We start from the raw sequence: 144,179 nt of genomic DNA, 5'->3' as shown, positions 1-144,179 counted from the left end.
TAAATCGAAAAATAATTGTTCTGTTGGAACTGCACGGGTCCAATAAACGTGCTTACAAAATATTTTTTGAAAAATATTAATATTCATAAAAGTTATGACACTTTTATTAAAAATTGATGAAGTCTAAAACCTAAAATTTTATATTTTATTAGATGCGCATTGACCTAACTAACATTCAAGATAAAACATTTCGCAAAAATTTTCAGTAAAACAAAAGTTACAGCAAATTTTTATTCTGGGTTTAATTAGGTCACGTGATATTTTTGGCCAATGCTATTGAATACAAATTTTTTAAAAAAAGTTAAAAAATTTAAATCGAAAAATAATTGTTCTGTTGGAATTGCACGGGTCCAATAAACGTGTTTACAAAATATTTTTTGAAAATATTAATATTCATAAAAGTTATGACACTTTTATTAAAAATTGATGAAGTCTAAAACCTAAAATTTTAGATTTTATTAGATGCGCATTGACCTAACTAACATTCAAGATAAAACATTTCGCAAAAATTTTCAGTAAAACAAAAGTTACAGCAAATTTTTATTCTGGGTTTAATTAGGTCACGTGATATTTTAGGCCAATGCTATTGAATACAAATTTTTTTAAAAAAATTAAAAAATTTTAAATCGAAAAATAATTGTTCTGTTGGAACTGCACGGGTCCAATAAACGTGTTTACAAAATATTTTTTGAAAATATTAATATTCATAAAAGTTATGACACTTTTATTAAAAATTGATGAAGTCTAAAACCTAAAATTTTATATTTTATTAGATGCGCATTGACCTAACTAACATTCAAGATAAAACATTTCGCAAAAATTTTCAGTAAAACAAAAGTTACATCAAATTTTTATTTTGGGTTTAATTAGGTCACGTGATATTTTAGGCCAATGCTATTGAATACAAATTTTTTGAAAAAAATTAAAAAATTTTAAATCGAAAAATAATTGTTCTGTTGGAACTGCACGGGTCCAATAAACGTTTTTACAAAATATTTTTTGAAAATATTAATATTCATAAAAGTTATGACACTTTTATTAAAAATTGATGAAGTCTAAAACCTAAAATTTTATATTTTATTAGATGCGCATTGACCTAACTAACATTCAAGATAAAACATTTCGCAAAAATTTTCAGTAAAACAAAAGTTACAGCAAATTTTTATTCTGGGTTTAATTAGGTCACGTGATATTTTTGACCAATGCTATTGAATACAAATTTTTTGAAAAAAATTAAAAAATTTTAAATCGAAAAATAATTGTTCTGTTGGAACTGCACGGGTCCAATAAACGTGTTTACAAAATATTTTTTGAAAATATTAATATTCATAAAAGTTATGACACTTTTATTAAAAATTGATGAAGTCTAAAACCTAAAATTTTATATTTTATTAGATGCGCATTGACCTATAGGTTAATAGGTCACGTTATAAGCAAAATATAAAAATGCCGTAACTTTTGTTTTATTGCGAATTTTGAAGAAATGTTTTATCTTGAATCTTAGTTAGGACCATACGCTTCCATTTAAATACAAAATTTTACTTTTGGCAATTTCGCAAAATATTAATAAATTTGTCATAACTCTGGTATATATTAATATACAATATTAAAATTTTGCAAAAATGTTCGCTAAACTATCGAGCTTTTAATGATGCAATCAATTTTCAATTTTGAAAAAAAAAATATTTTTGGTCATTTTGTATAATATATATTTCCATACCACCCTATAGGTTAATAGGTCACGGTATAAGCGAAATATAAAAATGCCGTAACTTTTGTTTTATTGCGAATTTTGAAGAAATGTTTTATCTTGAATTTTAGTTAGGACCATACGCTTCCATTTAAATACAAAATTTTACATTTGGCAATTTCGCAAAATATTAATAAATTTGTCATAACTCTGGTATATATTAATATACAATATTAAAATTTTGCAAAAATGTTCGCTAAACCATTGAGCTTTCAATGATGCAATCAATTTTAAATTTTGAAAAAAAAAATTTTTTTGGTCATTTTGTATAATATATATTTCCATACCACCCTATAGGTTAATAGGTCACGGTATCGGCAAAATATAAAAATGCTGTAACTTTTGTTTTTTTGTGAATTTTGAAGAAATGTTTTATCTTGAATCTTAGTTAGGACCATACGCTTCTATTTAAATACAAAATTTTACATTTGGCAATTTCGCAAAATATTAATAAATTTGTCATAACTCTGGTATATATTAGTATACAATATTAAAATTTTGCAAAAATGTTCGCTAAACTAGCGAGCTTTTAATAATGCAATCAATTTTAAATTTTGAAAAAAAAAATTTTTTTGGTCATTTTGTATAATATATATTTCCATACCACCCTATAGGTTAATAGGTCACGGTATCGGCAAAATATAAAAATGCTGTAACTTTTGTTTTATTGTGAATTTTGAAGAAATGTTTTATCTTGAATCTTAGTTAGGACCATACGCTTCTATTTAAATACAAAATTTTACATTTGGCAATTTCGCAAAATATTAATAAATTTGTCATAACTCTGGTATATATTAGTATACAATATTAAAATTTTGCAAAAATGTTCGCTAAACTATCGAGCTTTTAATAATGCAATCAATTTTAAATTTTGAAAAAAAAAATTTTTTTGGTCATTTTGTATAATATATATTTCCATACCACCCTATAGGTTGAAAGGTCACGGTGTAGGCAAAATATAAAAATGCTGTAAATTTTGTTTTATTGCGAATTTTGAAGAAATGTTTTATCTTGAATCTTAGTTAGGACCATACGCTTCCATTTAAATACAAAATTTTACATTTGGCAATTTCGCAAAATATTAATAAATTTGTCATAACTCTGGTATATATTAATATACAATATTAAAATTTTGCAAAAATGTTCGCTAAACTATCAAGCTTTTAATGATGCAATCAATTTTCAATTTTGAAAAAAAAAATTTTTTGGTAATTTTGTATAATATATATTTCCATACCACCCTATAGGTTAAAAGGTCACGGTGTAGGCAAAATATAAAAATGCTGTAATTTTTTTTCTTTTGCGAATTTGGAAGAAATGTTTTATCTTGAATCTTAGTTAGGACCATACGCTTCCATTTAAATACAAAATTTTACATTTGGCGATTTTGTAAAGTATTAATAAATGTGTCATAACTCTGGTATATATCAATATACAATATTAAAATTTTGCAAAAATGTTCGCTAAACTATCGAGCTTTTAATAATGCAATCAATTTTAAATTTTGAAAAAAAATATTTTTTTGGTCATTTTGTATAATATATATTTCCATACCACCCTATAGGTTAATAGGTCACGGTATAGGCGAAATATAAAATTGCTGTAATTTTTTTTCTTTTGCGAATTTGGAAGAAATGTTTTATCTTGAATCTTAGTTAGGACCATACGCTTCCATTTAAATACAAAATTTTACATTTGGCGATTTTATTTTATACACTATCTACCTATATACATACTTTAATTCATAAAAGATTTTCAAAGAAATTTTAATTTGTTTAAAAATTTATATATCAACAAAACCTTAATATCACAATTTGAGTCATGTTGACAAAAACTTTATTTTTGTTAAATTTAAGGTTTTTATTATTTACTTACTGTATATAATTAAGTAGTTATTTTATTCATTTGTTTTAGTTAAGTTAAAAATATTGTTATATAACACATGTATGTCGTTAATGAAAACTAATTGGTATATTTAAACATTTTAAATAAGTTGTATAACTATTAAACAATATTGTTATTCATATTGGCAATACGCTTTATTAAAAACAGGTTACTTGCAATATAAAACAGAGTATACTTAAACGTTCAAAGTAAGACTATTGCAACATAAAGCTACCACGCTATCGCAGAGAGAAATGGTTGCGCGCCGTTAATTAGTGCGCAAGCATAATTAAGTCAATCGACGCTCCCGCGTCACAAATTACCTAGACGCGCTGCAAGCACGCTGGCACCAAACACTACATTAGGTTCTACTAACGACAAATGTGGCAACTGTTTTACTTTTCTTCAGCCCAATTTATACTCTAAGAAGTCTTTAATACATGTAAACAAAGTCACGTGACAAAAAAAAGAAATGCGGTAATAGGCAAATATGAGACAATTTTTTTTACAAAAGGTACAAACTGTATAATAAATGCTCTTAAACAGATTTTGGAGTAGTATAAATACAAAATTTGAATAGGTTACAATATATAAAATTCAACCGTATTGGAAGCTAAAGCTTTTTATACAATTTCCTGCAAAATGTTTCACAGTTTATTTACATACAAAAACTCCTACGCCTTTGTAAAGAGTGCGAGGGAAAGTTGTGCATTGGCTGTCCAAAATTTAAGTTTGACATACTTTTAGCTGATCTTAACTTGTTTGAACCAATGGCAAAGTTACCTAAGTCTCTATTATTTGAAATAGCAGCAACGTCATTATCTGTACAATAAATAGGTTCTGGGTTTTGATCTTGGGATTTGGTTCGTTGAATAGAGTTGCGACGTTTGGCGATTTCTTTTTGTTTAACGATGGCGTGGTCAGGATGACGATTGGATGACCTTACTGAGCTGAATGACGTCACAGACATAGTGTCATCTTCATAGAGCGGCTCTCTGTAAATATTAAAACCAATACATGTAGTGAAGTGCAATACAAAATCAATAAGTTGTATATTTCGCATCATTTAGTAAAACCCAATATATTAGTCTTTAAATAAACTAGACTGTAAAATTGGCCCCAAACCTCATAAAATTAAATTAACATTATTTCATGAACAACATCAATATATTACCTGAATTCCATGTCATAACCCTGATGATATCCTAGATTTGTATGGTTGGAAATAAATGAACCAGCATTACTCATTGGTCTTGGTGGAAATGATTGATTAAACTGATTGTAGTTAATCGGGATATTTTCATGCTGTATGTGGTAAGGTGGTTGCTGTTGAGTAGCGGCTACTGCAGCAAGATATTCATCTAGAAAACACGTAAAATAATATTTACTTATAGTTTTGTATATTGAAGCATTTAGAGGTTATACACTCATCCCATTCCATAAAAGCCATTAAATTCAAAGTTATATCATGTTTTAAATAATTAAAGAAAAATAAATTTTATAAAGATAGCTCTCGTTTTTAAGTAAGCAAAAAAGCAACGTTATAAAATTCATACTATGCTTAATTTGTATACAACTTGTGACCAGACTAGGTTTATTATGACTGTTATAACAACCCAAGATAATACAACATTAGGCTAAAATTTTAAAACATTTTATAAAAATCAAATTTACCTTCAAAGATGATACTTTTTCTTCTTCCTCCATTGCCAATCCTTAAACTTTCTCGAATCGAACCGCTTTGAGAACCAGGAAGACTAAAATTTCGTTCCTGGTAACTTCTCATTGATTGGCTATCTTCATTGCTGTACTCTACTTGAGATTTTTCTTTCTCCTTCTCATTCCACTTTTTTCCGTTGCTCCATTTGTTCAGGTATGCTTTAATTTTTCTGAATTAAACATCAACGTATTGAGTTATTAACATTTTTGCAAACATATCCAACTAGTTCAAAACAAAAAGTACTTTTTTTACTTGGAGCAGTCCAGAGTTGCAATAATTTAATTACCCCGATGCACTTTAAAGCCTTACATTATTGATAACTCAACAACATTTTTCTTTTTTTTTGTTCTTTAATGTTAAATTAAAGTATTGCTAAACATACCTTCTATACACAAACCCCACCCCGGCCATTACAATAAGAAAGCAGATTATTCCAACCAGAATATATACTGCCAGTAGTGAGTTATTGCCTTCGTCTTGAACTAGCAAAGAACCTAAGCAAACATGCCACAAAATTTTATTTTTAAACTACGAAAAAAATATTTAACTTAAAGGAAAATTTTTATTAAAAAAACACATCTATGTTGTATTACCTTGATCATTGTTTGGTTGGTTGTACTTTCCAAAATAATTATTTTGTGTATAAATATTTGGATTACTTCTAATAAGTTGAGTGGTGGTTGTTGTAGTAGTAGTTCTTACAGTTGTTTTACGTATTCGTCTGAAACAACAAATACAGAAATATACAAACCAGTAAAGCTCTTGCATATATCATGCTTTGAAGTTTTTTAATATTACCACAGTATTCTATATATAACAAGTAAGTGTTTGTATATTTTGTTTAAAATTATTTGATGAATTTCGGTTTAAACTTACTTTCTTGTTGTAGTTGATGTTGTCCTTGGAGGTGGTGTACCATGATATAATAAACTTCTTTCTAAAAAAATCATAAAAATAATCCTTAAACTGTGATTAATTTTAAGTTACTGTGACACAATTGTATTAGTAAGACAACAAGATAGAAATTAACAAAGTAGTAACTTACGTCTGGTTCCAGATTGAACGGTTCCTGGTTCAGCTCTGATCCCAACTTGAAAACCTCTGTGGGGCTCCAATGCTGTATCAGCTTGGAGATCTAGCCGTAGAATACTTCCTACAAAAACAAAAAGTCACGTTTAATTACGGTTTCTTGATTACGTTTTATTAGACATGTTGAAAGAAAACTTAATAAAGTAAAAAGACTACAAAAGCAAACTTATTTGTTGTGTAAGAAAATCTATAAAAAACCGCTCTGATAGCCTACTAAAACATTTAAAAAATTTAGTTACTAAAAATAGCTTTATAAAAAAAATAAAAAACATGTTTTAGGAACAATTTTTAGAAATCTTTGTTACCTTTTGAAACATAATCTCCCGGTATTTTGGTCCCACAAAATCTTCCTTGCGATTTCTGCAAATCATAATCAATGATGTCAACAAATTGAGAACCACATCTTGTACCAATGCTATCTGCAAGATCCATATCATCAAAGGAAAGTCGAATTTTATTTCCACGAGCTGCATAAAATCTATCAACAACAAAAAAGTTAGGTCAGTGCAGCTTACCAATTAGTCAATAAAATTAATAATATTCAAAAATGCCAAATACTAGTTCATAAGTCCATTAGTATTCAAAATGTAACTTCATATTTAAACTGTAATTTTAGCATTTTAAGCAATATAAAATTTTAGTTGAAGTTTACATCCAGCTGCACTGTAGTTGTCCAGATATTTTATTTGGATATCCAGGACTTGAAATTACAGCCCAATTGCTTCCAATTTCTAAGTTGTTAATACAATGTGGCCCTAAATAAAAAGTTACCAGTTTATCAAAACTCTTATATACCTGATGAGATATTAGTCCAACATGTGTATTTTAAAATATAACGTTAGGAATTTGTGGTACAGACCTATCCAGTATTTAAATTAACACAATAAAGTTTATAGATTTTTAAAGTATTTTAGACCGCCGCTACTTAATTTAGAAGTAATGCAGAATAAACTTACATGATGGTTTCTGTAGAGCAGGTTCGCCTTCATATCGTTGCAATGGCGGGGTGATTACACCATCAAGTCGATTCCCTGCTCTAAACATAATTTTAAATATAAAAATTAAAAGTAAAAGGTTAGTTGAAGCTACGATATAATATGCCGTTATATTTTGTTATTAGAATGCTATAAAACTCAATTTTAAGTTGGTTTAAAAGGTTTTAAAAACCACAAGAATAACTCACGGTCTTCTGTTGACCTGTTGATTTTTATTTCCGTTATTTCTTGTGACGGTAGATGGCGTAGTTGACTTTAAAAGAGCTGGATTGGGGATTCTTCTACCGTTAGGGCCCCGTATATAAGTGGGTACCCACTTTCCATTTACCGGGGTAACTAAAAAAAATAACATTTAAAAAAAATGTTTTTTCATACTCATGTAAAATATTTTAAATAATGTTAAAACAACGCTATTCTTGACTAGTAATTTTTTTTTTAAATTACTATTTTAGACAATGCTTTGTTATATGAAGTCACTTTAAAGAAAGTTAAATTTTAAATAAAAACCTGGTTCTTTTTTCTTTTTTTTCTTGTTTTTTTTATTTTGTGCATTTACCACCCATATCTCACTCACAATTAGTAATAACAGAAAAAATACAATTTTTTTCATTTTGAAAAATTACGTTGAATTCCTAAATAACTACAACAATTGTTATTAAATTTTTATTAGCCTTTTTTTTCCTATTTGATAATTTTAAGATAATTATATTTTTGTATTTAAAACTTAGCTGTATTTAATAGCAAATACCTTTAAAAACAGCACAAAGCTGCGACAAAAAACGACCTTTTAGTTATGAATATCTAGTCCTTCAGACAAACAGCAATAAAATAGCCCCCGGCAGGTTAAAAGTATAAATATAAGCTCTAAAACGGCATTAAATTTCTATTAAATATACAGGCTATCTATTTATCATTAATAAACTGTGATTGACTAAATAAACTAACGAATAACATAGACACCATGCTAGTGTATATTAGGTGTTAATGTAATAACTAAGTTTTGGCGAACAATTAGAATAAAATAAACAAGTTCCGCTAATAAAATATGACCAAAATTAGCTAGAGGCGTTTTAACTTGTTGGTCGTGTTTTTATCCAATCAGATTTCAGTAATTTTTACATACATAAAATATCAACTCATACGTAGTTAGGTAAAACAGTTTTCGTTGTACTCAAATTAGCCTAAAAAGTAGAAGTGACTAATTTGTATTTACGATAGTATACCTGTTTGTATTTAGATTTTTAAAAGCAAACTGAAGTTTAAACTTAACTAACAGTTAGCTGAAGGTTATATAGTTGGTGTTAATATGATTATTGTAAACTTATATTAATTTAAGTTCATTATAAACAAGATGAAATTTTCATTAGTTTTTATATTGAGTTTATTTATACTATCAGGTAAGCCCTAAACTGTAAAAAAAAGCTTCTAAAAAAAGATAAAGAACATTATTTTTTTTAAACTTTTGTAGTAATAAAATTTAAGTGAATATGGAAAAAATTGCACCAGTAGTTAACTTATTCTATATTTTACATTTAATGTATTTTAGTAAACGGGGCTCGAAGGCCAAAACCCACAACTATAATAAAACCGATTCGATTGAAAGAAGGACAAGCTCCAGTTCAAGAACCAGGCTGTAAGTTTAAAATTGTTGTTGTACCTAAATCGCACTCAACTTAGTCATTTGCTACCTATTACAACTTGTTAACGTTTTAAGCCATCTGTAAATACAATTTGTCTATAAACAGATGAAATTGTGTACTTGATATGATATTAGCTTATAACAAATATCACATTTGTTTAGGGAAGCACTGCCTTACCTACATGAAAGCAAGGTTTAACTGGATTTCGTTAAAAAGTCCGGGTTATCCCAAATTTGCCGGAACTCAACTACAATGCTCATGGATGTAGGTTAACTTGTGATAACACTAATACTTAAAGTAGACCTATATAAACATTTATTTTGCCGTATTCTGAATAACTTTATCTTCACATACACGACTTCAATACACTTGTTATGAAGTAATTTCTTGAATTAAAAAAATATCATTTTTATCCTTGCTTGTTTTTTAGTATTGAAGCCCCTATAGGCTACCAAGTCAAAATAATGTTCAAAGATTTAAATATGGCAAAATCAAACGGGGATGTATGCAGACAACAATACGTAGAGGTAGGTATAGTTGTTTATTTTTTACAAATTTTCAGTAAAGTTCTAATGTTGGTTTTTTATTCTTAGATAATTGACGAAACTTTAAAATCATCTCAAGGTCGATTTTGCGGAACAAAAGCACCAGGAGATTATGTTTCTAAAGGTACATAGATTCAATAAAAATGTCTTTGACAATGTCTTCTTTAATAGAATTTAAGGTTAAAACACCACCTATTTTTAGGAACGTTACTTCGCATTGATTTGCAAGGTGACAAATCAAAGAAAATTTATAAAGGATTTTCACTCCAATATAAATTCGTAAAAGAACTACCAGGGTTTAGACGTAAGTAAGCAAACTACTAACACATAAAATGTATCGAAATCCAATTAAAAATCCATCTATATACATAAATAAAGTAAGAAAAGTTACCCCTTTTAGCGCTTTGGATTTTTTGTAAAATTTATAAAAATTTTTAAAATATGTCAAAATTTATTTAATGATGTCTATATAATTAATATACCTCAAAATTACCGTACGTAAAATATAATTTATAAATCCTTTTACTAATATTTTTTATTTAATATGAAACGAATAACTTACAGCAAGAGTAAAGCAGCCTGGTTCAGCTACTGGCGGTGCTTCGGGAAAAGTGAACTTAAATTCGTTTAAATCGGCACAACAAAAAGCCATTAATAATGCACCAAGTGATTTTAAAAGACCAACTAACACGGGACCTATAAGATATGCTTCAGATATTCGTCGCAGTCAGAATTCGTTGCCAAGCACGGTTCAACCAAAGTAAATACTTTAATTTATTTTTAGTGTTTTAAGACCTGTTCACACGACAAGGTAACGTTGCGTTGCGCTGCGTTGCGCTGCGTTGCGTTACGTAACTTTACGAGTTCTAGGGTTTTGTTTTTAAAATTTTATTAAAAAATATCAAATAAAAGCATCCTACGAAATCCTTTTTTACGAAATCGTAAATTTCGCTCCAGCCACAAAATTTTACTAAATTTCACGTAACTTTAGCAAACTTTCGTACGTGTGAACGACTCTGTTCATTTTAAATGGTTGCGCAATCTTACATCACGTTGCGTTGCGTACGCCGTGTGAATGGGCCTTTACGGTAAAAAATATCTAACAAACAGAAGTCAAAGACTTAGTAAAGTTTTAGTTATGTTATTTTAATAAAAAATTTTTTTAAAACCCTTTGAAATCTTGGAAAATTTCATGTTTTTAAATAAATTAAAAATCATTTTGTTTAGTTCTGATAGCGGTTGGGTCGGGGGAAACCCCGTAGATGATGACTATCAACCATTAGTGACGTCAACAATAAGACGAAAATCGTAAGTTTTAGAAATAATAAAAAAAAACAACAACTCAAAAAACATAATTTTTAAAAGAGAAAAACACAATTTATGTTTACGAATACACGTTATATAATTTGTTAGAACAACGACTAGCAATCGAATTGCTGCAAACGTTCAAAAAAGTCCAAAACCAACGTTTAAAGATACTGGGGGTAAGATAACAGCAGCGCCAGCTAATAAGAAATCAAATGATGGCTGGGTTGATTCAAATAACCAAGATTCCATGAATAATGTTCCATCTAGTAACGGAGGAATATATTATGGGCAACAAAACCAACCAAGTAAGTGTATTAGAAAACAAACACCTTTCGCAAAACCGAATATTGTAACGTAATTTGCCTGTAAGTCTTTTGTATAATAAGTCGTATTAATATTTACAGTATTTTATTGCATAAGAATACGTACAATCGTGTACAAGCTTGTATCACGAAAACCACCCTACACAACATTTTAATACGTTTTAACAAACAAGTCACGTGGGACAGCCCACGTGATAGAGAAAAGATGTGAACACGTGACTATAGGTGTAAACACGTGACTAAATGCAGATAACAACTTAGTGTAAACAACAAGATGGCGGATTCGTTAAAATATAAAGCGGGCTTTTAAATTTTCTATTTTTAAACGCCAGGCCTCAAGAGCGAATAGTAGATTTGGTGCGGCTTGAACCCTACACCTTACAGCCCATAATTTAATGCCATGACCAGTATACCACACTACTGAACTATAATTTTAATTAAATCAATTATTTTTTTAGGTTTGAACCATCAACTCCCCCCAATGGAATCAAACACTCAGAAAAGTTCAGGAAATTACGTAGTTGTCCATCAAGGAGGCTTAAGTACAACAAATCTTGTCATAATAGTTGCTGCCGTTTTTATTTGTATTCTGTTTGTTGTTGGGCTGCTTGCGTTTAGATAGTAAGTAAAAAACATTGATAGGAGATTATAGGCCCATTGTAGACGTGTTAATGCCTTTGTCTTAAAACAATTATATGATTTTGACGTCATATTCTCAACTAACTCAATGAAAAAAAATAAGCACAAGTATACTAACTAAGTAATCAAATTATAGTTTTTGATATTTTTCAAGGTCACCTAAACAGTATCGTATTTTTTTAGTTTTTACCGCAAAAGAATACTAAACAAATCAGAAAACAATCAATCTAACGAAGCAAATCCTGATACTATATCGGTAAAAACTTGAAACCAACGCTAAAATATGTTATTTTTCAAATTTTACAAGTAACCGAGTGAAGTTAACTTAACATAATCTATATTATTTTTAGAATCGAAATACAACATTACCAGGAGTTTCTGACACGCTATCTCACCACGGTAAAACTAATCTAAACACCTTATAAATAATGGTGAAAATTAGCTATTAGAAAAATCTAAATTTCAACATTTACTAAAAAACAGGTGACCCTAGGTCCAGGCAATCGATTTCCAGTTTTCACAACCCTGATCTAATACACTCACAAATATCTAGAACACACAGTTTATCTGGTCAACATTACCCCAACATTTATGCTAACAACCAAACCACTACTTTACCTCCACGCTACAACCCTCACTTTATGCCGAATGGGTCACCAGCTTATAAACGACCTTTGCCGCCTTTACCGAAACAAGGGTTGCAACAAAAATGTGACATTGATGAGGATTATTGTAGCGGGAGTGAGGATGGTGATGGTGTTGTGACACTGAAACGGGAATTTAGTAAATGGGAGATTAACTCGCAGAAAAAAAAGCGATTCAGTCGCATGTAGACAAGTGAGCAATTATGACATCAAAAGTCTATTGTTTTACTATTTGCTAATAAGTTAACAATGTCTTTACACTTCACACTTACCTTGTGTCTTGTAACTTATTATGTTTTTGTTGTGTAAGCATTGTACGATCATTAAGCTTAAGACTTGTGTTTTTTTCCTGTTTACAATTAAAATATAAATATTATGCCAATGTAAAATGTTAATTAATGTTTACCCAACTAAAATTGTGCTGTGTAAAAAGACCTACTAAGGGATAAGAAATATATGTAAAAATTACAAGTCGAATTTCTAAATATTTTTGTATGATTTCATTTTAAAACTTTTAAAACAAAAATACCTGCATTAATTTAATACATAGTTTATAGTAAAAATAATTAAAAAATAGGTCTGGGCACAATTAATAATACACAATAAAGCTTAAATAAAGAAAGTAATGATTTTAAAATAACAAGAGGCTGGCTATTCAATATAGCTTACATAGTTGTACAAAATTCTTAAAAATATATTCAAAAAAATATATAGGCAGAAAAAAAGTTAAAATAATTAAATGAACATTTTAAAATGATACCAAACTAAATACAATAAGACTCTGGCAAATTCATATTTTCTACATTACAGAATTTACAATCTAATAATAAAAATATAGAGTTTAAAAATACATAAATGATTAGGTATAAAAAGTAATAAAAAAGTTTTTCTCTACGAAAATTGAAGTAAAAATGGTTAAGTTTTGTACAACATTTACGTATTTAAATATGTCTCTAAAATACCCCTAAAAATTTTTTCTTGGTTTATTTTTAAGGTTAATTATATAACCAAAATATTCACTTGGACAACTTTTAAAAAAAATTAACTATTTTTCACTTAACAAGGAAGATAACTCATTTGTGCCATTATTTGTATCAAGAACAGGGCTACTAACTTGCATAAAATCCATGTCTAATGGACCAGAAAAAAGAGGGGCAGAGTGAGGGAGGTTTAAGTTGTTACCATTCGAGGACAAAATATCATTTGTACCCAGAACATCTGATATATTATTATCAGTGAAATTATTATAATTATCCGGTAAAGTACTTAGGTTTGTAATACCGGTAATTGAGTTATCTTCAGAATTACTAGGGGAAAATAAACTACTTGAATTGGAGGGTTGACTGCTAGATAAATTGTTTAAATTTATCATAGAACTTGGTGATGGGAATCTGTTATTAAAAGGCTCAGAATAGACCGAACTTGGCTGAGAAAAGCTTTGGAAATTGTTCATTGAATGATTATTAACTAAACTGGGGGTGGGAAATTGTTGATTGTGGTTTAAAAGAAAGGAATCGCTGCTGCTTCTATGGATGTTGTTAAAGTTAGTTTGGTCGGGGTAGAAAGACGGATTTGAATGGTTTTGTTGTTGGTTCATAAAGTTATTTAAAGAACTGGAAGAGGGCATTATGGATGTATTACCACTGTTGAATTAATTTAAATAATGTTGTTTAAATTGTTATTAAAAGTTAGTGTTCATTAAATTATTTACTAAATATTAAAAGATTTGTAATTTTTACAACTGGATGGGTAAATATGAATACAAACTTGGTTAATTTAATCGGAAAAATCTTGGTTTATAAAAATAATAAAACTTACAATTGTTGGGAAGATTGTTCAAAATTTGATTTTCCACTGTACGATAAAGAATTTGAACTATTAAATTTAATTAATTACCTTATTCTAAAAATAATAAATTTATGTACAACAACACATTTAAAACAGCTACAACTTGATCAATAATAAAAAATTGTACTTGAGTCAATAGTATTTAAAGCTAATAATATATAAAATAATAATACTTACAACTGTTGTGATGGTTGTTCCATGTTTGATTTGTTTAAAGAAAGAAAATTTTCAGGAGTAGTTTTCTAAAAAATTAAATTATTTTGGTTAAAATTTCAAATTTTACTTCAAGTTTCAAAAAGTTTTGGTTAAATTTTTTGGTTAAAATACCGGCAGCGTGGTGTAGTGATAAAAACACTTGCTACACCACACATGAGATCTGGGGTTCAATCCCCACTAATCCCATGCTGTAGCGCCTTTGAGTAAGGCGCTATAAATGGTATAAACTCCTGCTGAGCCAGCACTTAATCAGCAGTATAATTATCAGGCAATTATAATCTATAATATCCCAAACTGCCAAAGGCAACTCAAGACTGGGTCAGAGTAACTGATGTTACTCTATGTTTAAGTCGCGCATTCGACTTTCCCACATTGAGAATAAAGATATATACAAAAAAAAATAAATAGAATTAAAAAAAAATATTTACCCAAATATTAAATATACTTATACTTAAAGGCCTACCTGAGGAATGTTATGATTAGGAGGTAAAGTAGAATTTGCTAAACTACTTAACGATGAATTTTCGTTGGAACGAATCGCAAAAGTTCGTCCCTCCTTTGTTCTCAAATAAGTTCCTTTCTTTCCTCTTATTATACAAATTGGTTCTCCTGTTTAAAACTTTTGTTTTACTGCAATATTTTAACTTTTTTATAATTCATACTTACTTATCCTTGATGGGGAACTTTAGTTACCAGACCGAGAATATATAAACAATTTAAAGGGCCACAAAGTTAATAAAACTGCTGTTTGTGGTGCAAGGGTGAATTATTACAGGCAAACATTAGTTAAGAGTGCTACCATAATATGACAATTAAAACGCTAATCGTAGGTTGGGCTGTCAACTTGTATTAACACCTAAATGAATAAAAACTGTAAAAAAACAAAGCTCATACTAACCCATGCTTATCTTGGTAGGCTGTCCTCCATTCATTGTATCAGTTGTTGTGTTTTGTGGAGGTAATCTTATATCAGTTGTGGCCAACACTCTGTGAACCATAATCCCACTTTTGGAATAAGCTGGTCTGTGTAACATGTTATTTCCACCCATGCCCTGTATAATAAAATAATGGGCAGGTTTTGAATTGTGATAATAAAAAAATATTTGTGTGTGTAATATCAGATATATTAGCTTAAAATATCTTGTTAAATAATTCCTTGTGATAGAAATTTAGAATTATTTTTTATACATTCAAATAGTTTTTAACAAATATGGATAAAATATGTTGCAAACACCCTAAAATGTTACACATTTTATTTGACTATTTTGTGTCTTAAACTTTACTTTTAATATATTTACTCACAGATTGAAGTTGCATGGGAAGTGGGGTCGATTGCATTGGTCGGACATTTGCAATCGGACGTCTGAGCTGAGAGGAAAACTGACGGAAACTTGGACTAAATTTTTAAAGAAAATTGTTAATTTCTGTTTTATGAATAAGTCTTCAAGTTTTTATGTTTAAGTAAAAGCAGTCTTCTGTCTACTGCTTCAACCTATTAACACTAACCTTTTATGTTATATGCTTAGGTCAACAAAACAGAAAATATTTAATAACAACTAAGCCTGTACCAAGATACTTTTATGATAGCAAATTACAAAACGATTAAGTTTTATAACTTTACTTGTTAATTATCTTATATGTTACTGAAATGTTGTTGAGATAAGACAAAAGTATAAACTTACGTTTCAGGTTTTAAAAGTTGATTTAATTTAGCATGGGGAGAAGAAGAAGAAGAAGCAGATTTTCCATAAAATCCAGCGTAAGAAGGTCGACTAAAAACAATTTATTATCTTAAAAAACACATAATATATAAATGTATGTTCAATTTAGAAGCCTTTAAAATAAAAATGATTGCTGTTTGGTGAGCAGGTAAATTATCATAGGCAAATTCTAATTGAAGAGTTGTGACCATGCCATGACAACCGAAATAAATAAAAAAAAAACATATAAATGAACAACATTACAAACTTGCAAACTCTAGAATAATCTAACTCCAACTTACCTGTAGTTGTAACCAGATGAAGCCAATTTATCCCGCTCGTAACTTTTCTCTGCTGCTCTCTTCTCAGCTTTGGTAAGTCGTTGATCCTTACAATCGAGTAACAACGACTCGTGGGTGAAAGGCTTCTTTGTCAACCAATGTCCTGATCTCTGTTAATATTTATTTTTAGATTAATTACATTTTTGTACAGGTTAGCATACTATAAATAAATACTTGTATTTTTCAAGTTTTGAAATAATTGGAATTAATACCAAAACTTTTTTAATAAACATTTGGGGTCTTAGAGTTTAAAAAAGTAATCAAATAAAAGTTAGATATCCCTACTTTGACCTGCCCAAAGTTTATTCGTCTACTAACCCCAAAAAATCTTACTTTTTTAATCCAAAGTTACTTAATTTTTTCCACAAAAATTTACTAGACCCCTTGAGTCACAAGTTTTTTACACCATAACCTTACAAAAATGACAACCCTTTAGCCTAAAATTCTGTTTTTAAAAATTAAATTCTGTACCTTACAACTTTAAAAAATCTAGATTCTGTACAATACCAACCTTGCAAACATTGACGAGAAGTTGGTCGACAAATTCCTCTTCCACTCCCTCAAAGTTAACAAGAGGTAACTCCACATCACTAAACTCCAACAACTTAACAACATCTTGTTTCGTAAATATCTGAGTTGGGTTCAACTTGTCTACAACTCGATCTAAAAATATTAAAAGTTAATTAATAAAATAGTCAATACCTTATTTTACTGTTGAGATTTAATTGTTGTAATATGATCACAACTCTTAACTATATTTGCCAATGGTTATTTACTTGAGCAATATAAACTGCAGTTTTATTTATTGTAAGCCTTTAAATTAGACATACATACATGTGTATATTGTACACTAAGCTCTATTATTTATAGATTAAGTGTTTTTAATTGCACAACGTTCGGTACATTTTGCTTTTTAATAGAAAGTTTTAGTGTTTTAACTATTTTCTGTTTATATTCTTTATAACTTATTTAGTGCTAGCTCACCTGACATTCCCTGTTTAGAAACTTGTCGTTCATAAATTTTCTTTTCCATTGATTGATCGCAAATAAATCTGAAAAATAAAAATTAACAAATATTAAAATAAACAAAATATCAATATTTTCCTAAACATACATTTCTTGTTAAGGTAAGTTTAAAAACCTAACCAGAAATAAAACCAAGAAAACTATTGTACCGATAAATATGACAGTTTTTTGTTTGCCCATATCTATAAACCCTGCACACAGCTTGAGCATCATGACATGGGTTCCAAGATGCATCGAATATAATCACCCTGTTTGCTCCAATAAGATTTATACCAAGACAACCAGCTCTGCACAAAATAAACTGTCATGTTAATATCAATAATATAACACCCAATTGTGTATCTTATTTCTTTCAACTAAAAAAAATTATTTAAGGGCAATACTTTTAACAAAATGAAAAACTTTTTTTAAGTTATATTTTACATTTATATATTACAATCAAATAATATTTAAAAAGTGATTCATATTGAAAAGTTCGTACCTTGTTGAAAGTAGAAACAACCAGACATTCTGATTCATCTCCGAGTTGAAAGAATTAATTAATTTTTCCCTCTCTGTAGTGTGAGTGTTTCCATCAAGACGAAAATAAGATTCATTCTTGCACCATTTTCTACAAAAATCAAAAATGTTAGGAGTTTTGCAGGATGTATAGTCGCAACGAGTGTTTGCCTATAGTAATTTGCCTGTGTTTTTTAAATAGCAGATTCATATACTTTGATAACATAGTACGATAGTCTTTATGTTTATATAAATATATAAATGCATGTTGAATTCATAGGCCAACAAAGAAAAAAAATTGTCTTTTGTGGGGCGCTGGTAAATTTTTTAGGCAAATATTAAGTAAGAGTTGCGACTATATTAAAACAATTAAAATGCCTAGTGTTGGACAGGCTAATGTCTATCTACGCTAACAAATTTGTTTAACTTACTTTTGTGTCCCATCACTGTTAATTTTTGGTACATATTGTTTTGATAAAAACTCCTCGATCAGAGATAACGTGCTCAGAGATTGACTGAACACTAGCATTCGATCCCCGCATCCAACTGCTGCATAGATCAACTGCATCAACATTATCATCTTTCCAGAAAGTTCTAATATACCGGTGGAGTAGCCAGCAAAGAGATCTTTAGCCTGGTTCAAAATAAGATTACAATTTGCACCTATAATGCTTTACATTTTAATTCTTATTATTAAGCTTTATTATGTAGTATAAAAACCTGTCACTTAATACATTAATATTAGATATAACTATCTGCAAAGTTGGCTATTAACTTAGATTTTCCAATGTTTAATTATCAATTTATTCAGCAGATTTTATATCAATTTATTCAACAGAATTTACTAAAAAACTTATTAAAATTGAAATCAATATAAAAAATTATGTCAAATTTACATTATGTTTATATATATATTCAGTTAAATGTTTTACCCAATCATAATTAACCCCCTTTTCTTTATCATCCATCATTGCAGTTGAAGCTTGGATGGGATTACTTGGTGAATTTGTATTTGGAACACTAAAAACAGAAAATGGTAATCAAAATTTAAGGTCAAAAAGTCAGTCTGTTATTACAAAAATAATAAACAAGAAATTTATAAGGAATATTTAAAAAAATTATAATTTTGAAATTTAAAATTTTTGTACAACAAACTAACTTTCCAAGTTTTTATCAATAAAGTTATAAGATAGTCAGTAACTATATTTAATAATATCTTAAACTGTCAATGTCAACTAAAGACTGGGTCAGGCAACTAATGATACTTAAAGTTTAGGTCGTGAAGTCCACCTTTCCACATTGAGTGTAAATAAATATACGTAATATTATATATAAATACCTTGAGCTTTTTGGTTGAAATTTTGCTGATTTTATACCATTAAAATTATCGTCCAATATTTCAGGAACATCAAAGTCAGGATCCAGGTCAGTGTTCTCAACTAAATAATCAGTTTTCTCACAAACTACTTTGTACAACACATCAGGATGATTCCATATCTAAGTGGAAAGAGATTTTTATTTAATACAAATGTAAAAAACAACAGACAGACTGTGGTTATAACTTTACTTAATTATTTAAGAATGACCCATTACATTTTACCAATAGCCTATCGATAGGCCTTTTTATAATTTTGCCAATTCGTGTTGGTCTTCCCAACTAATTAGTGCCCTTTCTCAAGAATGCTATGACAAAATCACATTGAGAATTAAAGCCAGGACCTCAATACCTAGAGCCTTGGTTGTTGATATCATCAAGTTTTGCTAAATATGCCTGGTATAAATTACTTAAAAATTAGTTCAAAATGGCATAAATTTTATTATAATTGGAGATTATGCCCAACTAAAGTGTTTAAATTGGTGTAAACTATATTAGAAAATTTTACTGGCGTGAATCTCTGGCGTAAGAAATTTAGGTTCTGCAGTGTTGGCCTGAGCCAGTAACTTAACTTTTTTCTGTCAGAAAACTGTATATATAAGTATAAACCCTTCCGGCAGAACATACTAACCTTACAACAAATGGAAAAAGCTCGAATTGGGTTAACAGAACTACACCAGCTTCCACTCCCTCCCTCCATCTTCACAGTGAGAAAGGTGTTGTACAACTTCTTCTGCCACTCAGAAAACCGGATCATTAAAACATGTTCTTCTTTTAGAGGAAGAGCATTCTGCAACACACTGTGGGATCTGTGAAGAAAATTATTAAATAAAATTTTTTATTTTTGTAATTTATTTAATCTGACATGTTTTAAATGCACTTTTACCATACCAAAAATTTTGAATATATTTCAGTTTAAATTATGCATTTGTAAAGACTGAAAAATTATATTTTTAACTTTTTAAATCATTTTACATTTTTATATCAGTTATTATTTAAAACATAATACCCTGTAAAGGTCTATAATTTATGAAAATTTAGAAGTTTTAATGCAATTCAATTAAAAAAAAAATTTACAATAACATATTTTACTTAAGTTTATGCAATGTAATCTGTAAAGACAATTATTTATTATTTTTAAAATTTAATTATGTCATAACAAACCTTCTTTGTACGAAACCCTTCAACAAACTATGTAGAACATGAGATCGAAATCTCATCAGCCTGATGTCCGACTCGGTGCTGTCCGCACACTGTCCGTTGAGGATCGGACGCTCAAACATGTTCGAGAATTCCTGTTTCGTTCCCAGGAAATTAGGACGGACAAAATCGACCATGCACCAATATTCCATTAAGTTGTTCTAAACAAAATGTTAAATAATAAAAGTTAGAAATAAATATTTATAAAAAATAATCCACTTAAAAGAGTTTCAATTGTAAAACAATAAGAAGTTAGTTAAAAGACGTAACCATTTTACTAAAAAAGAGACTGTTAAACATTTAAAAAACAGCCAAAAATGTAACTTTAATATTAGAAAATTTATTACAAATCATATATAAAATTAACTAAAAAAAAGAAACTTTAAAAATTGCCAAAAATTTGTTTTAAAAAATAATTAAGGTTTAAAAATTTAATTTGTTGTTTGAACAATGATCATTTACCTGCAAAGGATATCCAGTAAGAACAACTCTTCTTTTTGTTTGAACACTTTTGAGCATTTGTGAAATACTGGCGTGACTGTTCTTAATCCGATGTCCTTCATCACAAATAATTAAATCTGGACCTGGTTTCATTAAACTTTCCTGCATAGCTGAAACAATAAATTAATCAAATTGTGGTATAACCAATAACTAGTAGAGCACCTGCAGCATTTAACCTATTTAGATGATTACTTTTATGTCTACAAGATGATGGCTGCTCTACTAGTAGCATTTTATTTGTAGTAATATAGTCGCAAAACTTAACTCATATTTGCTCGCGATAATTTACTGGCACTTCATAAATGGCAGTTTTTTTTATTTTGTAGGACTATAAAATGAACATACAGATATATATTGTCCACTAAGCTTTATTATATACGGATAAACTTACAAATATGTGTATACTTTGTTCACAAAGCTTTATTACATAAATGTTGCTTTAAAAACTACATTTTGACCAAAATAACTTAAAAATTAATATTGTGTAAATTTTTTTTTAAATCCAATATATATTTACCTTTTGAAAGTTTAGCTAATCTGTCTTCTTCTTCCAAATCTATCGTGCCATTTAAGTTCCCTTTTGTCATATTTTTCCTCTTTCTTTTCTTCTTAGGTTTCATGCTTGTTAGTAGGCGGTACATCTCGTAACCTAGCAACAAAACTCCACCCTCATCCTTCCATTGTTGAACAACTTTGTATCTTGAAAAAAAAAGTAAAAAAATTTTACCAAAAAAAGGAAACCATGGAACTTAGTAATGTTACACTTTTGGTTGTAGCTTAATGGTACTTATATATAAAACTTAGAATATACAACACAGTTTAACACCAATTCTAAGTTTTTACTCACCTTGAGTCAATGTTTTTATGAATATCGTATAAAATATGAACGGAGAAAGTTCGAGGCCATATTTCATTTGGGTTCTCATTTACACATTTTGATTTTAGAGGCAACCACATCCCAAACTCTGCGACCCAGTTCATTAAAGTATTCACCTAGAAATAAAATCAAAATTTTAAATGACTTTGACTTGTTTTAAAATGTAAATTACTTACTACAACATACTTTTTGTAAAATGTACTAGTTTTTCTATATTTTAAAGTTGTAAAAATTAGTTTTTTTTTGTATTAAAATTAATAATTTGGTAAAAATGGTCTGGTATTTTAGTTCAATTTATGATATTAATTGTTAACTAGTTTTTAAACTTCTATGATTATAATACTAACATAAAATTGAGCAATAGTTAAATAACAATGACAGATTAATATAAACCAATATGACCTAACCCAATGACAATTCAACTCGCGAGAGTTTATTTAATTAAAATAAAACAAAAAGTTTCATTAAGTTGGTTTGTCTAAAACTAAGTTGTCTCCAGGTCAAGTTGTTAAGAGTTTCATAAACTTAAAACCAAGTGTAACAACCATATAAGTCAGTTTGTAATCCTCGAACAACATTTAATACACATACTTACAGGCACAACACATAGCACAGTTTTAGCTTTTGTGAATCTCAAGAAAACATCGATGAACGAAATAACTTGCAACGTTTTACCCAACCCCATCGAGTGTGCAAGTATGCAACCGAAACCCGAACTAGTCTCGAAGTGAGATAAAGATTCAACAATATTATCAAACATAAAGCGAATACCCCCAATCTAAAAAAATAAACAAAGTTGATATGTAACTATAAAACCTAATACGAAATTATGTATTTTAATCTTACTGGTATTAATAATGTAAAAAGGATTAAAACTAAAAGTAGTGCATCGCTTAAATAGTTAATGCATTTAGCAAGATCAAAATAAGGGTTTACACACAAAAAATCATTTAAAAATGTTTAATAAACTTGCACATTTTAAAAGAGTAAGCCTATAATAAAGCGACACATTTCTAAAAACTGAAAGTCTTTTAAAATTAAACTAGTTGTACTTACTTGATGAGGTAAAACAGCTTTAGAAAGTTGAGGAGATAAAAAGATTTCAGGTTCTGTTGTAGGTCGATTTACGTTCACTAAAACTCTGCCTTGAAGATCTCGTTGATTCTTGATATCATCTATGTGCATGCCACTAAAATTTAATTAATAAAAATTTAATAAATATTGTGAATATTTATATATAACAGAATTTAATTCCTAGAATCATTGAAATATTGGTTGGCTAGACAGTTGCAAGTATTGTTTTGACTTATTTAAAAAAGTACATGGGTTTAAACAAAGGACAATAAATTGCATAAAAGAGAAAGCCAATAGTTTATAAACTTGGCCACAGTTGAAATTCAACTGGCAATTAGAGGCAAAAAAGATATTTTGCGTAAAATGTCGATTTTTGGCAATTAAAAATATACTTTAGCTCAGTAAGTAAATTAATTATAATATTGATATCCACAACCCAATATTCTTGACTTAAAACCTGATGTTATTTATAAAATTTTCTTAGTTCCAACCTGTTGTTAACATCTTCTTCCGGATCTGGTTTATCGATAATCTCCCCCGTACAAATCACATCATCCGAGCTATCTGAGGACAAATCCACCACGGTGGACGGTTTTCTTTCATCTTCAGAATCACTACTTATGGAAATTACATCATCTAAAAAATAATAAAAAAAAGTTAAAAAAACGATCAAAATTGAATACACATAATGTGCTTTTATTTAAATTACAAAGTTTAAATTTGGTAAAAATTAACAAAAAATTTTATTTATTTTTTAAAGTTTACACGTAGATATATTTTTATGTTAATTAAAACTAGCAGTTTATTAAATAACCTGATTTTTTAGAGGTTAACAGAAATGCTAAACAAGAATTGTTTTCTAAAGTTGGTGTAGGAGCAGACGTTGTTGAAACATCAGTAAGTAGTTGATCCAACATTTCTTGCTAAAAATTTTTAATTTATATAACATAAATTTTTTAACAAGTTAAGCTATATACATAACCTAATTAAGAAGTTGAACTATCACATATTAATAAAGATTTCACAATTAAATTAAAAGGACAAAAAAAACATGTCAAGAAAATATTTTTAAACATAGTAGATATTTGCTGTTTCACTAATAAAATCTAGTTATAATTTTGATTTAATTATACATGTGCATTTTGTTGCTGGGTTCTATGTAGTTCAGCTTGTTCAGCAATTCTTTTTCTTCGTAATTCCTCATTTTGAATGGCTAACAACGTATCTTGATTTAACTTATCTTCAGTCAACATACTCCTGGATAACAAACAGGAATAAACAAAAAACACAACAATTTTACAAGGTAAATAAAGTACTGTTATATGTAACATATAATGCATTTAAAAATTCCAAAAAATTAACTTTTAAATATACCTATTTTTTTAATATTAAACAAACAAAGATTTTAACACAAGGGTATATAACTAAGTTATTTTTTTAATTTACCGAATTTTTCTTCTTTTATTTGGATCATGTTTTTTCCTTTTTTTAGCTGATGAAGATTTAAGAATATTTGATTTATTAATGTGACTGTTTTCTTCTTCGTCGATTTCTTCTAATTCATCAACATCATTATCAACATCAGACTCTAAAAAAATGCCATTTATTAATTGCTCGCATAAAAGTTTAGAATCCTGCTAACCAGTTAAGTAGAAATTGTTGTAAATAACATTCTATATCACTGTATATGGAATTGTACAATAATTAAAAAGTAAGTTAAAATTTTGTGTAATCACGGAGCTTAGCATAGAACAGATATACTTTTCAAACTGATTTTTTGTCAGTTATAAAAAAAGGAATATTTATAAAAAAAATAATAAGCCTTTAAAATCACTAACAAAGAAGAATTTAAAAAGTAAAGGCAACAAAGATAAGGCAGAGCAAAAAAATTTTAAAAAATGCTAAAAAGAATTGTAAAGGGCTTAGTCATCATGACTACATTTATTACTTTTAAATTTATTTGTTCAGTAGATTTTAAAATAATAAAAAAGTTTAAAAAAAAGTATTAAAATCTTAGTACAAAGCTACCATAAGACTTTCTTTAAAATTGAAATTCTAATATAAGTTTAGGTACTTTCCATAGAGTGTTCTTATGTTTAAGTATTTGTTTACTAAAGCATAAATGGACTTCCTGTTATTTTCCTTTCACAGGACAAAGAACATTTTTGCGGGCATTGTAATTGTTATACATATCATAAAAATATTTAATTTTAACATATATAGTAACAATTTTACTTTTATATAAAGATGTTAAATGGTATAATTTAATATTACATAAGTATACCCACATTTATATTATACTTAAAAATAAAATGGTCATTATTTAATAGTGAAAGTTTTAAATAAAAAATTTAAAATATATTTTATTGTGTTTAAATGCTACAAACTTTTATCCAACAAATAATACAAGTATCAAATTTAAATAAATATTGTGCAATGTTTGTGTAACACAATATGACATTTCAAAAAAGTTCAAAGTAATAAAAGTAGACGAGGATGTTACATAAAAGATTGAAATGTTAACAATACAAAAGCTAAGCTTTATACTTCATATGGATTGGAAGATTTAATTTAAATACCGTTTAAGTTCATTTTTATTTCAGTTTCATTTTGTTCTTCTGTCTCCGGTTGAGGAACTGATTCTAAATTTTGTTTCTTTTCATCTTTAATAGTTTCACTTGGTTGATTCAAACTAAATGTATAAACATAAATTAATATATTGTGGGTTTCAGGGGATTTCCTTGTTTACAGTGTAAATATTTTTATAAAAAACAAAAAATATTTTTACAGACTTGGAATTTTTATAGAAAATTTAAAGCATTAGACAATTATAAAATTCAAATAACAAATTTTGTGTTACAATGATATAATAAAATTTATACATATAACAAACTTAAAATAAAACAAATAAAATGATGAGCCTATCAAGTCATTTTATGCAAATATTTATAACAACTTAATAAAATGAAAGAACATATTATAGTTGGAATTAAAAAGTTAATATTTAACAAAAAGGTTCCATTACTTAACAAGATCAAATAATTTGAATATTATTACATTAGTTTAAATAACTTTTTTCAAAAACGAAATAATATACAAAAACATAATTTAAGAATAATTAGACTGTTTTCTATTATTTTTTTATAATGTATCAAATTTAAACAACATATAAATATATATTTATATAAACCCAGTAATATTATTTTCATTTTCTTCATTGTTTTTTGTTATTTCCTTAATTTCAGAAACATCTTCCATTTTTAAGTGTTTATAATTTACATTCCGTTATTTCAAAACTAGATTAGTAAAAACAGTTTTTAGTTCACAAAAGTCTGTAAATATAAATACTATTACTACACACTAAAAAAGAATTTTATAAAATTTGATAAACATAGTTTTAAAATTAAAAAATGAATTATTTTTACCGTAATTAAAAGTCAGTTAGTTAGCTTATTACACAATCTGACAATACAGCAAAATTGTTATAAAAGCAAGGTTTAAAATGAGTTAAAAATAAAGCTCTAATGTCTGTTTATATAAGATTTAATAACAAAAAATCTTAACTGTTTTTAAAAGTTATTTAATTTACTATGCCTGTTATACAAGCTTGTTTCCATTACGAAACAAAACTAAAAAGAGGAACAAAGCGGATGAAAATTGCGGATATTGCGGAAGTAAGCGTAAAGCGGAATTGTGCGTTAAAAATTTCTTTTCAAGTTTTTTTATTAAATCTTAAACTTTTTTATTTTATTGGATACCTTAACCCTTTTTTTCCTACCCTAATTAAACTGAAACTCTAGTTTGTACAATTTTTCAAAAAATCGCAACATTCGTGACGTCAGCATATTTCGCAAAATTTTAAAATGCTTTAAAAATCATTCTGAAAACATTTTGTCTAAATTATATATTCAATATAAATTAATCAATATTACAAAACTTTTTTAAATGTAAAATCTCAATTTAAAGGTTTATTACTAAATTTTAAGAATAAGAAATATTGAGGATAAACAAAATATTTAGTATACGGCTTATTGAACATTAATTTCCATTCCAAAAGTTGCGAATTTATTTATTGGAAAAAAAATTATAATCAAGTATTCACTTTTAACTAAATTGTAGTTTATTAACTTTTGCTTTAAACCTTTAATCACTTACTTTAACACACAAGAACATGTTTATTTACTGTAGATCTTTTTTTTTTTTTGAAGTAATTAAAAAGTGAATCACAACAGTTTTTGGCTTTTATTTCATCTTAAATTTTTTGTATTAACTCTTTCTAAAAATTTTGTTTACATTAATGTCCTGTCAATTAGGTATACGGTATTGCTTTGGTATAATTCTTATTTTAAACTTTTTTAAATGTAATTGGGTTTGGTGGCCATGACAAAACATACTTAAAATATTTATGTTAACATTAATATACTGGCAGGCGGCAGCATGGTGTAGTGGTAAAAACACTTGCATGCTGTAGCGCCTTTAAGTAAGGCGCTATAAACAGTATAAACTCCTGCTGAGCCAGCACGTAATCAGCAGTATAATTATCGGGCAATTATAATCTATAATATCCCAAACTGCTAAAGGCAACTCGAGACTGGGTCGGAGTAACTAATGTTACTCTATGTTTAAGTCGCACATTCGACTTTCCCACATCGAGAAGTAAGATATTTACAAAAATATATATATATATGGCATGTTTAAATCATTAAAATGATTTCATCATTTTTTCCCGCCGCATAAATGTTATAGTATAGTATACCTTTTTATTCTCTTACATTAATGCACGAAATATCTGAATAAAAAAATTGAATAGTGGTATTAATTTCAAGTATTTTTTGTAATATAAGCAACAGTTTAATTATTGTGGAAGATCTCATTTCGATGGTATAGGACAAAGTTTAACTATTACAAATGGTATCACAAAAGTTTAAAATGAACAACAACAACAAAAATCAAATGATGAAAAATATAAAAATAATTGATTAAATTGTTAGTTAATTGCAAAAATCTAGTTAAAAATACTGAATTCTTACAACATGGTAGAACGAAACACAAAAAAGTTTACAAAAAAGAGAAAATAATCATGAAATAAAATATTTGTTCGGATGTCGCATAACATTTAAACCAAATACGAACTTTAACTACTTGTATATTTTTTGAATTAAAAATTTAAACAAAAGCAAAATAAAATATTATCCCTTCTATAGCCTACACAAGTATTATTAATTATTATTATTTTGATTTATTTGTGTTATCATAAAATAGGCTTAAATAATTAATAACATACCAGAAGAGCATGGTGTAGTGTTAAGAATACTTGCTACACCATACATAAGGTCGTGGGTTCAATACCCACTAATATCATACTTTAGTACCCTTGAGTCAGGCGCTATAAACGGTAAGAACTCCTGCTGAGCCAGCACTTAGTCACAAAAGGTAAATAGGCAAACCTAAATGCCTAGTGTTTTTTTAGTTTAATTGAATCTTCTTTATGAAAATATCAACTCAGTAAACATAGCTCGGAGTTCATAACATCCCTCTAAAATTCAATTTCACAAATGTTAAATATTTCCGCAATAAATTAAAAGACATTTAAATCTCCATTATGAAATATAATAATATTTTCACTACAAAATATATTAATTTAACAATGTATTAAAAATGTGGTTTAAAAACAAAATTTAAAATTAAAACAATAAAATTTCGGATTTAATTAAAATTAATTAAACTAATTATATTAAATGGTTAGTATAAAGTTTATAAAATTTAATGAATAATATTTAAATTCAACTTACAATTTAATATTTGGACCCGATTTATTTGCTTCACGTAATCGTTGTTGTCCTTCCTCACTAAAACAACCAGATGCCCATAATACTTCAAAGTTGTGGAGACATGATATGAAAGCATCAACACAACCATCCCCAAGCTCGTTGCCGCTAATATTCAACTCTTTCATCTAAACATTTAAGTGTTTAAAACATTTTGTTTTATTTATAAAATAATAAAGCTATATAACCCAAGTCAACTAAGCCCATTGTAAAAGAACATTATTACGTCATAGTGATTTGAAACTTTATCATATTTTACGTTAATTTAAATTGTAAATTAAGTAATTAACAAAACGCAATTATTTTAATTATAAAAGTGCAATATTAATAAATAATATATTTTTAAAAACTTATATTTATAATAAATATATTTGCGTGTTGTTAATTATTTAATTTTGAATAACCACAACGTAAAATAAAAAAGATAAAAAAAATTTTGCAATAAAGTATGACGTCACAGAACAATCAGAATGATGATTGTTTAAACAATGGTTTGCATAACTTACATTATTTATTCAGTTAATAATTCTTTTTACTTTTATTAAACAATTAAAACTCACGCAATAAAATTAATTAATATATTAACTTAACATAATTATTAAAAACAAAATATTCCAAATTCTTAATATGTTAACATAACATTAAAAAAATAAACTATATTACTTTTAAATAAATAAAATATTATTTTATAAAACTATAACTTAATAAAACAAATAAAAAACAAAAAAAGTAATTGTAATTATATCCAATAAACCAAACCAACCAACAATTTTAAATATATTCTACTATAATTATATTAAATAAAACACTCACAGGACATGTTAACTTTAAACATCCTTCAGCAATGGCAATCCCACCAGCTTCTGTGATGTTACACTCCCTAATATAAAGCACTTCAAACTTGTCCATAACTTTACCAAGTGCTTCCGCTACTTTATCAGTAATTTCGTTTTCTGATAAATTTAACTTCTTCATCTAATAAATAGAAAATTAAATTTATTTAATTTTTGGTTTGTTTTAAAACAATTTTATTTAATTACTAAGTTAAAATATTAACAAAATATAAAGGCACTTATACAGATTTGTAAAAGAGTATGACGTCACAAACAATCAGAGTGATGATTGTTTAAACAATAGCTTGCACAACTTACGTTATTTATTCAGTTAATATTTTTTTTTCTTTTTTTAAACAATTAAAGCTCACAGAATAAAATTAATTAATATAATAATTTAACATAATTATTAAAAAACAAAATATTCTGAATTCTTTATATGTTAATATAACATTAAAAAAATAAACTATATTACTTTTTAATAAAAAATCATTTTATAACAATTATAACTTAATAAAACAAATTAAAAACAAAAAAGTAATTGTAGTTATATCCAATAAACCAAACTAACCAACAATTTTAAATATATTCTACTATAATTATATTAAATAAAACACTCACACGAGATGTTAACTTTAAACATCCTTTAGCAATGGCAATCCCACCAACTTCTGTGATGTTACATTTCCTAATATGAAGCTCTTTAAACTTGTCCATAACTTTACCTAGTGCTTCCGCTTCTTCGTAATCAATGTTTTGGAAAGAGGAGTTTAACAAAAATGTTATCTGAAAATAATTTAACAAAATTGATTCAAAAATTATAATAGTTACCTAAAAATTTCTTTTAAAAAAAATTTAAAGATAATGGCTTTAATAAATTCAGCTTTTTTAAACTTTATGGTATAAACATTTTGCATATATGTTTTATAATATTTATGTTAAATTAATGAAGTTTTATTCACCTTCATGTATATAAAAATAATATTTTTTTTTAATTATTTTTTATAAAAATAGGTTTTATTATTAATTTTATAATTTTAATTATTTACCACAAAATACTTATTGTCAAACAACAAAATAATGTTTGTGATGTCATACCAATATGAAACCAATTCAAAGTTTTATATAGTTTAAAAGTTTATTGTATTTTTTATTGTTTAGTTATTTATTATAATTATTTTTAAATAACTAGAATGTATAAATTAATATTTGTTGCCATTTGTAAATGGAAAAAATTAAAATTACTTTTTTAACTTAACTTATATGTAAGGTTATTGTTAAGATATAATAATAACATAACCTCGAAAAATACAAGAAAAAAAGTTTTTTCGCGTAATAATTAAGCTTGAATAATCAAAACAATATTTTTTAATAATACCCTTTTTTAATGGTACTAATTAACGTGCAAAAATTAAAAAAACAATTAAAATAATAAAGTTTTACAAACCTTAGCCTTTCCTTTCTCAGCTGAAGATATTAACTTTAAACAATCAGTTAAACTTGCTTTTAACTTGATTCTTACAAAAAGAGGTTTGGTGATTCTTTTAAACATATAGCAAAGGTGAATGATATCACTTGGCAACAACTTTTCTTCAAACCAAATATACAAATTGTCAGATAGAAGATTTAACACAGATTGGTTGAGTTCATCATTTTCAGATTCGTACAAATAACTGCTAAGTTGAAGGATTGTAGCAGCGTGCTCAGGTTGTTGATCAAAATCTAAAGATGAAAGACCAAGTTTCTGACATAAGTCTTTAGCATATGTTTTTAACACCATTCGTTTTCCATCACAAACTGTTGTAGAACAAGATTGAAACATAGACAAATCCTTGGAACTGTAGAATCCGTAAAGAAATTTTGTGACTACTTCCCATCGACTAGCGAAAAACTGTGGAACATATTCTTGAAATTCGTCGAGACTTGCCCATAAAAATAAATACATAGCAGCAAACAGTTCTTGCCAGGTGAGATGACTGAAGTTGCTTCGTTTGTCTCCTTCTAATATCTTGACTCTCATGTTAGATGAATCATAAACAAAAGTGTCAAGAAAGGTTTTCAGAATTTCTTTTGAGATACCAGCATTGAATATGTCATTTTGGTCAAAAATAATTTTTGTATTCTTGAAACCATTCCAAGCAAGACAAGCAAGACCCTTGAAACCCTCTTTAAGATTTTCTGTGTTGTCGTGAAAATGATCCGATCTAACATAGTGTAATAAAGAAGAAAGCATTACCTGCGTCATTGTTTTTAGTTCAACTGCTGTGCCAGTCAAAATTGCTTGATTTATGCAGTGCATAGTAAGAATGCAGTTAACAGGAACATAATTAAAAGCATCAATATCTAGATGATCTTGCAAGTACTTAGATACTTCAGATGAATTTTCCCCACATATCTGCACGCACATGTTTTCTTGAGCTTCCTTATTAAAACCAAGTAATTTTACCACCAAGTTAGGTCTGCAAGAAGGATGCCACTCAAACATTTGCTTTGGTCGAGATGTAATAAGCTTATAAGCATTAGGAAATAACTTTCCATTAAAAATGTTATTTAAAAACTGCTCAGCTGATCCATTTGTAGAAACTAAACTTTTAGGTTCTTTTCCTAGCAAGGTACTATCAGCTTCATCCAGTCCATCAAAGATAAGGATCACGTCAGAACTGTTTTTAATACAATTTAATGATTCTACATCAGTAGATTCTGGCTTATCCCAATCAATAGATGAATTTGCAACAAAAAATCTAAAAATTGACATTTTTTCACCAAAATCAACAGATCGCAACTTAATACAAAATATAAATTTTATATTCAGTAAAAAGTCATTGTTTTTGCACACGATGTCGCTTATAAGCATCTTAATGAGAGTAGTCTTCCCCATCCCAGCAGATCCTATCACCGAAACCACTTTGGAATTTAACTTTACAAATCGTTTTCTGTTTTCTCCCTTTAAATGTTTTTTGTCAGCATCCAGTTCAGCTTTTTGTGTTGCAAATTCAAAAAGTTTATTTAACTTAATTTTAGTTCCAGATAAATTGTAAATTAGCTTGGACATTCTTTTAAGTTGTTCCTTTCTGGTATTATGATGATCAACTGAATCCAAGTCTTTAATATCAGTGGAAGAGTATTCAGCAATTTCTAACTCAACATATTCTATCTGTTTGTCCAATTCAACAGGAGAGCAAAACTCACCAGCAAAAAGTCTAGCTTGTTCAAAACATTTTTCAGATAGTTCAACACACAAACAATCACCTGAAATACAAAAATTTGAATAAATAGATATATTAGTTAAGGTATATATTTTATAATATAATCACTTACTTTATTTTAAAAATTCTATGTAACTTATAATCCCATTTATTATACACATTACAACACAGATAAAATAGTTATAAAATTTTTTATATTGTCATAAATTAATCTAGTGACGTATAAATGCTTTATTATATTCCTAGACCAGAAGCCTATATTTTTGCTTAAAAAGTATAAGCTAATAGACCAACAATATAGATTTAGTAGGCTTTCATTTGTTACATAAATGTTTCACAGCAAAGTCTTTTTTTATACCAAAGCCAAAGACATAAAACACTCACCTTGCATATTTCTTGTTAATGTTCTTTGTGTTGGAGAAGGATTTAAAATTTCTTTTACCTGGGTTTGAGATTCTTCGGGATATTCCTTTAAATAAACTTTAGTTAAGTAAAACAAATTGCTATCCACTTCATTACAAAACCAAAATACAAAAAAGTTAATGTAACCTTTCTCTTTTGGACCTATGTCACAATAAGATAAATGATTAAAAAAAAGTTTGTGTAAAACATTTTTTATGTTACAACAACAATAATGCTCATATCCAAGAAAAACATGCAAAACTGCAAAACTTAAAAACCTCGCTTGATGACAAGGAACTGCAATGTTCATTTTCTTCTGAAGCTGGTCCTTTAAAAACATAAAAAATAGTTGTGCAGTAATTAATAAAATATTTAGTTAAAATTCGTATTTAATGTATAGCTTTTATATTATTTTACTCTAAAAATAATTAAGATTTTAAAGTTTAATCATTTGTTTGCTTGAACACTTCAATTATAATTTTTTTCTTACTATGACTACGTTGTGGAAAAACTTTTTGGTGTCTTCTTGGTTGGGGTCTTGGTTTTTCTGTAGAATTTTCCTGTTTTAATAAAAACAATAGAACATCTGTATTTAGTATGCATTAGGCTAACTTAAGCTAGTATCATGAAATCAATGATTTCTTAAACTTGTACAACTTAACACTGGGTTATAAAAATATTAAATATAATAAAAGAGAAATAACTGGAACCCCAGAGTACGTGAGAGAATTAACAAGATTGTAAGTTTTGGAAAACAAATTTGCAAGGATTGTAAAATATGAGAGAAAATAAGCGAAGAAATATGAGAGAAAATAAGCGAAGACTAAAGAGTACAAAATAAAATTTTCAAATACTGTAGCAGTACCATAAAGCATGAGAAAAAATAAGCCAGGACCGTAAAGTAATGACAAGTGATCCAAAACAATTTATAACAGTACAAAAAAACAGTTTAAAAACTGTATAAAAAATGTTTAAAATTAATGTTTAAAAGTAAAGTAAAAACCTTTGTAGAAGAAGAAGACAACTTGTTTTTATTTTCTTTTGAAACATTTCCTGTTTATTAATTTAAACAATATTTAATCCAGTATTTTAAAACAGTTACTTATTTAACACTAAAATTACATGTTTTTTAATAAAAAAAATTTACCTTTTTTGTAAATGTTTGTGTCATCAAATTTTGAATCAATTATGTTAACTCTACTTGATTGGTCAACATTTGTAACATTTTGGATATTTTCAGTTTTATTGAGAGCAATGTTAACAGTTGTTACATCTGGAATTAAAAATTTTAAACACAAAAAATTAAACTGGTAAGATAATAATTTTTTTGCACTAAAAATCTTGATTAAAGTGGGAAAATGTAAAGAACTTTAATTTTCACAGAAAGTTGTTAAAAAGTAAAAAGTATAGATTCATAGTACCTTAAGGTTCTCACCAACCTTCCCTCTGTCCTTTTGGTCTTTCCTTATTCTTTCTTCTAGTATACAGTCCTCCCTAATTCTCTCTCATACTTTACATTCCTCCATAAATCTCTTTCTCTCGTAGTTTACAGCCCTCCCTAATTCTCTCTCATACTTTACATTCCTCCATAAATCTCTTTCTCTCGTAGTTTAAAGTCCTCCCTAATTCTCTCTCATACTTTACATTCCTCCATAAATCTCTTTCTCTCGTAGTTTACAGTCCTCCCTAATTCTCTCTCATACTTTACATTCCTCCATAAATCTCTTTCTCTCGTAGTTTACAGTCCTCCCTAATTCTCTCTCATACTTTACATTCCTCCATAAATCTCCTTCTCTCGTAGTTTAAAGTCCTCCCTAATTCTCTCTCATACTTTACATTCCTCCATAAATCTCTTTCTCTCGTAGCTTAAAGTCCTCCCTAATTCTCTCTCATACTTTACATTCCTCCATAAATCTCTTTCTCTCGTAATTTAAAGTCCTCCCTAATTCTCTCTCATACTTTACATTCCTCCATAAATCTCTTTCTCTCGTAGTTTACAGTCCTCCCTAATTCTCTCTAATACTTTACATTCCTCCATAAATCTCTTTCTCTCGTAGTTTACAGTCCTCCCTAATTCTCTCTCATACTTTACATTCCTCCATAAATCTCTTTCTCTCGTAGTTTACAGTCCTCCCTAATTCTCTCTCATACTTTACATTCCTCCATAAATCTCTTTCTCTCGTAGTTTACAGTCCTCCCTAGTTCTCTCTCATACTTTACATTTCTCCATAAATCTCTTTCTCTCGTAGTTTACAGTCCTCTCTCTCTTATAATCTGCATTCCTCTCTGATTCTCTCTCTGACTTCACAGTTCTCCCTGAATTTCTTTCTCTTATAATATACAGTTTTCTCTAATTTTCTTTTTACTTTACATTTCGAGCTAATTCTCTCTTAAACTTTACAGTCCTTCCTAAATCTTTCTCGTACTTTACAGTCCTCTTAAAACTTTACAATTCTAGTTAATTCTGCCTCGTACTCTACAGCCCTTACTGATTGTAATCGTACATTACGGTCCTCGTAATTTTTTTTTTATACATTAGGGTTTATGCAAATTCTTTGTTTTGCTTTTTAGTCCACTCTAATCCTCTCTAATACTTTATTGACCGTGTTAAGTTTCTCTTGTACTTTATGGTTCCTGCTATTTCTAGTTTCTACTTTACAGTTTTAAGTGCTAAAATACCAGTGAAAAAGTAAGGCTGCAAAAGTGTTGTTATGCTTACTATTTTTTATTATTCTTGTACTTATTCAACCTTGTAAGGGCAAAAGTGTAAGGGCAATTCTTATTTAAGAATATTGGAGTTTTACTTGGAGTTTTACTATAATCATATAACAAACTTACTTGAAGGTAAATTTCTTGCTAGTTCACCAAGATCAGTACCAGCAGGAATATTAACTGTTGCAGTGGGTTCCTAAGAATCATGTTTAGTTATATTTATTTAACCTAACAGTATAAAATTATTTTTATTTATATATATGAAGTGAATATACTCCTTAAATAATAAATACATGATTGCTTACATGCGGCAACACTAGATCATTATTATTTGGCAACACTAGATCATTATTATTCGCAAACTCTGGGTCATTACGATTTGGCAACTCTGGTTCATTATTTTCCATACTTTCTTTTTTGTCTAAAAATAATATAAATCTTCTCAGCAAATTTTAGTTTTAAACTTAAGCTTATTCTAAAGCAAATTATAAAATAATTTTACAGTTTAATTTTACATTGATTTTAGTAACTAATTCTTATTGTGGGTTTGTTAGAAAATATTTAAATATAAATTTTACAAAATTATATCAAATATTTCCTACCCTATACATTGTTTAATCTTGGCAAACAAAATGACTACTTACATTAATGCCATAACTTTTAAGTCATTTTATACGAAGATTTTGAAAATTTTAGATTAGTTGAAAATTTTTTACAAATAAAATGTACACAATGTCACATATTAGTATAACATCTATATATAAAATTTAATTTAGAAATGTTAATTAAAAATAATTTTAGACAAACTGTAATGAGCAATGCATAGGTTAACCATAAAAATAGATAAAAAATTTTAAAATAATTATAAAATAAACTAACCTTTGTTTTGTTCTTGGTTTTTTTAGTAATAAATTTCTTGGTTTAAAAATATATCAGGAGCCTAAATAAAATAAATTTAAGTTTCAGTTTTTTTAAAAATATTAAACAACCTAATTACAAAAATTATAATATAAAATATCACAAGTTTTACATTTTTAAAAATTACCTTTTTGTGTTGTGAGTTTTTCCTGTGTTTTTACATCTCTTGTGTTGTAGGTTAATTCTATAATAAAATTATAACTATTTTTAAATAAGTTTAACAGATTTTAAGTAATTTATTGCAATAAAATTATGCATATTGGATATCAAACAAAATGTTGTTTTTTAACCATTATGTAAACAGCATAATTTTAACATTTTTAACCAGATTTTAACTTTTACAAAAATTTTAAGCACTTTAATGTAAGGTTTAAACGTGTTTTTTTACCGTTAAATTGCGTAAAAATGAACCAATTTATAGTAATTAAAGCATTAAAAATAAACTTTATTAAAACATTTATTAAATTGATGAACTGCATTTATTAAAAACTAATTAATTATTAAGCTGTTAATATTTTAAATATGTTAATAAGTTGAATAAATAAAGGAACCTAAGCAAAACAGTAAGCAACCTAAAACTTTATTGTGCGGTTGAATAACTCTTTTTAAATTTATGTATTTATCCTCGAATTTTTACAAATAAAAATTGTGATATAATAAATATTTAATTCAAATTAATTTGTTAAAACTAAAAGTAAAGCTATGCTATTTCCCAATACCCCAAAAATTTTTTTTTTATTACTTTTAAACAGTTTATTAAAATTAAATAGTTTTTACAAACCAAATGTAAAAACATTTGCTACTGGTATACATCGTCACATTATTACCATATAAGACTGTTATAGCGCAAGTTTTATCTGTTAATAGAACTTTGTGTTTAAGTCATTATTTTATGTGATTTTTAACTAGATTAGTTGAAACTTTTATACAAATAAAATGTACACAATGTCACATATTAGTATAACATCTATAAAATTTAATTTAGAAATGTTAATAAAAAATAATTTTAGACAAACTGTAATAGGCAATGCATAGGTTAACCATAAAAATACAATTATTGTCTTGGGTCCTAAAACAAACTTCTTGTTGGTTAATAAACAGAATCACAATGTAAGTAAAATATCACCCTGGTAAAACACAAAATTTTGTAACCGAAAAAATAAAAAATAACTATTTTAAGAGAAGAGATAATATGAACTATAGAAGAAATACAATTTCCTCATTTTTATTATCTTTAGATAAACTTTATATCCACTTTCTGGATACAACAAAAATCATCTTGAATATTAAACAAGATGTAACATTACATGTTTTAAGAGTAGTTTGGTTTAAAGCTAATCATGAGGTAGCTGATGAGTGAATATTCTTTCTCTTATCTGTGTTTTGCTTATGGAACAAACCTAAATAAACATTATACCGTTAACATAGTTAAGTTTCTTATTTATACATAAGTTATAAGGTTTGAAACCCACTGCTAGCATGCCAACTGTCATTATGTAAGGTGTCATTGATAATTAACATTTATAAAACAAACATTATCGAGTTAAATATCTTAAAACTTTATTAAACCTGATGGTAAAGGTAAATTTTAATCAAACTATTTAGTTAAACCAAATAAATAGAAAATAATGTCTAGTGCACTTTAGACTAAACCATAATTCTAGGTAAATTTTAGTTGCCTAGTAAACTTTAAAAACCTAAAATTAACTTTTTTTATTTAAATAATAATTAAGGAATACCTCAAGGACGTTGTACATGATCCCATGTGGATTGTTTTTTCGGTTACAAATATAAACGCTATCCAGTAAAGCTGGAATATTTAGAACACATAAATGTTGATTCCTTTTTCTAAATAATATTTAATACACACTTAAATAATGAATATGTCTATAAAATATACTGGTTCGAATTAAATTTGATAAAACACATATATAAAGTGTATTCTAGAAAGGTGAAGGTCAGGGTTATAATTTAATTCATTCTATTCATTTGTTTCAGGTATTCCATTTAACATAATTGGATTAATTTGATACAGTATATTTTAAAGGTACCCAAATAACAAAATTTATAAAAAAATTACTCATTTTACATTAAGAAATACAAATATTCAACTAATTTCATTTACTTTATGTTTATTGTAATACCGTCATGGTGGAAAGATCCAGACTAGAGTTTTTTGTCGATATTTTCAGTAGAAATCTTGAATCAGCAAATAATGATGAACGATAAATAATATAATCAACTTCTGTAAATATAAAAGTTTTAAATCACAATAAAAAAGGAATTTATAACCTTTAAAAAATAGAGTTATAAACCAATATAACTCCTAACTTGGCTAGAATTTAGGCCAACATAAATGCAGTATATAACCCGAATTTTAGTAAATACAACAAAAAATGGCTGAGAACAATATATTTAGTAAAAACTACATGAAAAGGTAATTTCAATAACATTTGAATGAATTGGATCCAATATTTTACACCATGTTTACACAGTTATTGTTCAGAAACCACAAGCATAAAGATAATACTTACATACAACATGAAATTGCATTAAAGTTAGTTTATTAGAAGTTGGGTTAAGTTGAACATCAATTAATTTACGATTCTCCAGTGTTGAAATTAACAATTTCCTGAGCTAATAATAAAGACTGACCATAAACCAACACAATTCACCTAAAATATTAATTTTCGGGATAGGTTATAAATGTATTTACTTCCACTTGTAAAATATACTATGGTACATACATTGTTAGCACACTGAACACAGTTTAATTTCTATTGTAGTTTATGGCACAGTCTTATGGTAAAATAAAATAAATTTATTGACAATTTCAACCAACAGCGTGGTGTAGTGGTCAGAACACTTGCTACATCACATGAGGTTGTGGATTTAATTCCCACTGCTTTTTTGCTGTAGAACCATTGAGTAAAGCGCTATTAACTTCTGCTGAGTCAGCACTCAATCAGCAGTTTGATTATGGGGCAATTATACCTAAAAATATCTTAAGAAGGCAAAATTTACTTAAGACTGGGTTGGAGTAACAGATGTTACTCAATGTTGAGGTCGTGATGTCAACCTTCCTACATAAACAAAAAATAAACAAAAAAACATTAGGGTACAATAATAATTCCCTTTATTTTGAGAAATATTAAAATAAATAAAGTAGTATCTCACCAATTAAAATTTCATTTTCTTATGAGGTCACATGATCCACTATGATGTCATAATGTTGGTGCCATGCCACATATATTACTCAACCTAAACATAAAGAAAAATTAAAAAATTAGTTTATCAATTAATAAATAGAAAAACAGGATCCCTTGTACTTACAACTGTAAAGTATGAGAGAGAATTAGCTAGAACCGTAAAGTACAGGAGAAAATAGCAAGGGCCGTTAAATGCAATAGAAAATTAGTTAGGATTGTAAAATACCAAAAAAAAGATCATGTTAACCGTTAAATTAAAGAGAATTAGCCAGGCCAGGTAAATTTGTGAGAAAAAAAGGTATGACCGCAATGTACAAGAGGTTTTCTAAGAACTGTAAAGTACAAGTGATCTGAAAATATACTGAATAAACTTTATACACAGAAATTGGAAATGTAATTTTTAAGTATTTTTAAACTAATAACATATTTAGATTAAACTTGAAAGGAAGGGAAAAATAGAACATTTTTAAAGCAAATATCATCTTGTTGTTTAAAAAAATTTCTTAAAAACTAATTTAATTTAAGTTTTAAAAAGTTCAAGGTTTTTATCCTCACACCCAACTTATTAACAAAGTAAATACAAGTTTGTAAACATCATATTTTAAAAATTAAATTTATTAAATTTTTCTTACCGCTAATTTTTTTTATTGTGACAAGCTATTCATAATACTGAACTCAAGGGTGAACGATGAGTCATTGGTGTGGCTCGAACCTGAAACCTCATGGCATGTGATCTGATGTCATGACCAGTATACCACACTACAGAACTTCACTTATTTATCTTTGGTGATCCAATTACTCAACAGCGCCACTACAACCACAGTGGTCAACTAAAATATTAAAATAATAGGTTTAATTAGTGATTAAGTTATTTTTAAACTTTAATTATAGAAATGTAGAAGAAAAAAATTTAAAAACATAATCAACAGAAATAAAAAAATATTTACAATTTAATTAAAATATTACAAATACTATGTTATCATTAAATCAATTTAAATTGTATTACAATATACTCAACATTACAAATTAGTTTACTTCAAGGTATTAGTGAGATCATATTGAAGAATATTTCCATGAAGTTGAGAAGAAATTTATTCCGAGCCAGATTAAAGTTTAAACTTTGCTTTCTTTACTTCCCGGTTTCACCTTTGAATATAATTAATTTAGTTTAATCCAGGTAAAATGAATAACTTGGAATTGTAAAATCATAAATGAATTAAATTTAAAGTAGTTTGTATAAGTTCAAGTCATAAAGGGTAATACTAAAAGAAGGAAGTGGAGAGAAGGAAGTGAAGAGAAGACAGGGAGGAAGGGAAGCACTAAAAAGAGAAAGGGCAAGAAGAAGGAGCTCAAAAGATAGTGTTTAGCAGCCATTTTTATTAAGCAACAGAGATTGTCATTGCTAAAGGTCTGAATAATGCAGAAGACAATTTCTGCTGCTTACTAAAAACGGCAAAATATTTTCCCTTGAGCACCTCCTTCTCCAGTGTGGAAAGTAGGGCAGCATGCACGCACAAGTATAAAAAATGCTTTTGCACGCCTGGTTTCTAAAAAATTCGCGCACACGCAATATAGGCCCCTTGTAGTATACTTAAGCCAATTTAAAGTAAAACATTCATAGATAAATCATGCGTGCACGCGTAGACCGAAATTTTTATACACATGCATGCGCGGTTACGCCTTTTTTAAGATTGCACGCACGAGATCTCGTCAAAAACCGCCCTACTTTCCAGACTGGCTCCTTTCCTCATGCCTTCTTTTAGTATTTCCCAACATTAAGTTAATAAATGAAAAAATAAATAACTAAAAATTGAGTCACTTTACTAAATTTAACTTCACACTAAACAAAATAATTGTCCAAATATTTACAAATAATAAACACAAATATTTTTAAATTTAACTTTAAATTATAAATTACTTACAACTATTTGAAACCAAGGAATTCTTTTTTTTTAAATTTTAATATTCAGGTTACTTCTAGGAGCTCCAAATTTTATATTTCTTTGTTATAAACCATGCATTGTTTGGCACTTGTTGTTAAACAATCTACATTGTGCACAATCACTCACTTTTAATCTTAATTAAAACAAACAATTTATCACAATTATGCGTCATAAGAGTTATTTATTACATAACATAACCAATCAAACATTTGTATTCAGTAAAAAACAAATTATTATTAAGATATTAATGTTTAAAATATGTTTATAAGTTGAATAAAATCAAACGTGAAACACGTGTTTTCCCTAAGCAGTACAGTAAGCAAACCGCGACCTTGTAGTACGGTTGAATTATTTTTGTTTTTATTTTATCCTCGATAGTTTACAAACAGTAAACCAAATAAAAGATTTAAGTAAAACATCTGCCTTACAAAACTTAACAAGATAATAATTAATATAAGTGAAACATAACGTAATAAAGAAATTTGACAAATTATAAAAAAAATAACATTTTTAAACTAAAAGCGGGGGCTTTCCAAGTTTTTGAACCATAATTAAAAATTGAATTTCAAATGAACAACAAAAACATGGATCAAATGATGAAAAAAAATAGTTGATTACATAATTAATTGCAAAAATCTAGTTAAAAATACCAAACTCTTATAACATGGTAGAACGGAACACAATAAAGTTTACAAAAAAGACAAAATAATCATAAAATAAAATATTTGTTCAGATGTCGCATAACATTTAAACCAAACACAAACTTTAACTACTTGTAAATATTTTTAAACTTAAACTTTAAACAAAAAGGCAAAATTAAAATAAATTATCCCTTCTATAGCCTACATATTATTATTATTTTGGTTTATGTGTGGGATCATAAAATAGGCTTAAATAAATAATAACATACCAGCAGAGTGTGGTGTAGTGTTAAGAATACTTGCTACCATACATAAGGTCGTGGGTTCAATCCCCACTGATTTCATGCTGTAGCGCCCTTTAGTAAGGTGCTATAAACGGTATAAACTCCTGCTGAGTCAGCACTTAATCACAAAAGTCAAATAGGCAAACCTAAATGCTTAGTGTTTTAGTTTAATTGAATCTTCTTCATGAAAATAACGACTCAGTAAACATAGCTCGAAGTTAATAATATCCTTCTAAAATACAATTTTACAAATGTTAAATATTTCTGCAATAAATTAAAAGACACTTAAATCTTCATTATAAAATATAATAATATTTTTACTACAAAATATATTAGTTTAACAATGGATAAGAGAAATGGTTTAAAAACATAATTTAAAATTAAAACAATAATATTATGAATTTAATTAAAATTAATTAAACTAATTATATTAAATGGTTATTATAAAGTTCATAAATTTAATAAATAATATTTAAATTCAACTTACAATTTAATGTTTGGACCCGATTCATTTGCTTCACGTAATCGTTGTTCTCCTTCCTCACTAAAGCAATCATATGCCAATAATAGTTTAAAGTTGTGAAGACATGATAAGAAAGCATTAACACAACCATCCCCAAGCTTGTTGCCGCTAATATCCAACTTTTTTATCTAAACATTTAAGTGTTTAAAACATTTTGTTTTATTTATGGAATGACAAAACTAAATAACCTAAGTCAGGTGACCCATTGTAAAAACCATTATTACGTCATAGTGATTTGAAACTTTCTCCTATTTTACGTTGATTTAAATTATAAAAGTGCAATTTTAATAATTAATATATTTTTAAAAAACTTATATTTATAATAAAGATATTTGCGTGTTGTTAAATATTTAATTTTAAATAACCACAACGTTAAATAAAAGGGATAAAAAAATTTGCAATAGAGTATGACGTAACAGAACAATCAGAATGATGATTGTCTAAACAATGGTTTGCATAACTTAAGTTATTTATTCAGTTAATAATTCTTTTTACTTTTTTTTAAACAATTAAAACTGACGAAATAAAATTAATTAATATATTAACTTAACATAATTAAAAAAAAAAATATTCCAAATTCTTAATATGTTAACATAACATTAAAAAAAAAATATATTACTTTTAAAAAAAAATCATTTTATAAAAATTGTAACTTAATAAAACAACTTAAAAACAAAAAAGTAATTGTAATTATATCCAATAAACCAAACCAACCAACAATTTTAAATATATTCTACTATAATTATATTAAATAAAACACTCACAGGACATGCTAACTTTAAACATCCTTCAGCAATGGCAATCCCACCAACTTCTGTGATGTTACAACGTCTAATATCAAGCACTTCAAACTTGTCCATAACTTTCCCAAGTGCTTCCGCTCCTTTATCAGTAATTTTGTTTCCTGATAAATCTAACTTCTTCATCTAATAAATAAAAAATTAAATTTATTCAATTTTCGGTTTGTTTTAAAACAATTTTATTTAATTACTAAGTTAAAATATTAACAAAAAATAAAGGCACTTATACAGATTTGTAACAGAGTATGACGTCACAAACAATCAGAATGACGATTGTTTAAACAATGGTTTGCACAACTTTGGTTATTCATTCAGTAAATAATCTTGTTTCCCTTTTTAAACAATTAAAACTTACTCATTATAATTATTAATATATTAATTTAACATAATTAATAAAAACAAAATATTCCAAATTCTTAATATGTTAATATAACATTAAAAAAAAATAAACTATATTACTTTTTAATAAAAAATCATTTTATAACAATTATAACATTATAAAACAAATTAAAAACAAAAAAGTAATTGTAATTATATCAAATAAACCAAACCACCCAACAATTTTAAATATATTCTACTATAATTATATTAAATAAAACACTCACACGAGATGTTAACTTTAAACATCCTTCAGCAATGGCAATCCAACCAACTTCTGTGATGTTACAACGACTAATATCAAGCTCTTCAAACTTGTCCATAACTTTACCAAGTGCTTTCGCTTCTTCGTTATCAATGTTTTGGTAAGATGAGTCTAACAAAAATGTTATCTAAAAATAATTTAACAAAATTAATTAAAAAATTATGATAGTTAATACCTAAAAATTTCTTAAGCATACTGCTGGTTTACTATTATTGAAAAAAAATTCAAAGAATGGCTTTAATAAATTTAGCTTTTTTCAACTTAATGGTATAAACATTTTGCATATATGTTTTATAATATTTATGTTAAATTAATGAAGTTTTATTCACCTTCCTGTTTATAAATTTTTTTTTTTTAATTCTCTTTTTATAAAAATAAAGTTTTATTATTAATTTTATAAGTTTAATTATTTACCACAAAATACTTATTGTCAAACAACAAAATAATCTGTGTGATGTCATACCAATATGAAACCAATTCAAAGTTTTATACAGTTTAAAAGTTTATTGTATTTTTTAATGTTTAGGTATTTATTATGATTATTTTTAAATAGCTGGGATGTATAAATTAATATTTGTCTCCATTTGTAAAATGGAAAAAATTAAAATCACTTTTTTAACTTAACTTATATGTAAGGTTACTGTTAAGATATAATAATAACATAATCTTGAAAAATACAAGATAAAAGGTTTTTGTCACATAATAATTAAGATTAAATAATCAACACAATATTTTTTTATAATACCCTCATTTACTGGTACTAATTAACATGCATAAATTAAAAAACAATTAAAATTATCAAGTTTTACAAACCTTAGCCTTTCCTTTCTCAGTTGAAGATATTAACTTTAAACAATCATCCAAACTTTCCAACTTGATTCTTACAGAAAGAGGTTTGGTGATTCGTTTAAACATGTAGCAAAAATGAATGATATCACTTGGCAACAACTTTTCATTAAACTCAAGATCCAAATCATCAGGTAGAAGATTTAACACAGATTGGTTGAGGTCATCATTTTCAGATTCGTACAAATAACTGCTAAGTTGAACAAGGATTGTAACAGCATTTTCTGGTTGTTGATCAGACTCTAAAGATGAAAGACTAAGCTTCTGACACAAATCTTTGGCATATGTTTTTAACACCACTCGTTTTCCATCACAAACTGTTGTAAAACAGGATTGAAACATAGACAAATCCTTGGAACTGTAGAATCCGAAAAGAAATTTTGTGACTACTTCCCATCGACTAGCGGAAAACTGTTGAACACTTTTTTGAAATTCATTTAGACTTGCCCATAAGAATAAATACATAGCAGAAAACAGTTCTTGCCAGGTGAGATGACTGAAGTTGCTTCGTTTGTCTCCTTCTAATATCTTGACTCTCATGTTAGATGAATCATAAACAAAAGTGTCAAGAAAAGTTTTCAGAATTTCTTTTGAAATACCAGCATTGATTATGTCATTTTGGTCAAAAATAATTTTTGTATTCTTGAAACCATTCCAAGCAAGACAAGCAAGACCCTTGACACCCTCTTTAAGATTTTCTGTGTTGTCGCGAAAATGATCTGATCTAACATAGTGTAATAAAGAAGAAAGCATTACCTGCGTCATTGTTTTTAGTTCAACTGCTGTGCCAGACAAAATTGCCTGGTTTATGCAGTGCATAGTAAGAATGCAGTTGACAGGAACATAATTAAAAGCATCAATATCTGGATGATCTTGCAAGTACTTAGATACTTCAGATGAATTTTCCCCACATATCTGCACGCACATGTTTTCTTGTGCTTTCTTATTAAAACCAAGTAATTTTACCACCAGGTTAGGTCTGCAAGAAGGATGCCACTCAAACATTTGCCGTGGTCGAGATGTAATAAGCTTATAAGCATTAGGAAATAACTTTCCAATAAAGATGTTGTTTAGAAATTCTTCAGCAGAACCATTTGTAGATGCCAAATTTTTAGGTTCTTTTCCTAACGTGGTGGTATCAGCTTCATCCAATCCATCAAAGATAAGAAGCATGTCAGAACTGTTTTTAATACAATTTAATGATTCTACATCAGTAGATTCTGGCTTATCCCATTCAATAGATGAATTTGCAACAAGAAATCTAAAAATTGACATTTTTTCACGAAAATTAACAGAACGCAACTTAATACAAAATAAAAATTTTATGTTTTGTAAAAAGTCATTATTTTTGCACACGATGTCGCTTAAAAGCATCTTAATGAGAGTAGTCTTTCCCATCCCAGCAGATCCTATCACCGACACCACTTTCGAATTTAACTTTACAAATTGTTTTTTGTTTTCTTCTTTTAATTGTTTTTGTCAGCATCATTTTTAGCTTTTTGTGTTGCAAATTCAAAAAAGTTATTTAACTTAATTTTAGTTCTAGAGAAATTGTGAGTTAGCTTGGACATTCTTTGTAATATTTCCTTTCTTGTATTATGATAATCAAATAAATCCAAATTTTTAATATTAGTGGAAGAGTATTCAGCAATTTCTAACTCAACATATTCTATCTGTTTGCCTAATTCAACAGGAGAGCGGAACTCACCAGAATAAAGTGTAGCTTGTTCAAAACATTTTTCAGATAGTTCAACACACAAACAATCACCTGAAATACAAAAATTTGAATAAATAGATATATTAGTTAAGGTATATATTTTATAATATAATCACTTACTTTGTTTTAATTACCCTTTTAAATTCTATGTAAATTATAATCCCATTTATTATACACATTACAGCACAGATAAAATAGTTATGAAATTTTTTATATTGTCATAAATTAATCTAGTGACATAAAAAATGTTTTGTAGTGTTTTTAGACCAGAAGCCGATTATTCTGCTTAAAAACTATAAAGTAATAGGCCAACAATATAGATTTAGTAGGCTTTTTTTTGTTAACTAAATGTTTCACAGCAAAGTTTTTTTTATACCAAAGTCAAAAACATAAAACACTCACCTTGCATATTTCTTGTTGATGTTTTTTGTGTTGGAGAAGGTTTTAAAATTTCTTTTACCTGGGTTCGAGATTCCTCAGGAAATTCCTTTAAATAAAAATTTTATTTTATTTTTTTAATTAGTGACTTAAGGTCAAATTATCTTTAAAAGTAAAATATAAAAATTTGATAATATTTCCCCCCTTTTTTGAACTACTTTAAAGTAAGATCAATAATTGAAAACACATTTTTGTAAATCTTTTTTGTTACTATATAAATACAACTCATAAACCTGAACAACATGTAAAAATAAAAAAGTTAAACCTCGCTTGATGACAAGGAGCTGTAATATTCATTTTCTTCTGGATCTGGTTCTATTAAATAAAACACAAATAGTATTGCAGTAATTAATAGATTATTTAAACAAAATAACATCTAAGTTTAACTTTATTTATTGCATTTATATAAGTTAACCCATAAGATATTTGTACTTCTATGTGCTAAGTAAATAGCATGCTTAACCACAACAAAAAAAGTTTAAAGCAATTCAATAAAATATTATTTATAAATTTTCTCTACTTACTATGACTAGGTTGTGAAAACACTTTTTGGTATCTTCTCTTTTTGGGTCTTGGTTCTTCTGTAGATTTTTCCTGTCCAATTAAAAATAATGTAATGTAGGTACGTGGTATACAATCAGATTAGGTGTGGCTTATATTCCAAAGTCAAAAATGTCTTAAAACTTGTACAACTTGAGACTGAATTGCAGAAATGCCATTAAGTCAATAATATCTTAAGTTTGTACAACTTAAGACTAAGTTGGAGTAATGTCATAAGGTCAATAACATCTTAAACTTGTATAACTTAAGACTGGGTTAGGGCAATATTATGAGGTCAATAATATTTTAAACTTGTAAAACTTGAAACTAAGTTGGGAAATAAATATTTTATTTTAAACCAAAATATGTAATAATACATTTAACATTAAATATTAAATAAATTAAATACCTTTTTTGAAGAAGGTGTGTACTGCTTTTTACTTTCTTTTGATAAAGCACCTGTTCGATGCAAAAATATTAATTATAAAATACAATAGAACTATAAAAAATGAAAATGAAAAACTATAAAATGGTAGTGTAGTTATGCTAAAGTTATGTATAATTAGTTATAGAAATCGTTGTAGTTTACAAGTGCTCTATGCTCTTGCTTATGTCAGGGCCTAAGTAGGATTAAGATGCTAAGACCAAGATATCACGACTAAGATGCTGGGACCTAAAAGGCTAGGTTCTGAGTTCGACTAAGATGCTAAAACTTGCTGAAGTTAAAGCCTAAGAAGAACATGAAATGTTTGTTACAATTTTGTTTGCATGCAAGCTTACTCTAATTCCAAGGTTTAAAATACAAGAATATATGATTAACAAAATTACAATTACTTTTGTTTATTCATGTCATTAAACTTATTTACCACTTGCGTAAATATTACAACAATCTAAATTTCCTCCAGATACATTTACTCCACCAGATTGGTTGACATTAAGAGTGTTTTCTTGAGTGTTTTGAATATTCTGAGTGTTTTGGATAGTTTGATTTGAAGTAAATTGATTTTGATTAATAACAGCAGATTGAACATTTACATTTACAACTACATCTGCAAGAAAATATTTTATTAAAAAGGTTTGCATTCAGAATTGTTTTCAGCATAATAAATAAACAATATTTGGCTAACTTTTGTGTGTTGTGGTATAGTGACAGCAAATCGATTAAGTCACTTTAGTTTTTATATAGTTTATAGTATTTAGGCTAAAGGAAATGGTGACCAAAAAACAGTATAAAACAATGTTAGAACCTAAGTTGAATTAAAACCAAAACCTTTTAGTTTACTATCAACTTAAAAATATATAACAAACTTACTTGGGGGTAAATTTAATGTACTAAGATCACCAGCAGAAATATTTATAACAGGTGCTTGAAAATTCTGTTAAAATGAGTTTAATAAAAATTTTATGTCAAGAAAGTGAAATTTTGTTTGTTAAATAATAAATACCTGTGAATCGTTTACATTTGGCAACACTGGATCATTATCATTTGGCAACACTGGATCATTATCATTTGGCAACTCTGGATAATTATTATTTAGCAACTCTGGATCATTAACATTTGTCAATACCGGATCATTATCATTTGGCAACCTTGGATCAATATCATTTGGCAACTCTAGATCATTAACATTTGGCAACTCTGGATCATTATCATTTGGCAACTCTGGAGAATTACTTTCCATTCTTTTTGCTAAAAGGTAGTAAAATTTTTTAATTAATTACAGTTTTAAGTTTATTTTGAATAAATAATCTTTAAGGCATGTTTATAGAAAGATTTTATATACTTAGTCTTAAATGATATTAGAGTCTTAAACATCACTAAACTAATAAGAACAGTGTTCATGATTTAATCAAGTAATTCTTGTTGTGGGTTTGTTAGAATTATTTAATTGTTAACCACATATATTACTTAAATACATCGCAAAATAACAACATTTCGATTTATACTTTACACCTGAGGTTTAAAAAATTAAAAGTGCTTAAAACTGTTACATGTCTTCAACTTTTACATCAGTGGTTTTGCTTAAACTAATTATTTATTAAAGAATATTTTAAGGGCAAAAAGGTTTTCAGTAAATTAGGAACGCAGCTTTTTTAAACGCAGTAAAATAATATTTTTTATGAGCACAAAAATTTTCTAAAAATGATTTAATGGCTTTACAAAGTGGGCGTTTTGTTTGCTAAGACTAAACAAAAATTTCATTTAAGCGAAAAAGATTTACGACCAATAAACCAAAGCATGAAAATCAATTTAATGATTTAAAACATGCCATAAGTAATAATGTCTACATAAAGATTTTATAAAATGTTATGGTATGGTCACCAAACCCAGAATAGATGAAATTAGTAATAATTACGATAGAATAAAATACATTTTACAGAATTATATATGCCACAAAAGCGAAACATTTTTAATAATTTTGCAAAATCTGCAAAATAATTTATTTTTTAAATACTCCTTTTAATAAGTTTTTTTTTAAAGCCTAAGGGAATAAAAACTAATTTAAATTAAAAAATTTTAAGTCAAAGACCATTACCTAATAAGTTTATGCATAAAATTAAAGTTGTTATTTTATTTGTATCACATTCCAAATGTTTTAAAAAAAATTTAAATTAAAATAAGATAACTCATTTAATAAATTTAAAATTTAAAAGATTTAATTTGTTGCAATAAGTATAAGAGTTTGCAATTCTTAATATTAAATTTAGGCACGTTAAGTAAATTAAGTTGGCATTTCAATTACATGCTTTTAAATTGTCACTTGACTATTTTTAAAATTTCTTTTAGCATCACATCCTTTACATACTAGCAAGCTTACTTTACATAACGCAAAATTTTAAATTTTAGCATGAACAGAGAGGTTAACGACCAATTTAAATTTGGTATGGCCTATCTATTATTAACTTACAAGGATTTTTTACTGCAGAATATGGTTTAGATTTTAAATAAGGTTTAACACATTATAAGAAATTAGGATTAAATATTATTATATTCAATAAACCCTCTTTAGCATCACATATTTTTTATTTAAACGAAAAACATCTACAACCAATAAATCAAGGCATAAAAAGTTATTGTTACGTTTAAAAGCACTTTTAATAATGTGGATTTAATTTCGCAAAATTGAAAAATAATTTTCTATAGCGGACCTTTATTGTTTAATGGTTGGCAAACAAAATGCCTGTTTTATATACGGCACTATTTTTATATAAAGTGAAAACATTTCTAATAATTTTGCAAAAGCTGCAAAAAATTTTTTTTAAATACTCCTTTTAATAACTTTTTCTTTAAAGCCTAAGAGAATAAAACTGATTTAAATAAAAACATTTTAAGTCAAAGACATATACCAATAAGTTTATACATAAAATTAAAGTTATTATTTCATTTGTACCACATTCAAAATCTTTTTTAAAAACATTAAATTAAAATAAGATAAACACATTTAATAAATTTGAAATTTAAAGGATACAAAATTTAATAAATTTTAAAAATAATCGAGTGACAATTTAAAAGCATATAAATAAAATGCCAACTTAATTTAGTCAATATGCCTTAAATTTAATAATAAGAATGGCAAACTCCTGTCCTTATTGCAACAAATTAAATAACAAAGTTTAAGGAATATTTAACAAATTTGATAATATAAATTTATGCAAATAAACAAAAAAATATAAATTTCAATTTGGTAAAATTTATCTAATTTTCAAGTATTGCAGATATATTAGTCATTGTCTGCAAACAATCTAGACAGGGGAGCATACTGTTTGCTCATAAAAACCTGTTATAATATGTACCAGGTACATTACATACTAGCAAGGTCACTTTATGTAATAAAAATTTTTAACTTTTAGCATGAACAGAAAGGTTAACAACCAATTTAAATTTGGTATGGGCCTATATATTATCAACTTACAAGGTTTTTATACTGCAAAGTCCAAAATATGGTGTATATTTTAAAATAGGTTTAACACATTATAAAAAATAAGTTTAGTTATTATTATATTTATTCAACTCTTTTTAGCATCACATACTTTTTTATATTTTTTTAATTTAAACCAAAAAGATTTACGACCAATAAATCAGGACATAAAAAATTACTGTTGTGTTTCAAAGCACCTTTAATAAAGTGGATTTTTAATTCCGCAAAATTTAAAAAATAATTTTCCGTAACTAACCTTTATTGTTTAATGATTGGCAAACAAAATGCCTGCTTTATATATGGCACTAAAGTGAAAACATTTCTAATAATAAAAACATTTTAAGTCAAAGACCATTTACCAATAAGTTTATGCATAAAATTAAAGTTATTATTTCATTTGTACCACATTCAAGATGTTTTTTTTAAATATGATTACTGTAAGATAAACTTATTTAATAAACCTAATATTTAGGGAATGTAAAATTTAATAATTTTTTAAAAATAACCAGTTAGCAAAATAAAATATTTTAAAATCATTAAACTGTCAAATTAGTTTAGTCAATATGCCAATAATTTAATATTAAATATTACAATCTAAACTTATTACAACAAATTAAATTATAAAGTTTAGAGAATGTTAGTTTACAAATTTAATAATATAAAGCTATGAAAAAAAACAACAATTTTACTTCTATTATAATTTATCCATGTTTCAAGTTTTGCAGATATAATAATCATTGTCCGCAGACAATATAGACAAAGAGGCTTATTATTTGCTCATAAAAACCTGTTATAATATGTACCAGGTACATTTCGTGCCCCCAAGCTTACTCTACACAACGGAAACTTTTAAATTTAAGCATGACCAGAAAGGTTAAAGACCAATTTAAATTAGGTATGGCCTATCTATTATTAACTTACAAGAATTTTTTACTGCAGAATATGGTTTAGATTTTAAACAAGGTTTAACACATTATAAGAAATTAGGATTAGATATTATTATATTTAATAAACCCTCTTTAGCATCACATATTTTTTTTACTTAAACGAAAAACATCTACGACCAATAAATCAAGACATAAAAGGTTTTTATTCTGTTTAAAAGCACATTTAATAAAGTGGATTTTTAATTCTGCATAATTTAAAAAATAATTTTTGGTAACTAACCTTTATTGTTTTAATGGTTGGCAAACGAAACGCCTGTTTTATATTTTTTTATCTACATAGATTTGAACATTTGAACTATTCAAATACACACTATGCCACATTTAAGTATAATTTATAAAACTAAAGTATCAGTTATTAAATAAATATTTAGACCAATTCTAAGACAAAGCATTAGATAACAACAAAAATTAAGTTCAATATTTATAAAATAAACTAACCTTTACTCTGTTTATGGAATGAATCGAGATCCTAAATAATAATAAAATATTAACACACAATAATTGTAGTTAATCAAAAAAACTATACAAAATAGTTCTTAAGTCTTTTTTTTTCAAGTTAATATATAAAATATACCGTTATAATAAATGTTTTACATTTAGTTATTTAATTACCCTTTTTTGCGTTGTAAGTTTAATTCGATGATAAACAACAACTTATAACTATCACTGCAAGTACGAAAATTAATTTATTTCTAAAAAACTAGGTTTTTATAACCCAATTCTATATTTTAAACCTTTTTCTTTAACTTTTTCTTTTATGACATAGCATTTTTAAGTTTGTTGACTCCAATATAACAAAGCAATGTTTGCTAACATAATACCTAGGTTTAAGTATCAAGCTTTACTTACTTTAAATAACAACTCGAAATCAAAATTCACAAAAGAATCGATAATAACAAAACCCTGACAAGTTATGTTAGCAAATAATTTCGTCCCATAACCCTTTCTTTTAAACGAGTTAAATGTTGAGACAACCACCAAGATAAGTACCCCTAAAAATTGTTATAAATGACATTATTCCATGGGTAAAAAAGCATGATTAACCCGAAATGATCCAAAAAAAGGACAACTACCCACTGCAATTTACCCCTTTACTTAATTAAACAACTAAACATCACAATAACAGTGGCAAGTTTTGAACCTGGAAATTAGTTTAGGTATTGTCCCTATGCTTATTGTTTAAATTGTTACCATTACTGGTGAAAAAACTTCAAAACTTACCTTAAATTTTCTTAAACATCTTGGTACACTATTTGATATTGTAAAAAAATACAAATGATATTGTAAAAAAATACAAAATAGCAATCCAAAATACCCAGTAGGTAAACAGTTTATTAAGTACAATCTACAAACAAATAAAATTTTACAACACCTAAATAACAGAGCAATTCCTCTTATATAATACAAACTAAACCCCCTGCTTCAATTTTAACAAGCCGGTTTTTAATTGATTCAACAATACTAGCCAGCTGTGGAAAAGGACCTACAAAAATAGTTGCGTAAAAACTTTTTAAAATGTTTTCTTTACCTTATTTAAGGGCAATACTAGGTGAAAAAGGCAGGAAGGAGTGTTTATTATTTTTAACCACAGTATTATTTAGCCAATGTGTCATTAATTGCAATAAATCATAATTAATTAGTGGTTTTGCAATAAATAAAAACTGTCATAGTGAAGCAGGTATTTATCGCAGGCAAATAATAGTTAAAAGTTGTGACCATATTACAACAATTAAAAAGCAGCCATAAGGCAGGCTATCAACCAGTTATCACAGTGTTTCTACAAAATTAATGATAATTAAACCAACCACTTTTAGTTGAACAATCTGAATTGACAATATTGAAATCCTTGCAAAGATTTAAGTGGATTAGGTCACTTTCGTTCTGGATGTCAAGCATTGGGGACCACATAGGATGCAGCTAAACAAAATGAATATTTTTCATTAAAACTAAGCCTTATTACCAATTCAAGAAAAGTGAGTTTTACACTATTTTTAAAGCTTTTTTATCTTTCTTATTAAAGCACATTAAAATACGTAAAAAATTATATATATGCCTTAAAATTTATTAATGTTAAAAGTTTGGTATTTTATAGTACTAGGCTCAGATACCAAAGAGTTAAAGAAAGGTAATTAGACAATCTTATAACACATTGTTCACACTTTTTCACTGAATAAGTAGTTTACCTTAAACAAGATGGAGGATTCATATTGTTGAAGACATAAAACAAGGCTGGCAATATGGCGGTGAATATTTAAGGAAACCTAAATATTAAGAACATTTAATCGAGCTAACATAAAACTAAAATGTAAATAAATAACTTTTGGCATCCTGTAATGGTTAACGCACTTGGCTTCACTACATGAAGTTCTAGGTTTGATTCCAACTGATGTTATGTTGTCCTGCCTTTGAATATAACACTATTAACAGTATGACCTTTTGCTAAGCCAAAAAACAATCACCAGCCTTATTATCCGGCAATATGATTAACAATATTTAAAAAAGGCAACTCGATACTGGGTCAGGGTAACTGATGTTACTCTATATTTAGAGTTAACCTTCCCACAACAAGGGTTAATTTATACCCACGTCCCCCCCCAAATATTAAATGCAAATAAATACAACTTACCATCCCATCATGTTCCAGTAGAACTAACATACTTGGAGTAACTCTGCTCCAGAATTCCATCAAATAATCTCCTACTGGGTTCATGTTACCAGTGGTGTTAGATGCAGTTGATTGTAAAGTTGAAAGGTTTGACCATGGGATGTGTAAGGACAACTGCTCACAATATACTGTCCATAACTGTAAACATCAACTTTTCAATTTTATCCTCAATGTGGGAAGGTCAAATGTGCGACCTAAACATAGAGTAACATTAGTTACTCTGACCCAGTCATAAGTTGCCTTTAGCAGTTTGTGACACTATAGATTATAATTGCCTGGTAATTAAGCTGCTGACTCAGCAGCCTTACTCAAAGGTGCTACAGCATTAGAGCAGGGGGGATTGAACCCAAAACCTTATGGTGGTGTAGCAAGTATTCTTACCACTACACCACTCTGCCGGTCTTAATAGCCACAACCTTGCGATTTAACTTAATAGTCAGTGATTTTAAATTAAAAAAAAAAAATAATAACAAAATATTTTTTATATATATATTTTGTGGAAAAGTCGACTTTATGGCCTAAACATAAAGAAACATGTTACCCTGACCCAGTCAGTTAACTTTAGCAGTATGGGATATCATTTGTTAAACTTGTTTGATTTTTAACCTTAGTTGGTATTAGACTCTGCAGAATTTCAAATTGTTCATAGAAATCTCTTTTAAAGTGCAACAGTATAGAGACAGTTAAGATTAAACCCACAACTTCAGTGTTCTAACTACACCACTTTGCAAGTGTCAAATAAAACGGCAGAGGCTGTTTTTAAGTATTAATAAAAATTTTACCTGACAAAATAGAAAAGCATGAAACAAAGGCATCATTCTTGGTTCCTGTTTCATAAAAAAAGTTTAATACAACTTTAAATAACTCATAAAGAAGCGATTTCAGTAAATTATGTTAGAATTATAAAAGACCATTTTTAATATTACTAAATTACCATTTTATTTTTAATTACAAAAAACTGTTAAAAACCTTAATTTTATGCCTATCCAGATAACCAGTTAATATAACTTGTAAATTTTTAGCAAGACAAGGTCCAATATCAAGTGGAAGAGGCTGCCAGACAATTTCAGGATTGTTTCCTTGTATTGCTAAGTGATTTAAAGCTCCTAACAATACCCAAGATAACTTCTTTATGTGCATTACACAATCAGCATATTCCTTGGGACTAAATGGAAAAATCTTTAAATTTTACAAATTGAAAGTTAGTTTGAGTTTGAACATCGAAATAGTTATTATGTTTAAGTTAAAAAAAATTGTAAAAAGTTAAAACACATAACATTAATAATATTCTAAACCCTTTAAGAGCAGGTTAAAGTAATATCATGAAGTTAATATTTTCCTAAACTTGTACAACTTGAGATTGGGCTGGGGTTATATCATGAGGTGAATATTATCTTAAACTTGTACAACTTGAGACTGGGTTGGGTTAATATTATAAGGTCAATAATGTCTTAAACTTGTACAATTTAAGCTTGGGTTGGGGTAATACCATTAGGTCAATAATATCTTAAACTTGTACAAGTTAAGCTTGGGTTGGGGTATTATCATAAAGTCAATAATATCTCAAACTTGTACAACTTGAGACTGGGTTTGGGTAATATCATAAAATCAATAATAAATTTAACTTGTACAATTTAAGCTTGGATTGGGTTAATAATATAAGGTCAATACTATTTTAAACTAGTAACACTTTTACTTTATTTTATAATTTTTTTATAATTATTTAACCCTGATGCTATAAAAAAAAACAAAATCACTACCCAAGATGCATGGTTAATAAAGGATCAAAAATCCATGGAAAATGGATTGGAAGATTTTTGTGATTAAGTTGACCGGCTACAACTTGGGCCACTGCCAACTTCACATTTGCACGATGACAATCTCGTAACAAACTCTTCTGTGATGTCACAAGTGATGTAGAAAGATGAGTTGAATCGGACTGGAATAAAACTCAAAATTTAAATTTTACAGAAAAATAAAATACTTTTTTCCACTTTTATTAAAAAATAAATTAAAACAGGTTATTAACATTGAAAATTACAGTTTATTAAAATAAAAAAATAGTTACATCAACTTGCGTAAAGAAGTCAGTGTCATTTAGAAATTCTAAACATTCGGAGAGGTTGGATCGAATACATTCCATCGCATAACATGGCATCTAAAACATAAATTAAATAAATACAAATTTGGAGTTATTTATTTTAATATCTTTGTCAGTGTACCAAAAGTTTTTCCTATATCATAAATCAACTAAACATTAAGTTATGTTGTTTTTACCCTTGATGTAGAAGGCTGACTTTATAGCGTAACTATAAAGTAACATTTGCTACCCTAACCAAATCTCGAGTTGCCTTTGTCAGTTTATGATATTATCAATTATAATTGCCTGATAATTAGCAAAACTTTGTATTGTTAACAGCACATTACTTAAGAGTGCTGTAACAGGACTTTATATTGTACAGCCAAGCGTTCTAACCACTACACTAATTAGCAGCAATATTGTAAATAAACTAGATTAAACACAGTGTAACAAGAAACCTTAATATTAAAAGTAGCAACATTATATTTATCAATTGTTTCCATTGTGGTTCTGTTTAAGGTGCTTCCCCCATCCACCAAAACAAACTAAAAAATTAATAAAATAAAACAATAAAAAACAAGACAATAAAATAAAACAAGAGTATAGTGTAGGTTAACTAAAAATAACATAAAAAAGGGGTTTGGGTTAAAACAGGTATCAATTTAATTACTTACTTGTAAAAGTAATAATAAATTCTGGTCAGAAATAACTGAGTTTAATTTCAAAGACGACATCAATTTGGAAATTACACAACGTGTCAGAACTACTTTGTCTTTCTCCTATTAATAATAAAATAAGCAATTATTATATGTACTTTTTAACACAAATGTAGATATAGTTTATAATTCACCTTGTTGAAGATGTTATTATTAGTTGAGCACAACAAATATAATTTTTGGACAGAAAAATTTCCGTTTGAGATTGAAACCGATAAAACTTTAGACAATGATTCCAACATAGTTTGCTGAAAATAAAATTAGAAAATTAGCTGTCACTGTCATTCGTGTACATAGTCTGTGAAAGTATCAAATATCACAACATGAAGTACCGGGGTCAATACCCGCTGCTTCCATGTTTTTTTTCTTAAGTAAGGTTCTAACAGTATAAACACCTGACAAGCCAAAAACCAATCAACAGGTTAATTACCAGGCAAGTTTAATAAATAATGACCCAAACTGTAACAAATTGAAAAATTAATTTAATGTTAGAGGTAAATAACAAACGTTTCTTCGTATTCGTTGAGAGCATGGGTTAAAACACTTGGCTTTATTATATCTGCAACTAAGATGTGACAGTAAAAAAGTAAATAAACCTAAATTTACCTTTGCAACTAAGTAAGTAGGAGTGTTTAATAAATAAATCATCACATCAAACATGTTGTCCAACTGATTCTGCAACAAAATAACATAAAATACAAAGTAACCTTAATAATATTTTGTTCATTTATTTTTAATACTTATTTAGATGTAATAATTATAAATTAAACATAACGAAAATTTTATAAAGTTACAAACCAATCCATTCTGTGTGATGAAATTGTAAACTTGATGAAAGAATTGAGTAAAGTTGGTTAAAATGTTTTGCCATTGTAAGTTAGAAGGTTCAAGTGTGATCAGTTTCAAATAAGTGGCAAGATTTTTGAACAAGCATTCTAATTTTGATTCTGATAAAGCCATGAGATCATCAGATAAACCCTAAGTTAAATTAAATAGATAAATTATTGATTAAAAAAATTTAACAAAGTTAAGTGGACGATATATATATGTGTGTATACTAATCCAGAATTATACAAAAAACTAATATAAATTTTTCTAAGCACATTTTTATGTATAATATAATTTTTTTTATGTATATACAATTTTTTTTTAATAAAAATTAATTTTTCCAAACCTCTAGAATATATTTAATAACATCAACGCAATTAAGCTTCTGATAACCCTTCAAACTGTACATTAAAATATACAGAAAATTATCACCTGAAAATAAAATAGAATTTAACAACTGAAAAATTATTTGCCAATTATTTTTTAACTTGGCAGAAATGTATTTTCTTTACAGTGCTGTACTCAAGAACTAATACAAAAAAAGCAGTGGTAATCAGCTAATGACCTCATGTTGTAAAATCAAATGCTCTAACCACTACTTTAAGCCGCTAGAAAAAAATAAGTAAAATGCTAAAAATCGTAATAAACTTTTTACCAGGTTGGAAATCCATCAAGAAAAGTTGAATAAATATTTTTTTATCTGCCAGCATATGCAAGATACAAATAATAGCTTGTTTAGACATTAGTATAACAGAAGTGCCGTGATACTGATGAGATCTGTAGTCAGATGTTAGCATCTTATCTTTACATACTGGCTCCAATATATTGGATAACTAGAAAAAAATTAATTTAATAAAAAACACAATTCTTTTAAAGGCAAAAAATGTATTTATAATTAATACAGAAGGTCAACTTCACAGCCTAAACATATAGTAACATTTGTTACCCCAACCCAGTCTTAAGTTGACTTAGCCAGTTTTTAATATTATTTATAATAATCCTGATAATTAGGTTACCAATTGTCTTTAACTAGCGGGAGTTAGTATCATAATTGCATTCATCAAAAGTACTATCACATGGAAACAGTGGGAATCAAACCTAAAACTTATGTAGTAATATTCAAAACTCACTGTTCCACATGGTCAATTATTTTAATAAACAAACCATAACCCACCAAAGAAAGAATAGTTGGTAGTTTTGGAACAGCTAACGCTTCATTGAAATGAACAAGCTGACAAAGATTAAGAATACACAAAGACAAAATATCGTTGTTATTCTCTGTTATATATTGCCCACAATTACCACATCTATAAAAAAGCATTAACAATTAGTTTAAAAAATGTCCTTATATTTTTGATTTAAATTGCTGTAACATAATATTTTTTTGTATCTATCTTTATCCCTGATGTAGGAAGGTCAAAACTGCGACCTAAACATAGAGTAACATTAGTTATCCCGATCCAGTACCAAGTTGAAGTTTAGTTGTTTGGGATATTATAGAGATTATAATTGCCTGGTAATTATGCTGCTGATTAAGTTCTGGCTTAGCAGGAGTTCATACCGTTTACATCGCCTTACTCAAAGGCGCTACAGCATGAGAGCAGTGGAGATTAAACCAACGACCTCATGGTGGTGTAGCAAGTGTTCTTACCACTACACCACCATGCTGGTTTTTTAACATAGTTTTCCTTAGTAGTATTAGGATTTATTTTATTTAAGAAATCTAAATTTATTTACTACAACCTGTTGATTATTGGTAAAAAATCAGCTTTATTGTAATTACTTTCTTGTTTGTCAACTGCTTCTAATAATGTTAAAATACAGGGATTCAAAAACTTAAATATAAAATAAGTTATGTTTTATTATCACTTTTAAAAGTAAAACCAATTTAAATTAAAGTTTTCTTACTTTTTAAAAGTTCCAATATTTTGCCTGGGTCTGAATTACTGACAGTAGTTTTGTTAAGAATATTTCTGGGTTAATAATAAAAACTCAGTTCAACTTTTTGTAACAAATATTTCATTTTAAATTCTTCAGCTAAATTAAAAATAAAAATTAAATAATTTCTTACTCTGTATCGTATGTTGTGTTATCATAATAACTCATTAAAGGATTAAAACTTTCATTCCTTCTTGATCCTGAGTTGTTTTCCTCCAGAATTTTATCACAACTTTCTTTTGTATAAGAATTTCTAACACTTCTGAAAAAAAATAGGTATAAGCAAAAAGCATTTTTACTAATTTATACAAAAAATTAGTTGATGCCTAACACTTAATTAGCAGTTTATTATCAGGCAATTTTAATTTATAATACTCCAAACTGTCAAAAGCAACTTAAGACTTGGTCGGGGTAACTTTTGTTACTCTATGTTCAGGCTGTAACTTTCACACATCAAGAATAAATAAAAATATTCAAAAAAATTGTTAAATTCATGTTTAATGAAGTAAAATAACCTTGGATTTGCAGATTTTAAATCTTTTTCAAGGAAGAATTTCTCACATAAATCATGTGTCAACTTTTTGCCTAAAATTAAAACAGAATTAATTATATATAATGTATAATATAAATCAATACATATAAATTTAAATTTATTGTTTGTTGATATTTACACACAATTAAAACACTGAATTCAAAAGTTTATTTATCATAATATTTAGTTTTACCGTTAGCAAACTGAAAAGTTTGTTCTTTCCCACATTTATGGAATTCAGATTCCAAACATTTTATACAAATATTAATCAAACGAACAATTTGATCATTTTCTGTTGTTTCATACTGCAGTAATAACAAATAGTATAATTAATTTAAAACTTTTATAGTTTAACTACACATATCAAATAAAAACAGTAAAAAAATAGAAAATAAGTTTCAAAATTGTAAATGTATACACATATAAAACTTGGGGTCTGAGGTTCAATTCCTAATGCCAGTAATCAATATTTTTGTGTATAAAATTAAACAATATATACAAATCAACAGTTTAATAATAAGACTATATTTACTAGATCGAAAAAAGTCAACTTAAGACTGGTCAGGGTAACAAATGTTATTTTATGTTTAGGTCAATAAAAAAAAAAACAAAAAAACACTGGCCCAACCTTTTTTTAATGTTAATTTTTACAACTCTTCAATTTAAGTGATTTTAGGTAGAGTTTAACATAGAGTTTACCTTGTACATTATAATCTGTAATGTTTTAAGCCACGATTTGATCTCCATACAACCAAGTTCATTTAGATTATATTGCTTCACTTTACTTGTTGTGGTTTCATTCAACACTGAATGTTCCAACATTGATAAAATCATTGGAAGTAAAATAATTCCAACTTCTTTGTTTTGATCAAGAATCTAAATAAGATGAAATTTTAAGTTTTATTCGATTAATAAACTGGCAGCTTGGTGTAGTGGTCAGAACACTTAGCCTCACTACATAAGGTCCCGAGTTTGATCCCTACTGCTCTTATGCTGTAGCACCATTCAGTTAGGTGCTATAAACAGTGCTAAGCCCAATTAGCAGCATAATTACCCCTGCTAAGCCAACACTTATTTAGCAACATAATTACCGGGCAACTATAAACAATAATATCTTAAACTACCAAACGCAATTTAAGACTGGATCAAGGTAACTGTTGTTTAACTATGTTTAGGCCATGAAGTCAACCTTCCTACGTCAAGAATAAATAAAACTGACAAAAAAGTAAAATATTAGTTATCTTACCACTGGAGCGCTGTTAAGAAATGTTTTAAATCCGACGATATTCCGAAGTTTTGTGGAAGTGCAAGTGAAATAACTAACTTGTTCAGTGTATTCAAATATCGACTGAAACTGCCTCAAAAATACTCGGAAAATCTTTTTTTCCGACTTTATTGAGGAATCAACAGTACAAGAGACCAAAAACTAAAAGTTTTACAAATTTATTGTTGGTGTAGTGGTTAAAATACTTAGGTTCTTAACATAAGGTCAAAGGCTACATTCCCACTGCTTTTATCTTATAGCACTTTCAGATAGAATGCTTTAAATAGATTAGTCAGAAATCAAATGGCAGATTAATTATCGAGTAAAGTACTTGATACTATTTAAAACTAGTATAATCCACTTGAGTAAGTTAGGGTAAGCAGTGTTTCTCTATGTTTGGGTCATTAAGTTTAAGTAAGAGAAATAAAAAAATTAAATTTACCTTGCAAACAATGTTCATTAATTTTGCAACAATTTCTTCGTCCATTTTCCTTTGATCCAGATTATTGACCTCAGTCTCTGTTATAATTATACAAAACAATTGAATAAGTACAAACAATAAAATAATATATAATTTGTTTAAACCTTACCCTTGTTATTTTCTTTTGATTTTTCAGTTGCTGGGTTGGATTTACATGAAGAACCTGAAAATATTGGGAATTGTTAGAAGAGCAATTTTTTTAATCCTGATGTGCAAAGACCAACTTTATGGCCTTTAAGTAACATTTGTTACTCTAACCCAGTCCCAATTTGCCTTTGGCAGTTTAAAATATAATTACAATTGTTTATAATTGCCAGATAATTAATTTGCTGATTGTTTTTGCATCATTAGGAGTTCATACTGCTTATAGCGTCTTACTCAAGGGAGCTACAGCATGAGAGCAAAAAGGCTTAAACCCAGGAACTCATGTAGTAAAGCCAAGTGTTGTAACTACTATACCATTTGTCAGGAATTTAAATTAGCAAAAAACTATTTTTAATTAAACAAAAACAATAAAAAATGGCATTGATAATAAACAATAACACAAGTTTTAATCTACCACCATTATTATGATAAAGTTTCTCATACAATATATTTATTATAGTTAAACAATACCTTCGTTATTTTGATTATTAATATCCTGCAAAAATAAAGGTTTATGAAATTCAGATCTAGCTTGAGCAGCATTTGCCAACATTTTTTCATCATTAAGTAAATATTTCTGACTGCAAGCACCTGATAATATAATAGGTTTTAGTTTAATCTTTACATCTTAGCAATCTTTAGTAAAAAACTTAACCCAAAACCCAACTGACAGGTTGATACATTTAAACAATATATCCAGTTTAATAATACTTAAACGCAACTTAAGATTAGGCCAGACCAAAAATAGATGCTAAGTTAATGTTATGTCTAAATCCAATATTTTTTGTGCAGAGTTTGTTTAAAGAATGGAATAGCCAACCGAGTGTATTATCAAAGCTACACTCTGGATAGAAAATACAAATTTAAACTGAATGAAAAAGGAAAAGTTTCTTACTTGATGAAAATGGAAAAGCAACGCCCAAACTTTTACAATAAACTGCTTCAACTGCCAGAATATCCATTGCTCGAGACAGAAACGAAAAATTAATTGGTTTGGAATCAGGTCTTAGTTGAAGAAGGAACAAAAGTTGGGAAAAAATAAATCTTCGGTCTTTTGAAGATGTTGAAAACACCAACTCCATGCATTCATATATTACCTAAAACATTTCAATTAATGCAATATATAAACAAGTATATAAATAAATTACTTTCTATCAATGTAAAATTAGCACTTGTTTTTTGGCAAATTTCATAGGTAATGCAAACTTCGGTGATCGAATTAATTATCTATATACAAAGAAGCATAGTGGACGATTAATTATAAAGGTATGTCTACTTTATGGGTCTACAAAATATAGAAAACGGTCGTTTTTTATGTGCAGGTAAATTATGGTGTATAAATTATGTCAATTTAATTTTAGAGTTTCTTGCTATTGACTAGTACCAATAAGATTTTTTTTATAAAACTAATTTTTTATTTTAAAAACAGCAGAAAAGGTATTCTTACAAAACTAATTTGTGTACCTTTAAGTTCTTGATGGACAGGGAATCAAGAATAAAACTAGCTTTGGTAAAAATCAGGTTTTTGTGATGATGAACAGAGGTTAACAAGAATGAGATGATATAAGTGAATAGTTTGGCAACTTCTTTTTGAATCGGAGGCTTCAAATATTTAACAAATTGAAGAAAAGCATAAGCTTGGTCAACTAAATACATAAATTATTTAATTATGAACACTACAAACTCTTGCTGGGCCCAATGAAAAACTAATTATCAAGTCACAAACTGGCAAAGTCAACTTGAAATTGAGCCAGAGTAACAAATGTTGCTCTACGTTTAGACCAGAATGTAAGTCTTTTTACATTAAGCATAAATTAATCCAAAAAAATAAATCAGCGTAAGTTAATTAATAATAAGTTTAATATTTTTACGTATCAACAGTTGATCTGTCAAAGCACTAGAGCCACTTGTTGAAGATAAATTGTTAACTTTCTTAAATGAGGTTTTTAATATTTCCATCAAAGTTTCGATACTCCCAAGTTTTGTCATTGTTTTAAGAAGAATTTCAACCAATTTTTGAACAGTGTTGGAATGTCCACCTTTTACTTCTCTCCATAAACTAAGAAAGTTAGTTTTTATAAAATCATTTTTTTAAACTTTTTACACACCATTTTTCATAATTTTTTAGCACCATTTTTTATAACTTTTACACACCATTTTTTATAAATTTTTACAAACCATTTTTTTTTAATTTTTTTTTTATCATTTTTTTTAAATTTTACCTTGGCAGAAATATGTCGTTGCAGAAAAAATGTAAAACAGGTTTTTGAAACTTTGACATTATTTGTAGAACTTCCCCATTTAGACAAAGTTGTGAGATTATTGAGATCACGTTATGTTTTATTTCATCGTTTAAGTTGTTAGGACATTGTTGCACAATCTAAATAAAAATCAAATTAAAAACTTAACCAAAAAATTCCTAAACTAGGTTTAAAATAAGTTGAACTAACTTTTAATAAATTATTGACAAGTTGAAATGTTGGTGGCAGAGAATTATTTAAACTATCAAAAAAATCCTTGTTGATATTTTCAATCTTAAATTGGTTATCACTGCTGCTCCGGCCCAACATTCTTCTGCGATTAAACTCATTCTAAGACAAAAATAATAAAAATAACCTTTTTATAGAAAAATGTACACTTTACTTTATATTTTACTCTAATTAAAACCTTAAATATAAGTACTATTAACTACAAACTGTTTAAATTTAAATTTATTTTAATTTACCCAATCTGGGACATCTTTAGGTAACATAAAAGAAATTAATTTCAACAAATCCTTGAAAAACATTTCTTTAAGGTGGATTTCAACTTTAAGTATTTCACCTTTTGCTTTTGCATCAGCTGTAAAAAAATGAACAATTTATCTATTTGTAGGCATTTTTTTTGATATATTTATCCCCAATGTAGAAAGGTTAACCTCACAACCTTAACATAGAGTAGGATTAGTTGCCCTGACCCAGTCTAGAGTTGCCTTTGGAGTTTGAGATATTATAGATTATAATTGAGTAATAATTAGGCTGATGATTAAGTGCTAGCTCAGCAGAAGTTTATATCATATGCATTACTTAGGGCTGCTACAGCATGGGAGCAGTGAGGTTTACAAAGACACATTAAAAAGAAAATAAAATATTGTTTTTTTAATAAAAAAGTAACTTAAAATACCGTCGCTAATTGAGTTGTTGTCTTCTGACATTATAGAAGAAGGAATTGATGAAACTAATTTGTTTAAAAGTTTTATAACATTGAGCGGGTAATTGTTCGTGTTTTTAATAAGGTTTTGTTGCTCATTCTAAATAAAAGTTAAAGAAAGTAAATTAAATAGAATAAAAATATGATCATTAATATCATAAAGTTTTACTAGTCAATAGCTTGGCCCACAAATAGCATTTTAATTGTTGTAAAAGGTCACAATTTTTAACTAATATTTGCACGCAATAATTTACCTACACACCACAAATGGCAGTTTTATTTATTTTATACGCCTTTAAATTAGATTTACAATTATAAATCATCTACCAGGCTCCATTATATATAAATTGTTATAAGATAATAAAAGACAATTTAAGATAGGTTGAAATTCCATACAACAAAATTTAGGTAAAAAATAAACACACGCACCTGTTGGTATATAATGTCGATTATATCAACATAACAAGCAATTATTCTTGAATTATTCCAAACTGAATGATTCCATTTATATTGTAATGAGGTCAACTTTTTTGAAGAAGTTTTCTTGTTACTTGTATGCACACGAACACAATAATTAGATTTATCACCCTGTGCTGATCCCCCACCTAATACAAAGTTAAATTTATTAGTAAAGTAATAAATAACCAGTAACTTGGTGTAGTAGTCAGAACACTTGCTACACCACATGAAGTCGTGGCTTTGATCCCCACTGCTCTCATGCTGTAACGCTCTTGAGTAAAGTGCTATAAACCATATGAACTCCCGCTAAGCCAATACTAATTGACAGCTTAATTTATTGGCAATTATAATCTATAATATCCTAAACTGCCAAAAGCAACTTAAGACTGAATCGGGAAAACTAATATTACTTTATGTTCTATGTTTAGGTCGAGCCTTCAACTTTTCCACAGCGAGGATAAAGATATGTATAAAAATATATATATATTTAGACTGAGTACAGTCATTAAATTAATGTTATTTATTAACAGATTTAAAACTAAGTTGAAGGTATAGACCAAAACTTAAAATTAATCAATTTTAGTTTACAGCCATTCAAAAATTTTAGAACTAAAAAAGTAACTATAAAAGTAACAAGAACAATATACAAATGTTATTAAATAATGATAATTGTAATGAGTTTGTTTCAGGTCATTAAACTACAAATGATATCTTAAAATTAATTTCGTTAAGTTTTTACTTGTTGCTCTTGTTTTAAAAAATAATTTTGTCCGGTCGCTTCTATAAGATCCAACTCTCCGGAAAGACTTTCTTTCTAGCGATTGATGAGTGGAATTTTCAGATAAATTGTGATTCGATGAACAACTTAAAACATAAATCAATTAAAATTTAATTAACTTTTTTTATTTAAATATTCGTGTGTGAAGGTTGACTTTACAGCCTAAACATAAAGTAACATCAGTTACCCTGACCCAGTCATAAGTTGCCTATTGGAATTTTGGATATTATAGAATAGAATTGCTCAATATTTAATCTGCTGATTAAGAATAGGCTCAGCAGGAGTTTATATAAGTTATAGCGTCTTACTCAAGGATGCTACAACGTAAAATCAGTGGGGATCGAACCAAAGATCTTTTGTAGTTTAGTCAAGTGTTCTAATCATATTACCATGCTGACTTTAAAATAAGCTTATTACATAGATATTTTAGTATATTACATAGATATTTTAGTAATTCAACTAGCATGAATGAAACTATCAGTAATTAAAAATGTTACTTAGTTTATTAATATTACCAGTCTACTGAGCAGTAAATATTCATGTCTTTAAACACATTTTCAAGATTAAAGTAAGACTTCATTTGGACAGAATGAGATTTTTCAACAAACTCTGTTATTTTTAAAAATGTGATAAATAGGAATTTTTGGTACAATATATAAATTTGTAATAGAAGTAATATTTATAAAATTGTATTTACCATTTGAAGTTTGTGATATCTTTTGAACCTAATATAGAATAAAAAAGCCCTTAATAAACCATTTCCTTATACCAAACTTTATTTAAAAATTGTTTAAATTTAAACAACTGTAAATACAATTCTTTTTTTACCTGGTTATTGAAAGTAGACAAGTGAGTTACAGCTTCTGTAAACATTTCATTGAGAGTTGAAAGTGGTATAAACACCCCAACTTTGCATAAAACCTAAAAAAAATCACTTTTATTAATTGTGAACTTATTGAGGTTTAAGGTAAGATTTAAGCTGATAACTGGGTTATTGTGAATATATTCAATTATTTTTAATTGAATTAAGTCATTTTTACAGCCCAAATATCAATTAACCTTTTATTATTTTTTGTTTTTATTTATTCTTAATGTAAAAGGTCGACCTTACGAGATTAGAGTAACATTTGTTGCTCTGACCCAGCTCGAGTTGCTGACCTTTTACGATATTATAAATTATAATTGCTTAATAATTACGTTGCTGAGTAAGTGTTGTCTCAGCAGTGGTTTATAATGTTTATAGCAGCTTACTCAAGGGTGCTACAGCATGAGAGCAGTAGGATTTAAACCCATGACCTCGCGTAGTGTAGCAAGTGTTCTTACAACTACACCATACTGCCAGCCTTACTTAACTACAGCTTTAAAGTAGTGGAGATGAAGCAATAGTGTTTTACTTAGGATGATTTGGCATGTAAGCAGTGTAAAAAATACAATAAATATAATTTTATACTGGTTTACCTGAAGCCATTCTAAAGCCTTCTCTTGATAGAAAACATGTTTTTGGGTGAATTGTTTGGAAACAAAATCAAATATTTTCTCACAATCAAAAGGTAAAGGTGACAAGCTGGTATCAAACAATGAACTAAAAATAATATTTCTTTTAATTAAAATTTACTTTAATAAATTATTAAAAAGTAATATATGGACTTACTTTATTTCATTCTCTAAATGCATGAGATCGGTTGTTGAAAGATTGTCAGTTAACGCCGACATCCAGAATGGCATCAAAGCATTCCACATTTCCAAACTAATAAAAATAAATTATTTTTAAAACCATTTAATATTTTTAAACTTGGTTAAAAAAATGCTAGCATGAAAAACTGGTCAGAACCAATGCTACATTACATGAAGGCCTGGTTTCGTTCCCACTGCCCTTGAGTAAAGCGCTAAACATAGTATAAACTACCGCTGAGCCAAAAACCAATTGGCAGATTAGTTATCGGGCAATTATAATCTATATAATATTTCAAACTGTTAAAGACAATTTGGAACTGGGTCAGAGTAATGGTTGTTACCCTATGTTTAAGTCGCCTATTCAACCTCCCACATCGAGGATAAAGATATATACAAAAAAAAGTTGGAAAAAACTTGGGTAAATAAAGATTATTGTGTGTATTTGATTAGGTAGTTTAGGATTATTTGTTAGGTTTTAAATTTTAACTACATTTACCTAATAATAGAATAAGATGACAAACATGTTATAAGATTTAAGGAATCCAAATAATGCCTCCACAAAGGTCTTACTGTTACCCTGGAAATACATAAAAAAAATATAAGCATTCTAGATAAAACATCAAAAACTAAAATTAAAAGTAACCTATTTATTAAACACTTTTGAGTGAAAATATTTAATATTTAACTATTAATTTAACTATAGTGAAAATATTTAACTATTAATTAGACTTATTTGAGTCTTTATATAATACCAATGTCCACAATGAAAAGCTTCTTTAGGAGGATTGGGTTTGAGACAAGAGAGAAAAACGTGGAAATGTTGAGTTGACATTTTTATTAACCAGGAGCTGAGATGCTACAAAAAAAGAATTAATATCAACAACTGGTTTTTAATGTCAGTTTGGTATGTTTTTTACATGCTTCACATTTCTTTAAATTGCAATAGACAGTAGGCTAATAAATGACAATATTCTTCTGGTATTCATTTAAAGCCAACTTTAAACATCAAATATACAGCGAAAATATTGTAGAAAGATCAGCTTTACTGCCTAAACATAGAGTAACATTTGTTACTTTGACCCAATCTCGAGTTGATTTTGGCAGTTTGAATTATTATAAGTTTTAATTGCCGAATAGTTAAATTTGCCAATTTGTTTTTGACTTAGTCGAAGTTGTATCTTTTATAGCGTGAACGGTGCTTCAGTATGAAATCATTAAAAAATCAAACTTAAAGTTAACTGTATGTATACACAAACAAGATGTAACACAAAACATGCAGTTAAACAACATTCATGCCACATTATTTATACCTTAAATTTTAACTCCTCTAACCTACTTCCAAAATCATCTTTAAAACAATATAATGTTATTTTAGCTTAAATAACAAAGTTAAAAAATAACAACAAAATAAAAATTAAAACATTTTTTAATACTACCTGCATATAAGCAAATATTTTCCTTGTACCAGCTCATAACAGCAGCAATTAACTGAGTTGCAATTTTCTGTTAATACAAATAGTTAATTTTAGTCATATATATTTTTTTAAATCAATTAACTGAAACAATTGTTAATATTCACATCATTCATTTTCGTTTCATTAGAACACAATGAGACCAACATCCAGATCCCAAAGTGATTTAAAGTTTGGAAAACTTTATTTTCAGTCGGGATTGTCAGACCAACGTTATGATGACATGCCACACAAGGATATAAGTCTAGATGTAAGTTAAAGATAGTTAGTATAATAAGTTGGTATATTTAAATGATATAATAAATCAGTATGTTTAATGTTCAATATTCTTGAATTTTTTGCTTAATAGGCTGGTAGCATGGTATAGTGGTTAAAACACTTGGCTTTACAACATAAGGTCATTAGTTTGATCCCCACTGCTTGCATTTCACATGATTATTCATGTTTATGCTGCAAAGAAAGCCTCTTTACATGAAGGATAAACAAGTTTAACTCCACTAATTTAAGTGGAAAATACCATAAGTATTGTCGTTCTCAGTTGTTAATTCATTGGTTTCATTTTGACAAGTTAAAGTAGATTGATTCGAATATATCATATCATCATCTAATAATAAACTAAAACATAAAAAATTTAAATTTTAAGTTATTGTGACTCGTTACTTAAAAAAATTTGGCCGCTTTAAAATATTTTAGGTATTAATAACATGCTGACAAACACACACTAGTTTTAACTACACAAAAACTAAATATTTTAACTACACAAAAACTAAATACTAGTTTCAACTACACAAAAACTAAATACTACTGTTACCTTACTTAAAAAGATAATGTATGTACCTGATAATTGTTCTCAAAATTGTGTTACTGACTTCATTTTCACTTTCCCAGTCACACAAAGGTTGTAACTGTAGTATGAGTTTACCGGTCACAACTTTGTTAAGATTCTTGTAACATTCTCCGCAATATCGAATAAATCGATTTTCCAAAACTTGTTGTCGAACACTGCAAGCAGGTTTGCCATCATTTAAAGTTTTAAGATGACCATGTTGCTGACCAGTGGATAGGATAACAGTTGCCACAACTTCTTTAGATAAACAATTCTAAAAAATAATTGTCATTAATAAACTAGTTAATAGTTCCACCTTGCAGTTGTGATTAATTTGGTCGCAACTCTTAACAGATATTTGCAAGTGATAACTCATCTATACACCACAAATAACAGTTTATTTAATTTGTAGGCTTATAAATTGAACAGATATACATAAAATAAAGCTCACTAAGCTCTGTTATATATAGACAATTAAATTTTCCTATTGTATACCCTATTTATAGAAAGGAATAATAAAGCAAATATTATATATACAAAAATTGTAACTTGTTTGTTTTTTAAAAAGTCAACCCATTCTAAGAGCGATTTAACAAAGCTTATGTCCTAAGGTTAGAAAGTTAACTAGGCTATATATTCCAGTAACAATAATGAAAAAATTAGATTTATTCAAGATAATATTTACCTTATTCTCGCATAGGTAACTGATGTTAGCAACAGGCAACATTAATCGATGATAATATGGGGGAAGGATTGACTGCAAAAGACATTTAATGATTTTAAAATATAAAGAATTTTAAATAGGCTTTCGATTACCAAAAATACTATGTACGTTTATATTATATAAATAAATAATAAGTTTAAGAATGGTATTGAAAAGAAATAATACACCACACATGAGGTCGTGGGTTCAATCTCCACTGCTGTCATGTTGTAGCTCCCTTAAGTAAGGCACTATAAACTGTATGAACTTGTGTTGAGCCAGCGTTTAACCAACAGTATATTATTTGGGCAATTATAATCTATGTAATATCCCAAACAGTTAAAGGCAACTTGAGACTGGGTCTTAGCAACTGTTACTTTATGTTTAAGTCGTGCATTTAACCTTCCCACATCGAGGATTAAGATATATACAAAATAAAATCTAACCTCCAACAAAATGTATAAAGTATTTTTATCAATTTAACTTTACCTGGTAGCAAGAATGACATATATACAAAGCAGAAGGTTGTTCTGCATATTTTGCGGCATAGAATGGATCAATTACCATAACAGAAGCTGCACTGTTCTTTAATACTGACTGACAGGTCAGATTCTCACAAAGAATATTTTGATACACTACAAATATAAAGCAAAATTTTAAAAAAATTAGCCTTATGTTAAGGCTTTAAAGTTGTCTTTTTCTACCTAAATTAAATATTAAACTTCAAAAAAATTGGCTACTATTGAGCTATTGTTACCACTGGCTTATAGGTAGTAACAACATTAGGCTGTAAATTCATTATTCTTACATTATTAATAATTTGGAAAACTTACAATACTCATTAGAAATGGAATGATCTAAATCATGAGATGGTCTTAAGTTCGGCCAATAATGAAACAATAGTTGGGTTGCATAAACTTTAGTGGCTCCATTAGAGTAAGATATAATACTCATCAAATCCTAAAACAGTTTTTATTGAATAATATATTAGTTAACATAAAAAATACATCTTTTCATATAATAAATTGTCACAAAAAATATATATAATAAATTTTTATTAAATAAATACATATATTTACTTTCGATAGCCTAATCTTTTATAAATTGTTTTAATTTTTACCTTCCAAATATCCAATTTAAAGAGCATTAAAGTCTCAACAAGTTGAAAGTGAAGTGATTTATTTTGAACATTGTTCACAACTATCATAATTATACTTGGTATGTCATCGTAACATGGACAATTTGAATCCTTATCAGTAAGGGTACCTAAAAATCAAAAAATATCAAAAAACTTGATAATTTAAATTTTACAAATTTGTATATTAGATTTGAAGCAGTAAAATGGCCTCTACAGTCTGAGCTTTTACTTTACATTAACCAAAATGTTAAGAGCATTTTTAATTGCAGCGGTATATTAATATTTATCCCAAAAAATCATGTAATATGGTACAGCGATGAGCTACTTACATTTATAAGGCTACTGCCAGTATAGGCTACTATACTTTTAGCTATTATAACTTATGTACTATTTACTACAACAATATTATTACAGCAAATACAGTTATATACTTACCAAAACAGAATGGAATAATAGTTTTACACAACATTTTGATCACACATTCTTGCAACTCGGCTAAACTTGAATCAAATTCCATTAAAAATCCAGTCACAACAGCTGGCAAGTCTTTAAGTACTGCTTCATCAGTAAACACAACCACCAGGCTTAAGCAGTCTAGCAAAGTCTGTGGCAAATCTAAAAGCAAAAAACTTTTTAAATGTTAGATAAATTTTTCCATATATTGGTACTCCCCTTATAACATTTTTTAGTCTTATCAGTAACTGTATTCATTATTATAAAAAAAAGTACAGCCAATCCAGTAAACAAATCACACAAGCAGCCTCAATTTACACAGTAAGAACTAAAACCCTAAAATTTTCAAACTACCCAAAAATTAAACTAAACTAACCTATATAAACCTATTTTAAATCCTTACCATGATTAACTGATTTGAAGAACGACAACTTATGCAGAAACATAAGCAAAATATCAAATAATCCATCATAAGGAAGTGTTGGAAAAGTAGATTTTACATTTTTTAGTTTCCACCATTTCTCGTTATTATTTGGTTGGTTTTGTTGGAAGACCAGAGTAGGTGAAACACCTTTTAAAATTCTGAAACAAATGACTGTTTGTAATACAATTAAAGCTACAGGCATTAATATAAACTTACACAATTACAACCCTAAAACAAAAAAACACATTCTAACTTATATTGGGTCTAACATTAAAAACAAACCAGAAATTTAAAAGTTAATAAAAACTATGAGAGCATTTTTAAAACATAATTTAAAAATTAAAAAGGTGTTAGTTATATATCACTCACCCAACCAGGACTTTATTAAAGTACTTTAAAGTGATGTAGATGTTATCTGGTGGGCTGGCATTGCTGGAATTCCAAGCAAAAGAACGAAAAAAATCGTGGAGATATTCGACCTTAGTTCGAACTGAAACAAAGATTATAACAATATTTAGTAGTATAAATATTCACATACCCTTATTAGAAATATCTAAGAGTTAACAAAGCTTTACTTTAAATGATTATAAAAATCGCTAGTTCGCGAAGAACCAGTTGAAATATTCTATTTAAAAAATTACTTACAAAAATCCGCCTTTATTGACATATTTCCAATCTTCTGCATCAAATGTAAGTTTTGTGAAGTATGTCAACCACTAATTACTCGATTAATACTTATTTTTTTGTAATAATTAGGCTAAAAATTAAAAAAAAAACTTAAAAATTGATATTAGCTTTCAGATGACGTGGCCTCGTTTTACCGCTCAAAAGTAATTGTGGTAATCGCATTTTATATATATTTATTTTATAGATTACTAGAAGTATCATTTAAATTTTCTGAACTATAAAATATCTGGCTTCTATAAAAAATAAAAAATAAAAATAAAATATAGTAAAACAATAATATTAAAAACTATAATATAGTTGTTAAGTTTAAACAAGTACAAACGTAAAATAGTTTGTTAAAATTTTAATCTTAGTTGTTATAAATAACATCTTCTACGATTTTCTTTCTAACATTTGCCTTGTCTATCTACTTAAAAGACGCTTGCTAAAAAACAATTTGATTATGAACGCTGAAATTTTATTAACGATCAATAAAATCAATATTATTCTTACAGCTACTGCGTTTTTTTTAAAGGAAACTGTCAGAATTTGACTCTGATTAAATTAAATCTCAAATCTTAGTCAAAGTAATATAACATTTTTTGCAAAAAATGCTACCCTGATTATAATATAGATACGGTACTAACCTTAAAACATTAGCCTACAAAGCAAATTAAAACGCTTTCTTGAGTATATTTAAATTATTAATATAATAATAATTTCTAACATGCGTATAAATCTGCCTTAACATTCTAAGACAAATAAATATTTTATATGGTAGCCTATAGCAAACTAACATTCATATTTTAAAATGTTTTACTTTTAATCATTTGACCTTTTTTATACTTTTTATGTTGTTTCACTCATTTTCATTAGCCATTAATATTAATCTTGATTTGTTTTTAAATTGTCTTGTTTTGACAGCGCAATGTAAGGCTGCTATAACCAGGGGAATCGTCCCAATTGAAAGTAATATTCCGCCGACTATTTGCATTACTAAAAGAGGTCGACAATTTGTGCAAATCTGCAAAAAAATTAGTGCAAATATTATGCTTCGTCTTTGTCTAAAACAATTTTATTTATTAAAAATTAAATAAAATACAATTAAAACGCCTTACCTTTTCTTTCTGTATTTGTGTTTTGTTGTGTTTTAAGGTTGTACTAAAAAAATAACAAAAATAGTTAATATTTAGTTTATAAGCTTTTTTTATATTTAAGTATACTTACATAGACTGAATTTCACGGTCAGTGACGTCATTATTTATATTTTCTTCCTTGTCAAGTTGCGTTGGGAAGGTCGTTTGATTGTTGGGTTTATTTTGGAAAGCTACTTTTTGTATTTTGATATAAACAGTGTGAATAAAAGTTTCTGTCAAAGTTTCAAACCCACATACATAAGCTTGATCATTAGTTTTGTTTGTAAACAAGATGTTGGATTTATCTTGAAGGTTCGATATCAAAGATGGCAACATTTTGTCTAAACATAATACATTTTTAAGAATAAACACATTTTCTTGTTAAAAACTTACCTTTGCACTGTATAAAGCCTTTAAACTTGATAGTATCATTTACATCTGCTTTTCCTGGTAGTTCACATTTGAAAGAGATATTGCTGTTTTCATTAACTTGAAGATTACTGCTGACTATTTTAACGCTATCAAGTAGCGGGGTGTTATTATTGTATAAGCTACAATTGTTTGAGATTGTATTTTGTCTGGTTATCTTTGATGAACCAGCAGCTACATTTAAAGATTGATTGAAAAACAACTTTATCCAGTTATCTTTATCGTTGTTTACTTTGGCAAAAGTGATGGGTTCAATGTTATTAAGCTGTTTGCAATCATCTCTTAACGCCGTATAATTTAAAATAGTTGATTTTAACAATTGTAACGACGATTCACAAGCTAATGTTCCAAGTTTCGGAATAAACACGTAACCGTTAGAGTTATGAATTTTGTTCAGCCAAATGGCAAAGTTGAGTAATGAGCAATCGCATCTTATCATGTTATCGTGAATTTGTAAAGAATCTAGACTTTGAAACTTCGCTAAAACATCTTGGTTATCAGTCATTTGTGTAATCTTGTTGCTGTTTAATTTTAACATAAGAAGCTTGGGTAGTACAAGTAACAACTTCCAAGGAAACTGAAACAGTTGATTATGAGATAAGTCCAACCTAAAAACAGTCACTTATTTAAAATTAAAATGTTTTTAATATTGTTAATTTATTGTAAAGTACCTGTGTAATTCATTCCATCCCTTAAAGCTAGTAGCTTGAATATATTTAATTTGATTGTGGTCAAGGCTAAAAAACTTCAAACCTTTAAACTTATCTGATAATGCCTGCAAAATAATATGAAATTTAAACTTACAAATCTACTTATATTAAAACATTATACAATAAATTTGTAGATAATTTAACCTACCGTAAAGTTAACGAGAGTTATTGGGTTGTATTGGAAATATAAATCAGTTATATTGTTGGGTATTTGTTCAGGTATGAAATCGTAATCAACATTTTTACATTGGACAAAAACGGTGTTGGACAGCAAAAGCTGATAACATCTGAAATGTTAAAATTAAGATTTATAGCCTTCAGAAGTATATTTTTTTTACCACTTACTTACGTGCATTTGTCTGGACAGTTAGTTATCTGAATTTCGTTATTTAAGTTTGATGTTTTTACATAGCTCAAATTTGTCCATATTACTAAAATATTGAATATTGATATTTTTAACTTTTTTACAGACATATTTTGCAAAACCTAAAACGATTAAGGTTTTTAGTATACTATTTTATAGCAGCAATAAAATAATCGTTCTAAGTCTTAACTACTTATTTTTTTGGAATGTCTTGACGTTTTTATACCTGTTCCGTTTAAAATTAAATGCACCAATAACATATACATGAAGCAGCAATAAAAAACATGAAATATTTATTTGCTTTAAAATGAGGAAATAGTATTATGTAGTTGTAGATAGGCATCAAAATATTAATAATTTAAAGAAACGGGCCAAGATATAATAGCATCGTATGTTATCTAAATGTGTATTTTATTCATAAAATTTCTTTACCATTTTTTAACATTATTAAGTTAATTAACAAGTTTTTTTTTAAATAATTTTGAATATTGTTAAAAATTTGTTAAAATTATATTTTGTACATAGAAATAATAATTCAAACAAAATCACTTTACAATTTTGAAACGCCCTGTAACGAATAACGCCAAAAAAGCTGTCGGGTAAGGAGAAAGGGAGTAGAGTGGGTTGGTTACTTTTGTTTGGTGAACAAGGCGCGTTTAAATGACGTAATGTGTAACTAAAATGTCTATTTTAAAATATTCACAGATTTATAAGTAATATTTATGTATACCAATAGGCTGTTGAATAAACGGTGAAAGTTATTTTAAAAGAAAATTACGCAGATTGCAAAAACTACTGCGTTATTCAAAAAAGAAATTTTTAAACAATTTTTTAGTTTTTTTGGAAAATGATTTTAAAGAATTTATCCATTTTTCTTGTTTTTATTGTTCTGTTATGTTTAAAAGGTAAAATTTTTTGCTAATAATTAAAGTTTAATTATATTATACTTAGTAAAATTTGTGTTTTTAAAAGGAAAAGGAAAGTAAAACGACAGAATTAAATTTCAAAAGAAAAGTTTAATGTAAAAATAAAAAACAATTTTACAAATTGAGAAAGTTGAAACAATATCTTTCAGAAAAGTTTATTCTGTTTAGTAATTTTTGTAAGGCCAGTGATGTAATAGCATACAAACTAAATTGAGTAGGCTATAAAAAGAAAAAAATGTATATGTAGAGAATTATTGAAACACCCAAGCCTATAAAAGTTAGATAATATAATACATAAAACATTTTTTTAGGAAAAAATCTATGAGATTTTTGTTATTTTTTATGGATCTTTATTAGTTTCGCACGCCCGAATTTAACAAGGCGTTATAACCTAAGTATGGCAATTGTTAAACCAAACATTGAAAATTAGTTGAAATATGTTTTAATGAGTATAACTTAGTCCGCTTTACGAGTCAGATGTGTTAATGGGTAACCTGAATATGTGAGGGTTAGGGTAAGGGTTTAATTTATGCAACCTTTTTTTTTTAATTACATGTGCCGCATTTTGCATACACACCCTGTTTATGTAGGGCGTGCGAAACTAATAGAGATCCTTTTATATATCTTCTAAAAATTTTGAACTTTTTGTTTTATTGAATTTGTTAATAATTACTTCAGGATGTGATATAAACATTATTATTTCCTGAAGTGGTTATCCAAAAGAAAAGCTTATTTTTTTAATCAATGAAAATTGATATGACCATAGATTCTTACAATAGAAAGAATTAGGTTAATCCATGATATTTTATAATGCAACAAAGGAAAATGTGTCTGATTTAGTTTGATTGACGTTATGTATAAAGATTATAAATTTTACTATTATTGAAAAAAATAATTCTATTACTTTGGTTTTTAGTTGAATGTCGAATCCAACAATATGCTGCCACAATTAACGTTGTAGCTGGAGAACCAGTCACTTTACGTTGTGCAATTCCTGGTTATGACAGTTTATTAAAATGGAGGTTTCAACAAAACGGTACTGAATTTGTACAAGACGCTGCACAAGTTTTTCCGGGAGGGATTCCAAGTATTTTTAATCAATTCAATCTTCCACCGTAAGTTTAAATTTCTGATTTAAAACAGGTTTTTATGCTCTGTGATTTTGTATGGCTTAAAAAGTGCAGTTGATTTTTCGATTTTGTGTTGTAAAAACTAATACTGCTTCACAGAATCCGTGAAGTAAAATTTTTCTGGACTTTTAAAGTTTATTTTTTACTTAAATAAAGTTAAAGAAACTGATAAATAAAATTTTAAATATATCAACAATTGCTTTATTTTTAAATTTATTAACAATTGGTCTACATACATTTTTTAATCTATATGCAAACACAAATAATTAGTCTATACAACATCTAAATTAAACCAATTTATTTTATTTTTTTTGGGGGGGTCTGGCTGTAACAAATATAAATTGTTATCAGTTGGTAATAAATATTATTGTTATTTCAGTTTTGCTTATTTAGGTTCTATTTATAACTTGATTTGTTTATTTTGTATGAAATCACTTCTGGTCCAATAAGATCTTTAGTTGTGTTTTTAATATCATTTTATCTGCCATAGTTTAATCTTGAAAAATCCTCTAAAACTAGTTTAACTTTATTTTTAGTGGACGTTCAGTTATCAACAACGGTCAACTAACAATCAATGAAGTACAATACAATGATGAAGGTGACTATTGGTGTGAAATATCTACTGCCAACACACCGACTGTTTTAAGTGATAAAATACCAGTGCACGTTTGGGTAACACCACAAGAACCGCTGGTGGCACCAATTGGTAACGATACTGTATTGGAGTTCCATAAAACATCTATTGCGAGGTGTAAGAGTAATGTAAGTTAAATATTATTTAAAAAGGTTATGTGTGTTTGTTGAGACTTTAAGTAAACAGATTTCAGTATTAGAGTTTAAAATAAAGTTGTTTTCTACTTTTGAGTATTAGTATAAAATTTATTTTAGTATTAAATCATATTCAGTATCGAACTTACTATATAACTTTTCTATTACCTAAACACATTGAAATTTTGTTAGCCTACATTACACCCCATATTTGAAAAAATAAATTAATTTAAATATTTTTTTTAAATCTGTCTAAAGCCTTTACTTTTTCAACTCGATATCTTTTTTTAAATAGGCCGGAAATCCAGAAGCAAATTTAGAATGGTATAATGGCACACAGCTTCTACAAACAAGTGCTGTGCCACTTGTCTCAAAGAATGCATTCAGTGATTACTTATTTGATGTCAGTTTGGATCTTGTACTGGAATATCCAACAAGATTCGACCACAAGCGAATATTTGAATGTAAAGTTAGTCATCCTGCTTATAAAGGGGAAGTTAAGACCCTGAATTATTCTGTTAACGTTCTTTGTAAGTTAAAAAACTCTTTTTTTGTCATAAGTATTTTGAATTAAATATAGTTTTCCTTTTTGTGTGAAATCAAAACTTTATCCTAAAATACTTTTGGTGCTATATGTTTATATAAAAGTTATTTTAAATATTAAAATACTTTTTTTAAATTATGTTTATTCCAGCAATAATTAAAATTGTCACATATACTTGTTAAATATTCTTATACTTACTTACGTGACACCAGCATATACTTTTAACACTTACTTATATATAACCTACATATGATACTAAGTATAATAAAATTTTATTGTTTTTTATGACAGACCATCCAGTAAATGTAAGGATTTGGGCCAACTTAACAACATTAATGGTTTATTGTGAAGCTGACAGTTATCCAGCTTCTAAATTTTCTTGGGTATTTACTTTTTATATATTTAACTTTGTTTTATAATTTTTATATTAGCTTTTATCGAATTATCAAATATAATATATCCTAAGGCTAAATTTGTAATTTGTTTACATTAACATGTTGTAATACACTTCAAATTTAGGTATGTGGGTTATAACACTGCAAAAGCCAGTACTGTTTTTCATGTTGTTATAGACATATTTTATATTTTAAAAAGAATTTTACCAAGTTAATATCTCAAAAACAGTATTTAAAGCCATATATGTATTTAAAACCTTCATTTTTGTACAGGTTCTGCCAGGAGAAATAAAAGTAGAAGACCAAACATCAATTTACATGGAAGATTTGTACAGAATATCGGGGAATGATTATATTTTCTGTACAGCATCAAATGGAATTCCTGATCCAACTGAAACTAGAGTGTTAGTGGAGACTCTTAGATATCCTGATGGAAGTAAGTTATCAAAAGTTCTATTATTTTTTTCTTGACTACAAGAGCCCATTGATAGGAGTGTTTTTATAGTTTTTTAAATTAATTTTATATACTTATATTACATCAGTATCATGCAGACATTACTCTTATTTACCCCCCTAAACTTATTAGTAATTGTAGTTTTATATAAGTTGTTAGAAATTTTAAAGTTTAACATTTATTTGTGGATCTTATATAAATTTAAAAATTTCTGACTAGGACCTATACCAATGATTGCTGGACTGGAATGGTATTATTGGGCAGCTATAGGAGGAGGACTTCTTATTTGTATTATTATTCTTATCATCTCTTTGTGTTGTTATTGTAAGAAGAAAAAGAAGAACAAAAGTAAAGGGTATAGTTCCAACAGCAGGGAGAACAAAAGGTTTGTAAACTTATTTGTTTTTTTGTTGGTAATGTTCTAGTAAATAGCCTTCCCTACAGACTGCATTTTAATTTTCGTAATTTGGTAGCAACTATTAACTAATATTTGCCAGCGATAATTTACCTACACACCACAAACGCCATTTTTTTTATTTTGTGGGGTTTAAAATTGAACATACATTTAAATATTATACACTAAAGTTCATTTTATAAAAATTAAAAACTAGTAAATATAAGGATTCTGCATTGAATTTGCTGTAAATTAATTTTTTCGTGAATTTTTTCGTTAAAAATATTTAAAAATTTTGAAAGCAAGTGATTTAAAATTTTCGGGTAAATATGTTTACCTTTTTTTTAATCAGATACAACGGCCCAATTGTAAACGCATCAAAGGTTCAACATTCACAACCAAGTCTGTTCGAGTTTGACAATGTTCGAACACCCGATGGAAGAGAATCAAGTGTTCCACCTAGTGAGGTGGGATACAGTAAATCTGGGATGAAAAAGTAAGATCTCAATTATAATGTTTTTTCGAATTTTTTAATAAAAAAAAATTATTTAGAATTTAATGATTGTGTAGAAAAAAATTGAAAAGATTTAAAATAGTTAATAAAAAAAGTAAACTTTGATTATATAATTTTTTAAAATTGGTAGGCTATGCAATCTTTAAAAAATGTTGTTACAAAACTTCCAGCTGTGTCAATTGAGCTTAAAGATTTTAAATTTTTAAAACCAAGTTTCCTACTGTGTTAAGCCATCCATTAAACAAACTGACAAAATTAATCTTTATATTCCCAGGGCCACTTCATTAGAACATTTACTTGCAAATAAATATGGAGATGAATATGGGAATAGAACAACCTTGGTTCCAACGAATAGGTTTGGATCTCAGGACAATCTTTATAATACAACTAGTTTAAACAGGAGGGCGGCATCAAGGGAAGAAATAGATCAGGTAATTTGGAATATATTTTTATTAAGTGTCTTTATTCTCGATGTAGGAATTCGACTACAATACTTGAACATAGAGTAACATCAAATACCTTGACCCAATCCTGAGTTACCTTTGCCAGTTTTTAATATTATTGAATATAATTGACCAATAATTAATCTGCTAAATAAGTGTTGGCTTTGCATGAGTTCATACCAATTTAAGCGCTTTACTTGAGAGTGGTATAGTATGAGAGCAATGGATACTTTAAACTGATATCAGTGGTTGTACTGCTAAATAAAGAATTTAAATGATAACTAACTAACTTGGTATTGTTAAGTAAAGAGCTAAAACAGTATGAACTCCTGCTAATCAAACACTTTATCAGCAGCTTAGTTATCAAGCATTTTTAATCTATAATATCCCAAACTACTGAAGGCAACTCAAGACTGAGTTGGGTAACTTATGTTGCTGTATGCTTGGATTGTAAGATTCTCACATCAAGGATTAATTAAAGTTAAACTGTTAAATCTATACTCATCGACCAACTTAAACTTACATTTTTTTTAGAAATAATGCTTTTTAAATTTTTTATTGTTGACTAATGTTTTAAATAAATAACTTGTATTATACTGTTAACTAACATGTTAAATTTAATATGTTTAGGCTGTGGAGCATATAGAAGTGCTGAACAAAAGCTGGGACCATTTGGCGAAATCTCGAGAGCATTTAAACCAGTCTAAAGATGAGTTAACAGTTCGAGATATGCCTCCAAGATACCAGTCCCAAGAAGATGTGAGGGTGAATTTTTAACTTTTTATTATGTTTATTTTTATTGCAGTTTATTAAATTTATAAGTAGAATGGAAGTAGCTTTATAAGTAATAGTGTGGTTTTAAAGTAATACAAATTTATTTTAATATTTCTTCTATATATGTTTTTTTGGTATTAAATTGATCTTTCTTTTATATTGTATAGAATGCAGAGCGAGACAATTATCCTTACATGGATGATACAATTAACAGAAATAACACTGACAGGTTAGTGTCTTAATTTGTTGGAATTTAATTTAAATGTGAAGAAATATTATTGTAGTAACCCCTTTTTTTTAACCCTGTAAGTAATCACAAAAAACACAATTATTATTTTACTAATTTGTATTTTATTTGAAATTTAAGTAAAGTAGCTTTTAAACAATAATGTAACAAAAATAAAATAATTTTCCCTTTTAAAAATATTTTAATAATCCTCAATCTAAACTTTAAAAATGAATTAAGTTATCCTCGTGACTATGACCAACGAAACAGCTACCATCCATCAAGTTCCTATGGCAACCAGGATAATTACAATAGCAACCAGCGAAACTACGACCAAAATGACCAATATAACAACCAATATGATGATGACCAATACAATAACCAAAATAATGACCAATACGATGACCAGTACAACCAGAGAAATGACCAATATAATGACCAGAGATATAACAACCAGAGGAATGATAGTTATGGTGATTTTAGTGAAGATGATGACCAGCAAGAATATGGTTACGATAGGAGGGGTTACCAACCATCCAGCATGATATAAATGGTTAGTTTGGTTTGATATAAAGTTGTTAAACACTCTTTATCCAGGATCCATTTTATTTATAAATATGCTGGGTTTAAATCATTGGGATACCAATGGTACAGTGTGGACTGTTAAACACTTTTATAATGTACTACGTTGCTTATCTTTACAACTATGGTGTTTGTAGCACATTTGACTTCAAACTTCTTAAAAATTGCTTTCTGTTCTGGCAGTTCAACATTTAATACGGTCTCTTACATTTGAACAATACATAAATATTTTAGCATTTTAATCACCTAATAAAAATGCTGCCTTGGAAGTTTTGTTACTTGGAAAACTCTTTACTTTTGGATAAACTTGTCTAATAATAAAAAGGTTTTAGGTTATATATTACAACACCACATTAGTGAACAAAAATTCATTTTATTTGAATGAAGTGCCATTATTTATATAATTTTTAGACCCCTTATTTTATACATTTTTTTTTTTTTTTCGTTAAGGTTGTTATATATACATTTGGTTACTAGTACATTTTCTAACTTAAAAGCATTGTGCTATTTAAAACATTGTTAAATTGTGCTATTATTAAACATTGTTATATGCTGTTTTTATCGTTTTTGTAAATATTTTTATACCTTTTGTAAACTTTAGTAGAATGTCTTGTCCATTATTTCTGTAAGCTCACTTAATTAAAATTATTTTTTTAATTCTAACAATTGTTGAAAGATATAATTTGTAAGTGGAGAATAAATTTTAATTATTGGTTATCTTTACTTTTTGAGTATTACTATGCTAGCCATACAAATATCAAAAAAAAATTTAATTTTTGCCCCTTTTATTTATTTTAGAAAATAGAAAAAGCATTTATTTAAAACTAAATTAATAGCTTTCACATATATATACAAGCCAACAACATTTATTTAAAACATAGGATTTTGGCAAAACAACTTGAAAAATTACACTAACATTTTAAAACCAATATTTAAATTTTATGGTATTTAAATAAATAAAATTGATTAATTAACTGAAAAATTAATCAGCGGTTTTTATACAGCGATAACATGTATTGGATATGCTCCTGATTTTATACAAATTGGTTGGTATAATGAAAGTTGTTCTAAGTATAAATTAAGTAAATATTTTACACTCTAAACGCGATAATTTTTTGTCGTTTTGGCAACTCTGCAACCGATAATTTATCCCCGCTCCATGGTTTATAATACATTCGTGGTCCGTGCGATTTATGTAACCAATTAAATACCTGGAAAAAAGTGTTTTTGTTATATTATATACTAAGCTTAGGCGTATAAACATATATAATAAACGCCTTATTCAAAAAGGGTTATTGACGTTTTTTAAGGGTTAAAAGTTTATTTTTATTTATACAATATGTTAATATCATTTAAATTTAACTTATTAACCTCTTAACCTTTTTTGATATTTCTTTTGTATTGTACATTCAATTATATATTTAATTAATAATAATTTAGCATACGTTGTTATATATTGTAACTTTTTTACAATTTTACATACCGGTTTTGCTTTAACTTGAGTTTGATGTTTAACTATGGTTGGTTTAGTTGGTCTCAGTGTGTAAGGCTTTAAAGTTTCCAATTTTTTATTTTGTTTTAAGTTTGAAGAAATGACTGGCAGTGATTCGATGCAATGTAGAGGGGTTGTTGGACTCGATTTTTGGTTTTGAAATTGGATTTTCTGTTGCCTAGGTAACAAAAATATAGGTTTTAAGGAGTAAAAAAACTAAGATTTAAAATCTAGGCTATAAAATTTGTTTTTAAAAATTTAAAATTGTTTTCTTTAATTTAATACTTAAAAATGTATGTTGTAAATTCTGGTTTTAAAAGTTTAAAGTTGTTAATTAAATATTAAATTGATTCTTACGATTTACGATTTTAAAAAAGGTAGATTTAAAATATATGTCATAAAATGTGTTGCTTAAAAATATAATGCTGTATATTATATATTAACATGGTTTTTACCATTTAATACCTAAAAATGTATGTTGTAATATTTGGTTTTAAAAGTTTAGTATGTTTTAAATAACAAAATGGCTTCTTACGATTGAGAGTTGGGTCTACGTTGAACTCTATCAGGTGTGTTTGCATGTCTAACCAGGTCTTGAATGTATTCAGATATTCCTGAGTCTAAAATATAAAGTTAGAGCATCAGAATAAGAGTTTTTTTTCTTTTAAAATACCTTAAATGCATTTTAAAAAATACTCTAAAATAATATAATTTTTGTCATTTCATCATTTGTTCAGATTTTAAAGTAGTGTAAATTACATAAATTATTAAAAAAAAATGCAAATATTTAGAACCAAAAAAAGCATATAAATACCTACATATATATTCTAAAATCTTTAAATTATCAAGTTAATAAAATCGATTCTACCATGACGTTGTATGGTGTATAACTGCAATGCTTTTCCATACGACAATCTTCGCGTTCTGTTGATGAAATCCCGTTCTTTGTTTGGAGTCCCACATCGAAACGGGATCGGGTTTGAAGAAGGCCTGATGACGTAGTTATTATCTTGTGGTGGTGTTAAAGTTTGAGTGTAACTATAACCTGACACCGGGCGTCGTATCGTTGGTTTTGCTTCTAGAAAAAATAATTTAAAAAAAAGTTAGTAAGATTTTAATTTTAAAAAAAGAAAAATAATTTTTGCTATGAAGTATCAACTAAAAATATTTTTAATAATTTTTACGCACTTGAATTTTCGTTGCCAGTAAAGTTAATTGTGTTATTGTAACGAGAAATAAAAGGAGTTGTTAAATCGACGTGAAGAATCGTTCTTGGGACGTTTAAAGACCACAAAAATCTGGCAATTTGAAATTGGGATAGTTAACTTAATTCGTTTGATTAAAATAAAAAAAAATTTAGTCATTACTTTGGAAATTTTTGGTTACAAACTATATTAGATTGTCCAGTATAATATTGTTCCTAATTATATGTCAATTTATAGGCCAGTAGCTTAAAAGTATTATTATATTTAACTAAAGAGTTTATAGTTAAGATATATTAAAAACTTTATATTTATATATTAAATATACCTGTTCCAAAAAGAAATAAGTTTTGGATCATGAATATCTGTTATATTTAAATATCCCGTTGCATTAGGGTTAAGTTTAAGTGCAAGAAGTTGATCTTTATTCAGTTCCTTCTCTTTGTTAAGTCCGCTTTGTAGGATGCTAAAGTTCATCTCAAAAAATGGTAATAATTTATATAAATATGTCTACAAAATAAATAAAACTGCTGTTTGTGATGTGCAGGTAAATTATTGTGGGCAAATATTAGTTGAGAGTTGCAACCATATTAAGACAATTAAAACCCTGACTGTAGTAGCTATCGAGTATTTTATTCTTTTTTTTCAGTTTTTGTTTTTGGTTCCTAAATTACCTTAAACGGGCTTTCCATTGCTCCCCTTAACAAAAGCGAGCAAACATGTTTATTGTTGAATGTCAAGGCTCGATCTAAATCTTCAACTGCTTTTGTATGTTCCCTGCGGGTGTTCCACAATAACGCTCTAAACATTATGTGGTTTATATCATTAAAATTTTAATTAAAAAATTTACAGAATTTTGTTATTTTAAATTTTTTTTGTGGCATATATTAATTATAAATCGTTTAAAATCTATTTATCTTGGTAAGAACATTTGGCTTTACTGAATGAGGTCTTTGGTTCGATTCCAACTGCTTTCTTGCCGTAGCGCCTTCGAGGAAGGTGCCATATACAGAATAAACTGCTGCTGCGTAAATATAATTTATAATTTTTTTAAATGCCAAAGGCAACTTAAGACTGGGTCGGGGTAACAAAAATTACTTTATGTTAAGGTTGTAAGGTCGACCTTTACACGTCGAGAATTAAAAAAGCAAAAAGTATTATCAATTTAATATCCTAAGTTAGCAACAGTGTTTTACCTAATGCAATATAGATCTGAATTTCTAGTGTCTAATACAACGGCTTTCTCAATATCTCTAAAAGCGTTTTTAATGTCTCCCACCTTAGCATGAGCAAACGCCCGCTTTGCTAAAACTGGGGTCTGGAAGCAGGTATTTGAGTTACAGCCAGCCATGCAACCGTTCTGTAATGAGTAAATATTAAGCTATGGATTTGATCCTTAGTGCAGTTTATAAAGGGGTCTTGGGTTCGAACCCCAGTACAGGTTATAAAAAGGGTCTTGGGTTTGATTTCCAGTGAAGTTTGTTAAGAGGTTTTGGGTTCGATCCTCAGTGAAGTTTTTAGGGGGTCTTATGTTTAATCTCTAGTGCATTTGATAAAGGGGGTTTGGGTTCCATTCCAAGTGCAGTTTGTAAGCATATTTATCTGTGTTTTATTAACAATTTATTAAAAAAAAAATTCTAGTTTAAATTTGTGCGACTTGAGACTGGGTAGGGGTAAAAATATAGAAGAAATACAAAAATAGTTACACTAGTTAATATTTAAACAATAGAGCTTTTAATATTTTACAAAATTTTCCCTTACTTTTGGTATGTTCATTGACATAATGGCACTAGTATAAGCATGTATAGCTTCTTTATGTAAATCTAAGTTTTGTAAAGCGACTCCCAGATGATAGTAAGACTCATACAACAACATATCGTAGGATTTTGAGGATATAAAACATTCGGGAAGGTTTGACTTTGAAATTAACTTTAACATGTATTTGTATTTGTTCGCTACCTGTGAATTATTAACAAAATTAATTAAAAGTTTTTGTATTTACTTTGTATTTCAGCCTGAACATAATATAATGATTTATAAGTGAACACATAAAATATTCAATTTTACTTTTAATTCATATTTTAAACTTTGATAAACGGTATTACGCATATATATTTATATTTAATAATAATTACATCTTAACATGAATTCTATTAAAATGTGTTAATTTTGGCTAAAATTTTAGCTTGAAATTTTAAACGATTTGTAATTTATAATTACCTTATTCCAGCATCTGCTTCTTTCGTTTAAAATAGCTTCTCTTAATAACTGGTTGCCTTGAGCCTGGGCTTTCACTAACTTATCCATTTTTAACACAGGCAATATACAACTATATGTTTACCCTACAATACACAACTTCAAATGATTTAAAAACTACAGCGACGTAGGCTTAATAATAAAGGTTTCGCAACGTGGAACTAATTTAGAAATGAACAATTTTTCTGTATAAATAGATCGGTTGTAGACTGGGCGCATGTTATCTGATACTTAGTTGAGTCCGGGTCAACGAATCTTTAATGTTAGTTCCGTAACTTGATTGTAATTAGGCTAACAATAACATTGTGATAACATCTGTTTTACTGTAATAAAAATATAGTTCAAAAAACGAAAATCTGACTGAATTTTTAATATTAAAATATCTATAAAAAATAATAAAATTTTTCGTAAAACTTTATTATTGACTAATAATAAAAGGGCGAATATTATTATAATAACCAATTTATTTTAAATAATAATTTTATTTATTAAGTAAATACATTACGAATATTATTGCTTGAATATATAATAGCGTCTACCTCCACCTTTTGATCTAGCGTTGCCCCATTGTTATTATATTAATTTATGATGTCAAAAGGTCCCTTTAACTTCTTTGTTGCGTAACAATGCTATGTTGTGGAGTTTTGTTTTATTAAGAAAGGCTTAGTGGTATTTAAACGCTTTGTCAATAATAGAAAATGTTTAATCTATATTTGGTAACAATGGTCCATTACTGTTTGATAATTGACGCTTTTTACAATAGTTTATTAAAAGTTCTTGAATTAAAAAGTGTTTATGTCGCAATAACCAGACTTTGGTACCTGTTTATAATTAATAATGGTTTAAAATAGTTTAAAAAAAATCTAAAGGTCTTTAAATTAGTTTAATTAATATTTTAAGTAAATTTAAAAAAAATTAAAAAACATTTAAAAATTATTTTGCGCAAATATTAATATTTAAGGTGTCCGCTAGATGACGTACGTGAGCAAAAAAAGGTTAAATTTTTTCGGGTTAATTTTGGCTTTCAGATTTAGTTTTAAAAATTATAATAAATATGGTACATTAAAAAAATATATTGTAATTAATATGTAGCCTTTGTACTTTTAGAATAATATTTCATGCTTAGGCGTTTAGCCTGCTAAGAGTTAAACGATTTGTATTTTATAGCAGTTTATTTCGGCTTCTAACAGTTCATATAAATATTAAATGGTTTGTTTGAGCTAATAAAGTTTTATTATATTTTTTAATATATTTTAATAGATGTCATCTACGCTATTTTTAGCTTTATCAATATCATAAAATATTAACAAAGGTTTATTTAAATAAAATTTCAGAAAGCAAAGTGTTAGAACAACAAAATATATAGGAAACGAATTGTTATCATTTAATTAAATACAATTTGACCAAAAACTGTATTTTTCTGCCAAAGAATCCTTTTTATTTACTCTTGCTTAACCTTACCTTTTTATAGCAATTGCTCCTATTATTAAAAAAAAATTTTTGTAAATCGTAGTAAAATTACAAAATTTTGATTTTCGAGCAAATGTTGTGTGATTATTTTTTCGGTTCTATGGGCGAATACCACAAAAAACAAGTTCAAAGTTTAGCACCTGTTATAGTTATAAGAATATTAAGTGATACTCTATGACATCATTTGACCAATATTGCTTTTATCTTTTGGATTACTTTGGATTTTTTTCATTTTCAAAGCATACCTTGATACCTTGTATGAGGTTTAACCGGTAATTAAGTATGGCAAGGTGTTAATTAAAATATGTGTCATAATTTTCCTGTTTTCCTTTTTAAAAGTGACACCTTTTATGTTAAAATTGTAGCGAAAAAATCTCCAGTACAGACCCATGCAAATTCTATCGGTGATCTGAGAGAAAAATTGCCTTTTTCTTTAAAAGTTTTCCTTTTTCTTTTTTTAGTAAAAGACAGTTGTGCTATAAAGAAATGTGCATTTTATTTTGAAAGTTTAGTAGATTACTTTATAAGATATATGTCAATGTAGAATTAAAGTTGATATATATAAAATCAGATACTGTAAGATAACCATCATTCTTATCAGATAATCTATGACCAACTATGGTTAAAAATCAGGCCGAGGTTTGAGTAACATTTGCGGTTTTGGTGTTTAATTTAGCCTAGAGCAAGTTGTGTATTAAATTTCTTTCGTTTTGTCGCTAAAAAAGTTAAAAATTCAAGAAAAATTTGATAACTTTAGGCAGTGGCTTAGGAAATAAATAGTGGGAGTGTTACCGTACGCGAACTGTTAAAAATTAAATTACTCACAACTCGATATTTTAAAAGTTAAAATGGGTTGCTTTATAAAATAAACTTAAATAAAAACTAATTTTATCATATTTTTTAATTGTAATATATTTAAATAAATAAAATTTAAGATTTTCTTGTGTGCTTTAAAATGTGGGCTAGAAATACGTTATGCAAATATAAAAACAGAAGCGCAAAGCTTAAACTTTAAAGTTTTACGACCGATTTATTTGACGAAACAACAAAAAAGTTTTAAGATTTTGCTTGATTTAAAATGACATGTTCAAATTTTGTTGAGCCAATATTAGTTTTAAATCAGTTGTGATGTCATAAATATGTTTTGTTCAATTTTTATTGAACATGTTTTTGGTAAAATCTTTAGGATTTAATTTTTTAGAATTTGTTAGAAAATCGTTTAAGTTTGACTTTTGTAGTGGTATTATTGGTTTTAAAACAACAATACGAACATATATAAACTATTTAACTCAGATTTAAGATAGAGTTACGCTTGTAATGATTATATTTGGACTATTTTTAAAGTTTTAAATGCTATGTTGTAATATACGTTTAAGTTAATATTATTTTATATTTTAGAGTTACAAAAATTAATTTATTTTTAACAAATTCTGTTTTAAAAATTTGTTTAATTAGTCTGCAAGTATTCAACCTTTTTTATTTGTTTTTTAGCTGCGGGAGATTGCCAAAAGTTGCAGCTCGTAGGGTATAACAGCTTGATCATATTATCGTAAATCGTGTAGACCCAATTGGATTAACGCCTGCAATTTTCTGCTCTACTGGATATTATTGGCGACTTTCGCGCACTTTCTGTGCGAAAAAATGTGCTTTTCGTTCCTTTCTAATCGACTGAAGTCGTATTTTCTGCTTATTGTTATCTTTATCTTCATCAATCAAGGTAAAATTTTTGTCATTGTTTCAAAAACAATCGCCTGATTGTCGTAACAATGTATTGTTAAACTCGATTGTTTATATAATAACCATTGTCTGAAATTGCAACGAACAATGATTATATTCAAATGACAATAGAAATTCTATTTTTAAATTTAGTTTCAACTTTTTAAATATCTAAAAGTTTTGCCGACCTGACAATTACATTATACAGACAGCTGTCACTTTTATAGCCCCGTCTTTAAAGTTAAAACCGGTGGTTATCTGTTAAGGTTGAGTTATCCATAATGATATACAGAGTTCTTACTGTCTGTCTGTTATATGGCTTTGTATTATCAATATGGCTGTGAATTATACTTAAGTTTCTAAATTTAACTAATTGATGTGGAATTTTATGTATTTTTATGTCAATATGTTTTGTTAAAATGTTTGATCATAACTTAAGTTATTGAACCTTGACAAATATTGATTTATTTATTACGTATTAATTGTTGGGAATTTACTTTTTTGTTATAATTGATTTTCCTGAGATATTGGGGTCTTTTGACTGGTTTTGGTCGGCTGAAAATGCGATATGCAAAAGTTTAAATAATATTAAAAGTAGCCCCTTAAAATCGGGCGACATTTAACACCATTACATTCGTGCTACCTTAAAAAGATTCGCATGAGATAAATCCAAGTTAGTAAAAAAACTAAAAAATCATTTTCGACAGTTTATAACGTGATATGCCTGAACCTTTTAACTACTAAGTAGCGACACTTTACATTTAAATTGTGGTTGTAAATGTGTGGCGTCGTTGTGAAAGGGTAAAGTTATTCGAAGTCGTGATATGGGTAAAACAAGAAAGTTGCAATGGTTTGTTTTTTTCTTGACTAAGTGATTTTTAGCGTTGTGCAAAATTGGATACTTTTACCGCACGGTTTAAAAGGCCACAGGTGGAGAAGAATATCTTTTTACCGATTTTTAAAAATATAAATTTTAACATTTTTTTTTTAAATATTTTTGTATTTATAAAATATATAAATTTAGGTTAAAAATATAAAAAGTAAACTATAATAGTATTATAATATGAAATATTCAGCAAATTTCTTATTTAAATTTATAAAATCTTGAGTTCACGCCATCGCATATTATTCATTTATAAAATTTTATTTTTGTTTTATCTTTAATTGAAATTCACCAGGGGTTTAAACATTGGTGGCAGACCAAAACCAGCAACATTTTTTATCCAGTTATTTACGTAAATAATAAAAAATTGTAAATAAATAAAAAATCTTTGAATATTTTTTATTTTCAAAACTTGAAAAAATTTAAAATTTTATTTTCCTATTTTTTGCGCATTATTTTTCGATATTCCATTGTTACCATTGTTACGCACACCTCGGTCAACAAAACTTATTGTGACGCCATCATAGTCAAAAAAAATATTCGTTGACTGGTGTTTGCTTTTTCTTTTGTCAAAAAAAAATTAAATAAAGAAAAAATTTTAGTCAAATTTTTTCAATAATGAAATAAAATATGGAGTTAATTTTTTCACAAAGTTAACTAAAAAATATATTAAATCTTTACGTTTGTTGTTATAACGTTTGGTGTATAGTGCCTATGACGTCATAATCCAAATCCTCACGTGAATTATGACGTATCATTAAACGGGAACCCACAATAGTCTTTTGTGAGTCATAATTAACAAGTTTATTTATCCAATTACAATCGTTTTTGGGGTAGTTTTTTTAGTTAAAAATAGTTAAATTCAGGGGAAAATAGTAAAGTAAAAAATGATTTAATTTTGTGGTAATAGCGGCTGATGGTTTACACCAAGAATTTAAAATATTTAGGTAAATTTGTGATTATTAATTATAAAAATTTTACTAAAGTTGTTCCTATTAATTACAGGTTGCCAGTGCAAGAAAATCAAGCACTCGAAAAGTAGTTCTTATGACGTCATAAACATATTTCGACGACATTGGATTTCAAAGAGAAATACGGGGTTCGAAATCAACTTTTATTTTTTAAATAAAAAAATAATTATCTAATATAACATTAATATTAAAAGACTAAAATTTCTGATTGTTTTAAATTGATTGAAAATATTCTTTTAAAATATAATTTATTAATTAATATTTTTAATTAATTTAGGGAAGCACTTACGGAAAGTCAACCAACTGACTCAGGTAAAAAAATTGATATTTATATCTTCACATGGTTCAATAGTGTAAAATATGCGACCTGTCAATCATCGTGACGTCACATATTTCCAATGTAACGTTATTGATTTTTACTCGACCGATTTTTCGTGTTTTCACAATTAGAACTCACATTTGTGGTCACGTGACCGTGAAATATTTCGCGGGAAATTAAAATGATCTTCTGTCGCGACATCGGGTCAAATTAGGGACAATTACGCGTCGTTTGTGACGTCATATAGCGTTCTATTTACCATTCCATTGTTTGCCGTCGTCTGTTCTCTTTATGGCGTAATCATTACGTCACAGTTTATTATTTGTTACGTCACAGGTCCTTATGTTTAATTTTACGTTTTCTTTTTTTAATTTGCTTTTAATTTAATTTTTAATTAAAGTTTAAAAAACGTCTTTTGTAAGTTCAAGTTTTTTTGCAAGAATTTTAAACATTTGACCTTTTTATTAAGACTGACAGAATAAGTGGATTAATTTGTTGTTTGTTTAACAAATTTAAGTTAATTCTCAAAATTAAAATCAATTAAACGCGGATAAGCTCTCGGTTCCGCCTTTAATCCAATTTGTAATCCGTATTTTTGTTGATTCCGCAAATTAGTAGATCCGCATTTTTGCACCACTAATTCGTTATGGTTTTGGATTATGTTGTGTTTATAATAGGGTTCAGTTAAAATGAATACAAAAATGGGTGGTCTGTTAAAAACAATAATTAAAGTTTAAAAATCTAGAAAATTCTTAAATATTTTTTGTTTAGGTTTTTTAAAGTTTTAAATTTAATTTAAAAAACACGCGATTTTTTTTACTATTTTTACAAAAAGATTTTCTTTACCAAATATGGCAAAACTAAAACGAAATGTTGTAATAATATATCTCGGTGTATTTACAATATAGTTGCTTTATTTCCGCGAATGTTTTTACAAAAACATTTAATTTAAAAGGAGAATTTACAACTGAATATTTTTCATTTTTTTATTGAAAACTCGCGTTTTTAAGCAATTGTTTAAACTAATAACAAAGTCTCCAGCTTATAATATAATAACTGAGCTTACAAAGAATTAAAAAAAAAACTAAAATCTAATAATAATTTGTTATTTTAAATAAACTATATATCTTAATAAAAGTTAAACGTTTTTAATAAAATATTATCTGTGATACTTTTAGATGCAGACCCTTACTTGCACTTAAACGAGGATTTGTTCAACCAGACTCTAATGTCGGGGGATGTTGCAACTTTTAAATGTAAAGTAACTGGAGCATCTTCAACTAACATAGTTTTTACTTGGTATGTAGAGTTTATTTTTGTTAAAAACTTTGTTATAACCAATCCTAAAACTGTCCAAAAAACGATAATTTAGACTGTTAAATAAATATTTTTTTACATTCTTTTATACATTGAGAAAAAAACGTCAGATTTTTAATCGAAAAATATTCCTCAAATATACTCATAAATAATGTTTTAATTATGACATCATAAGGTACAAAGATGACGAAATTATCACGAGAGACGACGGAGATCCGAGAATCAACATTAAAGCTAAGAACTGGGGGTCAAAGTTGACGATTGATGACGTGTACACGGCAGATTCGGGATGGTATCGATGCGAGGCCAGCAACGGAGAACGAAGGGTCGAAGCTTCCGCTTATTTGTCCGTTTCTTTCAGTAAGTTTATTGTAGGCTCCTAATCATGTTTTGGTAACGTTTTCTGAATGTTTGCAAACACATTTTTTGTCGTTTTTGGGGAAAAATAAGTTTAATATTTTTTGTTAAGTAATTTTTGAGAGAAAATCGTCTTTAAAAAAAGGGCAATTTTTAAAAAATTTTTACACTATTTTAATGTTGTAATAGCAAAAAAATTGACAAAAAATAAAAAGAATTTGTAAGTAAACTCAAATGAACGTTACCAAAATTTGCATGGCAATTTGCAATCATTAATTTCACAAATTAATTTTTCATATTTATCACTTTAGCATGACCTAACCTTAAAGAATATAATCTTTAATCTTTTGATATTAATCTTTAAGAATGGCTGTAGGCTATTACAAAAAACTGTTAAGTTGAATTTAATGCGAATTTCCTATAATCTCATCCGAATACAAATATTAAAATCTATTGGATATTACTTAAATAAAGTAATATCTTTGCACTTTGTAATATTAAACATCATTCATAAAAACTACTGCAAAAATATTGTTTAATATTTTGCTTTTAATTTTTAACTTGAGCACGTTTGAAGTTTTAGTTTGTCTTGATCATATACTAACTAATATTAATTCTGCTTGCTACTCATGCATGCAATTCACATTTCACAACCCAATCTTTAACTTCCAAACATTTCAGTTTTTGTTTCAGATGTTTTGCCCGACTCCCCAGCAGTTCATATCGACAAGTAAGTAATTTTGTAACAAACTTATAAATATGTTTTACTAAAGGTCATCATAAACACACATAGAATGCTTAAAATGAACCAAGTTAAAAATGCACATAATAGAATTATACTTGTTCGATATTTTTTTTTTAATTTATTAACTTTTTTTTATAATAAAAAGTCCAGTTTATATTTTAAGGCAATATATATAATTTATGAATTTTAAATAATTTAAGCAATATTTCTTATTTAACTTTTATGTTTTAAAACATTTTAAACTTCCAACAAGCATTATTCATATTCAAAAAGCAATACTTAACATTTTAAGCTTCCTTGACAATGATGCAAAAAGTTACAACTATGTCAGCTTAATTTATTTTTGTAAGTGTATAACTATTACTTTTTCTTGCAACAGAGATTTATTGAAAGGCAAATGTGAACTGTACAGTGGGTTTGCATGCTCAAAAGTTTTGAGTGGAAAGTTTATCTACAGAGAATCCTTCCAAAAACAATCTCAGATGGAAGAAGAAATACAAACCGCCCTGGGAATTATAAGTAAGAAAACATGAAGTTATTTTAGCATTTTATTTTTAGTAATCTATGTAATAACTTGGGCTAGGGCGGGCTATATCAATATTTTTTTATGATCTCACTTACTTATTATGTATATAAACATATATTCATATAGTTTAAAGCATAAATGTTTGTATAACTTATGAATCTATGGAGTTGAAATATTGCTATGTTTGTTTTTATAGCTTTATATCAATTTCGTTTTAATCTTGCTATTGATTATTGATAAAATTTAAGGAAAAAACACCGATTTTCAATTTAAGAAAATGTAGCAGTTGTTTAACAACAGCTAATTGATCCTTCGTATAAAAGATAATTGCTATGTTTGGTTATAAATAATTAAACAATATTGGTCGTTCGGACAAATAATTAAAGCCTCCATTCACTCTTAAAATTATTTTTCACAACTGTCCATAACGTGAAATTACTGTTGACTGTTAAATCACTTAATATGCCCATAATTACATTGTGTTTATGCAGATATTCCGTTTTATTCAACAACTTTTTTGTGTGTTCTTTATTTTACTTCATTTGTTGATACTATTGGAAAAAATTTAATAATACCTTAAACAATTTTATTTTAGCATCTACAAAAGAAATATCTTCACAATGTCAAAGTTATGCAAGTGCCGCGTTCTGTTATTTCGTATTTCCACCTTGTAAACTCGATGAAGATACTGGCAGGCCTTCGGAATCGAACCCGAAACCTTTAAGATTGTGTCAAGAGGATTGCGACTTACTCAAGCACGACGTTTGCCGAAAAACTTTCTTTCAACAGACCTCGAATCCATACATTTCGGTAAAATTAAAAAAAAATCGGTTTAGTGTAAAATTTTATTTTATTCATTACACAAAATTAAACTTTTCTAAAACAAATTTTATCTTGGGATTAGGAAATCGTTAACGCGGCAAATTGTTCGTTTCTTCCCCCTACAACCTCTTCAACTCCCCGATGTACCGGGATCGGGCTTCCAAGTGTGGTGAACATGAAACATCGTTGCTATAACAAGACAGGGGATGATTATAGAGGGACCCTCTCCGTCGCTGCTAGTGGTGAAACTTGTAAAGCTTGGCCTTATCGAATGTTGTTTCATGTAGGTTTGGATTCTAAGTAGAATAACTCTAAATTTTGATTTTCAAAAACTGTAAAAAAATAACTCGTAGATAAAAATTAACTTTACCTAAATGGTTAATAACGTCAACTTAGATTTTAATTTTTGTACAACAACGGTTAAATGCCAAAATAATATACTTAGAGGTAACTTTATTAGATGTAATGTTTTATGTTTTTTAGCACACTGAACTGAGTGGGGGTCATAACTTTTGTCGAAATCCAAATAACGAGATGACCGGACCTTGGTGCTTCGTGGATTCAAAGTTTAAGAGGAAAGAATTATGCCAAGTGCCCAAGTGTGGTTAGTTGTTGTGTTAAATAAATAAATAATAATTTTTGCAAATGGTAATTTTTAAAAGAAATGGTAAATAAATGAATAATAATTTTTGCTAATGGTAATTTTTAAATGAATTTTTTTTAAATAAATGGTAAAACATGTTAAAACTAACACATTCTATATTTGAAATGCAACAAAGTAATTTTTTTTGACATGAGATATAATTTTAAGCTTTTAAAAATGTCATATGTTTGTTTTCAGATATATACAAGCTTTTTCGTGCTTTTTTATATCTCTTATTAATATTCACAGACGCTGATACCGGATCAGGAGACTTGATTATGATTCTAGTTCCTGCTGTTAGTGTTCCTCTATTACTTGGTTGTTTGATTGTAGTCTTTTGTGTTGCTTGTAAGAAGAAAAAAGAAACTAAACAAACTGAAAAACCATCGCCAAAGGAGAACAAGAAAGTTTCTGCACAAAAGGTAAATATTGAATTTTAAGTATTAAAAGCTATCAAAACTTTATTTATTTATACATTAGTTTTCCAAAAATGTGTTTTTTAAATATTGTTATAAGTAAAGTCTAAAATTATTAAAAACTACAATAATGTTAAATTTAAATTCTACTAGGACCTTCATAAAATATATCAGTTGCAAGCATTTAAACTAGCAATACTTTTTTTACAGATGAAAGTACCACAATTGTTACCAAGTGTTGTCAACTATATTGGAGATTTGGGGGAAGGAAAATTTGGAAAAGTTTTCAAGGCTCGGATTTTAAGCAACCTTCATTATTGCCCAAATGAACCTGTAAGACTTTTATATACTTGATTCATTTTAGTTTAACCAACCGATATTATATACATAACTTAACAAGTTAAGATACTCACAAACTATTTTACAGTTTCCAAGCTTTGAATTACTAAATTCTTAAAATTGTTGATATTTTTTTTAATTAAATAAGCACGCATTCCCTTATCTGTACATCTAACAGTTATAAATTCACTAACATAAATTTACCTTTTTCAGGTTTCAGTGAAAACTTTAACTGAGCGAGCATCTCAACAACAAGCACAAGATTTCCAGCGAGAGATTGATCTATTTGCTGAACTTCAACATCCAAACATTGCTTGCTTAAAAGTAAAATTGTGCTTTAACAAACTTGCTATGTTTAAAAGATTTATAACAAACTTTTAACAAAGTCAATAAAATGATTTTTAAATATCGTTAAAGAATTCAGCAAGTTATAAAAAAAGGTTCTTTTAGCCTTGGTTAAGATTAAGAAGGAGGTTAAAGAAATTGTTATGGCATTCTAACAATAAAGTACATTTAACATTTAGGCTATAGTCTCACAACCTCAACTGCGTTGTATGATATTTGAGTTTACGGATCGGGTTGATTTACATGAGTACTTGGTTATGCATTCTCCCCACGCCGACTTCGCCAAACCAGCAGCTAGTGTCAGCAGCCACGCTTCGACGGTCATCGAACATTCAGACTTTATAAGGATGGCAATCCAGGTAGGTTTAAGTGGAAATTTGGGTTTTAAATTTTTACGACATACATTAACTTATTCGGTATATAACTTTAATATGAGAAAATTGACTATCTTTTAAAACATGAAAATATGATTTTCTTGGTCCAATCTTAAGCTGTAAAAGCTACACTTAATTAGTTTAACTCATCTTTAACTATGATATTTAATAAAGGTTGCATCTGGCATGGAATATTTGTCCAGCAACAACTTCATCCACCGAGACTTGGCCGCCCGAAACATTCTAGTTTGTGGAAATATGGATTTGAAGATTTGTAATCTTGAAGTTGTCAGAGATTCTTATCTTTCTTGTTATTATAGATCTCCACAAGGGGGACAAATGTTACCTGTCAGGTACTTTCAAATATTTCTTACAACATTTTTTTATTTGAGAAAATATTTAGTTTTTGCTTGTTTTATCTACTTTTTGTAATGAAAATTTTGATAATTTATTTTAAATTTTTAGATGGATGGCACCTGAATCGGTTCAAAACTGGCAATTCTCGAACAAAAGTCCGGTCTGGTCTTTCGGCGTGCTGGTTTGGGAGATGTTTAGTTATGGTTCGCAACCATATTGTGGTTACAGCAACCATGAAGTGCTGGACATGATTTCACGACGTCAACTTTTGACCTGTCCTGACCAGTGCCCAGCCCGAGTTTATTCTCTCATGCACGAATGTTGGTCATCGGATTTACAACAACGACCACAATTTAAGGTAAAAAAAATTTTATAAAGCGATTCTTACGCTTACCTTTTTTAATAAATATCTAAAAATTTAAAAAAAATACTATTTTTAACTTTTTTTTTGATTTAGGACATACATGCCAAACTTGTTGGTTGGGAGGGCTCAAACACCACTCGTATGACATCACAATTGGCTCAGGGTATTCACCGACAATTGACCAATCAAATGCGAGATGGTGTTCAATTTGCACAATATGGTCCACCGCCACCACATATAGGCACCATGTAAGTAAATGGTGTTTTTTATTCAAATAAGTTAATGGTGTTTTTTTAACCAAAGTTTTGTGGCACTGTAAAAAATCTAAATATTAAAAAAAATAAAATGCTTCATTAATTTTAATTTAGGGTCGATGGAATTAATATCCCGATGCAGAAACTTCCTCCGCAAAACAATTATTCATCTTCCCCGACATCGGGATTCCTAACAGCTTCCCCGCCGATCGGACCCCACACAAGTCCCGCGTCTCGTTTCTATCATTCCCCGGGTACAAACTCGTCGGCAAACAGCGGGGGTTATTACCCGCCACCCCCTAACCAAACGGGAAACTACCACCCGCCTGTAGGTAACCAGGGACAACACCTCCACCCTAATGACCCCAGGGCTAATATTTATCAGCAACAGCGACAGATGAGGGCGTCCCACAGCAGCGTCCCAAGCAAGGTAAGAATTTAACAACTTACTTAAAACTTTCCTAATATTGCTTAAACATATCTGAACATTTGATAAAGATTTTTTTATTATTTAGGGCACATCCAGTACTGCATCGTCTGAATACAATCAACCTCTTCGCGTTACCGACATGACGTCACGAGCCGATGACGTAGTGCATAACAACTACCCAAATCCTTCACCGTTTCCGCCCCAACAGCATTACCGACCCGAGTACCCTCAAGAGCCCAGTTACCATGACGATAGAATGACTCAGAGCAGTGATGGTAACCAAAATCCAACGCGACCGTCCAGTGGCATGCGTCATGACGGGCGACTACCTTTGTCCGTGTTTCAAGACCCGGAAGGTGAAAACGGGGTTCCCCCGTCTCCCGGGCGCCCAAAACCAACCCCGGCACCAAAACCCGCAGTTTATTGCAACAACGAAGATCAGCGACAACATAGAAGAGTTGTGTCGTCATCAACTCCACTCATCCAGAACGAGAGAGAAAGGGCGCTCTCTTCTTCGTCGGAAACGAGAGATCGCGACATCTCAAGCGGAAAGGCAAAGTCATGTGACTCCGGACTTCCGTGCGAAGATGTTGATTTAGAAAGCGAGGGAGCTGACAGTCACCGACCTCTCCTCTCTGTCATTTCTTCTCAATCTCCTGGCCGGGGTTTGAATCCCGCTACGGGTGGTCTAATGCAGTCTTAACAATTTAATGAGTTCGGGTAAAATTTGAATGACGTCATAGTCTGTTATATGTACGCCATTGTGATGTAGGATCGAAGTTGATTATGACGTCATTTTTAAAGCGCGAAGTAGTAGGGTTGAAAAAATAACTTGTTCAACTATTTTTACATTTTTTTTATTATTTTTTTATGCTTTTTACGAATTTTTTGCTGCCAAATTAAAGTAATGACAAAAATGCTCTGTATTTGAATTATTTAAAGATTTTATATCTGTATCAACGTTAGTTTATGCAAATAAGTTTACCAAAGCAATTTTTATTTAATTCCTAACATGACAATTTTAACACATGCTACCTTTTTGCTGATTTTATTTTGATTTTATTTTAACTTGTGTATTAATCGTTTTTAAATAATATTATAAAACATTCTTAATCGGCAAAGCCAACTTTTAAACTAGATTTGTTTTAATAAATAAAATATGGCTAAAAATCGTTTGATCATTTTTAGTTTAAGTATTTAAAAATAGATAAATAAAGACATACATAAACATTACTTAATTACCACATAAAGAACGTGGGCTTTACATCAGCATAAGTTTTTTATATAAAAAGTAAAAAAGATTTTAAATCAAAACGTAGATGCCTACAAACAAATTCGTGAATTCTCTTCTAGAGAAACATTCCTTCTCTTTAAACTAATCTAGAGAGGCGCGCGCGATGATTAAATTCACGCCGAGATTTCAATTTTTGGCCCCGGGTTTGCAAGAAGCGCAAGGAATTCTAGAAACTAAAACACGTGGCTCTTTCTAGTCTAGACCGCGTGGTAGAGGGTCGTTGAAATATATACTCAGTTTATATCAAGTTAAATCGTCAATTTTCGATGTTTTTTGCAACAACTCTACAACAAAATCAAAGAAGTATAGTTATTATGACGCCATACTAAAGTACAACCCATCTAGAAATCAGAAAATCAACAATTAATAGACAATTTATATTTTATGACGTCATAAAACAGTCAAAGCAAATCTAGAAGTGGAAATCAAAATCAATTTTAATTTAAGAGGTCTTGATGGTCGATCTTACGCCTAATAAGGTAAAATTAATTTCATAATTTTTGTTAAAATAAATTTGTATGATTAAAATTTTAATATTTTTGCTACTTTATCAAATGTTTAAACCCTTTGTTAATTTAAGAGTCCATTTTTTCTGTTTTGTAGCATAAAGAGTAGAAATTAATTTTAAAAATACAAGAAATGGCTAGTGCTGTTAATTCCTTCAGAAATATTATATTTTTTAAAATTTAAATTTAAATTTTTTTTATTTTTAAAGCAATTTAATTTTTTGCAGACAATGTTTTGATGAAAGTTGGCGTAGTAGGGATGGTTGGTGGTTTGTGACGTAGATTGTGACATATACCATGATGTCATGGTGATTTGAAGGTGGTTAATTATTTGTGAGTAAACTTAAATTTAGTTTTGTTAATAAACTATTATGTTACGAAACAAAATGAATTGGGTTAAATATAAATATCTTGTCAAAATGAGCTGAGAATTAATATTTTAAGAAGTAATTTTAAGCGCTACTTGCTGCATGTGCTGTTGCTTTATTGCCATAATATTAACTCTAACTTAAAATTTTAATATATATAAGCTGCATGCTGCATGGTTTGATATTTTTTGCTGCTGCGCGCTGCGTTATTGCTAGCTGCTGCTGCGCGCTGCGTTATTGCTAGTTTAAATTAACTAAGATATTTATGCCAATGTTTTGTAATATATTTTTATGCTGCTGCGTTAGCTAGTTAACTAAACTAAACAATTTAGGCTAATATTATGCTGGTTGCGATATTAATTTAAAGCTGTTGTAGCGTATAATACCCATTCTCTATCTATTCTAATCTTTCTTTCCCTTTTCTATATTACTATTACTGCTGCGCTGCTGCGAATACTAAACATATATTAAATATTATTAAATAATTAAATGAATATCTTACGCTAAACCATATATATAAAAATTAAAGTATTATTCTCAGTTTATTTGACATGATTTTAGATATTAACCAATTTATTTTAATTTTTTAATATATTAGTTCATTAATAAATCAAAATTTGGTTGAAAGCAAATAAATTAATTGACGACAAATCCGTCGCCTTCTATTTAACGAATCTCCGATTTTTTTCTTCTTTGTCGCTGGAGTTTGAGCATTCCCAAGACCCTACGTCATGTGACGTCACCAGTTTCTATGCAACGTAATCAACCAAACAATCACCAGTTTATGACGTCATTAATTCGACACCGTGAACCCCTTGTTGTCGAGGAAATGTTAAAGTGCACCAAAATAAGTTGAAAGGTATTTAATAAAACTATTTTCTTTACAGTAACTTAATTTGATATATATTTGCTTGTATAAGTTAAATACAATTCTCTTCTGGTTTAAATGTATTTTATCGACTTTCATTTCTATTGTTTAGATCAATTTTAGCCTGATGATTTTTTCAAACTTCGTGCATTAGTGACGTCATTACAGCCTAAATGATGTCACTTATAACGACAGTTCCTTATTAATAAAAGGTAAATACTTTTTATTAGCAATTTAAAGTTACACTTTTAAAATGGAAATTTAAATTAAACCATTTTTTTTAAATTTATTTAATTTTATAATTTAAAATGCTGCTTTAAAAATGTTGTTAAGAAGCGTCTTTACAACATTTTTAAACTAAATTTCAATTTTTGTTACAGTGATAAGTCAACGTCACTTTTATGTTCATCTTATCACCAGCAAGTGACGTCATCGCTCACTACGTTACAACTGATAAGATTAGAGCCGGAATAGGAACTGAAGGTTCGTCCACATTATGCCGAAGGTAAATTAATAATTTTTTTTTAATATTGTAATTGTATTTATTAGCATTTTTTGTGACGTATAAACATAAATATATGACAATATTTTATAATAAAAACATAAGTAATTGAATTTATTTTTGAATTGTGACGTCACAGCTTTTGCAGATGACGTAATATGTTTTATATATGATATATCCTAACTGGCTTAAAATATGTTTTTTATCTGTATAGCTTTGTATAATAGTCGACTTAATATATAATTTCTATTAGCACATTTTTAATATTTTTTTATCTTTAGAAGTCCAAAAAGACGGTGTGGCCCTTTTCAATCTTTGTTCCTATTGTTTCTATCAAAAATGACGATTTTTGGATTCAACAATTATGACGTCATGTATGGTCAATGTGACGAAGGATTGAATCATTATCAAATGATCTGAAAAATAATGGACATTGAGTTTAGATTTTGTGATTTTGATCACTAATTTTGAGGTTTGAAAATATTAGAACAAGACAGAATTGTATGCAATATCTTTCTCTTCTCCCAGTGTATTTATTTTTTGCGGACTGTCCCAAACCTAGATTTACCCATTTCGCTTCGTGGGTCGGTCGAAGTTTGGGATCAAACAGTCAATGAGCTGATGCGTTTCCGGCGGCCATTTTCCCAATACCATAGTTAGGTTCCCTTAGGTATCCCATGTGCCAGTACTAGTCTGTGTTTTGGCCCTTAAGGTCAGCAGAACCACGTTTCGCCAAATGGTCGTCCGGGTTGTCCCATGTTGTATTTTTTTCACATTTTTTTATTACTGTTGTATTTCGTGCCATATTCTTAATATTTTTTCAATGTAGACAACGCACAGCTCATATTAGGGTCTAAACGCTACCGAACAATTAAATGTGGGAGGCTTAACCTCAACAGCCAGGGACTAACCTTAACTAAAGAAGCAACACGCTTGGGGGTGTAGCAGAATTAATTATAATTAAAGTTTCGCGCTAATTAAATACCGGCATCTATAAACCCCGGTTTTCTACTTTCTATCAATTATTTTCTTCCTTAGTGAGCATGGTGCGTTTTACTCGTGGGTAGTATATAGCGCCATGCTTAGTCTGCAGAATTGTAATTTATTAGCTTGTGAAAATGGAAATTAACTTCGCAGTGTAGGAGGAATTTGGACGTGGATGGAACATAATTAAGAGTTGAGTAAAAATGATAAAATTCCAAAACTTGAACCCGATTCTGTCCCAATTTCTGTCATTATCATCATTGGTGTAGCGTCATATCGTACTTATTTAATAAATGCCATATATTTAATGTTAGTTTAAAGTTAAAAAATATATATATTTAGAATTTCAATTCTGTTAATACCAACAACTCGGGACTTTTAAAATGTAAAATTTTATGTAATCTTAGGTATTTTTAAATAATTGTTAAGTATTTGGTTAACTTGTTATAATTTAGGGTTATTGCAACTTGTTTAAAACTTAGAACCTAAAACCAAAATTTTTTCTCTTCTCCCAATTCTTTATTGTATTTGTATTAGGCCTAAACAAAAAAACAAAATAATTAAAATCGCGACGTTAAAAAAACTTAAAATAATCTAGTTTTAAAAAAATGTTTTAACTTTGTTGGAGTTGGGTAAACCACAAAGTTATTAACATTGCCTAAAGTTAAACAGTAGGAAGGTTAATTAGTTGTCAGTTTGCTCGGTATAGTTTTCTTCTTTCGTTCTGGTGAAAGAAGAACTGGAATCATATTTATATGGTAAGTAAAAACAACTAATATGGTCCGTTGCCATCTCTCTTACAATTTTTCTTTAACCACTTATTTTTTACAGGTTTTTACAGGTTCTAACTTATATTTTTTAGGCTATAAAACCACATTTTTACAGGCTTTTACAGGTTCTTATTGATGATTCTTTTAAAGCTCTTTATCTTTTAGCAAATTATCAGTTTTATTATATATGCGGTGTAGAACCGTTAGTGCAAAACAGTTTTCTACTATACCGAGCACTAGAATTTAGTCGCGCGCACCCTCGAACTTAGTTTAAAATTTTATATTTGGGGAAAATTTGGCTGATTACTAAATTTAAAGGCTTTTGGTTGGGATTTTTCAGGTGTCTTACTTTTCCAAGGTACCTTTAAAATCTCATCGTTTGCCTTCCTATTGGGTAAAATAACCTGTTGCTTTCTGGTTGACCTTGACGTGGTGCAATGGCTTATTACTAACAAACCAGAGCTAAAAAAGACATAAATACATGATAAATATTGTCATTTTTAATATAAGAACATTTGAAAATAAAAATCATTAAAATATTTTTTACTCCATTATAGATATTCATAAATTATTACATTTTTAATAAAAATCATAATAAGTTACAAATTTTCAAGAAATTACTTCATCCAATTAGCAAATTCTTCGTCTACGTAATCCTGAAATAATATAACACATTTAAAAAAACCTAACGTTTCTTATAGTTACAACATAAAAACAATTTTAAAAACGTGATGTGTTAAACTAATTGAAGCATAGCCTTAATGATTTTTTAAAGTCACCAGCATAGGTAAGCTATTCTATAACCAAGTTTTTAAACGGCTAAAGCTCTGATTTTTCGTCCACATATTTAGCGTACTTAGTCTTTTTGATATCCTTAAAATTCAATTTGATATCCTTGAAATTCCCTGGATGAAATGCCGTCGTAAGAATTGCAGCAATGAATTTACAATTTAAGGTTTAAGCAAATTTTATTGTGGTAACTCTCATTAAGCCACATGCCCTTCTTTCTGCAGCCCTCATATACCACTTACCTTTGCAACCTTCATGTACTACGCCTGTGGTAGTTTCAAGTGTTTTCTTGGCATTACTTAGTTGTAAATTTTTCTTCTAAAGAAACTCGGTAAATTGAAAATTGGCTTTTAATTTTAGATTCAAAAACTTAAAAAGTTTATTTTTAAGTGGTTTTCCAGGCTCCATTCTATTACTTATAAACTTACTGCTAGCACAACGTTTGTATTTATATTAAATGCATTGACAGAAACCCTATGAGAAAAGTATTCCAATGCTATTTGTTCATCCATTTCTGTTTTCTTAAGATGGTCATAATGTAAAATGCGATAAAATGTTGCTTTGCTGGAATAATTATATGTAACAAAATGCAAAACTAGCTTCGATTGTATTATATAAATTTTTTTTTTAAAACTGAACTTTATTAACGCTATTAACATAAAAAAAATCTGTGTTACCAATCAGTCAAGCATAGTTACCATACGCTTCAATTTAAATACAAGATTTTACATTTGGCGATGTTGTAAAATATTGATAAATTTGTCATAACTTTGGTATATATTAATATACAGTAATAAAAATTTGCAGAAATGTTCACTTAACTATCGCGCTTTTAATGGTGAAACCAATAATAAATAAAAAAAAAATTTTGGATATTTTTTAAAATATATTTCTATATCACCCTATGGGTTTAAAAGATCACGGTATAGGCGTAATATAAAAATGCTGTATTTTATATTTTATTCATAATCTTAGTTCCATACGCTTCCATTTAAATACAAAATTTTACATTTTGCGATTTCGCAAAATATTAATAAATTTGTCATAACTCTGGTATATATTAATATACAATATTAAAATTTTGCAAAAATGTTCGCTAAACTATCGAGCTTTTAATGATGCAATCAATTTTAAATTTTGAAAAAAAATATTTTTTTGGTCATTTTGTGTAATATATATTTCCAGACCACCCCATAGGTTAATAGGTCACGGTGTAGGCGAAATATAAAAATGCTGTAACTTTTGTTTTATTGCGAATTTTGAAGAAATGTTTTTTCTTGAATCTTAGTTAGGACCATACGCTTCCATTTAAATACAAATTTTTACATTTGGCGATTTTGTAAAATATTAATAAATTTGTCATAACTCTAGTATATATTAATATACAATATTAAAATTTTGCAAAAATGTTCGCTAAACTATCGAGCTTTTAATGATGCAATCAATTTTAAATTTTGAAAAAAAAAATTTTTTGGTCATTTCATATTATATATTCCTATACCACCTTATAGGTTAATAGGTCACGGTATAGGCAAAATATAAAAATGCTGTAACTTTTGTTTTATTGCGAATTTTGAAGAAATGTTTTATCTTGAATCTTAGTTAGGACCATACGCTTCTATTTAAATACAAAATTTTACATTTTGCGATTTCGCAAAATATTAATAAATTTGTCATAACTCTGGTATATATTAATATACAATATTAAAATTTTGCAAAAATGTTTGCTAAACTATCGAGCTTTTAATGATGCAATCAATTTTAAATTTTGAAAAAAAACTTTTTTTGGTCATTTCATATTATATACTACTCCTATATCACGCTATAGTTTAATAGGTCACGTTATTGGCGAAATATAAAAATGCTGTAACTTTTGTTTTATTGCGAATTTTGAAGAAATGTTTTATCTTGAATCTTAGTTAGGACCATACGCTTCCATTTAAATACAAAATTTTACATTTGACGATTTCGCAAAATATTAATAAATTTGTCATAACTTTGGTATATATTAATATACAATATTAAAATTTTGCAAAAATGTTCGCTAAACTATCGAGTTTTTAATGATGCAACCAATTTTAAAATTAAAAATTATTTTTTTTGATGTTACAAGTTAGCTTCTAAAAAAATTTTAAATTTGTATTTTCGACGGTAATCGAACCCAAGACATTTGACCAACACTTCTACAGATCTTACTACATCGCCACGAAGTAGCTTTGTGAAACGTAACAATATCACATGCTTAAGCATTTAAAACAAATTTGCGATAACAAAAAAAAATAACTAACTTTTGTTCTATTGCGAATTTGGAAGAAATGTTTTATCTTGAATCTTAGTTAAGACCATACGCTTCCATTTAAATACAAAATTTTACAAACATTTTTTGTCATTTTATATAATATATTCCTTTACCACCATATAGGTTAATAGGTCACGGTATAGGCGAAATATAAAAATGTTGTAAATTTTGTTCTTTTGCGAATTTTAAAGAAATGTTTTATCTTGAATCTTAGTTAGGACCATACGCTTCCATTTAAATACAAAATTTTACATTTGGCGATTTCGCAAAATAATAATAAATTTGTCATAACTCTGGTATATATTAATATACAATATTAAAATTTTGTAAAAATGTTCGCTAAACTATCGCGCTTTTAATGATGCAACCAATTTAAAATTTAAAAAATTTTTTTTTTGATGTTACAAGTTAGCTTCTAAAAAAATTTTAAATTTGTATTTTCGACGGTAATCGAACCCAAGACATTTAACCAACACTTCTACAGATCTTACCACATCGCTACAAAGTAGCTTTGTAAAACGTAACAATATTACATCCTTAAGCATTTAAAACAAATTTGCGATAACAAAAAAAAATAACTAACTTTTGTTCTATTGCGAATTTGGAAGAAATGTTTTATCTTGAATCTTAGTTAAGACCATACGCTTCCATTTAAATACAAAATTTTACAAAATTTTTTTGTCATTTTATATTATATATTCCTATACCTCCTTATAGGTTAATAGGTCACGGTATAGGCAAAATATAAAAATGCTATAACTTTTGTTCTATTGCAAATTTTAAAGAAATGTTTTATCTTGAATCTTAGTTAGGACCATACGCTTCCATTTAAATACAAAATTTTACATTTGGCGATTTCGCAAAATATTAATAAATTTGTCATAACTTTGGTATATATTAATATACAATATTAAAATTTTGCAAAAATGTTCACTAAACTATCGAGCTTTTAATGATGCAATCAATTTTTAATTTAAAAAAAAAAATTTTTTGGTTATTTCATATTATATATTCCTATACCACCCTATAGGTTAATAGGTCACGGTATAGGCGAAATATAAAAATGCTATAACTTTTGTTCTATTGCGAATTTTAAAGAAATGTTTTATCTTGAATCTTAGTTAGGACCATACGCTTCCATTTATATACAAAATTTTACATTTGGCGATTTCGCAAAATATTAATAAATTTGTCATAACTTTGGTATATATTAATATACAATATTAAAATTTTGCAAAAATGTTCGCTAAACTATCGAGCTTTTAATGATGCAATCAATTTTTAATTTAAAAAAAAAAATTTTTGGTCATTTCATATTATATATTTCTATACCACCTTATAGGTTAATAGGTCACGGTATAGGCAAAATATAAAAATGCTGTAATTTTTGTTTTATTGCGAATTTTAAAGAAATGTTTTATCATGAATCTTAGTTAGGGCCACACGCTTCCATTTAAATACAAAATTTTACATTTGGCGATTTCGCAAAATATTAATAAATGTGTCATAACTCTGGTATATATTAATATACAATATTAAAATTTTGCAAAAATGTTTGCTCAACTATCGAGCTTTTAATGATGCAATCAATTTTCAATTTTGAAAAAAAAAATTTTTTGGTCATTTTGTATAATATATATTTCCATACCACCCTATAGGTTAAAAGGTCACGGTGTAGGCAAAATATAAAAATGCTGTTAGTTTTGTTTTATTGCGAATTTTGAAGAAATGTTTTATCTTGAATCTTAGTTAGGACCATGCGCTTCCATTTAAATACAAAATTTTACATTTGGCGATTTTGTAAAATACTAATAAATTTGTCATAACTATAGTAGATATTAATATACAACATTAAAATTTGTAAAAATGTTTGCTAAACTATTGTTTTTTTTAGTGTAACCAATTTTTAATATTGAAAAAAATTTTTTTTTTGGTCATTTTGTATAATATATATTCTATCACACTTAAAGCAAAATATAAAATTGCTGTAACTTTTGTTCTATTGCAAAATTGAAAATTAATTTGTTGGAGCTGTTTTAATTTGATCTACTTTACAGACTGTGTAGTTTAAATTTAATGGTTTAATCTGTTTAAAAATAAGGTAAACAAACTATTTAAAAGGAGAAAGAATTTTGTTTTGGTTTTAACTTAAAGAAACAGAAACTTCTCTGACTCTACTGATCACCCTCAAGATAAGGATTTAAATTTTAGCAACCTTACTCTTAGAACTCGCTTACAAATGGTAGCGTTCGTATGGCTACTCACTTTGCCTAAAACTAAAACGCCGCGTTGATGAAAAGGCCTAATGATGTTTAAATTCTAATTTTTAATAAAAATCGCTAAACTGAATGATTTCCAAGTAGTTTTTACCTTTTAAATTATAACAGACTCGAAATGATGTTAGTTAATTTACTGCATTAGGTTAGGTAGCAAGAAAACAAATAAAATACACAGTGCTAAAAAAATATCAACTCAAGCAAAATAATTTGCGCTCGTTAGTTAATAAGCAATACTTGTACGAAATATGATTAGTATTGCGTTATAAATATAACCAGTTAATTAAAAAAAAAAAAATTAAAACAATAATATTAATATTTACAATTTTAAAAGTAGTGATTTTAGAATTACTTATACGATTGTAATCGAGCCTCCTTTAAAAAAACACAAAATAAAAATATAAAATACATAATTATCTATAAACTATAGAATGCTTTGTAATATAAATAATAATAAATTTGTCGACCATTTGTGAAACAACCATTGTGTAGCTAGAAAAAATATAAATATTGTATATTCAGCCAAAGCAGACCACAAGCTTTTTATAAGTTTTTGTAGTGAAAATATTTCTGCACAAAATATAGTTCGACTTGTGAATATTTTTTACTCTCTTGGCTGCGCTAAAACCCAAAATTCACATAAAAACCAATTTCAATTAACAAGTTGATTCAGGTAAATTTTCTTGGAGTGACGCCACGAATCGGGGTGTTACCTTGACCCCTAGACGGTGTTCTAACCATAAGAGGGGTTTTTGGGTCAATTGCGTGACCTTCAACGTCATCAACCGGAAGTCCCGAGTCACATGATGTCGCCTTGACACTAGATGTCGACATATCAGAAGAATCGACTTCGTGAAAGTTAATTCGTTTTCCCACTGAGGTTGGTGACACTGGGTTAGAATCGTTTTTATGAACTGACAATTGTTGTTTTGGTGGAGTTGGGGTGACCGCATGTTGTCGCTGTTCTGTCAGCAATTCCTCTTCATCATTTTCTGTCTCAATTACGCCACTTAGTGCCCGAGGTCGTCCGTATTGCGAGTTATAAGCTCGCTGACCCTCGTAGAAATCACGTGCTTGGTTCTGTGACATAAAGCCTTGTCGCTGACCTTGAAACTGGTCACGTGATGACGAGCAACTACTACTAGTATGACTACTTTGAGAGGCTGGGCCCTTTCCATAACCCTGCGGGGCGTGATGTTGGTATTGTCCGCCATTGTAGCTTTGTGGTTCGTACATACCAGCATTGTACTGGTTATTTTGCTGGTAGTTTTGTTGGTAATTTGGGTTCTCCGTTGGCTGGTATGAATTTGTGGTTCCGGGAGACGAGAAGAATTGTTGAGACGATGGGCTTACGTTTGGTGGAATTGGGTGTTGTGACGTCATAAAGGTAGACGCCGATGAGCACGGTAGAGGGAACGATCCATTGTATTGGGGTGGGGGTGACGGAGTTGGGCCCCCAAGGTTTGAACTGTAAGTTATCCCACTGCTCCCTCCACTGGTAAAAAAAATTATTTTTTAATTTTTTTATAATATTAAAAAATCGAATTATTATAGGCACAGAGAAACCACAACACTTAGAATTGATAATTTTACATACATGCTGCTTGCTTGTTGACTGTACTGATAATGTCCAGATCCTTCTCTCATGACACTATTTAATTGACGGTGAATCCCCTGAGCTAACTGTGACGTCACACGGCCTGCGTTAGTGTTCATCCAACCTTGTAATTTGGCTCGAACATCCTGGAAAAAAAATAGATTTTTAGAAAAAAATTTGGGGTAAAATTTTATGTTTTTGTCGGTTGTTTTGGGAGATATTGCTTTGTTTCAAATTTTTAAATATTTAAGCTAACTGTGCTTTTTTACCTTAAATTGTGGTCGTTGTTGTAAATCCGATGACCAACATTCGTGCATGAGAGAATAAACTCGGGCTGGGCACTGGTCAGGACAGGTCAAAAGTTGACGTCGTGAAATCATGTCCAGCACTTCATGGTTGCTGTAACCACAATATGGTTGCGAACCATAACTAAACATCTCCCAAACCAGCACGCCGAAAGACCAGACCGGACTTTTGCTCGAGAATTGCCAGTTTTGAACCGATTCAGGTGCCATCCACCTAAAAATTTAAAACAAATTATCAAAATTTTCATTACAAAAAGTAGATAAAACAAGCAAAAACTAAATATTTTCCCAGATGAAAATGTTGTAAGAAATATTTGAAAGTACCTGACAGGTAACATTTGGCCCCCTTGTGGCGATCTATAATAACAAGAAAGATAAGAATCTCTCACAACTCCAAGATTACAAATCTTCAAATCCATATTTCCACAGACTAGAATGTTTCGGGCGGCCAAGTCTCGGTGGATGAAGTTGTTGCTGGACAAATATTCCATGCCAGATGCAACCTTTATTAAATATCATAGTTAAAGATGAGTTAAAATAATTAAGTGTAGCTTTTACAGCTTAAGATTTGGGCAGATAATCACATTTTCTTATATAAAAATTCATAAAAATACCGAATAAGTTAATGTATGTCATAAAAATTTAAAACCCAAATTTCCACTTAAACCTACCTGGATTGCCATCCTTATAAAGTCTGAATGTTCGATGACCGTCGAAGCGTGGCTGCTGACACTAGCTGCTGGTTTGGCGAAGTCTGCGTGGGGAGAATGCATAACCAAGTACTCATGTAAATCTACGTTATCAGTGTACTCAAACACCATGCATCGTAGTGGAAGTTGATGTACAACAGCTTTAAGGCATGCCACGTTCTCATGCTGAAGATCGGAAAATGCTGCCACCTCCCGGTAATATTCTTCAACTAAAGGAGGTAAAGCGTTCTCGTGTAAAGTCTTTACCGCCACCTAGCATAAAAAATATTATTTTCAGAGGGAAAATTTTTTTTTATTGAAATTGAAAAAAACTTTAAGAATGTCTAAAACTTAAAATAAAAGTTTAACTTACAGGAAAATTTGTACTGAACTGGGGGTTTGGTAAAATATTCGCTTTACAAACTTTTCCGAATTTTCCGTCTCCAATTTCCATTAAGAAATTAATTGAATTTGAAGCAAGTTCAGGGACTTTTGTCTAAAACAAAAATTTAAAATTTAAAAAAAAGTTTTAATTTAAAATTAATTTTGCAAACTAAAATGATGACAAAAAAATATTTAAAATATTCAAACAATGTAACCAGTTTTTTTTAATATTTAAACTTACTTTTCTTTTGTTCAAAGTTTGAACTTGGACAACATTTCCTTTTGTGAACTTGGCCGAAGTCTCTTCAGCTCGCTGATTGGCTGAGTTTTTATTAGCCTTATGACGTCGACAGAAACAAAATGCAAACGCGATACAACCAAGCAAAAATGGAATGGAAACACTGGGAATAAGAATAAGAATCATGTCCGAACCGCTAGATGATGAACCTGAGCAAAAAAATTATAAATTAAAAAAAAAATTTTTAATCTTAAAAGTGTTTACTCAAAGTACTTACTGCATTTACTGACGTCACAAATCTCTTTGTTCTTATACCGGGTATCGGTGTAGCACCATGGTGCCGACATTTGGTCACCAGGGTTCCGGCAGAAGTTTCTGGCACCCGCAAGCTCCCGGTTCTAAGTTAGAAAAGTTTTATTTACATACGATCCTATTAAAATACGCTCTTAAAAACCGGGGCCCAAAGTTGATCCAGGAGGTATTTATAAAGCCCAGGGTGTTTATAAAAGCACCAGGGTAAATATTTGAGACCAGGGGTACTAAACCCCGCGTCTTATATAAATCAGGCCTTTAATAAACACCCCAGGCTTACATATGCAAAAGTTCAACAAATTATTATTCACTTACTCTGGTTATCATATCTCGGGGCCAAGGTTTACAAATCTTTCCAGTTTGGGTTCGACTCGCGACCCCCTTGTACGCCACCCCCGAGTCGTTGTAACAAGTATGTTTCGCGTTGTTCACCGACTCCAGACCCACCTCTGTACATTGTGACGTCACAGGTGTTGACGTCATCATCGATGGAAGGCTCGAGCAGTTTGTGGATTTAAAAATTTCCTAAAAATAAATTTAATTTAAATTTGGTTCAAAAGTTATGACGTCATTAATTGTGATGCAATAAAATTATGTCGTCACACATAACACTATGACATATAATAAAGTTATGACGTCACACCTGTAGGTATATATTGTCGCGGTTTTGTTGAAACACGTCACGACATACGTCATACTTCATGAGGTCACAATCCTCGCGACAGAGTCGGATCGGTTTCGCGACTTTTTCTCCTTCTTGGTCGATCATCTGGCAGGGAGAAAAGACGAAGTAGCAGAAAGCAGGTTGAGCGTATCGCTCGCAATCCTTCGACACGTGGTTGGCCTTGGCTGGTAAGTTAAATTAAAATTGGGTTAAAATACTGAAGAAGTGTAAATGGTAATTTTCGTGGAGTATTTTTAAAGTTTTTTCAAGGTTATTATTTTTTAAGTAATTTTTTAGATATTTTTTAGAATAAATATTTTTAAGTATTTCTTACGATAAGTATTTTTAATGTTAGTAATTTTTAAGTATTTCGAGGCCATTTTTTTATTTAATTTTTGTTTTTTATATTCTTTTTTTTTCAGTTTTAATAATAATTTATAATTTAATGTTAACTGTTGTATATGTGCTAATTTCAATTTGCCTTTTTTTGTTTAACCTTCACTAAACTTTATATATTGCACTTGAAATCAAAATTTGTAACATTTAAGCAATATTTATTTTGAGCAATATTTATTTTGAGATTTGATTGCTATCAGCAATTGTTTTTAATTTGGTGTCTTAAAAATGTTTTTACAAAAACTTTATTTTTAGAAGTTTTAAAGATTCTTCGCCAACAAGACCTTTGATCAAAAGATCAAATTTAACTTTAATCAGGTTCAACACCGGGTTAATAAAGTTCAAAGATTGTTAAAAACTTGTTGTGAAAACTTTGATGAAAAGTTCACTCTGAAATAATTAAACTTTTCTAATTTTAAATCAAATAATATTTTGACAGATACCATATGCTGGATTTAACTTATTGCAAATATTAAGCCTGTTATAAGGCATAACAGGCTTAACTAATCCTTTTAACTCTATGCCGACGAAATCACATCCTTTATTATTAAAAATGTTAATAAAATCAACATTGTGGTCTGTTAAGAGTTTTACTCACTTATGATTTGAAATGCCTGTGTGATTTGTGCTTCCATGCTTTCTTGGGTGAGGAATGGATCAACGTAAATATTTTTTCCTTCCAATAAACCCTTGCAAGCTTGCCCTTGGTAGATTTCACATTTGCCTTGTGGAATTTTACTAAAATAAGAGTGGGTATTTAGATAAAAGGGTAAAAAATTGAAAAAAAATAATTAGGTGGAAAAAATGTAACTTTTGATTTAATAAAAGTAAAAGTAAATTTAACTTACGTTTTGAAGCCATCATCAGGAGGTAGAGCTAAAAATAAACAGAAACTAATTAATTATATTATTATTTTATTTAATGTGAGTAGGCCACAGGTATTTAATAGATAAGCATAACAAAATATGACATAGGCGATAAGTATGCTGTCAATCTACTACAGTGATATCTTATCTTTAATTATCACAAACAAATCTGTGTGTGTAATATATTTTATTCAACCCAGCATTTCAAGTCTGCCTAATGTCAAACTGATAAACATTCCTGATCGGGTTTTGAACCATGCCTCGTAAAATTACCCGAAGTTTTGGATGTCGTTATTAATTTAATCAAATATTCCCTAAATGCCGGATTAAGCTGTCTAGTCAATAAATTAGGGGTTAAACGTAAAGGGATTAACGTGAATAATTAGGCTTCTAAATTTCCAATTTGAAATTTGATATTTTTAGATTACTTTGGCTGTATTTTTAAACGATATTTATATACCGTATATATATTGATTTAAAGCAGTTTTTTTTAATTAAGATATAACAGAAATTTGGAAAAACTTTTAAATTTAAAAAAATAAAACTTTGTATTTAAATGTCAAACATCATTTTACAATATTCTACAAAATTTAAAAAAAAGCAAAAATTTTTACCAAACAATCATATATTTAAAGCTCTATTAAATATTACTTTATCATTTTTTATATACAATTATATAAATATAACTCACGAAATTTATTTAACTTTACATCAAGTCTTAACTTACCGAATTCCACATTCAAATGAGCTTTGGTGCTCACCCTTTGAATTGTATTGGAAGCCTCGCATGAGTAATATCCACTATCAGTGCTATAGAGATGCTTGATTCTTAATCTTGATCCAGTTGGTTTGCTTGTAATTGTGAATCTTGGATCTAAATCTTCGCTGAGGACTTGATTGTCTTTATACCTACGTCATAATAGAGAGTCAGTTTTTTGCAGTGTGACGTTAAAATTGGGGTTAAAATGACGTCATAATAATTTTAAGAAAATTTTAAATATTTTTTGGTTGAAAAATATAATATTTTTTTTATTAAATTAAGATTTATTATATTTCTACAAAGTAAAAATTTAAGCAATATTGTAATTGATGTGGTTTGAAATTTGTTCAAAACTTCTTACAAAGCCTACAATTACCTAAACGAAGGCGTGCTCATATTAAAAAAAAGTCTTATTCTTGTAATTACAACAATTATATTAAAATACTACTTTAAACACGTTTTTCATGTTCAATTTAAGCGAAAAATTTATAAAATAAAATTTTGGACAAAAATTTTTTTGTTAAGATGTGTCTCGTTTTAATTGTGTTCTTGTTTGATTATGACGTAACAATTAAGATTGTTGACCGCAATGTTATGTCTCGAAAAGTTTTTGTTTGAAAGAAAATCGTTATTTGTTTCAACGACTTCTGCGGTCTCAACAAAGCAATCTTAACATAGTTTCAACTTTTTGTTCGATTTAAATGTAATTGTGGTTCAGACCTTTTTAGAAACACTTGTGATTTAAAACTACCTAACCAGACAATTTTAAATGTCTTTTTTAAACGAGTTTATATATTTTAAGACCAGAATGCTATATTTAATATTTGGTTTGTTGTCTGAATGCAACTAAAAATTAGTTTTTTTTTGTAACTTGTGACATTACTTTAATATGACGTCATTTTATAACGAGTTACGTCTCTTAAACATGACGTCATTTTATACCGAGTGACGTCACCTAAATATGACGTCACTTGTTTGGAAAGTTTAATATTTACCATAAATATGTCATTTGGTCGTTGGGCCATCCGTCCACTTTGCATTTAAACAAAACTTTCTGTCCAGAGTACAAGTTTTGGTCTTTCAGTGGAGAAGTTATTCGTAAAAACTGCTCGCGAGTTTCTAAATAAAAGGGTTCAAAATTTAATAAATTATCCAAAATATATTTTAAAATAATAAAACTACAATAAAAAAGCTAAAAAAGTAGAAATACATTAAGGTGTATGCTTTATTATTTGTTGAAAATTTTTTTGGAGACTCTACATTTAAATATTTTATTTATCAAAAAAGTGTTACTATTATAATCCAAGTGTCGAGTGTTTACTTAAGCATTGTTGAGCAAGTTGTTATTGTATTTTAACATCGATAAAACTTAAGAAATAAAAACATTTTAAAAATTTTGTCGTGAGAAAAATTTAAGGATTATTTTATCTCAAAAATTTGAGAAATAAAAATCATAATTCAAGGGCTCTTTAACTTTTTCGCGACTAAATCATTCCACTCGAAAAGGATTGTTTGTCCTTGTGACACAAAACCCTAGATTATTGTCGCGGGATGACTTCACATAGGCACCAACGCGTTGTCATAATATTTTCGTTTGTTTTTTTTAATAATTTTATAAAAAAATTGTTTTTACAAAAATTATTAAATTTTTTTGTGGTCTGTTATTAAATTGTTTTACTAAAATAAAGTCACGTGACCCTTATCTATTATGACGTAGTCAAGATTTTTAACTTAATTTTAATTGTAGCGGTTTTGAATGTTTTTGTTTTTCGACGTGCAAACGAAATTAAGAAACCCGAAACCTGTCATGCATGAAACCTGATCACGTGTTTACTCACCCGTGACGTCATCGTTTTCCGTTGGAGTTTCGCTAAAAAAAAAACAAAAAATGAAAAATTTTATAATTTTTAATTTTAATTACGATTTAATTTCGCCAATTTTACATCCTACGCTTAACTTGTGTTGACATTTTTTAAATTTTTTCCATCAAAATTACAAGTTTAAACTGGTATTAAAGTGACAACATTATAATTAACTTAACATGTGATCTTGAAACGATGTAAAATAAAAATTTTATAAAAAAAAATTTGAGATTTTTTTTGAAATATTTTTTTACCTTTTTGTTGGTGTAGCATCTGTGTTAAAGGCATTTGCACCTAAAAAAAATAGAGTTTTAATGTTTAAAAAAAATAATTTTTTGCATATTTTTTAATTTTAAAAGTTAAATTTTATTTTTAAAAAGATGTTATTAAAATTTAGTTTTTTTTCTGATTATAAAACAGACTTCTAAGTTTACAGTCATTGTCAAGGTTTTTATATTTATTTTATTGGATAACCTGCCCAGATAAAACATCACTAATAAAACATATGACGAAATATATTTAACATTGCCCCTTAAAATACACAAGACCAAAACTCAACCATTTAGAAGATTAATTGTTGAAAAAACATGTCTAGTTGTGTTTACATACAGCTAAAAGCGCTTTTTTTAACTTTAAAATACTCTGAAATTTATGATTTATGAGCTGATAGCTGTAACGTACGACAAACAGAAGAAAAACCGAAGTTTTGGCAAACACAAAACCCTATTACCTTTTGTAATTGAAAAATACTTAATCAAAAATCTAAAGGTAGATTCAAGGTATTGCTTTATGGTATAAGGCGGTAAAAACTTAAGATATTAATGACTTTATGATGTAATAGGCGGGGTTATTGTTTACTTATTATGTTAAAATAAATATAAATTCAATTTTAAGGAAAATTTAATAAAGAAAATAGATTTCGTGTTTCTATTTTCAAGTAACGTGTTTTGTTGTGATAATAATTCTAATTGTGACGTCATATAGAAAGTACAAAACCCACAATCGTCGAATCGACAATAAAACATTAAAACAACAACCGGTCTTAATACAAACACCACAATGATGACGTCACAATTTCAATAAATCGAAAATAATTGAGGACAAAGTCCTTAAACCAAAGTTTTGCCTTAATTTTTATTTAATTGAAAAGTTAACAATTAATTACAAATTACAGACTAATACATTACTCACATTTAAAAACAAATTATTTAATTTAAAGCTTGTGTTTACATAAAATATTAAGGAAAATTGGAATTTAAATAAGATATATAATGTTACAAATTGGTTAAAATGTATATAAACTTCACATTAAAGCCATTGTTAAATTTAAACCTTTTTTTAACCCATTAATAGGTTAGATAACCCTATACCAACGGCAACACAATTTTAGGTTTAAAAACACGCTCGAATTAAATAGGGTCGTGTTTAAAGGGTTTCTTAAAAGTTGTTAAAAAATCGTTTTTTTAACTGGGTTAAAATTGCACGCAAATACCTTTATCCCACCCAAGCGCGCTTTTGGGTTTGCACGAGACAAAAATCGGGGTGTCACGAAGCCTTTATGACGCCATAACAGACTTATTATCTTCACGGGTGATTATAAACAAAAAACAATGAAAATGGAACGAAATAGTTTTTAGTTTTTGTGTATTAATATTCGAGACAAAATAATGATGTTATCTTGATATTGTTTTTTAAACAAAATTTTCTTATCTTTTAACGAGAATCTTTTTAAAAAACTTAAATTATTTTAACTTTAATGTTTTTCGAAGGAAGTCAAAACAAATTTTAACTCATTTTAAAAAACTTGTCAACTCAAAATTTTAATGAAGTCTGAAAACTCCTTTAAAAATCACAACAAATTTATAATAACTTAAAAAAACTAAATTTAATTTGTTTTAAACAATGGAAAAATATGGACCACACATTCAAGGAAATTAAATTTTCTGATTCCAAAAAATCAAGAACGGATATTGAACAAAACAAAAGAAAAAAATCTATTATTTAAAACTAGGACGATTTAACTGAACAGGTTTCGATAATAAGATTGAATTAGGATTAACATTAATCAGGGTATTAACCTTTTCTTAGACTTATCCTCTGCGGTTGAATCAATTAAAATTTATTCCAAGAATTTAAAAATAAAATAAATGTAAAAATATCGATAGTTTGTTATTAAATAGCGACTTATGTGTTTTTATATACATTACCCTTTTGTAATAATTTGTTATTAACAATATTTACAATGTCTGGTTTTGAGTATTACCAAACTTAGCAAAAACATTTTTTTTAATATTTTTTTTATAAATTTATGTTTGATATTAATATAACAAAAAATAACATTTTTTCTGTCTACCATAGTTTTTTATAATTTTTAATTAAATTAATATTAATTAGATTGTCGATTATTAGTGGTTTTATTTTGTCGAAAATATCGTTCAGGAATTTTTATTTAACCTCGGGCGATGGTCAATTTTAAAGAGCTATCAATTACTTCAATTTGTATCCTAAATGGCTATTAAATGTACTACCAAAAAAGTACAAAAAATAGAAAAAAAATTGGCAAATACAATTTTTTTTTTAGAATACTATTCAAATTTTTGTTAACATTTTAAAAAAGCATTTAAAATATTATCTTACCAAAAAATGCATTTAACTTAACGATACTAACCCACTGTAGAAAGTAATTTCTAAAGTCAACGAAAATTTTGTCTGTAAATGTTTTTGAAAATACAATAATGTCGCCTTATCGCTCTATTACCTCTAATTAGATTAAATGTTTTTCCTTTACATTTTAATTCTTTGTTTGTTTTACAAATAATCGTGATTATTACATGACAATACAGACTTATTATATTTGTAAAACAAATAAAAAATCTAATGAGAAATGGTAAAACATTTTTAATAATTATAAACATTTGGTTTTATACAACATCATATAAGCATGTACTAGGTATTAGTTGATCTTATCTAAAATAACGTTAATTCTATACAGCCTTAGTTGTATAAATACTCCAATATAATATAGTTTAATATCACATTTAAACCTACATATCGAAAAAAACTTGCGCTATATATTTAATAGAAAAAAAATAAGTAACAAAAAAATAAAAAAACGTTATTTAAAGTTGTTTGTTATTACTTTAAATACATCAGGGCGTTCTTTCCTTACTTCCTGTAGTAACACCCTTAACATATTTCAAAAGGAAACAGAAATTATTTGTCCTAATTTAACGTATTAGTTTCTTTATGCGTGACAGACATCGCAAAATCCAACAAAAAACCCCGGCGCCTGCGCTCACTTAAGCGGCGAAATAAACAAATAATTTCCGAAGTTCTGATTTCGTAAAAAATTGGCAACAAATTTGAATTAAGGTCGTTATGGTCCGAAAAATTTCAATTAATTCAACGCCGAATTCTTTATTTAGATTTTAGGTACGTTTTAAATAAAACTTTATACGACAAAGGGGCGGAAAAGGGGCGGAAAAGAGGCTAAAAATAGCCAAAAATTTGGCGCTAAATAAAAATCGCGTTTTTAACAGCTTTAATGTCCGAAAATACAATATTTTGAATGTTTGTAACTTAGATTAAAGATACCCCTGCGAAGTGTAAACTCCTGCTAAGTAAATCTTAGAAAACAAATAATTTAATCCCCCTAACATTCAAACTCACAAGTTCAGGGCATTTCCTGATTTTTTTAACTTAAAGAAAGTATTGTGAAAGGTTTAAATAATAAAACCCAAAAAATAAAAAAAATTAATAAAAGTTCTTAATATGACCACAACAATTTTAGATTAATTAAATCCACCTAATTAAGAGTGAATAATTAATTTTTAATATTTCTAATAAACTAAACTTCATGTCAAGATAAATCCGATAACGTCAAAAGTTGATTTTCGCTGAGGTCAGAAACTTTCAACGACGCAGAGTTTAAGGTTTATCCACAAACTTACGGTACTTATAATACACAAACATTAAACATGGAGAAACAGACCAAATACCTCACATTAATTACTAAAAAAAATAATTCTCTTCAACTTCTTATTTAATTAATACCAAAGTGCACGTGTTTTAAGAACAATGCTTTAAACAATCTCCTTATGTGACGTAATAATGCAACACGATGTGACGTCATATTGCACCTGGAATAATCACACGTGTGACGTAAACAATGGGTTTGGATTTGGTTTTAAAAGTTGTCAGTTGGCAAATAAAATATTAAGGTCAAATAATTTAATACGAAGCACAGATACAAGGAGATTTTAACTAATTATTAGTTCGTAATTAAACAAAAAATGAAACCCAAAATCATACTCACAATTTTTCAATTTTAAAGCCTTTAATAATAATGTTAAAACTAAGTAAAAACAAGTTTATGCAAATGGTTAAAATTTATGTAAGACCACGTCAGCGTAACTACGTCATATCATCAACATAAACATCTTATATTAATTTAATCCTATTATATTGCCAGACAATAACGTAAACTTCGGGTCAACTAATTCCATGACTTGTTAAACGCTAAATATGTGGTCTTAAGTCCAAGTTTACAAGACAAAAATTTAAGACGGTTTTTACGTAACTTGGATGTCTTTATATAGCTAGTAAATAGTATTTAAATATAATAATAATTGTACTTACCGATACATTTGCTTATCAGTAGAAGGAAAGTCGTAAACTTTAATATCTTCATCTTTCCTTTTTCATTAACTCCCCTTTATTGTAAAAGTTTATAATCTCAATTTTTATTCGTTTATTTTATGGTTAACAATTTGATTAAAACTCTAAATTAAAATGAGGTTAATTTAATAAAAAGCAATAGTTTTTTGCTATATTTTAAATATCAAAAAACCTAAAATAAGCATAATCTTGAAGCAAAAACGAAGCCAGTTCTTTTACTACAAAGCAATAATCACCTGAGCGCAAAAACAAAGCTGCAGATCTCACGTGTTTTGCTTAAACTTTAAAACAGGTCAAAATAAAGGAAACCAATTTAATAGCTTGAAAAATTCTGGCTAAAACCTCGCTACCCGTTAACTCTTTCTTCGTCTATCAATACTATACAATATAAACACAGTATAGAAATAAACTTTATCAAATTCTTATTTAAATAAAACTTAAACCGTTCGATTTACAATGAAACTGTTGAATGATATTCTAACATTGCTTGCTGCTACTCTTAAGTTAAGAAACAGAAAAAGAAAAAGGCATTTTTACTCACGACGCCGCTCGCTTTCAGGCGATAATTAATAATGTAAAAACGGATCTAATTAGGAATTTATCTAACCAGGTTTTGAGATTGCTTCAAACCTAATCATTATTAGGTTCTAATGTAAATAAAACTCAGATCCTGGTTTGATTATGACATTACAGAATCATATAATCAGGTTTATTCGATAAACATTGGAATAATAAGTTAAGATAATTCCTGATTGTTTGCAATAACAATGCCTCATTATCATCGATATTTTATTCACTAACAAATAGAAATGATAATGATGTTTATATTATTGATTGTTTTATAACAAAACAAAATAAAAATATTGTTAATAACAATAAAATAACAATATATACAAATTTACCATATTAAAATGATAATAAAAACAATTTAAAAAGCATTTGAATATAAATATTTGATAATAAATCTTGTTTTAAAGCTCTTAATATAAAGTTCCATATTTGCAGAATTTACTACGCTTTAAAGTCTTAAAAGTTTCAAGTTACAAATTATATTTATACCTCGCTTATGTTTATAATACTCCTTATTTCATGAAAATTGATATCACTAAAACCTACATGCTTAAATCTTTTAAATATACTTGGATTTTTTTAATTAAATTTATACAAAATAAATATTTCATAAAAAAACTCAAAGAATTTGTATTTTATTTTTTCTTGTCATTCGCTAGAAAATAAAAGCCTCATAATCACCCTTTGCACCGCTTCACCAATCAACCATAACATCCAGGATTTAAAACTAATTCAAGAAATAAAATTGTATCACCTTTAACCAATGTAAACTAAGACGAATTCCGACAATTTTTGGATTTACCAAAAGTCAAAAATCTTTGCGACTTTAATTTTAATATCGTCTTTATTTTCTCTTCACCGCAAAAAGGTTTAAATTACAAATTTGTTTTTAAATTTTGTATTTTTTTTACAATTTTGTTTTCGATAGGCAGATATATTTATTACCAAACAACAACTACAACAAAAATGAAACAACAAAAATGTACAAAAAACAAACCACCAGATAACCCAAAAAATAATTTTAATAATAAATTTTATTTTGATGACGTCAAAATAACTGATGACGTATTTGTTTTAAATTATCGACGTTTTTGCAAAAAAAATAAAATTTTGGATTTTAACGAATACACAATCGACAAATTGTGACATCACAATCACCTTTATTACGTCACAAATGCAACGTGTGACGTCAGGAGTAAAATAAAAAAAACGTTTTCACCTCGATAGTTTACAAAAAAAAAGAAAAAATGTTTTTACAAAAAAATTTGCAATAGGCTGAAGAATTACTTTTTGTGCTATGTGAAAACCTTATGACGTCATGTGTCACGTGATTTTAATAACTACGTCATCAACAAACAAAGTCCTCTCTTCTAAAATGTTTAACCTTGGCTTGTAGCCCGCCGATACATATCACAATATAACGTCATATATAAGAGAAATGACGTCACTAATATATTAAAGTCACGTGGTCTGATTACCGTCGGTGTTCATCACGCGCGCCACCATGCGGTGAGTGGGCGAGATTGCCGCTTGTGGCGGTAGTAAGCTCTTTTTAGGCGAATCGTTTTCGTCAAGCGGAAGACCGGAGTCGCAAGACACACCCAAATATTTCTGATCATTTTCCAGTTTCTGGTACATTTCTGGCCGCTGGGTGGGGTAAGAGTGGTCACGTGACGAACCCTGGTAAGATTTCTCCGAGTAGGAACAGTCGATGTATTGAGGGGGGTTGTTGCTATGGTGATATTCGCTAGAGGGTGTTAGAGAGTAAGATGTATGCTGCAAGTCGTGAAGTCTCACCAAGATTTCCTTAAATTAAATATTTGATTTTAAATTTGTGTTTTTTTAACCCAAAAACGCATTAAAATGATTGAAATTTATGTTGAAATTGTAAAGTAAAAAATTGTAAACCACGCCCACCTTAAATGACGGCCTCTGATTGGCTGTCTGCCTCCAACATTCGTGCATGAGAGAATAAACTCTGGCTGGGCACTGGTCAGGACAGGTCAAAAGTTGACGTCGTGAAATCATGTCCAGCACTTCATGGTTGCTGTAACCACAATATGGTTGCGAACCATAACTAAACATCTCCCAAACCAGCACGCCGAAAGACCAGACCGGACTTTTGTTCGAGAATTGCCAGTTTTGAACCGATTCAGGTGCCATCCATCTAAAAATATAAGAAAAAACTTGAATTTAAGCAATTTTTTGTTATAGTATTTTAAGCAAGTTTAAAGGCTTTTTTAGATAACTTATAAGCAATACCTAATGCTGCTTTTTTTTGCCATAGTTAGGCTTTAAAAAAAAGACATTTTATGCTGAAAATAAATTATTTAAAACTAATTACCTGATCGGAACTGGATTTCCATTTGGCGAGACTTGATGATAATTATTCCGGTGGAAATCATTTCGTCCTCCGATAATATTAATTTTAAGATCTTTATTAGGTTGAACTAAGATATTGTGAGCAGCCAAATCCTTATGGATATATCCGTGGCTTGTTAGGTAGTCCATTCCATCTGCTACCTGTAGATACATTAAGTTTAATCTTATTAAAAGTTATTGAAAGCCAGTAAAATATATATATCAAAAAGTCATTAAGAATATATAAAAAATAAAAAAAATTAAAAAAATTGGCCTAGCCGGGATTCGAATCAAGAACCTCAAGTACTAACCTGAGTTAGCATTCGAACAATATTGTAACCATCCAAAGGAACAGTTTGGGTTAACTTCTGGTCCGAACTAGGTTTAGATAACGAAAGGTAATGTTGTAAGTTAAAGGCATGATCGTATTCAAATATCATACAGTGAAAGTTATTGTGATTCACAACACCCTGCAATAAGAAATATGTTTAGTAAAATAAAAAAATTTGAAGAAAGAAATTTGCTTGAAGTTGAAACTTTAATTATCTGCTAAAGGGGTTTGTTTAACAACTTTAAAGTAAACAAACTTTTAGGATTTTTTTTAAACTCTTTTTTAATAGTTTAAAAGGTTTAAAATATTAAATCTACTTTTTTATTTGTTTTTTAAAGAAACTCATCAAAAAATCAAACACAGAAAGTTCTGTGACGTCATAGTTCTTGCGCTGTGACGTCATTTTAGAAACTTAAACAAGACTTACCAGCAAGCATGTAATGTTTGGATGACGTAACTCGGAAAGCACTCGAACTTCTTGGTTGAAAACTTCAAGATGACTTTGGGATCGATCCACATCGAGGGTCTTGATCGCCACCTTGTGGATAAAATGACGTCATAATTAATTTGCAAAAATCATTTTTCAACTCAATTTTTAATTGAAACGAAAAAAATTTATAGGATTTAAATTAAATTTTGTTTATAAAAAAATTTAATTCTATTTTTTGTGTATTTTAAATCTGTTTATTTAATTTATTAATTTTCTATGTTTAAAATTTGGTCGAGTAAATTTGAGTAAAATTTTGATTTTGGGCAAGTTGACGTAAATTAGATTTTATCTTTCAAATATTTAATCGATTTAATCTTAAGTTTATACAAAAAACAACTTTTTTGTTAAAAATATTATTTTGACAATTCCATCAAATTAGTTTTATATAATTTCTGTCAAGCAGAACAATTTTGTAAATGTTAAATTTTTGAAATATTTATAAAAATATATTGTGTTTTTCAAATAAATATTTTGACAGATAAATATATTTCTAAAAAATAAATTTATAAACTGTTTATTAAAATATGGGTTTAACTTTATACTATATTTAAAAATAATCCTTTTTACAATTTCTTTTTTGCAAAAATTCGTAAAAAAAAACAAAGTTTAAAATTTCTTATGTTTAGGGTTAAAAACGTGATCTATTTGCACACAATAGTATGTCTATGACGTCATAACATGATATTGTTTAGATACGAATGGCCTCACCTGATTGGTTAGTTAAGGGTTGGTCATATTAAAAAACATTTTGAGAAAATTTTAATTAAATTTTTTTTGTATTTTTACCGTGGGAAAAATCAAAAATGTTTTTGTCAGAATAAAGTTTTTAAAATTGTTTATTTAACAGGGCTTTGTTGTAGCAACAAAAAATAAAAACAATTTGTTTTTTTAAAGTTGTTATTTTTAAATTTCAAGCAACCGTGTTAAGTTAAAATAAACAAAATGTTTTTTAACTTTTTAAACATTTTAAAAAAGTGTCACCAAATTTCAAAGTTTAATTATTTTTCAATTGGTTTATTTAACTTTAGTGACATAATTGACTTAACTTTTTCATGTTGTTTTGAACTTTAAAAAAAGGGTGATAAAAATATTTTTTGTGTGTATTTTTTGTTTCTTTTTTCTTTGTAATTTTTGTTAAATTTTTGCTTATTCATGTTACTGTAATATTATCTATTATTTGCGGAAATTGAGGATTTAACCGCTTGAAATAAAATACTTTTATCTTTTACATCTGCACAATTCACACCTTTGTAAATATCAAAAAAATAAAACAAAAAACTTTTTTGTTTCATTTCTAAAACTAGACAAAAAAAACAATTTTGTTACTTCTAAAAGTAGTAAAGTAGTCAAAGAAGCATCAAAGATTTGAGTTGTTTATTTAGCTTTTAATTGTCGCGTTAAATTTGTTTAAACTTACCGGTAAACCGTGATTGAATCTCTGATCGTTTAAGATTTTACCCTGGAATATTTTCCCGTATTCTGATTGGCCGATTTCCTGTTCAAATAGAATCGACGAAACGTTCATTTCCGGGACTTTGAACTAAAACAAAAAGTATTTAAGGTGATAAAAAAATTTAAAAAACTTTAAACTACACTTTAAAAATTTTTGCAAACAAAAAATCTATATAAAAATAAATAAAAAAAATTAAATTAATATTGCAAGTAACGTTAACTATATATAAAACTAATAAAAAACGGTCTTCCTTAATTAAATAAATTAAACAACAAATGTTTTTATTATTTTACCTGATTAGTAAGTAGTGGTAATTTCACTTTCAATTCAACATCCGGGTTCCTTACTTTAAGTTGTACATCCGGGCTTCTTCGACAACATCTCAGGTACACAATCACCAATAAAACGACGATCACTACTGCGCATGCGCATGGTACAACGATGAATAAAATATTTTGTTGCTCGCTCGTCGGTTTATCCTCGATATTGGTATCTGTAATAATTTTTAAAAAATCTGTTAAAAATGATTTTAATTTTTATTTATTAACAAAAGTAAATACTTTTAAATAAAAGACTTAATTTGAAAAATAACTTGCACACTTAAATATACTTTTAGATAAATTAGTTAACTTAAACACATTTTAAAGCATGTCAAATACAACTAATAAACATTCAACAATAGTGCTTATATCTTTTTTTAAATTCATACAAAAATATAAAAATAATGACGTCACATTTCACCTTTATTGACGTCAGTGCAGCTTGAAACTTGACAATCTTCGATTTTTGATCTCGCGTCGTCGACATAACACCAAGGTTGTGACCTCTGACCTTTGGGGTTACGACAAAAGTTGTGACCCCCAAACAATTCAGGGTTCTAAAAAAATTCAAAAATTAATATTAAAAAAAAACATTTTATTTTTATTAATTAGATTTCTAATTAGTTTAATTAACTAATTTCTAATTTTTTTTATTAAATTTTTAATTTTCACCTCTCCAGCCATTTTAATCGGCCATGATTTGCAAGTTTTTCCAGATTTCGCTACGTTTACGTTGCCACGGTAACTTTCCCCGTAACCATGGAAACAATCGTCGTTTTCATGTGATTGTGACGTCATACCCATCCTCGCACATTTGTTTGTTTGCGAAGAAGGAAGAAGCGAACAGTTTGCCATGTTAAATAATTCCTAAAAAAATAAAAATAAAATCATAAAAAATATGAAAAAAAGTTACTTAAATAGAGTAAAATAAATAAAATAATTAATATTTCTTAATTAATTACTTTAAGAAACAAATTTTCATCCTTGGACGAATATTCATTTTGACAGACATCACGCTTGAGCAGTTCGCAGTCTTCGCGGCAAAGTTTCCCGCCTTTTTCCAGTTTCCCGCCATTGGTCACGTGACATGGAGTGAACACGAAATAACAGAAAGCGGGAACGGCAAATCTCTGGCATTGATTGGACACGTGTCTCATATCAGCTGAAAATTAGGAAAAAAATATAAGAAAAATTAATATAAACAGTTGGTGAAATGCTAGAGGTTATAAAACCAAGTTGCAAGGTCTTTAGTTCGATTCCCAATGATTGCAAAGTTTTTTTTCCTTAAAAAGACTAAAACTAAACGTCCTATGTTTAATTCCCACTGCTTAAAAAATAGTAAAGTTTTATAACTAAGTTGTAAGGCCCTTAGTTCGATTCCCAATAATGGCGAGAAATCTCTCTAAATTAAAATGAAACTTAAGGTTCCAAGTTTAATTCCTACTGCCCCCATGTTCTATTTTACCGCTGGACATTACTGTTGGAAATTCACATACTCAGACAACAGTTTTGTTGTATATATCAGTTGGGTTATGAAGCTGACTAATGAATTATAAAAAATATTTTTCAAACTAACAAATCACTTAAAATTATCAGCTACTTAGATATTTGTATAGCTTTGTTATGACAGAAATACAATAATTATTTATTCAATTATGGAAAAAATTGTTAACTTGAAAAATAAATATTTTAACGCTAAAACTTATTGTAATTTTTTCGCCAAATAAAGAAATTAGTTTGCTTAAGAAATTGCGGTTTTGAAAACTTTCCAAAACACATTAAAATTTAGCAAAGTTTGATTTTAATCTGTTCTGCTTGTAGAAAAATACAAATGTTAATGCGATGGTGAAAGTTTTGAGTATTTGTTTGGAAGAGTGCCATAACCCCCACGAGTAATTACTTAAATGTTAAGAACATAATTATCTTAACCCCCGGTCTGTTTAAACAAAAAATCGACAAAAATCAACTTTTTAAAAACCCTTAATTTTAACCACTTCCAGTGCTGCCCGTTATTTTTAAATTGTTATAATGTTAAGTATGGTGGGTATTATTGTTTGGAAACACTGTGTCAATCATGATTCAAGGTTCGATTATTTTTAAACTAATTTCAATCATGCTTAAAATAATTTTTCGGCTGTCAAGTTGTTATTTAAAAATTCCTAATCATTTTTGCCCCCCTTGACTTTAATATTTTACATTGTTAAGATAAAAAACTTTTAAAATAGTAATAAAATTAAATATTAACAATTTTTTTCTATAAAATTTAACAACTTACCTAATTTTCCAAGTGCTAATGTCAACTGAGCTTCCATGACTTTTTGTTTTTCAAATGAATCAACAAAAATATTTAAACCTCCAAAATAATCTCCGCATACGTGACCTGAATACTTCTCACATTTACCATCAGGAAAGTTGCTTAAAAAAAAATTAATTTTAAGATTTTAAATTAAAAAAAGTGTGATTTACCAGAAAAAGTATGTATAAAATGTATACAGCAGTTATTTGTTAATTATTAGATAGAATAAATATATATTTTTTTAACTTAATTTTGCTTTAGGATTTAAAGAAGTGTTGTTAAAAAAATTAACTGTTTTTAATTTTTCGAATATAAAATAGAATTTTGCTGGAAAAAAATTGTTAAGTTTGTGTTATATTTTGAACGGTAGTAATTTATTAACTAATACTAAGGATAAATATGCATTCATTTAACTTATTTTTGCTTTAAAACTTTAAAAAATATAGAAAAAATTAACTCACATTTTTACTGGTTTTTCATGTTCTCCCAGTGGTGGTGGTCGATCTAAAATAAAAACAAAAAATCAAAATCAACAAAAAAATAAAATAAATCCAAGTTGCAAAAACCTAGACCTTAATCTTTAAACTGAACAAAGAAGTTTATGAAAAACAAAAGAGTTAATCTCAAGTATTAACCACCATGTTGGCGACTTATTTGTTTGTTTAATTTAAAAATATATCTGGTGAACTGTTATGGGCGTTTACTAAGCTCACTACTTTAAAGATTAAAATTTATTGAGACGTTTTACATATGTCGCTGTTTGAAGTGGATTTTAAAATAGTTTTAAAATATTGATTAACAGTTTACTTTTTTTTCCATATCCCCTTAAGTTTATAAGTTTTTGATATTTTTATCGGGTAAGAGTGTTCGGGTTGGGACCTGTGTGAGCTATCCGTAAACGCCGGATTCAAGGGCAAATAGTGTGGCGTTGGTGCGGCTCGAACCCGAAACCATTTATTTATAATTGAGTTTACGATATATATGTATGCCCAAATAAAATACAATTTATTTTTTATAAAACTGCCGTTTGTGGTTTGCAGGTAAATTACCACAGGCAAATATAAATTGCGACCCTATTACAACAATTAAAATGCAGACTATAGGGCGGGCAATCGGTTAGTACAACTAATATATATAAATTAGACTCATGTAATTAAAAAATACCAAAAATCGCAAAATTGCTACGATACATACTTTATGATATAGCGTACATTTTAATATATAAACTATAGCTAATTTAAAAATAATTGAACAATAATTAAACATTTAAATATCGCCTTAATGTATATACCTTTACCCCGACAATTAACCCAATTTTAACGCTTAAGTTAACCCAGGGTTTAACATGTCGCAGTAGTTGACATTTTTGTCGGTCACGATCTGCCAATGATGACAATCTTTTAGTTTTAATATTTAGTTAAAGATTAGAAGAGAGATAAGAGAGATTGGGTTACCATGTTGTGTTTACTGTCCAATGCTGCCAAAAATACTGTTAGCCACATTTCAGGGAGTGTACAAAACAAAAAAGGGGGGAGGACAAAATTAATATTTACCCATATCTTTAAATGTTTTTTACCAATAAAACCATTTATAAAATTCATTAAATTTAAAGCAGAAATGTCTTTAAGATATACTAAAACCCATCCCCTAACAAAAAAGACCCCCCCCTTTGATTTTAATGCCCACCCCTACCCTATTTAGTTACCCCAAATGGGTGTGTATAATGTAAAATTCATTCTTGCACGCGATATAGTTTTATTACCGTGAAGGTGTAAGCGTTGTAACTTTAAACTAAATTGATGGAAGGCTTAACATTTTAATTGAGCATACAATAGTAAGAGCTTGCGGGTTTTAATATCTCTTACTTATGGGGTTTGGGTACTTTACATTCATTTGAACCTGGATTTTAATTTCGGAAATTTCACCTTAATTTATACGGGGGGTGCTTTGTCGATTTTATTTTTAATAAAGTCTATTTTTAAACTAAGAGTTGATGAATCTTTTTTGTAGAATTAAGGTACCTAAATTTTTTTAAATACTCTTTTAAAAGAATGTAAAAAAAGATAAAAAAATATTTAAAACTCACGAAAAGAAACAATTAAATTCGCGTCGTCTTCAATTTGATTTACCCCATTTGTTACGACACATTTATAAGCCCCCGAATCCGGGGTAAATAATTCTTTAATTCGAAGTCTTGAACCCCACGATTTCTGGGTGATAGTGACCCTGTGATCATAAGCTGGGTCGATCAAAAGATCATCTTTGAACCTAGAAGAAAAAAAAGTTAAAAAATTTAAAAAAAAATTTAAGAAAAAGGTTGATTTTAAAAATTGTATTAAAATTGTATAATTGTAATTTTAAAGCAACTCTTTAAACTTCTAAGATAGACTTTATAAAATAAACAAATCATATTTGCAGGGGTTGTTAATACATTGTCTTTTTTTTGCTTTTTTTTTGCTGTTTTTGTTGTTTTGTTTTTCCAGTCAATTTAACAACAAATATTTGTACACAAATTTTAACCATATCTCTTATCCAATACTCCCACAGTTTGATCTAAATTTATATTTATTTTTATGTCAAAATATTTGTTTCTCTGTGTCAAAAATATCACAATGACAGCAACGTTGAAACCAGCTCATTATAATAAGCCAGCCAGCTTATCGAATGTGCTACTTGAAAGTGCTTAGGCTTTGTTGTGGGGCTCATTAACTTAACTCCACGAATATCAACCCAATTCAAGTTAACCCTTCAATAAGACCGCTTATATTTTGTTCTGTAATAATTGACTTTGATCGCCATCCCAAGAAAGCGAGTCCCGTCCAATTCCCACGTCGTTAGATTCGTCTTGTGACGATTGTGGCTTTGGCATAAGCCTAACTAGCACGCGGTAGGCAGTAATTTGAACTTATTTTGACATGTGCAGTGGATAATGTTTCATTGTTTTGAAACCTTTTTACCCCGGCCTGACCTATCACAGGGGTAAAGTAGGGCATAATGTGCTGTTTGTGATGTCATAATAAATACTAAAAGATGACTTAGGGTTACTTTTTTGATATATTTTACCCCAAACTGACCTATCACAGGGATAAAGTAGGGCATAATGTGCTGTTTGTGATGTCATAATAAAGACTAAAAAGTGAATTAGTTTTTTTTTTGATATATCCTCGATGTGAAATATTTACAACATGAACTAGCGGTAAAGTTAAACGCATTAACCCGGTCTTGAAATCCAAATAAAAAAGTTTACTGAAAATATCAACTTTTAAACTTATCAGGGATTAGTTAATCATAATACAACAATATTTAAACTTTAATCAAAAATATCGAAAAAAATCATTTTCAAAAACCTTTAATTTGACAACACTTCATATTTAAATATTAGTTAACCCTTGTTCGCTCATAAATTACTACAACTATGACGTAATAATTGTAAATTGTTTAACCGTTAATTTCGAGAATTAATGATGCGTAATAATCGTTATCTTAATTCGAACACACGTGCGAGAAAACCGCGGTTGCAGAAACGTCATTTTTAACCAATTGTTAAATAACAAACGACCAGTTAAACCGCATTGTTGTTTTACAAGAACAATGGCCATTGTTGTACATTGTTGACCTTGTTTTATAACAATTGTTATTTTAACAATAAAGTACACAAAATTGGTTGTAATGCAAAACAAAATAGTTGAATTAAAATTACCTAAAAACTCATTTTTATAAATTTAAAATTCGTGTTTTTGGCGTAAAATTATGAACAGCGCGACCGTAGATCCTTTGTTTACGTCATAATAAACAAACTATGACGTTTTTCGAGGTTTATGCTCAGTTGTCAGCTTAAGTTAATGCCAGTTATTAAAATAATTTATAAAATTAAGATTTATTTTGTTAAAAAGGCTAATCCGGGGTTAATTTATTAATCCTACCAAACTTTTACGAAACTTAAAATATTTACGAAATGAAAGATTTAAAATTAAATTTCGATTTTTTAAAATTTTGACTTTTAAATTGATTATTTACAACAAACAAATAAAGAGATTAATTAATTAGTTCTCACGGTGCTTAATTGCCAAAATAAATTTTGCTTCAAATTGTAATTAAAATTAAAAATCAAAATATTTACAACTTTAGGACATAAATTCGCTGTTAAAATTATAGCAAGTAATTAAAAATTTAATTTTAAGTTTTTTTTCTTAAAAAAATGTTACTTTAAACTTACCATGTAAATGACATATTTTTCTTGGGCCACCCCTCCACTTTGCATTTAAACTGAACTTTGTCACCAGATGTTGCTCTTTGATCCTTCATCCCTGAACCAGTTACTCGCAGAAAAGGTGTTCCTAAAAAAAAATTGAATTTTAATTTATTTTTAAACAAAAAATAACCAAAAAAAATTTAAAAAGAAATTTAGAAGTCAATTTTTAACTTTTAATAACAAAAAAAGGCCAACAAAACAAATGTGCAAAAACAAAGAAAAAATTGTTAAACTGGATATCCCATCTTTTAAAACAAAAAAAATAACTTTAATTTAATAACCACCATTAAAAATATTTTATATATATTTAAATCGCCAATATTTTATTCTTTTAGGTCAACTTAATAATTGATAAGAAAATGACTTTAAATCTGGACAACATCACAAACTTAAGAAGTTGATGAAACGAAATTTAATCTACTAAACTGTCAACAAAAAAGCCGAAAAGAATGCAGCCTGTCATCACTCATCAAATAAATCAAATGAAATTAACAAAATAAAACAAATATTTAGAATTTAAATATTAAAAAATATGCTAAAAACCTAAAATTAACAATTTTTGAGATCTTATGAAGTTATTTTTTACATTGTACATTTTTGTTATAAAACAATGGGGTGCTTATGACGTGCCACTAACCCCACAAGACGCTATACGTCATCGGAAAAGCGATGTGCAAATAATGACGTAATCATTTTTTAAATTTTGCTGACAAGAAAAATTGAGCAGATGGGCAGCTGGGTAAAAGATAAATCGAAAAATCCAAGTTTTTGGTTTGAACCATTTTTTCAAAGGTTTCAACGCTAGATCTGTCTAATTCTCGAATAAGCGATGGGCACTTATGTCACCGGTTAAAACAACAATACGATTATCGTTCAGTTATGACGTCACAAATGAACAACAATCACCTAAACAAACACAAACCCAACTGGTATTATGAAGTTTGTTATTCGATTTTAAACTTAATTCGACAAATTTAATTAAATTAAAATGTTCAATAATACATCCGAGCCCAGCCCTTTATACTTTAGATATCAACCCAGCATGAACGTGTTAAATAAAAGATATTGAAATGAAGCGACTCAATAATAACAGAGATTTTATTCAAGTTATTTTCCGGTCTCTGGTAACAGGATTTCAAGCGTAAAAGAATCCATCAACGACTTTATTGAAAACCTTTAATTTGCGACAACTCAAACTTTATTGAAAACCTTTAATTTGCGACAACTCAAACTATGTTGTATCTTATACTATAATATCGTCGCTAAAAATATGGTAAATATGCCATGTTTTAAACTATGGAATTTGGATGTTTTTGCAGCATTGAATTATTTATTGCATTTTTTATTATTAAAATGAATGGTGGTTAAAAAAACTTAAAATTTTTCACAAATTAAAATTCCAACTTTAAGGAAATCAAAATTAACAAACTCCTGGCGTTTACGATTTTAGAGAGCTTGGTAATTAGGTTCTAAAGATTGAAGTACCTTTCGTTATAACGTGACCTGTTTAGCGATAATTTAAAGTGTTTTTACATCTAATGAGAGTGTTGTTTAAATCCAAGAACATTGAAAATTTACGATTGAAATTCTGAACCAAAATTAACCGAAACTTTTAAGAAAGTTTTCATTTTAAAGTCGTGCAAGTTTTGAAAACAAAATACTACGAATTAAGACTTAATTATATGATATACAACATTGTTTTGACTTTTAAATACCCATATTAGGTTTACAACAATGTACAAGTGCATATTATCATGATATTGTACAATTATATTGGTCTAAATGTAACAAAAAAAATTAAATAATTACCTTTGGCTGGGTCATCATTTTCAGTTGTGCTTTTTCTAAAAAATAAAAATATTTTCAATTTTAAGACAGAATGTTTATTTTCAAATGTTTTGTAACAATAAACATAGTTAATAAACAAACAACAAACAAACAAAACTTGTTTGAAAACACAACAGAAATGTAATCCTTTGTTTGTCATAATACCACTTGTATTATACAATTAAAAACGTCGCCATCAATCTTTGAAAGTTCGGTAAAATCTTGAAGTTATGTTTGTAATGGTTTGTTTATAAATATGTTAATTATAAGACAGACGAAACCACTTTAAAAAGGAAATGTTTAACTTTAATTAGAACTAAAGAACGAACATGTTTTAATTACTGTATACACGATTTAATTTTAATAATTTAGCAACGTCATAGTTACGTAATAATTAATGGTTGTTTTAAAATGTAATATTTACCAAAAAACGACAAATTACTTGGACTTTTTAAAGAACAAAAAAATTTGGTAAATTTAAAAAAAAAAACTTTGAAAAATCAAAGTCCCAAAAAGATTAAAACTTGACATTTTAACTTTTGAAAACTTTTATCCAAAAAAAAGTTTAAAAATCACGTTTTATTTACTTTTTATTTTGGTCAAAACTTGTTATTTATTTCCACAGTCAAACAGACCCTAACTGAACAAATAAAAGGTTAACCCCTAATTTTGACCCCGTCACGTGATGTTTGGTTGTCAGGTGACGTCGACTTACCCGTCATGATGAGTTGATGACGTCAGCAGAGGTCGAAGTTCTGGAAAGTTTTTCGATTTTCGAGATTTCAGCGAAAACGTTACTAAAAAAATAAATATTTTGTTTTTTAATAATTTGTTTACAAAAAACCTTTTATAATCTCATAATTCCCTATTTATTACGTCACGTGGGCGGTAACAAAAATATATAATGACGTCATAATTGGGAGACAAAAAACGAAGTCGTCTCCAGCTTCGCATTCCCACGAAAAAGAAAAAAATTGTTCCCACGAACTGTAGAGCACTTAATAATCGACAAGAACGCTTATATCTACTTTAACATTCTTCTTGTTTAGAAATATCGAAGAGGTCGCTCCCTAGTTTGCTAAAATAGTTTTAAAACGCGAAATTTTCAACTTTTAGGCTCTCTTAATTGATAAATCGTTTTAACAGGAACGAAAACATCTTTAAATTGACTTTTACACATTCACAAACAAGCGAACCAGGTGTGGTGTCAAAGTATTTACATTTTGAAGCGAACTTTGCTACCCACTTAGTTGGTGGTTGAACAATATTTACTTTGTGGTAGTTTGTTTAATAATTTGACCTCCCTAGTCAACTTTTTGGCACGGAAGGAAAATAATTTGATTTCACAACTTGTGACGTGTAGCGGTAACATTACTATAAATGCATAAAACGCATTATATTTTACCTTAAGTTAAGTAGACTTTTCCAAATTGTTAAAATTTAATCTTAACGCGCTATTGAAATAGAAATTGCATTAAGTGATTTACATTTTTAAAAGATTTTTGCGGGGTGTTTTAAACAAGTTTTTTTAATGTTTAAATATTCGTGTTGTTTACATTATAACAAATCCTTCAACTAGTTAAGAATTAGTGTTACATTAACCAGACCACCCAACACAAAGTGTTCTAATTCATAAAAATGAACACAAGTTTTAGAAAATGTGATGCGGGTATTTGTATGAATCATGTTTTTCTTGCAAGAATTTTTGCAAATATTTTGACATATTAATGAGATTATATCAGCAGATAAAATCTTGTTGAAAATCTACGTCTTGAGTTTGAAAAATTACACACTTATTAAAACGGTAAAGTCACCATGTCTGCGCAGAACTCCGATTGCTAGAAAACTGCTCTTTTTAGAACTAAGTGTTTAAACGATCCGTCAATCTTGGACAATGTTGTGATTTTTTGATTTGTTTTTGGTAAACTTTACGGGCCTTGCGCGGTGCTGAACGGTCAATTTATTAACGTGTCACGATGTAGACTGACTTAACTTTCCTGGAAAACTCGATTAAAAAACAAAAAGTTGACAAAATTTTGAAATTAAATTTGCAACAATTTTTGATCTTCCCTGTAAGCTTATATTTAATATGCGGTTAAAACTAATTTTATTTTTGCAATTCCAATTATTAATTTTTAAAAGGTGTCATAAATAAATTAATTAAATTTTGTTTTTCTTTAAAAGTTGCGCAAGCAATATATTATACTGGTACCCACAAACTACCGCAAAGGTTAAACTAATACTGTTGCGGTAGATCACGCAAACATATATATCACTGTTGTATCTCAAACAAAAAATCCGAAATATTCAAAATAGATAAAAATACTCCAAAAATTCGAACTCATATATTTGCGATAATATCAGCGGTAAATGATATTACCTTATCTTAAACTATTTCTGAGTGTTCGTCTAACTAACACGTCAGAACTGGTTCTAGTTTTTATTCCATATAAGGCTATACTGGACTTTAAAAATATTTAGAAAAATGTTATGACATGAAATTTAATATTGTTGATGGAATTATTGTTTAGAATTGAGGACAAATCAATTATATTTTGACCAATGAAAACCCTGACTGATAATCGGGTAAATTTGTGGATTAAGAATTAGGTTAAAACGTTTTAAAATAATTTAAAATTTTTTTAAAATTTAAGAAAACAATTTTTTATTTAAAAAAAAAAGTTTTGATTTTTTAAAAATTTTTTTTGTGGGATCAATCACCAAAAACCTCGGGCTTCTGGGTTCAAACTCGGAAAGATAAAACCCACCTGTGTAAATCACCCCTAAGCCCCAGTTCCGCCAAATATTAACCCCCGTTTTAACAAGTTAAGCTGACCCGCGTGCAAATGTTAAAACAAAAATAAATTCAAATTTTTTTCTAAAACTTCAGTTTTTTTTTAATTCTAAATTTTGAAATATTTGAAAAATAATTGCGCGGATAAAGTAATAATAATTACATTAAATTGTTTATATAATTTACTTAACACCTGTCCAATAAACGTAACACTACGCATATCCTTTATTTAAATCCCAATTAAGTGGCTAAATATTAAATAAGTTATAAAATTAAAAATAAAATATGGAATTTAAATTAAAAATAAAATATTAACTAACTCACCATTGACGCAGAAAAGTAGAAAAATCAGAAAAATTTTGAGTTTGAAATTTCCGACTTTCATTTTCGGAATAAAAATAATTTTCTTGATAGTTCTTGAAATCTTGATATTTGCAGCAATAATCCAACAATTTCAATTTAAAACAGTTCTATAAAATTTAAAATATCTGCAAAACAAAAATGAAATTTAAATCAATTTTTAAATTTTGATTTATTTACAAACTAGTAATATTATTCTTTATATCTAAACATTAATAATTTATATTTCAATTTTTTAACTAAATCACAAAATTTAATTGACAACCAATCGAACCAAATCATTTCTGAGTTCCACTGCCTGTGTGTGCCGAGTTAAATATCACATTATGACGTCACAATCTCTCTTTTTCTTTTTTCGC

At 28.1% G+C, this 144,179-nt stretch overlaps 11 protein-coding genes and 2 long non-coding RNA genes across 17 annotated transcripts; 3 read left to right on the top strand and 10 right to left on the bottom strand.

The window, feature by feature from the left end:
• Positions 1-3,711: 3,711 nt before the first annotated feature.
• On the bottom strand, positions 3,712-8,400 carry LOC145745470 (uncharacterized). 2 transcript variants are annotated; one of them, XM_082563557.1, is made up of 13 exons: positions 8,187-8,400; positions 7,946-8,078; positions 7,627-7,774; positions 7,400-7,479; positions 7,096-7,198; positions 6,749-6,921; positions 6,400-6,507; positions 6,231-6,291; positions 5,948-6,075; positions 5,737-5,848; positions 5,309-5,523; positions 4,809-4,995; positions 3,712-4,629 (listed from the first exon to the last, which is right to left on the bottom strand). In XM_082563557.1, the coding sequence occupies exons 2-13, from the start codon at positions 8,046-8,048 to the stop codon at positions 4,293-4,295; spliced, it is 1,755 nt and encodes a 584-aa protein (XP_082419683.1). In that variant the 5' UTR covers positions 8,049-8,078; positions 8,187-8,400; the 3' UTR covers positions 3,712-4,292. The 2 variants fall into 2 exon arrangements, with proteins under 2 accessions (XP_082419683.1, XP_082419684.1); XM_082563558.1 differs by having other exon boundaries at positions 7,946-8,070.
• A 252-nt stretch (positions 8,401-8,652) lies between these two features.
• Positions 8,653-13,056, top strand: LOC145744597 (uncharacterized). The gene is made up of 13 exons (XM_082562485.1): positions 8,653-8,835; positions 8,985-9,071; positions 9,240-9,342; positions 9,509-9,605; positions 9,672-9,747; positions 9,826-9,927; positions 10,188-10,383; positions 10,851-10,931; positions 11,037-11,236; positions 11,713-11,875; positions 12,077-12,149; positions 12,244-12,292; positions 12,377-13,056. Exons 1-13 carry the CDS (start codon positions 8,790-8,792, stop codon positions 12,724-12,726), a joined length of 1,623 nt encoding a protein of 540 aa, XP_082418611.1. The 5' UTR covers positions 8,653-8,789; the 3' UTR covers positions 12,727-13,056.
• A 22-nt stretch (positions 13,057-13,078) lies between these two features.
• On the bottom strand, positions 13,079-26,526 carry LOC145744596 (helicase ARIP4-like). Its single transcript, XM_082562484.1, has 28 exons — positions 26,384-26,526; positions 25,773-25,885; positions 24,640-24,781; positions 24,327-24,450; positions 24,008-24,116; positions 23,685-23,829; positions 23,176-23,308; positions 22,715-22,897; positions 22,090-22,235; positions 21,760-21,941; positions 21,204-21,352; positions 20,706-20,902; positions 20,173-20,350; positions 19,506-19,663; positions 19,099-19,186; positions 18,598-18,800; positions 18,150-18,278; positions 17,818-17,955; positions 17,627-17,694; positions 17,154-17,305; positions 16,604-16,752; positions 16,284-16,373; positions 15,904-15,997; positions 15,500-15,653; positions 15,065-15,210; positions 14,563-14,627; positions 14,356-14,412; positions 13,079-14,180 (listed from the first exon to the last, which is right to left on the bottom strand). The coding sequence occupies exons 1-28, from the start codon at positions 26,449-26,451 to the stop codon at positions 13,583-13,585; spliced, it is 4,158 nt and encodes a 1,385-aa protein (XP_082418610.1). The 5' UTR covers positions 26,452-26,526; the 3' UTR covers positions 13,079-13,582.
• A 1,561-nt stretch (positions 26,527-28,087) lies between these two features.
• On the bottom strand, positions 28,088-37,617 carry LOC145745248 (protein NLRC5-like). Of its 2 annotated transcripts, XM_082563262.1 has the most exons (15): positions 37,481-37,617; positions 37,220-37,276; positions 37,054-37,114; positions 36,480-36,595; positions 36,301-36,370; positions 34,610-34,735; positions 34,466-34,515; positions 33,953-34,022; positions 33,741-33,790; positions 33,445-33,529; positions 31,302-33,103; positions 30,476-30,640; positions 29,835-29,996; positions 28,986-29,149; positions 28,088-28,729 (listed from the first exon to the last, which is right to left on the bottom strand). In XM_082563262.1, the coding sequence occupies exons 4-15, from the start codon at positions 36,579-36,581 to the stop codon at positions 28,717-28,719; spliced, it is 2,859 nt and encodes a 952-aa protein (XP_082419388.1). In that variant the 5' UTR covers positions 36,582-36,595; positions 37,054-37,114; positions 37,220-37,276; positions 37,481-37,617; the 3' UTR covers positions 28,088-28,716. The 2 variants fall into 2 exon arrangements, with proteins under 2 accessions (XP_082419388.1, XP_082419389.1); XM_082563263.1 differs by lacking the exons at positions 34,466-34,515; positions 36,480-36,595; positions 37,054-37,114; positions 37,220-37,276; positions 37,481-37,617 and having other exon boundaries at positions 36,301-36,368.
• A 325-nt stretch (positions 37,618-37,942) lies between these two features.
• Positions 37,943-39,753, bottom strand: LOC145745784 (uncharacterized). The gene is made up of 4 exons (XR_014281273.1): positions 39,627-39,753; positions 39,218-39,337; positions 38,832-38,940; positions 37,943-38,492 (listed from the first exon to the last, which is right to left on the bottom strand). It is a non-coding gene; the product is annotated as an uncharacterized LOC145745784 (long non-coding RNA).
• A 357-nt stretch (positions 39,754-40,110) lies between these two features.
• Positions 40,111-41,440, bottom strand: LOC145745785 (uncharacterized). Its single transcript, XR_014281274.1, has 4 exons — positions 41,337-41,440; positions 40,934-41,131; positions 40,270-40,353; positions 40,111-40,175 (listed from the first exon to the last, which is right to left on the bottom strand). It is a non-coding gene; the product is annotated as an uncharacterized LOC145745785 (long non-coding RNA).
• Positions 41,441-43,652: 2,212 nt separating this feature from the next.
• Positions 43,653-47,256, bottom strand: LOC145744998 (protein NLRC5-like). The gene is made up of 4 exons (XM_082562982.1): positions 45,949-47,256; positions 45,098-45,262; positions 44,457-44,618; positions 43,653-43,820 (listed from the first exon to the last, which is right to left on the bottom strand). Exons 1-4 carry the CDS (start codon positions 47,254-47,256, stop codon positions 43,653-43,655), a joined length of 1,803 nt encoding a protein of 600 aa, XP_082419108.1.
• A 7,681-nt stretch (positions 47,257-54,937) lies between these two features.
• On the bottom strand, positions 54,938-74,982 carry LOC145744996 (protein unc-79 homolog). The gene is made up of 48 exons (XM_082562981.1): positions 74,866-74,982; positions 74,413-74,558; positions 74,126-74,252; positions 73,782-73,927; positions 73,275-73,346; positions 72,601-72,863; positions 72,281-72,378; positions 71,871-72,007; positions 71,728-71,794; positions 71,602-71,639; positions 71,044-71,147; positions 70,788-70,868; positions 70,269-70,364; positions 70,076-70,199; positions 69,446-69,538; positions 69,315-69,342; positions 67,810-67,985; positions 67,354-67,480; positions 66,917-67,032; positions 66,642-66,782; positions 66,414-66,571; positions 66,063-66,250; positions 65,656-65,837; positions 65,087-65,288; positions 64,663-64,782; positions 64,157-64,210; positions 64,009-64,085; positions 63,549-63,728; positions 63,002-63,178; positions 62,496-62,607; positions 62,286-62,355; positions 61,904-62,032; positions 61,007-61,139; positions 60,488-60,665; positions 60,179-60,264; positions 59,803-59,982; positions 59,611-59,679; positions 59,139-59,252; positions 58,963-59,067; positions 58,747-58,833; positions 58,277-58,366; positions 57,969-58,147; positions 57,161-57,373; positions 56,991-57,027; positions 56,170-56,346; positions 55,727-55,804; positions 55,349-55,460; positions 54,938-55,026 (listed from the first exon to the last, which is right to left on the bottom strand). Exons 1-48 carry the CDS (start codon positions 74,945-74,947, stop codon positions 54,938-54,940), a joined length of 5,838 nt encoding a protein of 1,945 aa, XP_082419107.1. The 5' UTR covers positions 74,948-74,982.
• Positions 74,983-79,289: 4,307 nt separating this feature from the next.
• On the top strand, positions 79,290-86,391 carry LOC145745271 (uncharacterized). Of its 2 annotated transcripts, none has more exons than XM_082563292.1 (12): positions 79,290-79,517; positions 80,455-80,653; positions 81,205-81,430; positions 81,732-81,966; positions 82,272-82,363; positions 82,649-82,811; positions 83,049-83,214; positions 83,576-83,719; positions 84,012-84,168; positions 84,811-84,939; positions 85,122-85,183; positions 85,421-86,391. In XM_082563292.1, exons 1-12 carry the CDS (start codon positions 79,460-79,462, stop codon positions 85,728-85,730), a joined length of 1,941 nt encoding a protein of 646 aa, XP_082419418.1. In that variant the 5' UTR covers positions 79,290-79,459; the 3' UTR covers positions 85,731-86,391. The 2 variants fall into 2 exon arrangements, with proteins under 2 accessions (XP_082419418.1, XP_082419417.1); XM_082563291.1 differs by having other exon boundaries at positions 84,811-84,945.
• A 302-nt stretch (positions 86,392-86,693) lies between these two features.
• LOC145745682 (uncharacterized) lies at positions 86,694-90,814 on the bottom strand. Of its 2 annotated transcripts, none has more exons than XM_082563822.1 (10): positions 90,677-90,814; positions 90,218-90,415; positions 89,653-89,816; positions 89,131-89,257; positions 88,785-88,966; positions 88,443-88,552; positions 88,123-88,332; positions 87,790-87,874; positions 87,246-87,432; positions 86,694-86,973 (listed from the first exon to the last, which is right to left on the bottom strand). In XM_082563822.1, the coding sequence occupies exons 1-10, from the start codon at positions 90,761-90,763 to the stop codon at positions 86,854-86,856; spliced, it is 1,470 nt and encodes a 489-aa protein (XP_082419948.1). In that variant the 5' UTR covers positions 90,764-90,814; the 3' UTR covers positions 86,694-86,853. The 2 variants fall into 2 exon arrangements, with proteins under 2 accessions (XP_082419948.1, XP_082419949.1); XM_082563823.1 differs by having other exon boundaries at positions 88,785-88,933.
• Positions 90,815-93,683: 2,869 nt separating this feature from the next.
• On the top strand, positions 93,684-104,481 carry LOC145746373 (inactive tyrosine-protein kinase transmembrane receptor ROR1-like). The gene is made up of 19 exons (XM_082564643.1): positions 93,684-93,899; positions 95,787-95,880; positions 96,030-96,064; positions 97,250-97,370; positions 97,564-97,748; positions 98,427-98,475; positions 98,870-99,009; positions 99,612-99,826; positions 99,921-100,121; positions 100,322-100,442; positions 100,731-100,903; positions 101,108-101,230; positions 101,450-101,560; positions 101,761-101,940; positions 102,130-102,308; positions 102,421-102,670; positions 102,770-102,924; positions 103,045-103,360; positions 103,446-104,481. Exons 1-19 carry the CDS (start codon positions 93,824-93,826, stop codon positions 104,061-104,063), a joined length of 3,342 nt encoding a protein of 1,113 aa, XP_082420769.1. The 5' UTR covers positions 93,684-93,823; the 3' UTR covers positions 104,064-104,481.
• Positions 104,482-114,092: 9,611 nt separating this feature from the next.
• Positions 114,093-126,866, bottom strand: LOC145746505 (inactive tyrosine-protein kinase transmembrane receptor ROR1-like). The gene is made up of 17 exons (XM_082564801.1): positions 126,728-126,866; positions 122,344-122,383; positions 122,066-122,097; positions 121,223-121,346; positions 120,195-120,376; positions 119,450-119,477; positions 119,200-119,339; positions 118,185-118,390; positions 117,857-118,066; positions 117,507-117,627; positions 117,233-117,438; positions 116,981-117,103; positions 116,590-116,880; positions 116,243-116,421; positions 115,883-116,132; positions 115,614-115,759; positions 114,093-115,511 (listed from the first exon to the last, which is right to left on the bottom strand). Exons 1-17 carry the CDS (start codon positions 126,777-126,779, stop codon positions 114,686-114,688), a joined length of 3,156 nt encoding a protein of 1,051 aa, XP_082420927.1. The 5' UTR covers positions 126,780-126,866; the 3' UTR covers positions 114,093-114,685.
• Positions 126,867-128,249: 1,383 nt separating this feature from the next.
• Positions 128,250-143,940, bottom strand: LOC145746506 (inactive tyrosine-protein kinase transmembrane receptor ROR1-like). The gene is made up of 17 exons (XM_082564802.1): positions 143,785-143,940; positions 141,382-141,463; positions 140,649-140,683; positions 138,804-138,924; positions 136,674-136,855; positions 135,049-135,091; positions 134,567-134,706; positions 133,254-133,453; positions 132,964-133,158; positions 132,713-132,848; positions 132,265-132,464; positions 131,936-132,058; positions 130,456-130,566; positions 130,009-130,167; positions 129,681-129,859; positions 129,254-129,503; positions 128,250-129,142 (listed from the first exon to the last, which is right to left on the bottom strand). Exons 1-17 carry the CDS (start codon positions 143,843-143,845, stop codon positions 128,798-128,800), a joined length of 2,562 nt encoding a protein of 853 aa, XP_082420928.1. The 5' UTR covers positions 143,846-143,940; the 3' UTR covers positions 128,250-128,797.
• Between the last annotated feature and the right edge of the window lie 239 nt (positions 143,941-144,179).

This window comes from Corella eumyota, chromosome 3 (assembly GCF_963082875.1).
Source record: "Corella eumyota chromosome 3, kaCorEumy4.1, whole genome shotgun sequence".
Classification (NCBI taxonomy): Eukaryota; Metazoa; Chordata; class Ascidiacea; order Phlebobranchia; family Corellidae; genus Corella; species Corella eumyota.
This window is presented reverse-complemented; position numbering and strand designations above follow the sequence as displayed.

Coding starts and splice junctions, on each gene's coding strand:
- LOC145745470 (XM_082563557.1), bottom strand. CDS start 8,048: ATGAAAAAAATTGTATTTTTTCTGTTATTACTAATTGTGAGTGAGATA. Junction 7,775..7,945: donor AAAAAAGAAAAAAGAACCAG/GTTTTTATTTAA, acceptor TATTTTTTTTAG/TTACCCCGGTAAATGGAAAG. Junction 4,996..5,308: donor AAAAAGTATCATCTTTGAAG/GTAAATTTGATT, acceptor CGTGTTTTCTAG/ATGAATATCTTGCTGCAGTA.
- LOC145744597 (XM_082562485.1), top strand. CDS start 8,790: ATGAAATTTTCATTAGTTTTTATATTGAGTTTATTTATACTATCAG. Junction 12,150..12,243: donor CAAATCCTGATACTATATCG/GTAAAAACTTGA, acceptor TATTATTTTTAG/AATCGAAATACAACATTACC. Junction 12,293..12,376: donor TGACACGCTATCTCACCACG/GTAAAACTAATC, acceptor ACTAAAAAACAG/GTGACCCTAGGTCCAGGCAA.
- LOC145744596 (XM_082562484.1), bottom strand. CDS start 26,451: ATGGAAGATGTTTCTGAAATTAAGGAAATAACAAAAAACAATGAAGAA. Junction 25,886..26,383: donor AATGAAAATAATATTACTGG/GTTTATATAAAT, acceptor TTATACATTTAG/TTTGAATCAACCAAGTGAAA. Junction 14,628..15,064: donor CTAATCATAACATTCCTCAG/GTAGGCCTTTAA, acceptor TTAATTTTTTAG/AAAACTACTCCTGAAAATTT.
- LOC145745248 (XM_082563262.1), bottom strand. CDS start 36,581: ATGGAAAATAATGAACCAGAGTTGCCAAATCGTAATGACCCAGAGTTT. Junction 34,736..36,300: donor AGCAAGAAATTTACCTTCAA/GTAAGTTTGTTA, acceptor TTTTAATTCCAG/ATGTAACAACTGTTAACATT. Junction 30,641..31,301: donor CTGAGAAAGGAAAGGCTAAG/GTTTGTAAAACT, acceptor AATTATTTTCAG/ATAACATTTTTGTTAAACTC.
- LOC145744998 (XM_082562982.1), bottom strand. CDS start 47,256: ATGTCAATTTTTAGATTTCTTGTTGCAAATTCATCTATTGAATGGGAT. Junction 44,619..45,097: donor GTTTAAAGTTAACATCTCGT/GTGAGTGTTTTA, acceptor TTTATTTATTAG/ATGAAGAAGTTAGATTTATC. Junction 43,821..44,456: donor GTTTAAAGTTAGCATGTCCT/GTGAGTGTTTTA, acceptor TTAAATGTTTAG/ATAAAAAAGTTGGATATTAG.
- LOC145744996 (XM_082562981.1), bottom strand. CDS start 74,947: ATGGAATTTGATTCAAGTTTAGCCGAGTTGCAAGAATGTGTGATCAAA. Junction 67,481..67,809: donor TCGACATTATATACCAACAG/GTGCGTGTGTTT, acceptor ACTTTTATTTAG/AATGAGCAACAAAACCTTAT. Junction 65,838..66,062: donor GACAGATCAACTGTTGATAC/GTAAAAATATTA, acceptor TTATGTATTTAG/TTGACCAAGCTTATGCTTTT.
- LOC145745271 (XM_082563291.1), top strand. CDS start 79,460: ATGATTTTAAAGAATTTATCCATTTTTCTTGTTTTTATTGTTCTGTTA. Junction 82,364..82,648: donor CAGCTTCTAAATTTTCTTGG/GTATTTACTTTT, acceptor ATTTTTGTACAG/GTTCTGCCAGGAGAAATAAA. Junction 82,812..83,048: donor TCTTAGATATCCTGATGGAA/GTAAGTTATCAA, acceptor ATTTCTGACTAG/GACCTATACCAATGATTGCT.
- LOC145745682 (XM_082563822.1), bottom strand. CDS start 90,763: ATGGATAAGTTAGTGAAAGCCCAGGCTCAAGGCAACCAGTTATTAAGA. Junction 90,416..90,676: donor GAAGCAGATGCTGGAATAAG/GTAATTATAAAT, acceptor AATAATTCACAG/GTAGCGAACAAATACAAATA. Junction 88,967..89,130: donor CAATGGAAAGCCCGTTTAAG/GTAATTTAGGAA, acceptor TTTATTTTGTAG/ACATATTTATATAAATTATT.
- LOC145746373 (XM_082564643.1), top strand. CDS start 93,824: ATGTGCTTTTCGTTCCTTTCTAATCGACTGAAGTCGTATTTTCTGCTT. Junction 95,881..96,029: donor ATTTCAAAGAGAAATACGGG/GTTCGAAATCAA, acceptor TAATTAATTTAG/GGAAGCACTTACGGAAAGTC. Junction 97,371..97,563: donor ACTAACATAGTTTTTACTTG/GTATGTAGAGTT, acceptor TGACATCATAAG/GTACAAAGATGACGAAATTA.
- LOC145746505 (XM_082564801.1), bottom strand. CDS start 126,779: ATGAAGATATTAAAGTTTACGACTTTCCTTCTACTGATAAGCAAATGT. Junction 118,391..119,199: donor ACAGGCATTTCAAATCATAA/GTGAGTAAAACT, acceptor TTAACTTACCAG/CCAAGGCCAACCACGTGTCG. Junction 118,067..118,184: donor GCGACAATATATACCTACAG/GTGTGACGTCAT, acceptor ATTTATTTTTAG/GAAATTTTTAAATCCACAAA.
- LOC145746506 (XM_082564802.1), bottom strand. CDS start 143,845: ATGAAAGTCGGAAATTTCAAACTCAAAATTTTTCTGATTTTTCTACTT. Junction 133,159..133,253: donor ATGAAAATTTGTTTCTTAAA/GTAATTAATTAA, acceptor TTATTTTTTTAG/GAATTATTTAACATGGCAAA. Junction 129,143..129,253: donor ATCAGAGGCCGTCATTTAAG/GTGGGCGTGGTT, acceptor ATTTAATTTAAG/GAAATCTTGGTGAGACTTCA.